General features: G+C 39.5%; 1 protein-coding gene and 1 pseudogene across 6 annotated transcripts; one reads left to right on the forward strand and one right to left on the reverse strand.

Moving 5' to 3' along the window:
- Window positions 1-22,949: 22,949 nt before the first annotated feature.
- LOC103792595 (putative uncharacterized protein CCDC28A-AS1) lies at window positions 22,950-56,603 on the reverse strand. 6 transcript variants are annotated; one of them, XM_078370746.1, is made up of 6 exons: window positions 56,512-56,603; window positions 55,901-56,024; window positions 43,478-43,545; window positions 43,142-43,259; window positions 29,324-30,505; window positions 22,950-23,831 (listed from the first exon to the last, which is right to left on the reverse strand). In XM_078370746.1, exons 1-5 carry the CDS (start codon window positions 56,546-56,548, stop codon window positions 30,400-30,402), a joined length of 453 nt encoding a protein of 150 aa, XP_078226872.1. In that variant the 5' UTR covers window positions 56,549-56,603; the 3' UTR covers window positions 22,950-23,831; window positions 29,324-30,399. The 6 variants fall into 6 exon arrangements, with proteins under 6 accessions (XP_078226872.1, XP_078226873.1, XP_078226874.1 ...); XM_078370747.1 differs by having other exon boundaries at window positions 29,324-33,856; XM_078370748.1 differs by having other exon boundaries at window positions 55,901-56,064.
- LOC118153203 (U4 spliceosomal RNA) lies at window positions 46,548-46,675 on the forward strand (annotated as a pseudogene).
- Window positions 56,604-144,179: the final 87,576 nt, after the last annotated feature.

Here is a 144,179-nt window from a genome sequence, read left to right on the forward strand (position 1 = left end):
TGAATAGAAGGCTCCCCTGCTGAGGAGAGAAAGAAATTGTATTCCAAGTGGGGGAGTTTGTCTCTCTGGGATGGCTTAAATGCAGACTTTCCCAGAAACAGAGGTGGACTTAATGACCAAGAAAGATCCTATCCTGCCTTGTGATTTTGTGATTTCAAAGTATTATACTTACACGGGTCACAGTGTACCTACAAGCTTAAAATCACAGATCCTGAATGTGCAGGTCTTGAGTTTGAGCAATTGCTAAGGGATAGCACAGTTCTAAGTATATGCCATAATATATGTATCAACTTCAGAATGAAAGAGCCACTTCTTAGTCCCAGAAACAATTGCCATTCAACTAGAGGCTCTGAACTGTTGTTTCCCCTTTGTATTTTTGTGGATTTAGAATGGGTGATTCATTTTGAGGGCGTTTTTTTTCATTGTTGTTGTTTTTTAATGAGGCTGATAATACAGTTTCCTAAAGTTTTCTGGGTTAGGCAAATGTTTTAGACTAAAGAACTCAGTTTGTGCCATTCAGAAGTGTATGCAAAGCTGCCTGCTAGAGTTGACATAACTCAGGAGTCAAAAGACCTGGGTTTGAGTCCCAGATCTCCTACCATCTTACAAGTCACCTTGTTAGAAGTGCATCTTAACGGATTTCTGGGAAGAGTAACTAGATTAATTTATCAGGCAATGGTAAAGCCAACAGTATTAGTCTGTTTTCATGCTGCTGATAAAGACATACCCCGACTGGGTAATTTATAAAGGAGAGAGGCTTAATGGACTCAGAATTCCACATGACTGAGAAGCCTCACAATTATGGCAGAAGACAAAAGGCACGTCTTACATAATGGCGGACAGGAGAGAATGAGAGAGCCTAGCAAAAGGGGAAACCCCTTATAAAACCATCAGACCTCATGAGACTTATTCACTACCATGAGAACAGTACGGGGGAAAGAACCCACATGATTCAATTATCTCCCACTGTGTCCCTCCCACAACATATGTGAATTATGGGAGCTACAGTTGAAAATGTAGCTTTGGGTGGGGACACAGCCAAACCACATCACCAACCTGTATTTTATAGTTGGAGTCTGTTTGTATTGATTGATTGCTATAAAGATGGTTAAATATTAAATATTTTGAATTTCACCTTGCATGGAGCACAAAGGAGATGCCAGTTAAGATTTCTGCCTACCAGTAGCCGAACCTTTGCAGACAAGTCTTACTGCTCTAAGCACAGATTGAACTGTTAGCTACAATATGAAAGACATGTTATTCTAGAGATGAACCTTTTGGGGACACAATGACTTTGAGTTCTTTGGGGGTAGGCACAAAGGTTAATGCCATGGCGTCTGACAAATAGAGTTATTGGGGTAGGCCCAGTTGTTCTCAGTCCTGGCTGCACAGGACTGAGAATCACCTGTGTATTAGTCAGAGCTCTCTAATGGGACAGAACTAATGGAATATATACAAAGGGGAGTTTATTAAGTACTAACTCACAGGACCACAAGGTCCGATAATAGGCCATCTAAATCTGAGGAGCAAGGAGAGCCAGTCCGAGTTCCAAAACTGAAGAACTTGGAGTCTGATGTTTGAGGACAGGAAGCAACCACCATGGGAGAAAGATGCAGCCTGTGAGGCTAGGCAGGCTTTTTTTTGAGATTGAGTCTTCCTCTGTTGCTCAGGCTGGTGTGCAGTGGCATGATCTCGGCTCACTACAACTTCCATCTCCCAGGTTCAAGTGATTCTCCTACCTCAATCTCCCAAATAGCTGGGATTACAGGCACCCACCACTACGCATAGCTAATTTTTGTATTTTTTTAGTAGAGCTGGGGTTTCATTATGTTGGCCAGGCTGGTCTCACACTCCTGACCTCAGGTGATACGCCAGCCTAGGCCTCCCAAAGTGCTGGGATTGTAGGCATAAGCCACCATGCCTGGCTTCCAGTCTCCCTTTTTAGATTTTTCTACCTGCTTATATGCTAGCTTCAGTGGCAGCTGATTAGATTATGCCACCCAGATTAAGGGTGAGTCTGCCTTTCCCAACCCACTGACAGAAATGTTAATCTCCTTTGGCAACATCCTCACAGACACACCCAGGATCAATACTTTGTATCCTTCAATCCCATCAAGTTGATACTCAGTATTACCCATCACACATGAGGAGTATTTTGAAAACACTTGTGCCTGGACCTTACCCTAAACAAAATAAATCAGAATCTATCTATGTAGAGTCATGGGGAATCTTCCCCAAGTGATGTCACTGTCCATCCAGAATAGAATCACTGAACCTAGATATTTATTCTATTCAGTGCACGAAGCAAGTACCTGGCCCTGCAGCTCCTCTACCTGCAGAAATTGTGGCGGGTGTCCACTTTCTTATAAAACCTTTGTTACAAAAGACCTACTGTAGGCCAGGTGCAGTGGCTCATACCTCTAACCGCAGCACTTTGGGAGGCTAAGGTGGGTGGATCGCTTGAGGTCAGGAGTTCAAGACCAGCCTAGCCAACATGGCGAAACCCTGCCTCTACTAAAAATACAAAAAAATTAGCCAGGTGTGTAGTGGGCATGTGTAATCCCAGCTATTCCAGAGCCTGAGTCAAGAGAATCACTTGAACCTGGGAGGCAGAGGTTGCAGTGAGCTGAGGCTGCAGCATTGTACTTCAGCCTGGGCAACAAGAGTGAAACTCTGTCTCGAAAAAAAATAAATAAAAGACCTACTGTATATGTACCATCCATAAATCCAAGCAAGAGAGGATGCTGCTCTGCATCTTATAAAGAAGCAACCTGGCCTTCTTTCAACAGCATTTCTCTTTATGAAAAGAAGAGTCCATGGGGCCAAAGAGATACCACCACTCCCCCACCTGCAACACACCCTTAAATTACCTTCCTAACTAACTAGAACCAAATTCTAGGACCTGACTCGGCATACTTTTAGGCCAATGAATGTCCCAGACGTGGCTGTTGATGAGGGTGTTCATGCAGCTTGGAAATGTGTGATGGAGTTTGAGAGGTCCCATGCATTGTAGTACGGGGGTAAGATCTGGAAAGATGGGAGTAGACCCAGGACCAAGGGTAATGGGCTGGCAGTGTGAGGCCTGATCTCCCTGGCCATCACACTCCAGGATGAAACTCCAAGGAGCCAGAGAACTCTAAATTCAAACCCAGTCTTTAGATTGTTAATGAAAATACATTTGTCATGAAGGGAGGGTAGAATATATTTTATGTTTTACTTAAAAATATTCAAGCTTGCATCATAACTTTTAAGTATTTAGGCATATGGCATGTGGGCCTCTGTTTGTACTCTTGCCCTGGGCCCTGCAAATGTGAGGGACGAGCCCAAAGGACACATCTTTGCCTCACATCCCTCCAGGATGTTTGCTTATTTGAAATTAGCAGCCATGGAAGTTTTCCAAGCCTCTTTGAATGCAATGAGAATGTGGTCCATCAAAAATGCTGTCTGGTTTTATTGCACATGAGAAGTTGTTAACCCTGGCAGCTCAGCCAGATTCTTGTATGTTCTTATTGTCCCTTAGGCCTCCCCAGCCAAATCCTAATGGGATAATGAGTCTGTGCCTATGAGATTTGAGGGAGGGGCTGAGGGAAGTGTAATCAAGCAAATCACAAAGTGTTGAGCTTAGAGACAGAAGGCCTCCATTCCTTTGACTTCATTTTCAATTTACTTAATTTCAGGGTTAGATTTCCCCACCCCACCCCCACTCCTTTGGCAGAGAAAAAGGAAAGGAATGGTCTCTGTTTTTCCTCTTGTAGAACCTGGAGCATAATAACTACCCTGGACTCTTAGGAACATGGGAAGGAGGATCTCAGAGAATAGGGACTGTTTATAGCCTACAAATGAAATTGTATAAGCGATTGTCTTTTTCCCCCCATTCATTAATCTGGCAAGATTTAGTAAGGGTTTTAGAAGGCAAACGTGGCTGTGTTTTAAGAAAAGTGACAATAAGGAAATTGTGGGAGTTGGGCAGAGAATGCCAAGGACAGAATTGAATTCACACTTTATAAATTTGGCACAGTGTATGTGAACTGCTTCATGAACTGGCTGATATCAGCCAAATAAGAAACTTAAAGCAAACCAAAAGTTATGCTCAGGCAGTCAGTTCTCCCAGCAAATTGACCAGACACTTTCAGGAGTATAAAACTCATGAAACTCCAGAATCCAGGCAAATGAAACAGAGGTCTGTGAAGAGGTCTCAGCAGCCACCAAGGCAGCTCACACATCTTGCACACCAAAGGAGTCACTTACTCCTTTGAAGAAATGAAAGTCCCTAAGATCATGCCTCCCTGGAACATGGCATCGGCCCTGGGAGAGACCAGGGATAACCTTCAGGGTTAAGTGTCCCCATGATGTTGCTGGTATTTCAGTGAGAACAGGCAGGCCGGAAGGAGGCTGGTGTGGGAAGCAGCCCTCACACAGATGTTAGCATAAAAGAGCTGTTTGCTTGGTGATTAGTATCATGAAATGAAAAGCTCAGGTTTCAACTGCGTAGGGAAGAATGGTTATTTTTCTCACTGTGCAGCTTTTGCTGTTGGCACAGAGAATGTACTAATCGACGTCCCAGGTGTTGCTCTCTGGCAGGTGGGATTCTAGATTCAGTTTGGGCCATCACCCCTGGTCCCATATGGAGGGACTTGAGGACTTGCTCAAACTTTCATATTTATGTAATGAATAAGGGGCTGGATCCCAGAGGAGTTACTCCTCAGCCAGGCTAACCTCAGCGTTCTGCATTTACTATGCACACATTACCACAAAACAGTGACCATCACTACCTTGTTCCCAATTTCCCCAGAAGGGCAAGGGTGGACTGGACCAACTTACAACTTCTTGGGAGGCAGAGAATGAATTAATCAGCACCCTCTTTTTATCACCAACAGGCCTATTCATGACTAAGACATCCAAATTGTGCAACTGTGGAAAGATAACCTTTGTGCCTCAAAGTCTAGAATCACAGTTTTATTAAATTATTCTACCATTTTCCCCAAAGAATTATGAGCCAAGAGGCAGTTTATGTTGTGGAAAAAAACATGCACTTTGAACACAGAGGGCTCTTGGTTTGAATACTCGTTCTTCCACTTACTAGTTATGAGATCTTGGGTAAGTTATTCAAGAATTCTTCATCTCAGTTTCCCAACATATAAAATAGAGATAATAATAGCTACATCACAGAATGATTATGCAGATTAAATTAGATAACTCCTGATAGGCACTTAATAGAAGGAAGCTTTTATGAACAGGAAATGTGCTCTTCAGAGAAGGCTGTACCTCCCTCCCCATTGTAAGGTCTTCAAGTTCAACAGCAGCATTTGGGGTGGATTCTCCTCCAGAGCTGCAGTGCTCTCTCTGCTCTCCAAATGAATAAACCTGGTTGCTTCCATTGCATATATCACTGTCTAAATAAAACTTTCAGTGAAAACGATTTCAAAAAACAATCTGAGGGACCGGGTGTGGTGGTTCATGCCTGTAATTCCAGCACTTTGAGAGGCCAAGTAGGGTGGATCACCTGAGGACAGTAGTTTGAGACCAGCCTGGCTAACATGGTGAAACCCCGTCTCTACTAAAAGTACAAAAAATTAGCTGGGCATGGTGGCGCAGGCCTGTAATCCCAGCTACTCAGGAGGCTGAGGCTGGAGAACTGCCTGAACCCAGGAGGTGGAGGTTGCCATGAGCCGAGATCATGCCATCGCACTCCAGCCTGGGTAACAAGAGCGAAACTCTGTCTCAAAAAAAAAAAAAAAAAAAATACAAAAATTAGCAAGGTGTGGTGGCACACGCTTGTAATCCCAGCTACTTGGGAGGTGGAGGTTGCAGTGAGCTGAGATCATGCCACTGCACTCCAGCCTGGGTGACAGAGGTAGACTCCGAAAAATAAATAAGTCTGGGGGATTCCTTCTTGCCCTCTCCTTCCCACCATCCCACTCTACCTTCCACATTGCAACAGGAAAATGGTGTCTGGGGAAAGAATGGGAGACTCAGCTTTTCTGGGAAGTAGTGATGGGCAAAGGCATTTGAAGGCTGTGACCTTGAAAGGACATCAGAAGTCACCCAATAAAAAACCCTTCTGAAGTTGAACAGCTAGATGATAACAGAATGGTTTTTTTGAGACTTGTGTTCTTACTAGCTTCAACTCTGCCCTAAAGGCAGACCAGCAAAGGGCAATTCCTATATCCAAGGCCCAGGTGTGAATTCAGCATCCTTACTTTTAATTGCATGTATGATAGTTCTCTGTCCAGCGTACCCCAACCAGAGATGCATACCATCTTGCCTCAATCCAGTTTCCAAATTCTTTTCTGTATCTCTACCGCCATGTAATGCTTATTATTATCGTTAGGCCCATTATCACTGATACCATGCAACAGTATTTTTTTAAAGTCCTGATGTTGTGATGACAGATGTTATATTTTGGCACCACTCTTCTGCCTGATCTCATCCAGAACTTCTCACATACCACAGATAAGATGCATGAATAAATAAATTGCTTTTAAGGCTGTATGACATATGAACTTAGTGTGTAATGGCAGGTCCATGGACAGGGAGGTGGAAAGAAACATGTGGAGAGACCTAGACAGATAGACTAGCTGGCTTAGAACCAAAAATAGGTAGTTTAGAATTACACAAGCATCCCTGATCTCTTCACGATAATAGGGAATTTTTATCTGTTCTTTGTCTCGTCTAGCTTATGAATCTGCCAGAAATTCCTGGAGGTGAACTAGAGCAAGACATCCTTCACTTTTCCTTCCCAGAACTGAGTTCACACTTTGCAAACATGAAATTTTTGTTTGCTGTTGACAAGAATTTATGTTAATGGGCCTAATCTTAACAAAACATGCTGTCAGAGGAGCCTGGGAAGAGAATGGAAGAAAAGGGAAGAAAAAGAAGGGAAGAAAAAGAAAAAGGCAGGGCTGTGTGACTCTTCAGCCTGAGTCCTGTGAAAAAGGTTACCATCTGGAGACTGTGACCTCTTGGCAAGTGCAAACATCTTTTAACTCCCTAAAAGCAACTAGAGCATCCATCATCATTCTTTAAAACAAACAGAAACCCAAACCAACAAATATGAATCTCTTACTTTTGTGGGCACTGTGCTTTGTAAAAGGAATAAGATAAGCCTCTCAAGCAATGATTCACTGGAAAGAGAACATTACAGACTCCATGGGGATGATAAAGAAGGTAGAGTAGGAGTCTGAGACCACAAGCCCCATACTTCCTCAAACTGCCCATGGGCACCCTGCCTAAGTCTTAGCTGATCTGTGAAGTCCTTACATGGCTCCTGGGCAAGTCCTAAGTAGCATTATTGCTTACAACATGTTTATATGGCCACAACAAGAGTAGGGTCATTACAGAAGAAGTAGGACTAAAAATAAATAAATAACTACAAAGGAGTAGGACCAGACAGCTAGGCAACTAATTGTCACTAATCTATAAAGGTCACCAAAATGCTACAGGGATCAATGTGCACTGATTTGATTCCTAGTGCCCTTGAGAAGAAGAAAGAAAATATTCTTCACTAGGGCAAACCCATTGCTATTGAATATTTTGGGGGGAAACAGTGGTGGCCATCAACTGAAAATTATGATCATAAATACCTGAATTCTGACAATGAAAACCATTCAATACAGTGCTTTTTGTGGAAGCACTTTAGTTTTTAAATTTTAAAAGTTTAGTATGCCCTCAACAAACTGAGGCTTTGGAAAATTGCAGAAGAAAACAGTAAAGAAAAGAAGACTACCAAAAAATATAAAACGTTTGCCACATTTTTCAGCAGAATATTCTTACTGGATACTGAAAGTAAATTAGTAAGAACCTGGCTTGTACGTAATACTTAATGAAATGCAATCCATTTTTCTGCATTTCCACTAAGATGACTACTGGTCTAACATTGTTTAGATATCAGCTTGAGAGAATATCATATTATGTGCCATCCCAAGTTGCCCTCATGTCCTAATTAGCTCCCAGTGATATTCTCTCAAAAAATATATAGTAAAAATGTTTTTTCTAGAACAAATAACTGAAGATCTACTGAAGTTGTTCATGGGTCAAATAATGGCAGAACCACTGTCTTGGAGACTTTCTAATGGGTATTTCCACTAGGAAGTGCCTACTGATGAAAAACAACAGACACAGGAGTTGAATACATTCCAACTTTCCTGGTGGTCTTAATTACTAAATCAGTATGATTACATGGTCAATCGAATTGATTGTTGATTAGCGTTAAGTGGCTGGAGGAAAAAAGCACATTGATTCTTTTCTCTAGGTGGTATTTTATGTCAAATAAACATGGTATTTTTCTAAGGATCTCTAAAAAGTGAGATTTATTATTGCTCTTTAAAAAACTTTTCCAATTATTAAATGCCTTAAAATCCAAACATTATTTTGCACATTTTACATAAACTTTCTTGGTGAAATGTAGACTTATTTTACCTTTGTTCGAGATCACTTCTGAAATAGGGAGTCTTTGCAGCTTCATCTATGACCCCAAATAAACTACCCATTGATATGATTTGAATTTGTGTCTCCACCCAAATCTCATGTGGAATGGTAATCCCCAATGTTGGAGAAGAGGCCTGGTGGGAGGTGACTGGATCATGAGGTTGAACTTCCCCTTTGCCATTCTTGTGATAGTAAGTGAGTTTTCATGAGATCTGTTTGTTTAAAAGTGTGTAGCAGCTTCCCCTTTACACTCTTCCTTTATGTCCAGCCAAGACTTATGATTGTAAGTTTCCTGAAGCCTCCCCAGCTGTGCTTCCTGTAGAACCTGTGGAACTCTGAGTCAATGAACCATTTTGCTTTATAGATTCCCCAATCTCAGGTAGTTCTTTATAGCAGTGTATTGAAATAAGAAATAAGAAATAATCTTTATTAATAAATAAAGAGTATTAGAGATGAATACACCCATTTTGTTTGCAATAAAATTCTGACTCTTTAATGTCACCTACAGTATTCATCTAGGACTTGCCTACTCACCCACTCTTCAGTCTCTGGTCTCAGGACCTCCCACTCTGCCGCTGCTTACTGTTTCAGGCACACTGACCTCATAGCTATAAAAATACCAGACGCATGCTTGCCCCAAGGCCTTCGTACTTGCCATTCTTTCCCTCTAGAGACCTTGTTCCTAGATATCTGCCTAGCATGTTCTCTCACATCAGGTTCCTACTAAATATCCCCTGACCAAAGAGGTCTTTCATGATATTTCCATATAAAAACTACTTGATAATTATACAGCTTTGTAACTTTCTCCATTTAATTGCTTCATTTTTCCTTATTAATATTTTTAACCTAAAGTATTTATGTACCTAATATATGTTTTCAACTCTGGATTATAAGGTTTGTGAGATCAAAGTCTTTGTTTTTGTTCTCTGGTTGCTACGATTTGAATGTTTGTCCTTTCTCAAACCATGTGGAAATTTAATTTTCAGTCTAATAATATTAAAAGGTGAAATCTTTTAGAGGTGATTATGCCATGAGAGCTTTGACCTATAATGAATCAATGCCATTATCATGAAAGTCTGTTTGTTATTGTAGGAGTGGGTTTCCTATGAAAGAATGAGTTTGGTCCCATTTTACATCTCCCTTTCTCTCTCTTTTTTCTTTTCTTTCCTTTTTCACTGTGTGAGTCCATTCACCATGCTGTGATGCAGCATGAAGGCCCTTAGAAGATGTCGACACCTTGATCTCATATTTCCCAGCCTCCAGAACTGTGAGAAATAAATTTCTATTTACGATGAATTACCCAGTTTATCCCAGTTTATGGTAGTCTGTTATAGGAGCACAAAACAAACAAAGACACTGTTATATCCCCTATAGCAATAGGTGAACATTTATTTATTCAGTAAATATTATTAAATATCTCTATGTAACAGACACTGAGACACATGCCAAAACCAAATGTGCACCAGAAAGATGTCAAAACAGCCTTTCGCACTGTGAGGAGAGTAGCATTTGAGGGCCATGAGTGTTGTAATCTTCTTTCTCTCCTGTTCTTAAGCAAAACAAAGACAACAGGATACACATTTCTTTTCCAGAGTCCTTTCAACTTTTTTTTAATTGCATTTTAGGTTTTGGGGTACATGTGCAGAACATGCAAGATAGTTGCATAGGTACACACGTGGCAGTGTGATTTGCTGTCTTCCACCCCTTCACCCACATTTGGCATTTCTCCCCATGCTATCCCTCCCCAGCTCCCCCCTCACCGTCCCTTCCCTATTCCCCCCAATAGACCCCAGTGTGTAGTGCTCCCCTCCCTGTGTCCATGTGTTCTCATTGTTCAATACCCACCAATGAGTGAGAATATGTGGCATTTCATTTTCTGCTCTTGTGTCAGTTTGCAGAGAATGATGTTCTCCAGATTCATCCAGGTCCTGATATAAACTCATCGTTTTTGATTGCTGCATAATATTCCATGGTGTATATGTGCCACATTTTTCCAGTCCAGTCTATCATCGATGGGAAATTTTTAAAAATACACAATTGGCCTCCTGTTTTGGTTGCTTTTAAAATTCTTTTTTTTTTTTTTTTTTTTTTTTTTTTTTTTTCTGGCAGGGTCTTACTCCATATCCCAGGCTACAGTGCAGTGGCATGATCTCAGATCACTAAAACCTCCACTTCCCAGGTTCAAGTGATTCTCCTGCTTCAGTCCCCCAAGTAGCTGGGACTGCAGGTATGTAACAACACACAAGGCTAATTTTTGTATTTTTAGTAGAGATGGGGTTTCACCATGTTGGCCGAGCTGGTCTTGAACTCCTGAGCTCAGGTAATCCACCCACTGCAACCTCCCAAAGTTCTGGGATTACAGGTGTGAGCCACTACTCCTGGCCTGCTTTTTCGATTCTTAATGATCTTCTCTTTATCTTTACAAACTAATCCCTTTCATTTATTAACTATTTTAACAGATTTAATTTTCTCTTAGGCGAAAGTTAAGTTTATTGTTAAAAAGACATGACATAACTTGAGAATTTATTGTTTTGGATTTCTGCATATAACTTAAAGTCATAGGTTTCAGCAAGATTAGTAATGAACAAACTCATGCAATGTTAGAAGCTCAAATTTGGTTAGGCTCAAAAACATTCAAGGAGCTGCAACATTTCTTAGATGCTCATCTTTGCATTTGAGCAGAAGGCCCACTATGCATGTAATCTCCATGCAGACAGCACTATGGCAGCCTTATTCTTCATTGTAGGACCCACAAAGTACACATTGTAGTGCCTCACATAGTACCATGTAGTAGTGAATCTGCTGTCAGCTTCAGTGCGCCCAATCAGTGTTTCTGTCTGTATTCTTCAATATTTTTCTTTATTTTAGTAATGCCTTGTGTCTTTACCTCCTGTTCTTATAAAAAGATGTTAACTTTTTTGATAGAAATTGAGATGAAATCTCCCCCAGCAGTGGTTTTTCTTATGGGCACTCCTACCTTATTTCTTAGTATTGTTATGTCTCTTCACACCAAAGTAAACACCTCCTGCAAATTTTGAAACAGACAATGAAGTTAACTAATTTTGTTCATCTATACAAAGAGTTTGGGCTTAGTTTAGGCTAAGATTTAGGACAGTTCCTATGTTGTCAAACATGATTAGCCATCGCAAAGGGGAACCAGCAAGGAGAGAAAGAGAGAAAGAAGTGGTGGCCAGTTATGGGAAACGGAAGGAAGGCCTTTCTCTTACCTCTGGAGATTGTAGATGGTTGACATGGAAGATTAAACTAGAACAAAGATTGCATTGCTGGCTTATGTCATTTATGCTCTACTTGTAGTACATTATTATAGACTAGTTCTATTGTCTTGGTAGACAATAGAGGGTTTTATTTCAACGCTATGTACATACTGTCTGTATGGTCTCTTTCTTCCCTCCTAAAGATGCAGGAAGATATTTAGTATCCAGTTTCTGAAGGAGCCATGTCAAAAAGAGGAGGTATAAACATTTTCTTTTTTTTCTCCCATGTCAGCTTTCAAAGTCCCGTAATTCTTCTTTTGTTTGTGATAGAAGAGTAAATCATAGCCCATTACAGTGCAACCTTCTTGGGCACACTGTACAAACAAAACTGAGTAATAAAATAGGACCCTAAGAGGATAACTTTTTATTCCAAACAACTAAAGAATGTTTAAGTAATCTAAGGAAAGTATAGTTTAAGCATAAATATTCAGAAAATTCTGCTTTTAGGTCAAATCTCTAACTTCCTTCCCTCTTTTTGTTTCTATCTCATCATTTACATGTGAAAAATTCAAAGTTCTGTAAATATATAATGGATAACCAATGCATTTTTGTAATAATCATTTAACTGAATCATTGCTTTCCAATGTCATTTCCTGGGAAGTATATTCAGTAATGTTGCCAAACCTCGTATTCAACTGAACTCTATGTTCTGTCCAGTATCTTGATTTTCTCTTCCCATTGGTGAATCAATGCAAGTGGATTGGAACATACACAAGGTAAAGAATAAGTAAATCTTTTTTATTCTTAATTTGGACAATATATATTATATATATAATATATATATATGTCAGATAATTCATGATAACAATCTAATCTCATTCTCCTAAATTTCCTAAATTATCCATGCCAGCTTCAGCAATCAAGCACCATCCTTTGTCAGGGAGAATCCTCTACCCTTCAAATATGCTCAGCTTTAATTATCTCCAGATTAGCCTGTCATCACAAGTTTGCTCTGGTTAAACCACTTCACTGTTGAGTAGCTGCCATCTAAGGCTACTGACCTGTCTTTTCCTAAAGAAAACTGGTGCAATGGGAATATGGATTTTGTATCACTTTGTATATTTATATTTCTGGGCTGCAGGTTCCCCATCTTCAAGCCAGAATGTGTCATCAGTCTCAGAGGGATACATGAGCGTTGGACAGGTAATATTCATAAGGCTCCCTGCTTAAAGAGTGTGGGCAGTGAGGGGTTGTAACAGAAAGCATATTGGATTTAAGATTATGATAAACATCATTTGATGTATGTCTTTCACGTCACTGACTGAGTTCTTTTCATAACACTCATAGGTAAATCTTGGGCAAAATCTCTGCAAAATGAGTTGTTACATTTGTGGAAGGCTTAGCATAAGCATGACTAATTTTATTGGTTCACTAATCAAGGCAAAGTTAATTCTCTGGGGAAATAAATAACACTTCCACAATATATTTCTTCTCTCCCTTTTATTTATACTGCTCCCACCTTGTTTCCAACTCTTATCTCACCACACCTTGAGTGTTGCAATAACCTCCCAACTGACCTTCCTCCTTCTCTTGCCCTTCCCTCCTCCGGTTTATCCTGCAGATTGCCCTCCAGCTCTATTTTCTTAAAGCACGGAGAAGTTGCCAAGCTCCTACTCCAAATCTTGGAGTTCAATGTCTATGGAATTAAGTCCAAACCCCTTAGCCCAATAATCTGGCTCTTAATGACTCAGTCTCAAGCACTACTACTCCTCAAGTTTGACACAAAATACAACTTATTTTGAAGTATTTTCTGATCACAATATGTCCTTCTAGCCTCCATGTTATAGCTTCTGCTACACTGCACAGCACTGCCCTCCAATATTTATCATAATGAAGTTTATCGTTCAGCTCCAGACATTATCCCCACTGTAGTTGGAATCATTCCATTCAAAGTTTTGAACACAGGGTCTGCATCACAGCATTGGCATATCATCACTGCCTGGAATATTATATATACAGGTACAAGACTTAGCTCTCCCACCAGACGGAAACCCAGTGGAAGGCAGAAGTCATATTTTGCAAGACACATTGCCTTGTTAGGGGAGGGAGGTGTCATTAACTGAATATTCATTGAGTGAGTGAATTAATGAAACCAATAAACATAAATGCAAAACTATAATTTTTTTTAAAAGCATTTTTAAAAAGAAATTATCTGTCAGTAAAATGACCAACATGGAATATGAGCAAAACATGTAATAAGCTATTTCTTATAAAATTCCAAATGGAAGACGATAACTTTGTATCAAGACTAAATGCTTATACGTATCCTACCTCCATTAGAACTAAATACTCTCAACCATGCTTTTGCAGGTCAAAGCAAGTGAAACTTTATCATCAGTGGATGCTCTAGTATTCTAGAAATGGACTGGTCATTTATATTATTAAATGCCTAGTAGTTATAAGCATCAATGGACTCATGATCAATTAACAGAAATGATTCAGTCTACAAGATAGCACATGTCTGGAAAATGAATTCCACTAATGCTATGCGGAAGTTCAGAGCTGGAAATCTGAAAGCATTTACAAAGATAATGTTTACACCAGTCATTGAATACCCTGGCAAGGCAACTCATAAAAGTTAATAAATTAGTGATTGAAGGGTGGAAGGGAGACCATATCACAATCATTGGAAGGATTTAGAATGATCTAATAAAATGCCCTACCCTAAATATAAAATGTTATATGAGAAACAATCCTTCAGAATGTATTGATGCTGTAAGGCTTTATTCCTCACACAATAAAAAGTAATTATCATACAACTAGACTGCCAGTTGACTGCTAATTTAATTAAGGAAATGACTTCAATATGCCATAGATACATTGTTCTTTTACATCAAAAGACCTGATGTTACACAGACCTAAAATATTTCCTGTCTTCTAAGTATGCAATAATACAAACTCTGGTTCTATGTGTGCTTTCCCAAAAATGTCATTTTTAGAAATGTATAAATAACATAGTTTCATATTCATAGACCAAGGAATGAAAAGCATTTAGAACCAAAAGGCAGTTTTTACCTTGTGTGTCAGGTCATTTATACTAGGGAATCCCTCAGATCAACCTGGTGTCTGTTGACTTGTTGCACACCCAATGCCATCAGTGGTTGCTGACACAGGCAGAAGGGTAAATGAAGAGGTTGACTGTGTGATTTTATGAATGGATGCAAGAAATTATACCCAAAAAGATTTCATTTAGTCTTTCAAGCCTTTGCTCCTTGTAAAATTGCAAAAATGCAAACAAATAAGCAAATTTTAAAGTTTTTATCAGTCATGTGTACGTTGGTGCTAGTGGAGGATATGAAAACCCAAACTTTTGGAAAGGGAAGAGGAAGGAGAGGAAAAGTAGGATGAAGAGAGCCACGTTTAGAAGACAGCATATTAATGAGTAAAGTAAGGTATACAAGATTATCCTGGAGAGACCTAGACACCAATCTAAACCTTGCCTACTTCCCAGCTTTGACTATCATCGCCCCGACACACTCCTTTTATTATAGTTCTACTTTTATGTTTATCGGTTTCATTAATTCATTCACTCAGTATTCTGTTCAAATTTATCATCAACCATACTGTGAAAGTGGTGGAACTTCTGCCAGGATATGGTGGCCTCAGCTTCTTAAGGATAGCTGTCTTGCTGATAAAACCATGCATATACAGGAAATTTACCTGTGGAAAGGCACTAAAGGAAGGTGTTTCAAGCACTAAAAATATTAGTAGGAAGACCATGCAATTTAACATGCAAATGAGAATACAAACGGGGGCATTATTTATAATTATGTTATCAGCCCTACAGGCAGACAGGCAAACTAGAATAAATGGTCATCCTACTTACAAATCCACGTTTGGCCTTGAAAAACTATTACTGTCTTTCTGGTGTACTGGATAATTGATTTTCATCCTTGTTTTGAGAGTTGAATGATTAATTCTATACATACTACTGTGCATAAATATTTGTTTTCTAATTCCTGATCTAATTTTCAGCAATGTATTAGATTCTTAGCTGCTTAGTTAATATAATAAATTATTCACAGCTGACCCTAGCAGAAAATGTGTCAGGCATACACAATTGCAAAGATAGAAGCTTCTCCAAAAAAAAAAAAGAAAGCCAGTGCTTTTTCTTTTCTTTTCTTGTTTTCTTTCTTTCTTTTTTTTTTTTTTTTTTGAAACAAAGTCTCACTCTCACTCCCAGGCTGGAGTGCAGTGGCACTATCTAGGGTCACTGAAACCTCCGCCTCCGGGTTTCAATTGATTCTCTTGCCTCAGCCTCCTGATTATCTGGGATTACAGGGGCCTGCCACCACACCTGGCTAACTTTTTGTATTTTTGGTAGAGACAGGATTTCACCATGTTGGTCAGGCTGGTCTCAAACTCCTGAACTCAGGTGATCTGCCTACCTCTGCCTCCGAAAGTCCTGGGATTACAAGGCCACTGTGTCTGGCTGGAAGCCAGTTCTTTAACACAGGATAGACATTGTTCCTAGAAGGCTCTGAGACAGGAAGAATCTGGGAAGGAGGCTAAGTCATTGCAGAAGGAATGAAAACTGTTTTAGGATCTGAAGGAAAATGCTGAATAAGAGAGAATAAAAAAAATCCCTGAAATCTCTGGGGAAAAAAAAGAATGAATGGCTGATTTATTTTTAAAAGATATACTTTAGTTTTATTTCTATATTTCCATAAATTGCACTGGGTTGATTTCCATAATGTCAAGCTGTGGTTGCTTGATATGGTTTGGATGAGTCCCTGCCCAAATTTCATCTTGTTCCCATAATCCCCATGTGTCATGAAAGGCACTTGATGGGAGGTAATTGAATCATGGGGGCAGTTACCTCCATGCTATTCTTGTGATAGTGAGTGAGTTCTCATGAGATCTGATGGTTTTATGAGGGGCTTTTCATCCCCTTTGCTCTGCACTTCTCCTTGCTGCTGCCATGTGAAGGACATGTTTGCTTCCCCTTCCACCATGATTGTAAGTTTCCTGAGGCCTCCCCAGTCATGCTGAACAGTGAGCCAATTATACCTCTTTCCTTTATAAATTACCCGGTCTTGGTTATGTCTGTATTAGCAGCGTGAGAACAGACTAACACACTGCTCTTCCAGTTTATCTCCTTAAAATGTATAGGCTCTGTGTGATTTTATTATTCCCAAGTAAAGACCCTTATGGCCCAAGGACAGAATCCGTCGGTGAGAATAGCCTTTGCGTCATGTGGAACAATCCTTTGGCCTCTTTTGACTTTGCTTTCTCTGTGTATGCAATAGACAGGATCACTCAGGAAATTCTAAGAGTTAACTTCCTGAGCTAATTTAACAACAACAAAGAAGTGTTGCTGAGAATGAGGCATGGATTTCAATTTAAAGACCTGCAAATGTTTTCAATTCTGCACTGTGGTTTTTGTCAAAAAAGCAGAGGCTGCATTTTAATGTGATCACATGCCCATACCAGGTCCTGACTTTCCTAAATTGCACTCACTAAATGGAATTTCTTTACCAAAGCACAGACCCACTTTTGCCCCAAGGGGCATACTATTCTAGTTCTCCAATGAAACTTGATTCTGTACAGTTCAAGGTTGAGCCAAGGCTGTAATAAATCCACCTCTAAACACTTCCATTTATTTATCATAAGATGTTAAATTATTGTATTCTATATATTCTGTTTTAATAGACCAGAATATATATGGCAGTAGAAGTTAATCCCTTAGCCTTTTGGCTTACTTATTGTCTATCAACTTATTTTGATTAGTAACATATTTATTACAATGCTCTTGGCTGAGTAAAACATCAAATGAATAGTTTTCCTGATAGCTGAAAACATGGAAAAGGCTAACAGCAACTCTTCCACATTTTGCTTCTCCATCTCTTCTACCATTGTCAAAAAAAAATCAGCTTTTAGTTTGTTCCTCTAAATGTGCTTTTCAAAAATTCTGCGTAAACTTAATTTCGGAATCTTTAAAATGCCAACAGTGAGCGTGTCCTTATGCACAGCCTTTAGTAGAGCAACCCATGTTGTCATGGTGAAATGGGTCAACACTGTTTGCCAGGCAGCCTATGAAACTGCAAGCAGGCTGCTGGCGTAGCGATAGCAGCACAGGCCAAAGCAGTCCACAGTCTATAGCTGAATCTAGGTCACCAGGATTATTTGATGCTGCAGCTGTCCATGTGGGACTTCCATCTCCAATAGGGCTTACAAAGCCCTCATGCACACTGGGCATCCCCTGTAGCTGTAAACACTGCTATTCTGCTAGATCCCCTCCTTCTGCTGGCCATGTGTTAGTCTTTGCATTTCATTGAGTGCTCCTAGCCCTGTGAGCTGGTAAAACATTCTTCGTGTGTGTGTGTGTGTGTGTGTGTGTGTGTGTGTGTGTAAAGATACAGAGAGACAGAAATCTTGCTCTGGAGCCTGAATGCTGAAATTTCTCCCATTTAAATACATATTTCTGCAGAGTGAGCTAAATATTAATATCACATTCCTCTGTTAATGTAAACACCAGCAGCAAGATTTGGCAGCTTATTAAGAAAAAAAAAAGAGGAAGAACTTAGGCTTTTCTCCATACACAACATGTGTATTTTTTTCCCTGAGCACCATTTAAGTTAACACACATCTACAGTGTGTCTGAAATGGCAGAGATTCAGTGACACTGGCAGGCAGCTGAGATGGCAGAGGACTTAGGCACCACTGGCCACACAACTGTTTGAAAAAGCTCCTATTGCTAGGAAAACTCTGAATTATTTTTCCACATCAGAACTTTAAATTACACATTTGTGCTTATTTATTTGGCAGGACATTTAAAATATGCATTTTAAAAATGTACATTTTTCTTTTCTATTTAAAAGTGGTGATTGGCATTTTGAATACAGACAAACAATCTTCCTTAGCATTGATTTTTTAAAAAAATTAATAGAGACAGGATCTCACCATATTGCCCAGGCTGATCTCGAACTCCTAGGCTTAGGCAGTCCTCTCACCTCAGCTTCCCAAAGTGCTGGAATTACAGGTGTGAGCCACCACAATCATTCAGCATTGATATTTTTACGAGTCCTTTTTTTCTGTTGATTTTCCCACTTGGGGTACATTGTTTAATTGAAGAGCATGCATTTTAGAAATTGTCTAAATGTGAGTTGGAATTTCCAAATTTTCAGACTAAAAGCTGTATGTACACATATGCACTCATAATAGCATATGTGTACATACAATAGCACTTGCTGCTACCTATCCTGCACAGTGTAAAAATCTTAAAACAAATAGTCTTTTCTCAATTTAAGAAAGGGAAAAAATTCTTTCTATCTCTACAATAGTAAGTATGTGAGACAGGAAGGAAGATTTATATTTATCCACCTCTTTCTTCAAAACAAAATCTTTAACTAAATGAATAGAAGAAGGAGATATGACATAAAACCCCAAGTATCAAGATACTCACAAAGAGAGGAGGAAGACAATACTTGATGGAATGAGGGTCAAGTGAAAAGATTAACCTTGAAAAGGAAATAAGACTTTGAAGCAAGGATAGTTAAAAACCCAAGTAAGTTTGAAAGATGATGGACAGGAAGTTGAGTAAATTTTTGCCTTGGCTAGGTATCTAAGACCATTACTAATGAAAACAGTGGTTATTTTATTTAGTGTTTGTCCTATATTAGGCAGCATGTTAAATGCTTTCATGTTCTGTCACAATGAGTCCTTTCTGCAACACTGGGTGATACAACATTATGGCCCCCATTTCACACGTGTGTGTGCACATGCATGTGCACAAAGGGTTAATAAATTGACCAGAACCTCAAAGACAATGGCAGTCAGTGGTGGTTAGATGTAGGTAGTCTCCCTCCAAACCCCGTGTTTAACTGCCGCAAGATAGGCACTTCTCCAGCTGTAATCACCCAATGTCTAATTCTTGTCCACTGCATAGATAAAATCAATTCACTGAGACAGATGTATTGCAGTAGAGAAAGAGTTTAATAATGCCAGGGCTAGTTGAGCAGGATGAGAGTAATTACTCAAATCAGCCTCCCGAAAAACTCAGAGGCTAGAGTTTTTATGGATAATTTGGCCGGTAGGGGGCGATCAGGGATGGGTGCTGCCGATTGGTTGGGAACAACACCATAGGGGTGTGGAAAATGGTTCTTGAGTGAGTTAGCCTCTGCGTGGTGGCCACAGGACAGGTTGAGTCATGAGTAGTGGCTCTGGGTAGGGTCAGTGAATTGCTAGAATGCAAAAGTCTGAAAAACATCTCAAAAAAATCTCAGGTTCTACAATAGTGGTATCTATAGGAGAATTTGGGGGAAGTCACAAATCTTGCGCCTCTGGCCACATGACCCCTGAGCAAGAAGGGATTATAGAAAAGCCAACTGGAGATCATTTAACTATACCCACATTTGAGCAGAATCCAGGCCTCTCACATAATCCTAATCTTGTGGCCTTTCATTGGTCTTACAAAGGCAGTTTCAGCTCCTGAACAAGAAAGGGGTCAGTTTTAGGGAAGGACTCTTATCATCCTTGTTTCAAAGTTAAACTATACATTAAATTACTCCCGTGGTTAGCTTGGCCTATGCCCAAGGGTGAGTAAGGGTAGCCAGACTGTGAGGCGAGAAGCAAGATGTATTCAGTCATGCTAGACTTCTCTCTCTGTCATCAACTATGCAAAGTTGGTTTCACAGCCTTGTGCCCTTCATGTGGTACTTCAAACAAGGAACATATATTCCTATCACCATCCTATCAGTTTCTATCAAGAGTTATACCCTCTCTGCTTCCTCCTTGAATCCTATTCATGAATTCAAAACCCAGGTGAGGTTCTACCTACATATAGAAACCCATTTCTTATGCTCTCTGCTTACTCTGCTTCCTGGAGCATAACTTGCTATGCATTCATATGGCACTGTCAGCTGATTACTGGGCATTATTATAAATGATCTGTCTGGAGATATGTCCTGTACCCGTAACCAGTGGAAAAGCATCTTGAGATCAGGAGCTACATCATGCACTTCCTCCACAGCATCTATTGCTGGTCTAGAATGTAAAGGCACTTAAGAAACATTATTTGACTGCAGCTTCCAAAACTAAAGTTTAGTATAGACACTAAATCAATAAGGTCTATAAAAACACCTCAATCATAATCTGGGATGTGTGATTCCAGTTTTGAACTGCCTTGCCTCTTAGAAGACTCTACATGGATATGGTGCCCAAGGGTAATCAAACAAGGAGAAGTGGGCAGCAAATCCAGTGCCCCGAGTTTGAGCTCTGAACTGCCTTCCATTCCCTACTCAGGTATCCCTCTGTTCCCCTCACAGGCTTATTTCCGATACACACCAGTTTCACAATAAGACAATTCGTTCTGTGGAAATGCAAAGTTTTAGAGTCAGACAATTAATAACTGAGGAACCTTGAGCAAATGACTCAGTTTCTCTGAGTCTCAGTTTCTTATTTGCAAAGGAATGATAATAATTCTTACCTCAGACTATTTACCACAGCCTCATGTGGTTGTAACAAAGATTAAAAGAAGCAATCAAGCTGGGTACCGTGGCTCATACCTGTAATCTCAGCTTTTAGGGAGGCAGAGGCGGGAGGATAGCTTGAGCCAGGAGTTCGAGACCTGCCTGGGCAATATAGCGAGACCTCATTCTTCACAAAAAGGGAAAAAGAAAAAAAGAAAAAAAAAAAAAAAGAAGCAATCAATATATGTAAAACGCCTGACACAGCAGATATTCAGTATATATTAATGCCCCTTTCTTTCATTTCTTCCTGTACCAAGTTAAAAAAAAAAAAAAAAAAAAAAAAAACAAAGCCCCATTCACCTATTAGACAAGGCATCGGCCTCCTTAAAAAAAATTTAAAAAGGAACCAATTTATTTGTATAGCTATAACAAAAAGGTTATAACTATATTGACATTTAATGTTTAATTAAAGATTTGCTGTTTACAGAGGACTTTCACAAGTCTTGGCATTAATCCTCAGAAAAAGTTGCATAAACTAATCAAAACAAGGATTATTATCCTATTATTTTACAAGAGAAAACTAAGAAAACTAAGCAACATTTTGAGTGCCCTCAAACAAATTACACAAACTTACTCAACTACTAAGTCACAAAGCTTTGTCTTAAACCTAGAGAATTAAGATATTTCTGGGAAAGTAGCAGAAAGAGCTCAGACTGGCCTCTAGAGCACATGACTGTTGGAAAAAACACAACGCAGGACATTCACTATGCATTCCCTGAGCCATCACAGCAAAGGATTTTGCTTCTTTCTCCCCCACCCATCCTCAGGTTATGCTCCCTTCTATGGACATTCTCAGCACAGAGAAGGAAAGTATCCCCTTCCCATTTCCAAGTAGTGTTAAGAACAGGGTGACAGCTATCCAATTCTCTTCTATCTAAGGAAAGAGACATGGCAAAAAGTCTGGGAGGCACTGTGCGCATCGTATGGTATGATGCAAACAATTTCAGCCTGCCTCCATTTTCAGCTGCAGGATAGAGTCAATTTAATTGTGTCTTTTTTGTGATAGATAATTCATGAAACTGGTAGTGATATGGTTTAAGTTGGCAAAGGTGCTAGATAATTTCAATATAATCAGAAATGACCCTCTGGAAACTAAATTTAAAAACTGGAAAAGAAAATTTCTAAAGAATGCCACATACAATAGTCTAAAAAGACATACAATTTAGAAATAAATTTAGACAAAAACTGTGCAAGACCCTTACACAGAAATCTGTAAGATATTGATAGGGAAATTTTTAAAGAGTTGAAAAATAAAGATAATACTATGTTTATGGATTGGAAGACTCAGTATTGTTCTTCATTCTTAGCAAATAAATTTATAGACTCGATGTAATCCCAATCAAAATCCTGCCAAGCTTTTTTTAAAAGAAATACACAAACTTATTTTAAAGTATACATGGAAAAGAAAAGAATGTAAGGGGGAGAAACAATGTTTAAAAAGACAACTTACACTACTGGATTTTAAAACTTAACCATGAAGCTATAGCAATCAAGATGGTGGAATAGAATAGAAAGTTCTGAAACAGATCCAAACATGTAGGATGACCCTGTGGTATGCAAAGGTTTTTTAGATAGGAAAGGAAAAATCACTAAAAATAATTTTTTAATTAAAAATTTTAAAGTGCTTAAATTTGACTTTTTCAAAAGTCAATCCTTCTGCTGTCTTCAAAAGAAAACTTGAAAAAAATAAAAAAGCAGACTGGGAGAAAATATTTGCAACACCTGAACTGACAAAGGAGTACATCCAGAATAAATAAGGCACTTTTCCAACTCAATAGGAAGGCAATTAATACAATTTATTAAAAAGGACAAAAGATTTTAGTAGACTGTTCATGAAGATATGTAAACATCCAAAATGTTAAACATTAGTCATTTGGGAATACAAATTAAAACTGTAATGTGATATTACTCTATACCCACTAGAATAGCTAAAATTAAAGACTGGCGATATCAAATGTTGCCAAGGACATTGAGAAGCTGAAATTTTGATTCACTACAGGTGAGAGTGTAAGATGGTACAACTACTTTGAAAAGCAGTTTAGCAGTTTCTGACAAAGGCAAAAGCATTCTTAGCATAAAACCCAGCAATCCCAGTCACAGGTGTTTACCCAAGAGAAATAAAAGCACATGTATACACTAAAGACTTGTACATAAATGTTCATAGCAGCTTTATTCATCATGGCCCAAACCTGGAATCAACACAATGTTCATCAGGTGAATAAACAAATCATGGTATGTTCATATAATGAAATATCTTAATTTTTTTTAAAATGACACATCACCAAAGGGTTGAATCACACAGACATTATACTGAGTGTAAGGAGACAATACAGAGAAGTGTACAGTGCATGATTTTATGGTGTGAGATTATAGAACAGGCAAAGTTGGCCGAGCGCAGTGGCTCATGCCTGTGATCCCAGCACTCTGAGAGGCTAAGGTGGGCGGATCACCTGAGGTCAGGAGTTTGAGACCAGGCCAATGTGGTGAAACCTCATCTCTACTAAAAATAAAAAAAATTAACCAAGTGTGGTGGCAGGGGCCTGTAATCCCAGCTACTTAGGAGGCTGAGGCTGGAGAATCACTTGAACCTGGAAGGCGGAGGTTGCAGTGAGCCGAGATCACACCATTGCACTCCAGCCTGGGTGACAAGAGTGAGACTCTGCAAGAAAAAGAAAGAAAGAGAGAGAGAGAGAGAGAGAGAGAAGGCAAAGTTAATCTAGAATAATAGAAATCAGATCAGCAGTTTCCTAAAGTAGGGGAGAAAGGTAATTGACCACAAGTGGCCTAAGGAAACTTTCTGGGGAGGTCAAAATTATTCCATATCTTGATCTGGTTGATGTTCTACAGTGTCATGAACTTGTGTATTTAAAATATATGAATTTTATGGCAGGTAAATTATATTTCAATAAGGTTGACTTTTCAAATCCAACCTTGGTCAAACATCCTTAGGTATGCTTTGTCTCTCACATTATAAAATTGTACACAAATACATGTCTAAAACAGAGATTAGTCTGCGTGAGGGTATAGATTTTACCGAGTTCCCCTCTTGATGTTCTAAGTACTAGCTCCCCAGAATGTCGGTTCTGATATTCTTAAGATGGTGAGTAGTGAAAGAGGGTAATATTTCTAAAATTACTAACTAAATTAGATGATGACTATGCTCACAAAGAAATAAAGTTCCAAAGGCTTTTTAAAAAAGATTTTATTTTAGGGAAAATTACAAACATATTCAAGAAGAGCATAATAAATTTTTATGTACCCATCATGCGGCTTCAATAGTCACCACTGTATGGCCTATCTTGTTTATCTATACCACCAGATGCCCCTCTCCCTCCCTGCCTCCCATTGAATTTTTTTAAAGCAAATCCTGGGGGTCATATTATTTCATCTGTAAATGCAAGAAGCTTTGAAATTGGATTCATTTGCTCATACTGTGTCCTCTGCCTGAAATGTTTATCCCTTATTCTTTATGTGACTGGTTCCTTCTCATCTTTCAGGTAAGACTTTTTCAGAAAGATCTTCCCTGGCCTCCCTATCTAAAATAGCTCACCTTCTGCCTGAACCCAGCTTCTTCTTGTCCTGGTAGTCTGGACGCTGGGCTTTCATATTATTTTCCACAATTCGCAATTATTAGTTACTGGCTTTTGTGTGTCTTCTCAACTACACTCTAAGTGCCACTGGCAAAGTATTATCACTGCTTCTCATTAATGAATCATCTGAAAAATCAGCTTTTCGGAGGTCAACAATGAACCTTTCTCTTGTATGTGGTGATGGTCTGAATAACCACCAAAGATGAGTTGGTATTGCTTTTCAAGAATTTTTTAAAGCCTTATCGTAAGGTATCAAGTAGCCAATAGGAGTGTTTCTTCTTTTGTATGCTTTTGTAATAATTATGGAATGTTATAAGTGAAAGAGGCTTGAGAAATGACCTACATTCATAGATCTGTTGGCTTTTAAAATGAAAAGAATCCTTAGAAAACATTTTGTTAAACAGATCACAGATAAGAAAACTTTATAACCCATATCTAATGTTGCAGAATTTGTGATTTACAAATAGCCATAATCTGAACCCTTCATTTAGAAAAATAGTATACTTACTTGAGTGAGAATTGAACCTCATAAAATATCAGAAAAATGACTCAATTTTATGCTATCTATATACACAGTATGCTCAGTTAAGCCATTTATTTGACAAATATTTATTTCCCACCCATTATGTTCCAAAACCATTCTTGCAGCTATATCAGTGAACATAACAATAAAGTTTACATTCTAGCCCATGTGTCAATATTGTAAAAGTACATCCTCTTGAATTTGCTATACAATCATTGTAAGGTAATTTGGAAGAGAACACTTTTTATTATGCACTCAATAAAGGCAGAATACAACATTTCCTTGTCAAGCATATAATGCCAAAATCCCAATATCATTATTTAGCTTCTCCGTTTACTAAACTCTAATGAATGAGCCCGCACCATACCATAAAGTTGCAGTAAGCTGGTGGCTGGGATTGGTGAGAACATTTTACCCCAGGAGCTTCCCTCCTGTGGACTCACTGATGTGCAAAGTGACTGCAGGAGTCCAAACCTTGTATAACAACCCTGGGATGGAATAAGATGCACCTTTGGGTCCAGAAGTGCTCCAAACATCTAACATATACACGTTTGAGTTGCAAGTGACCCAAAATTAATCATTCTGCCAAGTCTGATTCATTTTCTTCTTCCTCCTTCTTCCCTTTTTTTTTTTTTTTTTTTGGATCAAGATGTGCTTTGTTGCTGAGGCTGAAAGGCAGTGGCGTGGTCTCAGCTCCCTGTAATCTCTGCCTCCCAAGTTCAAGCAATTCTGCCTCAGCCTCCAGAGTGGCTGGGACTACAGGTGCCACCACCATAACCAGTTAATTTTTTGTATTTTTAGTAGAGATGGGGTTTCACCATGTTGGCCAGGCTGACCTCAATCTCCTGACCTCAGGTGATCACCCGCCTTGGCCTCCCAAAGTGCTGGGGTTACAGGCATGAGCCACTGCACCTGGCCCTGCCAAATATGATTCATAAAGAAAGCGAGCCTCCATCCTATTTTCTCCAAACACTTATGTAAACTATTCTATCCACTTTCCTCACAATTAATTCACTCCTGTTAGAGCACCATCCCCAAGGTGTAATTGGGGAAATATGGGTGTCCATACAATTTGGGAAATATGGTACTTGATACTTTCTTCTTTCCTGATACTTTCTTCTACATTGGACATAGAATCAGAGGCAACCTCAGAAGCAAAGGGGCAGCAGCCAAGGAGGTGGGGACAAGCAATGAGAGAGAAGGCAGAATTGGAGCAGGAGTGGAGCAGGTGCAAGAGTGTCTCCTATTATCGCAGTCTGATGTCTGTCTCATCAGGGTTCTCTTCCACCTCCACTATATGCAAGGGAGTTTTCCTAATTCCCTGATAAAAACTATTCCGATTCTCTGGATATTTACTTGGCTCTCTTGTGATGTTTCTAGGAACTCTAGCTAGACTTATTGCTTTACCTGCAGTCCAGGAGGTATCCACTCAGTGTAATCACAACAGCACAGCACAGGAAAGCCAGCCTAATAAGTCTGAGATTTTGAAACAATGAAGCTAAAATAATTTTATGTTACCCCTCTAGAAAAGAAAATAACATGAATTGCATTTTTAGAATTATAAAATAATGCAAATGTCTTATTTTAACAGCTCAGATCTCAGTTGCCAAGTAACAAAACCCACAAGTTCTCTGTATCTTCCATGAGCTTTCAAAGTTTGTTTCTGGCATACTTCAGGGCAAGGAGGAACTTGTTGCTAAATATATTGCATGTTCTCCCACAGGAAACTTGGAGACTTCTCAGAAAAACCTGGGAGGTAGAAGGGGTGATTGAAAAGTCACCACTAGCTTTTCCTTCTGAGCCATTAAATCTTTTACTAATGAAAGACAAAGATTAATTGTTCCTCCCCAAGATGAATGTTGCTTTGAGAAGCCAGAGGCATTTCTGAGAAGATGCAGCATTACCCTGGTGAGTTCAAGAAAGGGCATGTTGGAAAACAAGACCAAGATTCTGTCTTCCTTGTAGTTTTCAAACACGCCTAACCCTGCAAAATTCTTGTCAGTGCACAAAACTAGATGCCCAACCCTATGTCTTGTCCTTCTGTCCTATACTCTTGATGAAAATCAATGATGGCCTCCTCTGAACTCTTATATACCTTTTCTCAATATAAGCTCTGTCTACTCATCACATGCTTCTCTGCTACTAGTGAACACTTGTGATACCCCTAACTAGATTACAAGCTTCCAGAGGGCAGATACTTCTTATATTTCTTGTTTATTCCCCACTGGCCTAGAAAAAATGCTCTATACATAACTTCTAAATAAAAAACTTACTACGTGACTAAATATACCATATATGCCTAAGCTAAGAAAACATAAATAAATATGCTCCAAGTTCCCTGTTACCTTCCCTAAATAACAAACACACACACCCCCATAGATACTAAAAGGAAAGCCTCTTCTTTATTTCCATTAGCTTCAATTTCTAACTTCTTTTGGCCTATACTGATTTGTTATAGTAAAATATTTGAGGCCAGGCCCAGTGGCTCATGCCTTAAATCCCAGTACTTTGGGAGGCCAAGGTGGATGGATCACCTGAGGTCAGAAGTTCGAGACCAGCCTGGCCAACATGGCAAAACCCTGTCTCTACTAAAATTATAAAACATTAGCCTGGCATGGTGATACACACCTATGATCCCATCTGTTTGGGAGGCTGAAGCAGGAGAATTGCTTGAACCCAGAAGGCGGAGGTTACAGAGAGCTGAGATCACACCACTGCATTCCAGCCTGGGCAATAGAGAGAGCCTCTGTCTCAAGAAAAAAATATATATACATATATATATATATATATATATATATACATATATATATATATATATATATATATATATATATATATATATATATATAAATGGGCCTGTACTTAGTTTCACATTGTTTGTCTTCAATTCCATGATTGTATAGAATCATAGTGTTCCACGGCGTTCTCCCTATTTCTTGTTTTCTGGTCTCCTTTGTGGGTTCCTGCTGTGCTCCATCCCTTGGTTGCACTCCTTGGCACTGAGCCCATATTCCTGCTTCAGCAGTCACTTCAGGTCATATCATCCATTACTCTCTATTTACTGGTGACTGCCAATTTTCTACCTTTAAACTAGCACTCTCCTCCGAGTGCTAGGCCCACAGAACCAATTGCCTACTGGACATCTGCATATAGTGCCCCACAGACACCTCAAACCGTATATGACAAAACCAGAATTATATTCCTCTCCAAATGTACTCTCGGGGCTGTGTTCCTGATCTTCAAAAATGAGATTATTGTCAAGCCAGTTACCTAAAGCAGACACTGTCCCCTTGACCTGGCTAACCACTGTTATCAGTGGCTTCGGCTCTGCCTCTCACATATATCCTTTTATTTCTATGATCACCAGGCTAGTTAGGCACTAGTGTCTCTCACCGTATTATTACAGTCCTTGTCTAATGGGTCCCTCTATAGATGCATGGGTTTAACCCCTTCAAGTAATGTAATGCTGAAGTCACCGTGACCATTCTAAAATATAAATTTGATCAATTCCTTAGCTTGACTTAAAAACTTCTGTGTAACCTCATCCAGCCCCAACACTAGCCTTCTTTCTATCCCATCTAAATGTCTTTCCTACATCAAATGTGCTACACTCTCTCTTATTTTTTGGGTCTTGGCCCATGCTATTGCCTTGGCCTATCACACTCTTTCTGACCCCACCCTAGCTTTGTCCTAACTTATGCTTATTCTCCATTTTAATCTCTGCCTTTTCTGAGAAGCCCTTTCCAGCCCCCCAGGTAGAATTTAGGTATTAGGTACCTCCTTCATATTTCCAGAGCATGTGTATTCTCTCTTTGATAGCATTCACCAAATCATTTCCTGGATGATTTCCCATTTGCCACTCCCATGAGGACACAGATTCTGTTTTGTTCAAAGCTTAATCCCCAGCAGCTGGCCTAACTATCTGGAACATAGTATACACTCAGAAAATGTTTGCTGATCAGAGTCTTCAATAATACATCACATGAAATCACCTTCCCAAAGTGAGTGGGATACACTAAAGAGAAAAACATTTCTTACCTTGTATTTGAATGCAGAAGTGGGTTTTCCCCTTTCTCAACCTTATTGGTTGTTTTAGTCATCAAGCAAAGATGATTTCACCATTAAGTGAGGCAGAGGTAGGAACAGTACAGCAGAGACAGAGACAAACAGTTCCAGTGTCCAGTGAGAGCAGACTTCCCTTTCTCGCCAGGTTCACAAAGAGCAGGGGCCTGGAAGCCTCTATGATTCCCCTGGAACTGCTATTTTCTTTGATTTATGACTGGTTTCAGATGGAGCCAATGATAATGTACATTCCAAACTTCTGGCACACTCTGGAAGGTTGCAGTTAACTTTTCTATGCACATTAAACACATAATAATGATGGTCATTCAGACCTTATACTTGGCAGATTTTACACCGAAGAGAACCTGTTTCTTATTTGGCTGTTCAGATCACAAGGAATGACCATTAAATTCAAAGGGATTCTGGGTTTGACTCTCTCCAAGTAGATGCTCAATAAGGTAAGAAAAAAGTGGTCTATTCAGTGGTTAGTAATCTCCTTAAACTGTGCATTTCAAAATTAAAGACCCATCTGTAATCCTAGCGCTTTGGGAGGCCAGGACAGGGAGAATCTCTTGAAGTCAGGAGTTTGAGGCCAGCCTGGGCAACACAGCAAGACCCCATCGCTACAAAAAATAATAAATACAAAATTAGACTGTGTGCTGGGCTATAGCCTGTAATCCCAGCTACTCAAAAGGCAGAGTCAGGAAGATTGCCTGAACACTGGAGTTTAAGTTTTTAGTGAGCTATGACTGTGACACTATACTCCAGCCTGGGTGACAGAGCTTGTCTCAAAAAAAAAAAGGTAAAGGCCAAAGCACAAAGAAACCCACCATCTTACTCAGAATGGATTAAGGAGACTGTTTTCAAGGAAGTGATTAAAACTAAAGGTCTTAGCTAGCAAAGGCTGTAGAACCTGTTACTTCCTTTCTGAGCAAACAAACTGCCTAAATTAAATAATCACTCCACCAAAAGGCATTTAAAGGTCACTTGTAGCAGACTCCTTTTGTCAGGAACATCCACACCAATTATTTCTGGTGTGCTGGGAATACTAGCTACCCTGTAAGAAGGAAAAACAAAACAAAGCAAAAAATGAGCAAGCGAAACAGTTGATTTGTCATATTTCTTGTGGTAGCGTATCTTAAATCCAGCAAACAGACCCTAGAAGAACAAAGGAAAAATCAGCCTTTCAGCACTGAACTTACAAACCTAACCCTGATGCATGAGGTCTCAACTCATACTGGGCCTTATTTAGAGTTATCTAGGTCTTGGGTATTCTGATTTCTCCAACAGCTAGGTGCAGGTGTGGTATGGTCAAACAAACACAAGATTCAAGTCAGGAGGCCCAAATTTAAATCTACACCTTTACATATAACTCAGACATATTACCGAATGTCTCAGTATTTAAGAATTTTCCTCTTCAACAGGAAGATAGTGATATGTGTAACACCAGGTTACAGTGGTACTGAAATGAGGTGATATATCTAATCTTTTAGATTAATCTTTTAGAATAGCTTATTCAAGGGTCCTATATACAATGTGTGCACAGTAAATTCTAGTGTAAGAAATAAGCTGTGTACACTTGGCCAGCCAATTCACTCCATTTCTCTGGATTTCAGTTTCCTTATCTGTAAAATGGGAAATAATAATACCAACCCGTCAGATTGTGCAGAAATGCAGAGGCAGAAGTGGTGGCAGTGAAGTCACCAAAAGCAAAGGGGGCCAGATCTTCAGCTTCCCCACTGCACACAAACTGTTCACAGGACAATCAAGGCAGGGCCTTCATCTGTATTTAAAAATGGAGTCTCGCTCTGACATCCAGCCTAGTGTACAGTGGTATAATCTCAGCTCACTGCAACCTCTGCCTCCCGTGTTCAAGCAATTCTCCTGCCTCAGCCTCCTGAGTAGCTGGGATTACAGGCGCTTGCTACCATGCCCGGCTAGTTTTTGTATTTTTAATGGAGATGGGGTTTCACCATGTTGACCAGACTGGTCTAGAACTCCTAACCTCAGGTGATCCGCCTTCCTCAGCCTCCCAAAGTGCTGGGATTATAGGTGTGAGCCACTGTGCCCAGCCTCATCTGCATTTTTGTATATGGTTTAAATGAAATAATATATGGAAAGAACTTGCATTAACTCATTATATTATAAAATGATAGCATTTCTTCTTAATATACTGTTCCATAAATTTTATATTTTATAAAACAAATACATATTGCTTAGTTAGCTACTGTTTAAGCCCTAGATTCATACCTTAGTTAATTAATAAAACCCTAATTAATCCTGAAGCTAGCTCCCATCAGGATGTTGGTCCTGGTGTTTTCCAAGGCCTGCTGAGAAGAGAAATGGACAGTGACCCTCCCATCAGATGAGATTCCAAAAAGAGTCTCCACTGGACCCACACTCAAGCACCCTGTCTCCATCTCTAGAGAATTGCAAGTAAATTCCTTCCCAGAGACCAACGCATTTCTCTAATCCATGTGTTATACCCTGGAGCCTCAAGTTACAACACACAGATTAGGGAAATGGGTTGGTCTGTCTCCTGGCTTCTCTTCTAAAAACAATCTGCTACAGAAGTACCAGAGATTAGATGGTTTCTTTGGAAAAGGTTTTACATCTACTTTACATCTTTCTGAGTTGCTTTTAGCAGCAGCCTAAAAAGCTCCTTCACTTATGCCCAACACTGCAAAATGCCGGCCTTGTGAATTTAGAAACACTATCAACACTTAGCTGCAGGTAGATATTACTTGATATTAAATCACCATGGAATGTCTGTAGAAATGCACTAGATACCAAAGACTTTCTGACTGAGGAAAGGTAAGCACAATGAAATAATTAGATATGATTTGCCATTTCTTTACAAATGTTGCTACATATGCAATTCAGCACGTGGTTTCTCACTTTCCTTATTAGCTTGTTTGTTTTCATTGTGTCTAGCTCTCTGGAAATGATTTTTTAAGCCCTTGAACATCAAATAATGCAGTATTAAAAATCAATTTACTAGGTTAATCATAATGCTTTTCTCATTATGGTGTGCACCTATAATACCAGCTACTCAGGTGGCTGAGACAAGAGGAACACTTGAGCCCAGGAGTGCAAGATCAGTTGGGGCAACATAGCAAAACCCTGTCTCTAAAAATAAAATAAAATAAATAATGCTTTCCTCAGCACTGAGAATTCAACTGAAATGTGGCTCTGTAACAATACTGAGAGAATGCAGGACTTTCAAACATCTTTAAGGAAGAAAGTGGGTATCCTGGATGTAGGCATGGAGTTATCACTATATATTTGAGGAATATATGTAAATCCAAAGTTATTTAAAATGCTTCTCTACCCAACAAACTTGGGATCATGGGGAAGACATGTGTGGTACTTACCAATATTTCTAGCTTCCCTCTTCTAGGACAAGGAGATATTTTATTGTCCTACCCCCTTCAAATTATTAACAGATATAGCCATGTGACTTCTTCTGGCCACCAGAAGGAAGTGTTTAATTTCTAACATTCTTCTGATTTGTCTGGCTACCAGGGAAGCACACAGAGCAGAGCCATCACATGAGTGAGGGCTGCCCTTGAGAATCACTCAGCCATTTAGCAGACTTGGAATGAGCAAGAGAGAAACTCTGTCACTTTATGACACAGATTTGTTTGCTTCCACAGCGTGGCCTAGCCTTTCTTACCAGTACAGAGTCCACCAAGCCCTACCATAGCAAGCTCCTTAGGGTCTCTAAGCATGTCCCCATTACTGTCCATTCACTCTTCTGACTACTCACTCTGTTCTCCTGCCTCCCTTTCAGAAAGTCCCTGATGTCGGGCCTACCAGGATAATGTACTCCATCTCAAGATCCTTAATCACATCTGCAAACATCCTTCTGTCATATCAAATAATATTTTCAGCCAGTGTCTTTTAATCATCTTATCTCACCTTGCTCCTCTACCTTCCCACACCCCTTCTCACCCTTGACTAGCACAGTGTCTTAAACATGCATCCCTGCTGAATGAATGAATGCTTAAAAATGTATCCCATATCAGAATCTCTGCTTTATCAAAAGCCCAAACAATATGGTTAATAAAGCTACACACACTCAAACATACACATAAAGAAAAAGCTAATGCACCTCATAAAAACAAAACTAGGTAAGAAGAAAGTTGCTCAGTCCAGGCTATCAAAATTAATGGGAAAAGGAAGTAAATGGACTTCTCATACTGGCACTCAGTAGTCCTTAAGAAATATAAAATAATGCATTAAAAAAAGAATGCATCAACTTGATGATTATTTGCAGAAGCACATGTATTATACATGCATATACTAGCAGTTAATATATATGCATGGAATCAAATCACCCATAGCTCAGCAGAATCTAAGCCATATGTCTTCTTGCAGAGATTTGCTTATTAGCTGTCTTCATTCCTTCCATATTAGACAATCTGAGAAAGGTAAAGATAGTTATTCCGTTCTTCTCAGTTCCATTTCTGCTTTCTTTGTGCCTCATATTCATCAATTCACAAGGGCCTTCAAAAAAGAAACAAAAATTTCTCTTTAAATGTGTGATCTCTCTCTGCCAAATGTAGTGACTTCATAGTAATTGTTTCAACCACATTCTTCTGCTGACCCAATACTTCATATGTGATAAGATTGAAAACATTCCCTTTTGCCGGGCACAGCGGCTCACGCCTGTAATCCCAGCACTTTGGGAGGCCCAGGTGGGCAAATCACGAGGTCAAGAGATCAAGACCATCCTGGCCAACATGGTGAAACCCCATCTCTACTAAAAAATACAAAAATTAGCCAGGCGTGGTGGCACACACCTGTGGGCCCAGGCACTCAGGAGGCTGAGGTGGAAGAATTGCTTGAACCCATGAGGCAGAGGTTGCAGTGAGCCGAGATTGCGCCACTGCACTCCAGCCTGGCGACAGAGCAAGACTCTGTCTCAAAAAAGAAAGGAAAGAAGAAAGAAAGAAAGAAAGAAAGAAAGAAAGAAAGAAAGAAAGAAAGAAAGAAAGAAAGAAAGAAAGAAAGAAAGGAAGGAAGGAAGGAAGGAAGGAAGGAAGGAAGAAAGAAAGAAAGAAAGAAAGAAAGAAAGAAAGAAAGAAAGAGAAATAAATCAAAGAAAATATCCTCTTTCATCTGCTGTTCAATTTGCTTGCTCTCCAGCTGCTTGCCTATAGTTTACATCATTCTCTCAGAAGTACAACCTTGACAATTCTGGGATCCTCCAACGGCGAGTTTAAACTCACTTGAATAACCATCCATAGGGCTTCTAATTATCCCATGAGTGAATCCAGTAATTGAGTTGAAAACAAATCTCAACCACAGCAAAACAGTTTTAGTTTGAGTGCAAGTTCTGAAGTGGAAACTAAAAATGTGAGACTAAAGTATTATTTTAAGGGGCTATTACAGGGAGAAAATGGTAAAAAAAAATTTGCCACTGACAAGAAGAACTACATAGGGGTTAGCAGCCACGCAGTGGCCTGAGGCCTTGGAGGTGATGGCCCCCCTGGCTGTGGCTATAAACTAGAATCAGCTGAGCCACAACAGTGAATCCCACAATGTTCTCTGACACCTCAGGCTGAACTCCTGCTCATGTAGACCTTCTGTCCTTGAACTTCACAGCTGCTCTCATGTCCTTTCTATGTTTGTCAATTCTGGGTTTTCAGCTCACTTTATTCCCTAGTTTTCCTTCTGTTTCTTTATTCATAATGTAATGTTAGAAGAATGAATAAGGTAACGTATGTAAAACATGAGCATAATACCAGAATACTAGATCACAAAAACAATGTTACTTGGTTCATTCATTCATGTAATCACTACATGTATTGAGGGCTTAATACTTGTAAGTCTTTCTAATAGGTGTGGGAGATTTTACAACCAAAAAGTCACAGTGCTTATCCACAATTATTCCACACTACAAAGCAGAGTTTTTGAGCTACAGTCTATGGAACTCTAGGGTATAACTTCAGAAGGTCTGTGAAATCCTAAAATTGTCAGCAGAACAATGTTATGTTTACATGTGCTTTACTTTTTATTTTATTATTATTGTTTTTTTCAAACAGGGTCTCACTCTGTTGCCCAGACTGGAGGGCAGTGGCATGATCATAGCTCACTACAGTCTTGAACTCCTGGGCTCAAGTGATCCGCCTGCCTTAGTCTCCTGAGTAGCCAAGGACTATAGGAGAGTGCCACCACACCTGGCTAGTTTTTTTTTTTTTTTTTTAATCTTTTCAATTAGGGTCATATCTTGCTGTGTTGCCCAGGATTGTTTCAAGCTCCTGGGCTCAAGTGATCCTCCTGCCTCGGACTCCCAATGTGCTGGGATCATAAGTATGAACCCCCACACCCAACCAAGAGCACTTTTCTAAAGAGAGAAGGTCTATTTCTTTCAACAGATCCTCAAAGGGATCTGTATTGTGGTCATTACTGGTTTTCACCTACCCAGCATGCCTCTCCTGATAACACAATACGTTCCTTCCCCTTGGAGAAGTACCATTTGCCATTCTCAATCAATACGCTTTCCGTAAGTGCCAATCCCACCGCCTGCCTCCAGGATTAGTCCCCATCCAAATATATGGATGAGACTGGCCAAGTTGGACCAATCAAAGCAGAAAAGACATACACTTCCCAATAAGACTTCAAAACTCATAGAATTTAAGCCAAGAATGTTTATGGCCATCTTTGCCATCATGTGGGGAAGCCTGCCTAAAATAGAAGCCAATAAGAAAGCTAAGTAGAAAGCTGAAGAAAGGCAAACTTATAGAACTTTTGTTGGAAGACTTGATTTCAGCCAAAATCGAGGGCAATTCCAATCTGGGACTTTTTGGTACATAAGCAACAAAGTTCTGTTTTCCTGAAATCTGTTAAAATTATCTTTCTCTCCTTTTCAGTTAGAATCAATCCTGCTAATTCAGTTTAAATCTCTCCTACCCATCTCCCCAACTTACCAACAAATAAACAAAACTCCTAGTTTATTGTCCCAGATACTAAGCTATACAATCCATGGTTATTTATTCGACTTAGGTTTATTAATTACTTTATCTATCCTGAAGTACAAACTCCATCCCACCACCAGGCCACAGTTCACCATGCCCCCTCATTTCACTTTATCTCCACATCCACTTCTTCCATCCTTGCAGAACCCAAAAACAGAGATCACTTATTCCTCTAATTGACTCTGAACCACTTACAGAATCACAAAAGAGCCAAAATAGTTTTCTCCATGTGTTTTCCTCCCATCTTTAATATATCAAAGTGATTATACATCCTGTGTCCCCAATCAACATAGTAGCATTCAATATTTGGTACACTCTCACACTCTCAATACGTATTTGTGGAATAAATAAAATAAGGAATGATGGAACTTTTCTCTGTTGCTCTTAAAAGAAAGAGAAGCTGCCAGAATTGAAGCTTGATCCAGGGGATTGCCAGGGGACCAACCTCTAGGGAGGAAGATGTTGGTTTCATAGTTACTTGATCCATTAGAGTTCACAGAGGGCAGTGCACACAAAATCAGAAAAGCAGGTGGGTTTATTGCAGTGAATGTGAGGCAACAGCTAGTTTCATTTTGAAAGTGCAAATTTTAAACCCTACCCTAATGAAACTATAATACATGAATAAAAAATGAAAGTTAATATATAAAAGCAAAACCAATAATTACAATAAAAGGATGGGATTAAGGCTATATTTTCTCATTCTGAAAAATCTCTTTTATGATATTTAATGTGATTTAAAAGATTTTCAAAATACTTAGCACAAATCTCTATTTAAATACTAATATCTTTAAAAATATTGCAGCCTAGGCAACACAGCAAGATTCTGTCTCAAAAAAAAAACCAAAACTGGACATTGTTCACTGATGTTACAGCATATACTCAAGTAGGAAATTCCCTGGTGACAAAAATCTAGAAAAGTACGGCACTAAACACACACACACACACACACACACACACACACACACACACTTGGGTTGAAGGAGTTAGCCCATTTTATGAAATGGACTATATTTTATCATGAAAAGCAAATAGTATTTTAGTTATAGAGAAAAATACTACAAAAATCACTAGAGCAATTTTTTTTCACTGCAAGATCTGAATACAAGGTGTATATTTTTGCAACTGTGTGTTTTAGAAAAGAAGAAGTAAAAGAAGAATCACCTGCACCTAGGTGGCAATTCCCCATCACAGGGGCAGGGAGTCAGTCTAAGCCACTGGGCACAGAAGAGACTGTTTAGGAAATCTCTGTGAGCTCTAAAGGAAGTGAGAACACAAAAATGCAAAGCTCCTGTACTCCCCCACATATTACAGACTCCTCTAACTTTCTGTTGAATGTTTCAAGAGTTGGTCCTCGTGAAATAGAAGGGAGAGACCAAAGGGAAGAGAAGAAACAACAGCCATTTGTGGGGAAGCTAAAAGGACATGGAAGTACAGAGGCAGAAATGGTGGCAGGAAAGACACCAGGGGCAAATGTGGCCAGACCCTCAGCCTTCCCACTGTTCCTACACTGTCCACAGGACAGTCGGGGCAGGACCTTCATCTGTGTCCAGTTAGCTATCCTCAGCCTGAGGGGTCTCCTGCAGGATCTGAAAGAGAAGCATGAAACTCCAGAAAGGAAAAAAAAAATGCCTCTTTTGAAGGGGACTTCCCTTGCCAGTGAGGTTTCAGATCATGTTCTGTAACAGCATGCTGGCCTGTGTCAGGGCTTCCAGGAAATGAGACAACTCAGACGCAAAGTATTAAGGGAAAATTTTCAGTAGCGGCTTGAAAAAACTAACTGTTGAGTCTGACAAAGCAAAGTTCTAAGACAGTGCAAAGTATAACTACGGCTGCTTTGAAAATAAAACCAGAAAGCAAGGACAGAAAACCAGAAAGCAACACCAGAAAGCAAGGACAGGTGTTGCTTAGTTTTAAAAAATAATTAGAGCTTCTGTTTATTGAAAGCTCACCATGTGTCAGGAGCCTTGCATGCCTTATCTCTTATTCTTACATGAGATGATATGAAATTGACATTATTATCCCCATTCTCATCTGTGAAGTGAGAAACTATACTCAGATAAATTAAGTAAATTAGCCAACATCACCCAGTTCCAGGGCCAAGATTCAAGCCAAGGTCCATCCGATACCAATTACTATGCTTCTCCCTTGACCTTTCTGTCATTAATTAATTCATGTGACTAACTGTGAAAGTCACAGACTTCTTTAAACCTAGATTTTTTCCTTCTGACATGGTACTAGTAGCCTAATGTTAGATAAAATCATATCCTAAGATGAGCTAATTTAAGCCTCAATCTGCCTCTGTCACTAACCAGTTCTGTGGAAATGGACAACTCATGTAACTTCTCTGGGTCTCAGTGTTCCCATCTAAAAAGTGGGTTCGTACAAGGCCTCTACAGCTCTTGACTTCTACGAGGCATACTGAGTCCTCACACGCCAATATAAAAAAGGAAATTTCAAAATTGTCTTCATTTTTTAACAAAGTATATAAAGGGATCATTCCACTTCTTTATGGATAATATATATTTAAAGCACCTATGTTTAAAAAATTAAAATGCTTTAACATTTTCTGGATGGCCTTACAAATGGAAACAAAGTATTCCTAGCCAACCCTCTGTCAGCAGAAAGGCCACACAGAAAAAAAGCAAATCAACATTCTTTACCACTCATAAATCATTATTCAGCGTGGGAAAATGATTACTTGCCAGGAAGTAGAGCCTATGAATCATTATACTGTTGTCCTTGACCTCTGATAGAGCAAGAATTAGGGGAAAGACTGAAAACCTGGGGTGTGAACTCTGATTTGCCAATAGTTCCACTCATGGCATCATAAGGAAGTGAAAACAGAAAGCTGATTGAGCCATAGGGCTGTCAAGTCCTGCTGCTGCTGCTCTGCACCTCCAAGCCCAGAGCCAAACAGCATGGGCCCCTCACTTTCTGAGTCACTCCTTGGGTATGAGTCTTTACAGCCCCAAAGAGTCATTCATCAGCAAATGCAAATAATGCCACCCCTGGGCTTGTCCTGACAGTCAACCTGCTTGTTAATGCCTGTGTAAGAGATATCCAGTTTGGAAATCACAACAAAAGTCACAAGGAAGGGGTTAAATTGCCTAACAGCGTTCATTTCCTAAAATAAAAACACACGAAAGATAGCTATTAAAAATATGTGTTCCTTTGTGGTATTAGCAAATATTGTGCTATTTCTCTTCTGTTGCTAATAAGCTATGGATTACAACTGCAAATTCTTTTCTTTTTTTTTTTTAGACAGGGTCTTGCTCTGCTATTCAGGCTAGAATGCAGTCATGCAATAATGTCTCACTGCAGCCTCAACCTTTCAGGATTAAGCAATCCTCCCACCTTGGCCTCCCAAATAGGTAGGCTAAGCCAGGTGTGTTGGTTCATGCCTATAATCCCAGCAATTTGAGAGGCTGAGGTGGGAGGATTGTTTGAAGCCAGGAGTTCAAGACCAAATAGCTAGGACTACAGGCATAAGCCTCCATGACCAGCTAATTTTTTTAATTATTTGTACAGTCAGGGTCTTGCTATGTTTCCCAGGCTGATCTCAAACTCCTGGGCTTAAGCAGTCCTCCCACCTCTGCCTCCCAAAGTGCTGGTATTATATGCATGGGAGCCACCTGTAGGTGGGTGGGGAGCCACCATGCCCAGCTTGCAAATACTTTTTATATTACATTTTTCTATATGGCCTTTGATGTCTTTAGAAAATGTTTGTTTTAAGCAAGAATCTTTTTGTGATTAAAAGCATATAAAAATATGACATATTTAATATATTATACACCAAATATACAAAATCCTAGAAACTTATAGAAGGAGATAGGAAAGTTAATTTTATAACTAATCTGAATATTGTTCTCTACTTTCCTTAATATTTTTAAAGTTAGTGAAAATAAAACTATATTGTTCTGACTATGTAGAAGGAAGAATGTTTCAAAGTCCTTTTGGTTCTGGGAGGAGACATTAGAACCTGTCTTTATGATAATGCACAGATTGGAGGGAGGAGGATATGATAGCCAAAGTGTTACCTAATCAGTAGACTCTCACTCATTTGATCCCACCTTCTTACTAGTTAAAAAAAATTGAGCATGTACCACTACCATATCTCTACATTTTAATTTATGAATTACATAATTGTTATTAATACATTTTGAATAATAAATAGGTCATTCACAAAAGTACATCTTTTAAAATATGATATTTATTAATAATATATTTATATATTTTTGTTATTTCCTTTTTCTGTACCTTAATAATCATGTGTACCCCACTTTGGGACCACTGACCTTTTAGTTTGCTTGTCATGATGGAAGTCATCTAAAAGGAACTCTGGAAAGTTTGAGTCTCTAAATAATCTTGTTATAATCCAAAATAGCCTGTTAATTTCAAGATTGATCTTCAGTCAACTAAACTAAGCACTCATAAGAAGTCACAATGTAAAAGAGTTCAGGCCACTGTTTGGTTAGCTTACAAAGAGTTATTTCTATTTCCGTAAATTTTTTTGGATCACTGCCTATTGGCTTTGAGGGGACAGCTAAATATCATCTCCTCAGTAATGTCATTTTCCCTCAAGTGTCTTTAATATAGAGCTATTTCTCTAGAAGAGAACAAGGTTACATAAAGGGAAGAGAACATGTCTTCCTCCAAGATAGATATGCAATGTGGGGAAGATTCCAAGGAATACAGACAAGGCTGAACAGAGATGACGGTTCTTTTACTTGGATGTGGTGGTAACTTGCGTTTCTAGATAAACTTGAGTACTGTTGCTCAGTACTGGTACTGTTGGAAGAACATATGAAACATCTGGCACAATCGGTGAAGGAAATATGGGCCTGGATCCAGGTGTTAGATGGGTACAGCAAAGCACTAAACCTCTCACACTCACTCTCTACCTACATGCCCCCAATCACAAAATTCCCCTACTTAAAGGGCAAATACTCCTGCCTCATTCACTTACCATTTAAAAGTGTATTTGCTTGCTTTTCTAAAGACTCCTAGTGGGTTTGGAGAAAGTCACTAAACTACTGTTAACACTTAGTGTGACCTTCAGGAAGAGGCCTCATGGACTAATAAAAGTGCAAGGGGATTGGAAATGTTGGTGATGGGGTTGTGGCAGAGAAAGGAGAATGAAAGGGAAAAGGCTGTTTGGAAGGCCTATTGGTTTCTAAGGGGGTAATTCTGGGGTGGGGAAAGTGGTGAATAAATTCTCTGACAGGCAAGCAACATTATTCACACTTTTGTTTAGAAATCATCCTAATGACAGCCACCCTAAATTTTGGTTCTGTGTTGGGGTTAGTTCTACAATCACTGAAATGAGGAAGTGAGCTCAACAATTTTGTAAACCTCAGAGCTGACAAGAAGTTATGAAAATTCCCAGTGGGGTTACATTAGACTCTAACACTTAAGGAAAAGCAGGGAGATTCCATTGATGAGTCATACCTAAGGGACAAGGGAGGCTATAAAAGCTTTTCTCAGACAAAATGAGTCTTTACAAAATTGGAAAGAATCAAATGAAGTTAACAAGTTTGGAAGATATGGGTGTATTTCCCATAGAACATGAGCATCGACACTACATGAGAAATTCTTGGAAACAAAGATTGATGCAAGAAGAATGCCTGGTTAGAAGCAAAAAAAAGCAAGAGCAAAGATGCTGGTTCTGAGGCCGGCAGGAATGTTGGGGGAGGATCTTGGGACTGAGTCAGCTGGGACCAAGGAAGAGCCAACCATAACTGGGTGGATTTAAGGAATGCTAAGACAGGTCCAAAGTCAGAGAGAAGAGGTGACCAGGGAGCCTGAGGACAGGGCCAGGCACTGTAATACCAAATTCCTTACGGAATCAGCAGGGTAGGGCAATGTCTCCAGGGCCGGAGAGATGACCTTGCCAGAGGTGTTTGATGGTAGAGGCTGAAGGAGACAGAGATTAACTGTACCAAAAAGAAGTACATTGATGGGAGATGACTAACCTGGATGAAACTTTCCTGTATAGCTTTTTCTTATTGAACACATCTACTAAAGGTTTTGGCATCAAATTTTATATGATACAAAAATTGTAACAGCACTGAAGTGACTAATAAATGTGTGGTGTCAAATCTAACGTGAGCATAAATAACTTTGAACACTGTGGATGATAATTTGGAAGATTCTAATTGCATCTTGACAACAAAACATAAACATTAGAGTCTATATAATGTCAAAACGTCTGAATGGAAAAACACAAGCTTCTTTTTCTGCAAACATTGTATATTTTGGAAGACTAAATATATATTTGATAAAACCACAGTATATAAAGCCAAGGCATTCTATGATCTGCCTGGATGTAATTATTTTCCATGGTTTTGTGTAATCATGGTAAAATAGTACTAATTCAATAGCTAATAACTAACTCTAATAATAATTAACATGTAACAGTGGCTGAGTTTCCAAATAACTATATGATGTATGTATTTTTAGTGCCTATATTTTATATATGAGTCTTTTACAAATAAAGTAATTTGGCCAGGTGCAGTGGCTCACGCCTGTAATCCCAGCACTTTGGGAGGTTGAGGCTGGGATTGTTGGTATGGGGTTGTGGCAGAGAAAGGAAAATGAAAAGGAGAAACCTGTTTGGAAGGCCAATTGATTTCTAAGGGGGTAATACTGAGGTGGGGGTTGGTCAGGCTGGTCTCAAACTCCCGACCTTAGGGTGGATCTTACCTCAGAGTGGATCTCACCTGAAGTCGGGAGTTTGAGACCAGCCTGACCAACATGGAGAAACCCTGTCTCTACTAAAAATACAAAATTAGCCGGGCGTGATGGCACATACCTGCAATCTGTAGCTACTCGGAAGGCGGAAGCAGGAGAATCGCTGGGAGGTGGAGGTTGCCGTGAGCCGAGATCACACCACTGCACTCCAGCCTGGGCAAAAGAATGAAACTCCATCTCTAAAATAAATAAAATAAATAATTTGCTCAGTCACACAAAGGCAGAGGCAGAACTCAGAATTATATTTATCAGTTTTGAGAATCCTAGCTCATCATCTGGCCATTTACATAGTTTTAATTGGTTTTAAACACTTTTTTCTTTTACATTAGAAATAATTTCTGTAATAATGTTTTATTTTATTGCATCCTGTTTTATTACAGTGAAAGAATCTGCTTACTTATTGTCTCCCCAGCTACAACGGAATTCTTCCACAGCTTACGTGAGGTCATCAACATCTGGTCACATCTGGAAAACAGAAGGAGCTCAACTAATGTTTATTAAACTAGAACTAGATCTAACACGGATACAAAATTAACAGTTCTGGCTGGGGACAGTGACTCACACCTATAATCCCAGCACTTAGGGAGGTCAATGTGGGAAGGTCACTTGAAACTACAAGTTTGACACCAGCCTGGAAAACACCGAAAGATAACACAACTCTGTCTCTACAAAACAGTTTAAAAATTAGCCAGGTGTGATGGTGCATACCTGTAGTCCCAGCTACCTGGGAGGCTGAGATGGGAAGATAGCTTAAGCCCAGGAGTTCAAGGTTGCAGTGAGCTATGATCACATCACTACACTCCAGCCTGGGCAACACAGCAAGACCCTGTCTCAAAAACTAAATAAATAAAAATAAAAGAGTTTTGGTAGAGTTCAGAAAGCACGTCAGATCATTTGCATCTTAATTAATGGTACATTAGCTTCCAGACTTAAGCAAACAAGTTTCATCTACAACTTTGATTTCACGGATTCTTTCAATATTAACATAGCTTTGATGCAGTTTTATTACTCTACTTGTGTGTAGTTCAGCTTATTCAATATAATTTTCCTTTTTATTTTCCCTTTTGTTGATTACCTGCCAGCTTTTCTACACTTCTTTCTCACTCCCCACCTTGTCATTGCCTCTAGACAAATCAATTTAGTCATTTGTTAGATTAAAGATAGAAAAGACACAGGAAAAAAAAACTTATATGAACTTTAGACATAGATTTTTTTCTCCTTCCTTCCTTTTTTTTATTTCCTTCTTTCTTTTTTCTTTCTTTCTCTTCCCTTCTTTCTCTTTTTTGGGTTTTTTTTTTTTTTTTTTTTTTTTGAGAGAGAGATTCTTACTCTGTCACCCAGGCTAGAGTGCAATGGCACAATCTCAGCTCACTGTAACCTCCGCCTCCCAGGTTTAAGTGATTCTCCTGCCTCAGCCTGCTGAGTAGCTGGGATTACAGGCATCCTCCACCACAACCAGCTAATTTTTGTATTTTTAGTAGAGATGAGGTTTCACCATGCTGGCCAGGCTAGTCTCGAACTCCTGGCCTCAAGTGATCTGCCCGCCTTGGCCTCCCAAAGTGCTGGAATTACAAGCATGAGCCACCAGATCCAGCCCAAGACTGGGTGCCCAGGCCCAGGATGGTCTCAAACTCCTAGGACCAAGGGATCCTCAAGCCTCTACCTCCAGAAGAACTGAGATTACAGGTGCACTATCGCACCCAGCTTTAGACCTCTTAGTTTTATTTCCCAAATTACTGTAAAAGAAGCTTAGAATTATTTTTTTCTCTTCTGTTTTAGCCCATGTTATAACCTGGATGGGCAACGACTGATTCTTAATGCCTGGCCACTGATTTTTGAGTGCTGAAATATTCAAAAGTTTGTTAAGCTTATTATTTAATATTCACTTATTCAGAGTCTGTCCCTAGGCAGAGCTACTAATAAAAACACAAGACAACTGTTGGCAGTTATTTTTATACCATTATCAAAAAGATTTCCTGATTGTGGGGAGAGCTTCCATGGCCACCTCCCTGTGCAGGCTAATCCAGGTACAAGAGCTATATTTAAACACTCCCAATGCCCATAAGGAGCACAGGCTCAAAAGCAGAGTCCACGGCTATCCATCAATGTGAATCTCTAGATCCATCCCTTCTATTTGCTTTCCTACAGGATAAATACATTTTTTGAACTTGTACTGATCAGTTTCAGCTGCACAAAAATAAAGACAAAATGTAACAATCTCCACCTCTGTTCCCCACAAGCCATTAATCTGATGTCAATTCTGATATTTTCTCTTCTAAAGGGACACACTTTAGTCCTAATTTCCAGAACACAACAGGTCAAAATGTTCTATGACGTTTTAAACTTCCTTCTACCTTCCCCAAAGAGTCAGCAACTAACTAATTCTTAAGAAAGAAGAAAGAAATAAGAAGACTAGGAGATTGTATACTAAAAAATTAACATTTCAAAGCCAAAATAAACATGAGTTCAAGTCCTGCTTCTTAAACAGATTATCTGAGCTACGTTTCCTCTAGAAGCCTTGTTTTCCTGATCTCTAAAATGAGGACAGAATATACTCTCCTCATCAGGTGGCGTGCGGATTAAATGATATTATACGTATACCTACTATATACACATACACATATATATCGTTATATATATGGTTATATATGATACATACAGCACAAACTCACATACACACACAGTGTATAGCATGAGACTCAACAAATGGAAGCCATTGTTTATTAGTCAAGGCAATGCATTAGTACTTACTAAGTCCTAGGCAAAGTATAGTATTCAAAAGAGATCCAATCTTATTCCTTTCTTCAAAGAGCTTAGGATATTATTTAAAAGTTAGAATAAAATTTTTGAAATATAATACATAATTAAGACATAAATTATGTAATTTTTACCGTATATATTGTAATTCAAAAAAGGAAGTAATACAAAAAGATGGGTTGAATTTTTTTAATGGTAAAAAATGTTTAATGCCAGATATGGTGGCTCATGCCTGTAATCCCAGCATTTTGGGAGGCCACGGCAGGCAGATCACCCGAAGTCAGAAGTTCAAGGCCACTCTGGCCAACATGGCGAAACCCTGTGGCTATAAAAATACAAAAATTAGCTGGGTGTGGTGGTGCATGCCTGTAATCCCAGCTACTTGGGAGGCTGTGGCACGAGAATCACTTGAATCTGGAAGGCAGAGTTTGCAGTGAGTCGAGATTGCACCACTGTACTCCAGCCTGGGCAACAGAGCGAGGCTCCATGTCAAAAAAAAAAAGTTTAAATGCACATGTAAAGTTATTCTTTAAACACTAAAATAGGAAGCAAATTTAAATAATACAAGATAGTTGTCTATTTTATTCCACAGCATGGTCAAAGTTAGGACACAAGTAGAGTACATACTTAATTATTAAGCATTTAACATGGCATTTTCTTCTCCTTATGTTTCATCAATATCTAAACAGCCTTAAAGACTAATAAAAATAAGCTTTGTGCATTGGCAGTATCGTAGCCAATGAGGTTTATTCGAGGCACGATTATTGCTCATTGAAAACTTTTCCCAACTCCCCGCCGTGACGACTTGCAATATAGTTTTTGACAGTCTGTACGGAGACAGATTAAAAAAAAAAGACTATTAAAAATACTTTTCCAACTGCTAGTAGGGACGTAAATATCAAAATATTACCTCTAATATAAATTTATTGTACAGAATTTATATTTTATAAATTTATCTTAAGAATTCAGGACCTTGTGGGCAATGATCTCATTTCTTCTCACATGAATGAATTATATTTTTTTAAAAAACTCAAGGTCAAGAGGGTCTTGATACAATGGCTAATCATAAAAAGCAAAAGCAAATGAAACTGGGGGCATTCAATAGATTTGTTCTAGTGAGTAAACAGCCATCCAGTTGACATTGATAGCCTAGGTTGACTGGGAGATCTCTTAGAGTCTAGGGTAATCACATTCGGCTACTCAAAAAGTTATTTTCTTTAGATTATTTACTCATCTATGCAATTTCCTAATATGTGCCAGGTATTGTGTTGTACTGCAATGTAGTAAGTGTTTTAATAGACAAATGTACAAATTGCTTGGGAAGCACATCAACACAGAAGAGGAAATGCCAAATTGTGGAATAGTTAGGAAGGTTTTCATTGAGGAAAATATTCAGGCTGATTATTTGACAAGCAGCAACCCTGAGAAGTAGATCCCAGTAGAAGTCTCTGAGGTGTCTGCCTGATCTCCTACCTGAGCAACCAGCACTTGAGGCCTTGGCCAGATAAATGTGAGCCAAAATACCTTGTGGCTTCCTTGGAAACGCAGCTCAGCAACCATTTCTGGGGACAAAAGGCCACGGTAGTAGGCACCTGGCTGTTAACACGTTTGATAGGCCTATGTCATTTTTTCTTTTTTAAGGACCTTAATACTTCTTCCATCTCTGACTCTATATTCCCAACACTTATTAACTGCGTTAGTAAGTAAGGACCAGTGAGAACAAGAGAAGGGAAAATGGTCTTTTGGGCAATGTATTCATTCAGTCTCTGGGAGTTTTCAGTGAGCAAGTTGGATATATTTTCAATGTTTTTCTCAAATTTGTAAGAAAATTAACTATCAAAGCTTTTTTTAAATAAAAAGATGTTCATGGGCTGGGCACAGTGGCTCACATCTGTAATTGCAGTGCTTTGGGAAGACAAGGCAGGAGGATCACTTGAGGTCATGAGTTCAAGACTAGTCTGGGTAACATAATGAGAATGCATTTCTACAAAAAAAAAAGTAAAAATTAGCTGGGCATGGTGACATGCACCTGAGTTCTGACTACTCAGGAAGCTGAGGTGGGAGGATCTCTTGAGTCCAGGAGCTGGAGGTTGCAGTGAGCTATGATCCCACCACTGCAGAATTCCAGCCTGGGCAACAAAGTGAGACCCCCATCTCTAAAATAAAAATTAAAATTAAAAAAGACTATTGATGGTGTTTTAATTGGAAAGAATATATTTGAAAAAAATAAAAACTAAGTAACATATAGAGCTGATAAAAAGAGAATTATAGTACCTGTATACACATATAGCATTATTAAAATATATATAATATAAACACATATCAAATACAAATCTTCTAAATAAGATGCCATCTCAAGGTTTCAGTCATTAACTCAAAAACATTGCTTCTCCATGCTGCTTATTAACTTCTGTCTCAACAAGTCCTTTACACTCTTGACTCAGCCATGTGAGTATATATTTTTAGTCCACAGGATTAATTAAGAATATTTATTAAACTTTCTGGCCTATCCTTCAGCTTTCTGATCACTGGGAATCTACATTTGCAGATATTCTTCAATATCCAAGCATGCACTACACTTGCCCAAGTTTTTGACCTGGGTTCTATGCTATGAGAATCACAGTGATAAACGAAATTTTGTTATTTTAAATGTATTCCATCCATGCGTTTTTTAGGGCTTTGCTTTCTATTTTCATTAATATTTTGTGAGGTTTCTTCTTCTTTGCCTTCTTCCCCCTCCTCATTTTACTATTGTCTCTCAACAAACCTATTTCTATATGTAACATACCCATAAAAAAGAGAACTAAAGCAAATACCCTGAAGAACATTCAGCAACAAATCACAACCTCCTGATCCAGGGAAGATGGCTGAGGCTTTTTAGGCACGAAGTCTCTCCAAACTGATGCAAACTGAACTATGTAATTTCTAAGCCTTCCAATCTACTCACTAAAAGCATATAGACCTATATTTAACTAAGTATATATACTAAGTGAGAGCAGAGGGTTCTGGGGTGAGGGAAATAAAAGAAAGGAAAGAAACATATTTTAAGAACTGGATCTGAGCTGTGAGCCTCATATGCACTATCTCATTTAATGTCTAAAACAAAACTGTAAACTAGGTATGACCATCTCTGAGAGATAAACAAAAAACTCAGAGAAGTTAATTAACTTTCCAACATTCTGACAGCTAGTGAGTGAAAGACCCAGAATTTGAAAGCAGCTGGTCTGATTCCACACTTCACACTTTTTACTTGCTGAACTCTGCTCTCACACCAAATGGGCCCACACTGAAGCTGTTTAAAATCCATAGGGAGAGGAAGATTTGTATTGAGGGGGAAAAGAGTCTACTTGAAAAAGGAAATCAACAAATATAAACTAGGATACAATAAAATACAACAAGGAAGGTGGTCAAGTAACATAAAACATGGTCATGGACAAAAAGCAAAGAAGAGGAACCACCTGTGTTAGACGGAGGTGAGCTTTGATGTTCTCCCCTTGAGCTCATTAATATTTACCTTTCCTGGACTGATATGGAATTTGGATTATTGGATGATTGCTCCACACTCTCTTCGACTTTGTTTCTGAATGTGTATAGAGTCCTGGGATCCAGATGGGCTGTTGCCATTTTTCTTACCCTAGCCTTCTTACCTATCCTTACCAAAACTGTTCCCCAAAACACCAGCTAAGCTAGTAATTCTTGAAAAATAACAAGGAAGTAGAATTTGAAATTGTTTTGATAACGTCTGTGCAAATAGCTGCAAATTCTATAGATCACATCATCCTGGGGGCTGCAGTGTTTACAGTCAGAAAAAGTCAAACCAAATATTTGCATCTAGGGCTTTACCTGTTAGAACAGCAGCGAAGGGTTCAAAGTCCAGGCTCAAGGCAACCATGGAGGACTATCAGTTAGCTTTATGAGTGTTTCCCTCAAAGTTCCTAAGAGCTGACCCTCTTGGCCTTCTGCCAGCTCCTTTGAAATGGGGATATCAGCTCTATCCATTCACTTATCAAAAACATGTCCATTACTGGGCCAGATAAAATTGTTTGAGTACTCATTTGAAATCCTAAGCAGCCATTCCTGCTTTGGGCCAGGAAGACATTTAAAGGTACAGACTAGCGAAAGAAGAAAAATAATTGAGGACCTTTATCCACACCGTCAACACCTCTTCTTTCCTTCCTGGAATTTGAACTGAAGACTTGGGTATGCAGTAATAACTTGGAAAATACCCAGATATTCTTCTGGGAACCCCCAACACATTGTTCTTTCATTCTTTGGATCATTATAAATCAGAGTTTTAAAGGGAGCAACTTCATTTTGGTTTTGGTGGATTGAAATTAATTTAGGCCATTAGATGAAAGAGAGAGAAGGAGTGAAAATGAATCTGGAGAACGTCATCCTCAGCAAACTGACACAAGAACAGAAAATGAAACACCGCATATTCTCACTCATAGGCAGGTGATGAAAAATGAGAACACATGGACACAGAAAGGGGAGTACTAAACACTGGGGTCTATTGGGGGGAAAAGGGGAGGGCCAGTGGGAGGGGGAAGTGGGGAGGGATAGCCTGGGGAGAAATGCCAAATGTGGGTGAAGGGGAGAAGGAAAGAAAAGCACACTGCCATGTGTGTTCCTACGCAACTGTCTTGCATGCTCTGCTCATGTACCACAAAACTTAAAATCCAATAAAAAATTTAAAAAAAAATGTACTCATCCTATACTACCCCAAGCCTGGAAACATAACTCTTAAAAAAATCATTTTTAAATATAACTTTGGCACAAATAATTCCCAGGGAGAAATAAACCCACGTTTCTTATAATGAAGAATATTGTGGCTGGATGCAGTGATTCATCCTGGAATCCCAGCACTTTGGGAGCTTGAGGTGGGTAGATCACGAGGTCAGGAGACCGAGACCATCCTGGATAACACGGTGAAACCCTGTTGCTACTAAAAATACAAAAAATTAGCTGGGTGTGGTGGAACGCACCTGTAGTCTCAGCTACCTGGGCAACTGTGGCAGGAAAATCGTTTGAACCTGGGAGGCAGAGGTTGCAGTGAGCTGAGATCTCACCACTGCACTCCAGCCTAGGCAACAGAGCAAGACTCCATCTCAAAAAAAAAAAAAAGAATACGTAACTAGTGAGTTTCAAGTACAGTGAAGTCTCATGTCATGCTGGAATGGGGAGTAGGTACCAGACACCTTCCAGTGAAATTTGTGTAATACTGAAAAAAGAAGCAGTATACCGGCAGTAAGCAACTGACACTTTCAGAATTTTCTGGGCTTTCCTGATATACATGTCAGACATATCACCTAAACAGAAAAATATGTGTCTAAAAATCCCATGTGTGTCTACTGGTTATATACTAACAAAGCAACATTGACTATGTTTTAAACCTTTAGGCCTTAAATATCCATAGCATTTCATCAATTATAGGCTAATCTATAGTTTGAGCCAAGTTTTGAGGATTAATAACAAAGGAGAATATCATTTCCAATCTGATTTTTTTTTTAAATAACAAGCCAATATTTAGGGCTTGGAAAGCATTTTGATAATTATTTCGTTCCTCTCTAAACATACCACAGAATAATAGTTAAAAGCTGAAATATGTCCCATTTCATGGATGCTTACACTGCCAAGTTTTAAAAAAGGCAAGATTTTTTTAGTAGTCCTCAAGAGTATTCCTAACCAACTTCGACTGGGCTGATAGCTTTGAAAACCTCAACAGCTGAAACAAAAAAGCCAGAGAATGGGGCATGTAAGAATAAAACAAAACTGCCTTATGCCATTACCAGAACTCCTAAATTATCTTTTCCTAACTCCTTAAGAACAATAAACACAGCTCCACAAGGCCTGAGAGCCTTTCCTGGGATTCAGCTGTGGTCATTCCTCAGCTGGAGCCCTGGGAAATACCACAAACCTCAGAGAATTGCACGTATGTGGAAACTTTTCCCATAGAATTGTAGTAGGTGTGTGTTGTGGTTTGAGTCCCTTTATGACTAATGTCGTGTCTGGTTTGTTTATGATTTCATTTCTGTTTGGTTTCTTTTCCTTTCTCTTTTCTTTCTTTTTTTTTTTTTCCTGAGATGGAGTCTTGCTGTGTTGTCCAGGCTGGAGTGCTATAGAGCAATCCTCCCTGGTTTGAGCAATTCTCCCTACCTCAGCCTTCTGAGTAGCTGAGATAACAGATGCCAGCCATCACACCCAACTAATTTTTGTATTTTTAGTAGAGATGGGGTTTCGCCATGTTGGCCAAGCTGGTCTCGAACTCCTGACCTCAGGTGATCTGCCCACCTTGGCCTCCCAAACTATTGGGATTACAGGCATGAACCACTGTGCCTGACCAAGATTTCGTTTCTTTTATGGGTCTGAGTGGCTAAAAAACATTGCTGTGAGGATTGTCTGTCAGGTTTTGGTTTTCGTTTTTAACCACTGTACCAGTCTTTTTACCAATGTACCTACCAAGGAAAGAGAAAACTGTGGAGTGGGGAGGAAATCAGCAGAAGTCTACCTTGTGATTCTACCTCTCGGCCCTGAAGGGGAATTTTTTTTCCCAATAATAAAAATGTGTGGTGGAGCCTAGATTCTTTATGCAATTGAAGCTCCTTCCAAAAACAGCAAAGGGAGGCCTCGAGGTCTAAAGCTGCTTGGGCACATCCACATTCACTCCCGGCCTCTGCAAGATCCAACCATGTGGCCTTGGGGAACAATAAAAGCCGAGGTGTATCAGGTCAGCCAGCTGACCATAAGCTGTGCTTACAACACGAATGGCTCTTTGTTTTCATGCTGAAAATATGCACCTCCTGGAAGCTCTTCTGTCTTGGTCAGCTGTATGTGATGTGATTTGTATTATGGAATGCGGGGGGCATGTGCTCACAAGCATTCTGATCCAGGAATCAGGTTTCTCTTATGTACTCAATTCATATTGCCTTTTGTGGTGGCCTTATACATTTTTTTCTTTTTAATTTTGGACTTATTTTAGAGCGATTTATTTTCTATCAAATCCTAAGCCTAGAATGTCTAATAATTGCACTACAGTTAGCAAAATGTCCTGGAGCCTAATTTCACAAGTCCCATTTTCCTGTGGCCTGGGAGCCCTTGGTCTTGGTACCTAGGAAGGGTGCTCATGTGGGTGACTGAGGCAGGAGAACACCTACTTTGGCCTACTCTCTGGACAGTTACCTTCTGCTGAGTGGTGTGTGGGTGAACATACATGGCATTGCAAGCTCCTCAAAGAGATAAGACAGGTCTCATTGATACATCATGGACAGATTTGCCAGAACTAGTTACACTGATATATTTTGCTTCCTCCTGAGGCTGTGTTCATATTCACTGAAGTTTACTTCTCAGGCAGATGTAGGGAGTAACAAATAAGCTTTATGTTCCTGGGAGTCAGGAAGCCTACTTAGTATGGTTTAAAGCCTTCACTCTACCACTAACCCCCCAGTAGATTTTCATATCTGTGCTTTGGTTTGGGAAGCTTTGGTTGGAATGAAAGAGTCTAATAGATTTTTTTTTTTTTTGAGAGAGTCTTACTCTGTCATCCAGCCTGGAGTGCAATGGCACAATCTCGGCTCACTGCAACCTCTGCCTCCAGGTTTCAAGCAATTCTCCTGCCTCCTGGGTTCAAGCAGTTACAGGCATGTGCCACCATGCTCAGCTAATTTTTGTATTTTTGGTAGAGACAGGGGTTTCACCATATTGGCCAGGATGGTCTCAAACTCCTGACTGCCAGTGATCCACCCACCTCAACCTCCCAAAGTGCTGGAATTACAGGCATAAGCCACCGTGCCCAGCCTAGATAGTTAAATTTAGGGTTTTTGCCATTTTTTTCCCTGTAGGATCTCTGAGTCTTTAATATGTTAATGGATATTATTATAAGTTCTAAGAGTGTATAATGTACCCCAAGTTGGCATGACCGTCGAATACTCCCCACCCCAAAACAAGCCTATTATTATAACTTGAGCTATAAATTTCTATAGAATATAGTTCAAAAACTCTTTCTAGAAGCGGAAGTTTCCTTCCTGCTCTAAAGTTCTATAAATTTACAAAAATGATGCAGAATTACACACTTTAATTGAGATATAAAAAGAGGTCCAGTTGATGATCTTATAGTAGCAATAAAGGATTTATATTGCATATAAAGGTATTCACTATAGATAGTTTAAGCAGAAGGGTATTTATTATAACCGGTAGCTTATATCATGTAATTGAAGACCAAAAAAAAAAAGTTCTTAAATGCTACCAAGGAAAAATGCCCAACCACATCAGTTGTCCTATCAAAAACACCTCTGCTGTTGCTGCTGACTTTTTGGCTCATATGGCACTAGAAAACAGAAGTGAAAACTCCACTAAAGCTCCCAGAAGCACTACCCATGCCACTGTGCTTGCTGAATGCTACAATTTCCCCACATGCGTACATTACCTCACCTTGCTTACTTCTGCTCCATGCAGCACATTGTGGTAGGCAGAATTCTGAGATGCTCCCCAAGATTCCTGCTCCCTGACATATACACCCTTAACAATACTCTCTCCTTGAATATGAGCAGGACCTGTGAATACAATGGGATGTCACTCCCATAATTACGTTCTAGTATATGTCAAAAAAGGATTTTGCAAATGTAATTAAGGCATCCAATTAGTTGGCTGTGAATTAATCAAGAGTGAGATTATTTTGGGTGAGCCTGACCTAATCAGGTGAGAAGTTAAAACAAAAGAGATTCAAAGCCAAAGGCATTTTCCTGTTGATTTTGAAGGAGTAAAGTGCTATGTTGTGGGGAGGGCCACATGGTAGAAGATGGCAAGAAGCCTCTAGGAGCTGTGAATGATCACCAGTTGATAGACAGCAAGAAAGCAAAGACTTCAGTCCTACAACTACAGAAACTGAATTCTGCCAACAACCAAAGAGCCTGGAAAATGATACTGATAAGACTGTAGCCCTGGCTAACACCTTGATTTCAGCCTTGTGAGAGTGTGAGCAGTGGATCAGCTAATCCATGCCCATACTCCTGATTTGCAGAAACTGGGAGCCAAACAATGGTGTTATTGCAAGTTGCTTAATCAGAGCATGCAGCAATAGAAAATAAATATTTGCCTTTGCATGACAGAGCCCAGTTCACTCCTCAAATTCAAACTGTAAGAGCTTTGGGAGAATTACACTGTTAGCTTTCCATACTCTAAAATTCAATAAAAGAAACCAGAAGTGCTTGTTGTTTATACTAAGTAAGTCAATCTCTAGTGTCAACCACCCACTTCTTTTGAAAATTGTTTTCCAAAACATCTTTTACAGGATATATGATAGGCTAAAAATGTCATTTCATTTTTTTGTTTGTGTAAAACAGCAAAGATCAATCTGTCCTGTGAGCGAACATTCAAGAAAAAGTAATTAACATTGCTGTCAGCAATTCCCTCATATGAATCAATCAGTTGTCTCAATTCATATATAAGTATTCCTGCTGATTTCTCTATTTAAAAGTGCTTAGAGAATAGATGATCACTTTAGGAGATTACTGCTACTCCAGGAGTGGCCTTTTTAGCAGGATTGTTGACATAGAGACTTTCCATGACTTTATACACATGTTGATAAGAACGCCTGTGGCCTCTGGTTCTCATCAGTATTGAGTAGATTGAAAATATTCTCAGTGGTCTTCTCATAGACAAGCCAACAAACCAGCAACAAAATAAAGCTAGTACAAGAGAGATTTTTTAAAATCTTCCAACAGAGAAGCATTAGGGCAAGTTAGATATAACTGATAATGTACTACTACTTCTCCCAGGGAGTTTGAGAGGACAGTGTTCTATGAAAGTAGAAAAGTTTTATGATTCACCACAAAGCTGAGTTTGTTTTCCACATAACAAATGTATAGCATTTGATCCTCCCCACACTAAAGTGCTTCTTTATTTTTACATCAAGTAAATTTTAACCATCTCCCTTGCTTTATTAATACTGTCTAACCCAACTTCCTCTCATTTCAAACCAACAATGGTGAGGAAGGGTAAACAATAAGAATGACATGTAAGAAAGTGTGGTATCCAAAAACAAAACAAAAAGTCCCACTTGCTTTACCTCATGTCGTAATTTCCCAGACTTGTTCCTCTTGGCCGTGTTGAGCTCGGCATTTTCTCGTGGGGAGCAGAGCAACTTCTTACAAAACCTTCCTTCGTGGGTTTTCCCAGGTGCCTGTTATTTCCTTAACAGCACGTCGTAGCAGTCCGTTAATTTTTACAGTTCTGAAAGTTGGCAAAGTGCCTTCAGAAAGTCTTGTCTTATTTCAATTAATTTCTTTGCCGCAACCCAACAGGAGTCAGGACATGTGTCATTATTTCTGGTTTATAAACAACAGAAACTTCCATTTCTAGAGTTACATAACTGGCTTACACTATGATAAGCCATGACATGCAGATCAGAACCTGAGTGTTTGGAGTGTAAATGAGGCAGTTGTTCCCCAGGACCCCTGCCCTCTTACCAACACCTCAGTGAATGGATATAAATAAATATTTGATAGGCAATGGCTTCCTGCCGTGCTCTAGTCTTGCCTACCCAAGTCCTCTTTGCACTCCGAAAATACACAAGTGACACTATTGACAAAATTAAGTACAAGTTTTCAAGCACTGACCTCTGAATAGGAAGGAAAAAGAAAAAAGAAATTTTCAAGCATAAATTTGCATACTGCTTACCTCTTAAGTTATACACTTTTTCCTCCAGAACAACCATATCTTCTAGTCTGTTCCTAACACCTCCTGGCGTCTGCCTAGACTTGCCACTGACTGCCTTTTTTGTCTGAGTAAGCTGTATTTGCCCCTGAAGACTTTGCTCAGACTTTTCCCAGGCTGGTCAGGAAAGTCCACTTCCTATTTGGTCTATTTCTCTTCTTATCACATTATTAAAATTTCTGCTAAAGTGTGCATAACCCTCTCTAGGATATGAGCCCATTTAGATGTCTTATTTATCTTATGTTCTCTGTATTTAACTCGGTGCTGGGAATTTCAGCACTGAAATGTTTGTGGAATTAGAATTAATAAGCAATGGTTTCATTGGCTAGAAAATAGAAGCAAACAAAGGTAAGTCTCCAGAGGTATAAATTCCCTATCCAAACTTGCTCTGTGGGGACTGAGAGTCTAGGAAAGGGATGAGTCACCTCCTTTTACACTTTGCCATGAGTTAATATAGAGAGGGGAATAAAGAGCAGAGGGAGTGAGGCCAAGGGTCCTGGGATAAAAGGGTACACCTGTGGGTACTGTAGTGACCATGGAGCTTCCCCATTCAAATCTTCCTTCCAGAGGACCTGCGGCAGGGAAGAGAGCTGGCTGACAGCCTTCTGATGCCCCATCTTTAAGCTGATTGCAGCATTCAAATCAGGTGCTGCTTTCCACTGGCTGCTCCCAGATAATGGCATAGTGCAGTGGGGGTAGTAGAACCAGGTCACCTCTGCCTGACACAAAGCTCCTCTAACGAGAAGCTTCAAGTCTTAGAGCCCAGGGATCCACACCAGCCTGGCCGAGACATTCTCAGAACTGTACTGCAGTCTGAGGCTGCTCCCAACCCCATCCTTCTTTCTTGTTCTCCTTTCCCAGACCCGCATCAGGGGCTGAAGGCTGTCTCTGCCCCCTCATGCTCCCTGTCCATTGTTCCCAATAAATCTCTTGCCCATATAATTTCATTTGACAGCTGCTTTTTAGAGGACCGAAACTGACAGAGATACTTGGAGATTTAGGGCTAAATGTACATATTTTTTAATGCTACTCAAAATCTGTAGACTACTATCCATTTAACAATGCCCCACTTAGTCTAGAGCTACATAGTAGTTTAGAATTAGAGCTTAAAATAAAAAGACAGGAAAAACAGATTCTACTTCTGCACACCTGAGGTACATACAGGCAAAGTGGAGGGGTAAAGGAGCCCAACGCTGGCCTGCAACTGGTGTGAGGAGGATCAGGCTCTCGTGGAATCCTGTGACAACTAGACTGTGGCCAAGTCATCAGGGTACCACATGGGTTGAGGAGCATGGAGCAGGCTTCTGACAGCCACACAATATAAATAACACGGCTGTCTCCACCACTAACCGGAGGAGGAGAGCCACAGAGAAGAGGAGAAGGCAAGAATTAACCTGTTTATCAACCCCTGAAATGGGCTAACATGTCCCTTGTTATTTTTTTTTTTTAATTTTAATTTGGTATTTTGACTGTAGTGGCTCATGCCTGTAATCCTAGCACTTTGGGGGGCTAAGCAGGAAGATCACCTGAGGTGAGAAGTTCAAGACCAGCCTGGCCAAAATGGCAAAACCCTATCTCTACTAAAAATATAAAAATTAGCCAGGTCTGGTGGTGCATGCCTGTAATCCCAGCTACTCAGGAGGCTGAGGCAGGAGAGTCACATGAACTCAAGAGGCAGAGGTTGCAGTGAGCCGAGATTGTGCCACTGTACTCTAGCCTGGGCAACAGAGCAAGAATCCAGCTCAAAAAAACTTTTTTTTAACTGGGTATTTCAAACCACTTTATACTTTTGTTGCATTTGTGGATATTCATAACCAGAAATATATATAAATATCATGAGGGTTGTGACCTGGAAGCATTTTATTGTATGGGGAAATCTTTGAGATGCCAAACAGCAAATAGTTAATTAATCCTTTAAAAAAAAAAACCTCCTTCACATGAAAAATCCAAACTCCATGAGAAACAGCTTCTAATCCCTTAAAAATAGAGCACTCAGTCACCCAAACACGCTAGAGTGCATTTCAGTTCTCTCACACAATCTTCTGAGCCACACTTAAACTAAACTATCGGCTTCTCTGTGATCATGTGGCCAGGTAAATGAAATAACAACAGGTCTACACTGAGACACTTGGATAACTTGCAATGTCTGGTTTACTTATCTTCATGGTATTTCTGAGCCTAATATTAATGTGATCTATAGTTTTGCCTTTCTTCAAAATAAGACAAATTTAAAGAAACAACAGAAAATGTTACTGAGCTCCTCCAACATATCCAAAGAAAAACAAGGTATATGTGAGCCATGATAAATATTAGGTGATAGGAGCTTCTTGGAATGCAGTATCTTTCACCTTTATTTAGTTCATTGAATAACGTAAAAGAGAATGAGTTAGAGCCCCTACCACAGCTACCTCAAAGATTTTGTACAACCTCCTGGAATGGTTTAGCCTTTAACCTCTGAGAAAACCAGGAGCCAACATTTTCCAGGATTTTCCTTCTATTGTTTAATATTACAGAAATAGTACCTTTCTTTTTTTGTCCCAACTATAAAATTATATAATTATACTGAATAAATGGTTTTCAAACAACAAATACTTTAATGAAGATTCTAATGTATTCTATCCCATCCCTGAATATCAGGGTAGGTCTCCTCAATATCAGTTGAGAATAATTGGTCTGGGCTAACAGTGTTACTTAACAGATGAGAAAAACTGAAGCCACAGATAAGTGATTTGTACACTTAATCTGAAATTACATTGTACACTTAATGAAAACCTGAAATTGATTATATGTTATATCACCTACCTTAATCAATTTGAAAAGTATATTCCAATATTGTTGAAAGACAATGGACAAAAGAAACAATAATTTCTACCTGTAGTAGTCCATTTTCACACTGCTATGAAGAACTACCTGAGACTGGGTAAATTATTAAGACAGTAGGTTTAAGTGACTCATAGTTCCACATGACTGGCGAGGTCTCAGGAAACTTACAATCATGGCAGAAGGCAAAGGGGAAGCAAGACACGTCTTACATGGTGACAGGAGAGATAGAAGGGAAGCACCACACTTTTAAACCATCAGATCTTGTGAGAACTCGCTATCATGAGAACAGCATGGGGAGGTAAAATCTTCCCCCATGATCCAGTCATCTCCCACCAGGTCCCTCCTCTGACATGTGGGGATTAAAATTCCACATGAAATTTGGGTGGGGACACAGGGCCAAACCATATCACTACCCTTGAATGATAAAATGTAACAAATTTTCTATAGTATAATTATATTCTGTCCATTAAGTTTCTATGGCCTGCCTTTCATATAGTCTCTTGTAAAGAATAGGGCATAGTTCCTGCCCTCTAGGAGTTTATGGCCTAGTGGGTACAATGAACAAATAAATGGATTACTTCAATTTATGAAGCAGATTTAATAAGGGGGAAAAAGCAATGATGTTCAAGCACAGAGGACAGTGATTAAACCAAGTTTAGTGATCAGGAAGCTTCTTAAAGCAGTCCTCCTACCTCTACAAGATGAATGTTCCTAAAACAGAACCTATAACTGTTTCATCTTAGTAACCCACAGTGCCTGCTAGCCTACCTGATTTATTCACCCCTAACAAATATTGCTTTCATTTTTGCATGACAGTTTTCTTACACAATACTATAGCCAAATAGTTTTAAGAACTTTGCAAACACCTACATGATTGCACTCAATGCTATTTCTTTTCAATTTTTTAAGTATTTGAATAAAATTTATTATGCCATATGATATGGAAAAAAAGAAAGGGAAAAAATGCCCTCTTGTTTTTCTATTCAAAAGGAAATTTTTTCTTCACTACCTCTTCTCTTTTGACTTAGGGGAACTTGACTCTCTGTGTTTTGTATAAGTAAAAGTAAAAACAAAATTATTCCAATTAAATGATATGAATGAAGTGAACAATTAAAAAATAGTAAGAACAGACTCATTTTTAAAATATTTAGTAAGATAGATGGCCTGAACCATTTTACTTATAATACAGGGCAAGAATTAAAGTTTTAAGGACATGTTCTTACAAGGTCCATAATTTGCTCACCCTCAACTGCCTCTTTGACTTCAACTTCCTTACCTCCTCCCTTCTCCATTGGCTTAAGCACTGGCCTGAACAAGCAGTGTGCCAACACTGCCTTTTTCTCAGAATACAAGAATTTTGCCACCCACAGTTCCATGGCTGGAGGCCAGGGCACTGCCAGCAACACAGGCATGAGTCAGGCTGTGGCTTGTATAAGAATTACTGGTATAGGTTCTTTCCTGACAGTTCACTTGGAATTGCCACTGTTGACAGTATGATGGTAAGAAGGATGTGTTAGAAAAGCATGTAGTAAGGCAAGGCAAAACAATTGACTCCTAGTCCTGTTACTTTCTGGAGGTATGACCAATGGTATTTCTCCTAATCTGCTCTGTTTACCCCATAGAGTTATTGTAAGAACCAGAATGAGACAATGAACACTAATTATTTAATTTTTGTTAGTGAGGGAAAAGAGACATTCTTGAATAGATTACAGTACTTTTTGGAGAGTAATATGGCAGTAATTATTAAACATTAAAATGTCCAGACCTGTGGCCTTCTTACTCCTTTTCTGGAAATTGAGCCTCAGGAAATAATTAAGAAAGTGTAGAAAGATGTTCATAAAAGAATGTTTACCAATATGCTATTTGTAATAACCAAATATTAGAAACAATCAAGCATCTAATAATAGAATTTGGGTAAATACATTTGAATATACCTACATAGTAGAGTACTATACAGCTATAAAAAATAATGTTATAAAAATAAAGAATATACATGATATACAAAATGTTGTTATTAAGTATATAAACAAATCACAAATTTGTATATATAATAATTCATACACAGACACACACACACACACACACACACACACACACACTTACATAGAAAGAAAAGTGGTGGGAGTATGGAATTATACCCACCAAGGGGTCCAAAGGGTTTAACACAAAGTAATGCTGTTTAATTTTTCTTCTATTTATGTGTCTGTTTTCCAATTTTCTTTTTTTTTTTTTTGCATTTTCAGTTTTGGGGTACATGTGAAGAACATGCAAGATTGTTGCATAGGTACACACGTGGCAGCATGATTTGCTGCCTTCCTCCCCTTCACCTATATCTGGCATTTCTCCCCATGCTATCTCTCCCCAACTCCCCACAATCCACTGTCCCTCCCCTACTTCCCCACAACAGACCCCAGTGTGTGATGATCCCCTCCCTGTCTCCATGTATTCTCGTTGTTCAACACCCCCCTATGAGTGAGAACATGCGGTGTTAGATTTTCAGTTCTTGTGTCAGTTTGCTGAGAATGATGGTTTCCAGGTTCATCCATGTCCCTACAAAGGGCACAAACTCATCGTTTTTGATGGCTGCATAATATTCCATGGTGTATATGTGCCACATTTTCCCTGTCCAGTCTATCGTCGATGGGCATTTGGGTTGGTTCCAAGTCTTTGCTATTGTAAACAGTGCTGCAGTGAACATTCGTATGCATGTGTCCCTATAGTAGAATGATTTATAATCCTTTGGATATATACCCAATAATGGGATTGCTAGGTCAAATGGAATTTCTTTTTCTAGGTCCTTGAGGAATCGCCACACTGTCTTCCACAATGGTTGAACTAATTTACACTCCCACAGTGTAAAAGTATTCCTATTTCTCCATATCCTCTCCAGCATCTGTTGTCTCCAGATTTTTTAATGATTGCCATTCTAACTGGCATGAGATGGTATCTCAATGTAGTTTGGATTTGCATTTCTCAAATGACCAGTGATGATGAGCATTTTTTCATGTTTGTTGGCCTCATGTATGTCTTATTTTGTAAAGTGTCTGTTCATATCCTTCACCCACTTTTGAACGGACTTGTTTTTTTCTTGTAAATCTGTTTTAGTTCTTCGTAAATTCTGGATATCAGCCCTTTGTCAGATGGGTAGAATGCAAAAATTTTTTCCCATTCTGTTGGCTGCAGATTCACTCTAATGACTATTTCTTTTGCCATGCAGAAGCTGTGGAGTTTGATTAGGTCCCATTTGTCTCTTTCAGCTTTTCTTGCCAATGCTTTTGGTGTTTTGGTCATGAAGTCCTTGCCTACGCCTATGTCCTGAATGGTTTTGCCTAGATTTTCTTCTAGGGTTTTCATGGTATTGGATCTTATGTTTAAGTCTTTAATCCATCTGGGGTTAATTTTAGTGTAAGGTGTCAGGAAGGGGTTCAGTTTCTGCTTTCTGCACATGGCTAGCCAGTTTTCCCAACACCATTTATTAAACAGGGAATCATTTTCCCACTGCTTGTTTTTGTCCGGTTTGTCAAAGATCAGATGGTTGTAGATATGTTGTGTTTCCTCTGAGGCCTCTGCTCTGTTCCATTGGTCTATATCTCTGTTTTGGTACCAGTACCATGCTGTTTTGATTACTGTAGCCTCATAGTATAGTTCTTTTTGCTTAGAATTGAGTTGGCTATGCAGGCTCTCTTTTGGTTCCATATGAAGTTTAAGGTGGTTTTTTCCAGTGCTGTGAAGAGGGTCACTGGTAGCTTGATGGGGATACTGTTGAATTTGTAAATTACTTTGGGCAGTATGGCCATTTTCATTATATTGATTCTTCCTAACCATGAGCATGAAATGTTTCTCCATCTGTTTATGTCCTCTCTTATTTTGTTGAGCAGTGGTTTGTAGTTCTCCTTGAAAAGGTCCTTTATGTTCCTTTGTTAGTTGTATTTCTAGGTATTTTATTCTCTTTGTAGCAATTGTGAATGGCAGTTTGTTCTTGATTTGGCTCTCTATAGGTCTGTTATTGGTGTATAGAAATGCTTGTGATTTTTGCACCTTGATTTTCTATCCTGAGACTGCTGAAGTTGCTTATCAGTTTCAGGAGACTTTGGGCTGAGACAATGGGGTCTTCTAGGTATATAGTCATGTCATCTGCAAATAGAGACAGTTTTACTTCCTCCTTTCCTATTTGTATACCCTTTATTCCTTTTTCTTGCCTGATTGCTCTTGCTAGAACTTTCAGTACTGTATTGTATAAGAGTGGTGAGAGAGGGCATCCTTGTCTAGTGCCAGATTTCAAAGGGAGTGCTTCCAGTTTTTGCCCATTCAGTATGATATTGGCTGTGGGTTTGTCGTAAATAGCGTTTATTATTTTGAGATATGTTCCATCAATACCTAGTTCATTGAGGGTTTTTAGCATAAAGGATTGTTGAATTTTGTCAAAGGCCTTCTCTGCATCAATTGAGATAATCGTGTGGTTTTTGTCTTTCGTTCTGTTTATGTGATGAACTATGTTTATAGACTTGCATATGTTGAACCAGCCTTGCATCCCTGGGATGAAGCCTACTTAATCATGGTGGATAAGCTTTTTGATGTGCTGTTGCAATCGGCTTGCCAGTATTTCATTGAAGATTTTTGCATCTATGTTCATCATGGATATTGGCCTGAAGTTTTCTTTTCTTGCTGAGTCTTTGCTGGGTTTTGGTATCAGGAGGATAGATCACTCCTTGCTTCTCATGTGGGCATTTGTTGGTCTCATAAAATCATTTGGGAAGGATTCCCTCTTTTCGGATTATTTGGAATAGTTTCAAAAGGAATGGTACCAGCTCCTCTTTGTATGTCTGGTAGATTTCAGCTGTGAACCCATCTGGACCTGGGCTTTCTTTGGGTGGTAGGCTCTTGATTGCTGCCTCAACTTCAGACCTTGTTATTGGTCTATTCAGGGTTTTGACTTCTTTCTGGTTTAGGCTTGGGAGGATGCAAGTGTCCAGGAATTTATTAATTTCTTCCAGGTTTACTAGTTTATGTGCATAGAGTTGTTTGTAATATTCTCTGATGATGGTTTGAATTTCCATGGAATCTGTGGTGATATCCCCTTTATCATTTTTTATTGCATCTATTTGATTATTCTCTCTTTTCTTTTTTTATTAATCTGGCTAGTGATCTGTCAATTTTGTTGATCTTTTTGGAAAATCATCTCCTGGATTTATTGATTTTTTGAAGGATTATTTTTGTGTCTCTGTCTCCTTCAGTTCTGCTCTGATCTAAGTTATTTCTTGTCTTCTGCTAGGTTTTGAGTTTTTTTGATCTTGCTCCTCTATCTCTTTCAATTTTGACAATAGGGTGTCAATTTTAGATCTCTCCTTGCTTCTCATGTGGGCATTTGTTGCTGTATATTTTCCTCTAGAGACTGCTTTAAATGTGTCCAAGAGATTCTGAAATGCTGTGTCTTCATTCTTGTTGGTTTTGAAGAACATCTTTATTTCTGCCTTCATTTCATTGTTTATCCAGTCAACATTTAAGAGCCAGTTGTTCAGTTACCATGAAGCTGTGCAGTTCTGAGTTAGTTTCTGAATTATGAGTTCTAACTTGATTGCACTATGGTCTGAGAGACTGTTTGTTATGATTTCAGTTCTTTTGCATTTGCTGAGGAGTGATTTACTTCCAATTATGTGGTCAATTTTAGAGTAGGTGCAATGTGGTGCTAAGAAGAATGTATATTCTGTGGATTTGGGATAGAAAGTTCTGTAAATGTTTATTAGGTTTGCTTGTTCCAGGTCTGAGTTTAAGTCCTGGATATCCTTGTTAATTTTCTGTCTTGTTGATCTGTCTAATATTGACAATGGGGTGTTAAAGTCTCCCACTATTATTGTGTGGGAGTCCAAGTCTCTTTGTAAGTCATTAAGAACTTGCCTTATGTATCTGGGTGTTCCTGTATTGGATGCGTATATATTTAGGATCATTAGCTCTTCTTGTTGTATTGATCCTTTTACCATTATGTAATGTCCTTCTTTGTTTCTTTCGATCTTTGTTGGTTTAAAGTCTATTTTATCAGAGATGAGAATTGCAACTCCTGCCTTTTTTTGCTCTCCATTTGCTTGGTAAATCTTCCTCCATCCCTTTATTTTGAGTCTTTGTGTATCCTTGAATGTGAGATGGGTTTCCTGGATACAGCACACCTATGAGTTTTGGCTTTTTATCCAATTTGCCACTCTGTGTCTTTTGATTGGGGCATTTAGTCCATTTACATTTAGAGTTAATATTGTTATGTGTGAATTTGATACTGCCATTTTGATGCTAGCTGGCTGTTTTGCCCATTAGTTGATGAAGTTTCTTCACTGTGTTGATGCTCTTTACCATTTGGTATGTTTTGGTTGTGCCTTTCTATGTATAGTGCCTCTTTCAGGAGCTCTTGTAATGCAGGCCTGGTGGTGATGAAATCTCTGAGTACTTGCTTGTTCACAAAGGATTTTATTTTTCCTTCATTTATGAAGCTTAGTTTTGCTGGATATGAAATTCTGGGTTGAAAGTTCTTTTCTTTAAGGATGTTGAATATTGGCCCCCACTCTCTTCTGGCTTGTAGAGTTTCTGCCGAGAGATATGCTGTGAGTCTGATGGGCTTCCCTTTGTGGATAAACCAACCTTTCTCTCTGGCTGCCCTTAGCATTTTCTCCTTCATTTCAACTCTGGTGAATCTGAAGATTAGGTGCCTTGGGGTTGCTCTTCTTGAGGAATATCTTTGTGGGGTTCTCTGTATTTCCTGGACTTGAATATTGGCCTGCCTTGCTAGGTTGGGGAAGTTTTCCTGGATGATATCCCAAAGAGTATTTTCCAGCTTGGATTCATTCTCTCCATCACATTCAGGTACACCTATTCAACGTAGATTATGTCTTTACACATAGTCCGATATTTCTTGGAGACTTTGTTCATTCCTTTTTACCCTTTTTTCTCCAATCTTGGTTTCTTGTTTTATTTCATTGAATTGATCTTCAACCTCTGATATTCTTTCTTCTGCTTGGTCAGTTTGGCTCTTGAAACTTGTGTATGCTTCGCGAAGTTCTCATGTAGTGTTTTTCAGTTCCATCAATTCACTTATATTCCTCTCTAAGTTGTCTATTCTCATTAGCATTTCATCAAATATTTTTTCAAGGTTCTTAGTTTCTTTGCCTTGGGTTAGAACATGTTCTTTTAGCTCACAGAAGTTTCTTATTACCCACCTTCTGAAGCCTGCTTCTGTCAATTCATCACACTCATTCTACATCCAGCCTTGTTCCCTTGCTGATGAGGAGTTGTGATCCCTTGTAGGAGGAGAGGCATTCTGGTTTCAGGTGTTTTCATCCTTTTTGCACTGGTTTCTTCCCATCTTTGTAGATTTATTCACCTGTCATCTTTGTAGTTGTTGACTTTCAGATTGGGTCTCTGAGTGGACATCCAGTTTGTTGATGATAAAGTTATTTCCTTCTGTTTCTTAGTTTTCCTTCTAACAGTCTGGCCCCTCTGCTGTAGGCCTGCTAAGATCCAGGCCCTGCTTGCCTGGGGATCACCCTCTGTGCTTTTACTGGGAGCTGCATTCCTGAGCTGCTCCTAATTGGTCATCTTGGATCGAACCTCCAATTTTCTTATATTGTGCAGGTATTTTCATTGTAATAATGAAAACTATATTAACATATAAAAAGTAAGATCAATTGTATGAAAACATGTTGCAGTAATTGTTTTACAAATACATGGTATATTATGTTCTGGTAGCTTCCATAGACTACTCTTATGGCATAAGTAGGGATCAAGATACTATATATTCATGTATATTATGAAATGGCCTAGCCTTTGTCATATCAATGGTGTATTTGTCACTATAAATTTGTAATTGAAAAATTGAGAAAGTTTCTCATTTTTCCACAGCAAGAGACTACTAAACATTTAAATACTGAAATACTTTGTAAAGCTTCATTAAAATGAACATTCTTTTAGTAAATTTAATTAAGGTTGTAAATTACAATATCTATGAAGAGGGTGATGAATATTGTAAGAGAGATACATTTATCTTTGTATAACAAACTTGATAGTTTTCACCTACAAATATGTCACATAGTGTTCTCAGATAGTTACTGCATTTGCAAATAGAAAATGCTAGCTGTTATTGGTCCCAGCAGAAACTATCTACAGTACCTCAGATATGTATAGCTTGTCTGTACTTGATTTAATTTGTCTATGAAGTGAACATGTCAGCAAAGCCTTTAAATGAAGTTTAACGTACGTGCATAAAATTCTTATGAGCCTTTTAAAAATGGAGAAGGAGCAGAATTTGGAAAAAGAAGAGAAAAAAGCTTCGATGGTTTATTGAACAGAATTTCCTAGCTGTTTCTTAATTAGATACTACAAAACGTATTTAATGAGCCAATTCCAGTGTTTTAACTCCAACAAATTACTATGCTGCTGCTGCTGAAATTTAAACTACTGGCATTCATGGCTGACTTATAAACACCACTATTTTTTGTTTGAGTCAAGTCTTCTAAAGAAATTTTAGCTAACTTCAATTTAAATATCATTTTTCTAAACAATACATAAACTTCTAATATGAAGCTACCCAAAATATACAGTATTAATATTTTAAAATTAAGCCAAATACTGAATTATATTTTACTGAATTATCAACACATGAAAATATATAGAAACACAACCAATAAAAATAAATTTGTCTCTACTCATTACAATTGTAACACATTTGCCAGAAAAACTAGCTACTTGAGAGGTTAAGGCTGAAGGATCACTTGAGCCCAGGATTTTAAGACCAGACTGGGCAATACAGCAATACCCTGTATCATTTTATTTATTCTTTTTATTTATTTATTTTTGAGACAGGGTCTCACTTTCTCACCCAGGCTGAAGTGCAGTGGTGTGATCTCAGCTCCCTCTAGCCTTGATCTCCCAGGTTCAAGCAATCTTCCTGCCTCAGCCTCCCAAGTAGCTGGGACTACAGGCACGCACCACCACATCTGACTAATTTTTATATTTTTTGTAGAGATGGGTTTCATCATGTTGCCCAGGCTGGTCTCAAACTCCTGAGCTCAGTGATTCGCCCACCTCAACCTCCCAAAGTGCTAGGATTACAGGTGTGAGCCACTACACCTGGCCTCACTGTCTCATTTCAAAATAAATTAATTTAAACAACAACAACAAAAAGTATATCAGGTCTGAGTAGAGTAGCAACCACCATGAAAAAGAGTATTAATGATTTTGGAATACTGGAGCAATATTTCTTCATTTTTCCCAATCCTCAGCACATCATGAATTTATAAAAAATGATGGTTGGTATTTACATTTGTTTTCCTTTTTCTGTAATCTCTACTCTTTATGATCTATGTTTTCATGTTCATAATTAAGCAAGAATTATGCCTACCATGTACAATATATTCTGAAAGGTGCTATGGAAAATGCATAATTAAGCCATCAAAAAAATTATCATTGAGTATGAGATTAAGACATAGACACAAAATCTACCATGTACAATATATTCTGAAAGGTGCTATGGAAAATGCATAATTAAGCCATCAAAAAAATTATCATTGAGTATGAGATTAAGACATAGACACAAAATCTACCATGTACAATATATTCTGAAAGGTGCTATGGAAAATGCATAATTAAGCCATCAAAAAAATTATCATTGAGTATGAGATTAAGACATAGACACAAGAATCTTCCAATACAAGGAATGCTACATTGTACTAAAGACAATAAAGATACATCACTTTCAAAAGGAAGATGAGAGCTTCAATACCTGAACTGAATTAGAACTGCATGCGAAAAGCACAAGTACATTTACATTTCCTGGCACATAATAGGTACTCAATAAATTTCAGGAGATTTATTTTCCTTGCTTTCTTCAGCTGGAAGTTTTATAAATATGGTAAGAACTAAGTTTTAAATGATTGATAATATTTGAAAAGGCAAAAAAAGAAATGGGTAGACATTGAGACAGGATATTGGTGGGGCAAAAGGCATAGAGGTAAGGTGACATATTTCGATTTAATAAATTGACATTTTCAGTTGGAATCCGGTGTTGGTAATGGAGGAATGGAATATGTGGGCAGGAACCAATGAACTTTGGTGTTAGAACCTGGAACTAGTGATCCGTGTATCCACACTATCAATTGAGTGTCTATCAGAAGCACATTATATCTAGAATGAGTGTTTGGACCTTATCAGGACCTCCAGTCTTCTTTCATTTGTTCTTTTCTCAATAGCTTCTTCCTATCTTCACTTCCATAATCATGCTGCTTAGATTCATGGTTGAACCTTCCTACTCCTCTTTTACCAATACTCTAAATTCCTCTTTCCCATTATCTTTCCATAGCATATAACTGGCAAACCCGACTCTAGATAAACCTGTTGGCTTTTTTAATGTGACTTAGTCAGGTTTGGTTCAGTGTTGCACAATGCAGGAGAGAAATAATAATTGAGCAATTTGATACCATAAATCTGTGACTAGTAGTATCAGCTGGGCTCTCCAACCTGACTGTAATTCTACCATGATTACTTAGCACGCTCCCATGTTCCACAATTGTTTTAAATTCTCTTCCTTTCCCTCAACTCTCTGATAGCCACACTCTGCCTTGCACTTTCATCAGATAACCTCTCTTTGCACTCCACTAAGAAGTGGCAGTCATAATAAGGAAATTTCTCACCTTCCGAGTACCAGATCTACTTTTGTATTCAGCCCTCCTCTTCTCTTCTCATAAGGAAACAATAATAATATCCATCATTTTTATCTAAAGCCAATCCCTCAATGTGTACTATAAATTTCTGCCTCAATGTTCTCAAGGATACAAATCTCTAATTAATCCCTCCCTCTACAGATTCAACTTTCTCTCTTTCTTACTTCTTATCAGTAATTAAACAAGCTCAAATCTTACGGTGAGGAAGTAGGGGGAACCTCGTTTTTTCCAAATTCCTTCTGTCTCATGCCCTATAGCACTTCTACTCTTCGTAATAGAACTTCTTGAAAAACTTAACTGTACATACTTGGTTCCCTCACTTCCCAGTCCTCCTCCAGAATCCATCATAGTCTAGGTTTCTGTCATGGTTTTACCAGAATTTCTTGCAGCGAGACCACCAAAGTCTGTAAAAGACTAAATGCATTGGATATTTTTAGTTATTTTCTCAGTAGCTTTTTCTTCAGCATTTGACACTGCAGGTCACACTTTAAAATACTCTTTTTGTGGTTTCTCTGGCTCCCCAGTCTGCAGATTTACTGCTTACCTTTCCGATTCTTCCTGCGAAGTCTCCTTTTTAACTTTATCTTCCTATCCTTATCCCTTAGAGTAAGTATTAGCATTTCTTGCTTTGCATATTTTCTCTGGATTATTTTCTTTATTCCTAGGATTCTAAAATCCCCCAAATCTTTAATCTCATTCTTTTCTACGGACTTCAGACCCATATCTCTAATTACTTCCTGGATGTCTCCAAGGATATATACAAGCACCCCAAACTCAATATAGACCCCAAACAGAAGTCATTCACCTCATTTTCCACATGGGTTTGCTCTGGAGTTTATCTCAGTACAGGGCATCACACCTAGACAACTGCTCAAGTCTGAATCCAAGAGTCATTTCTTGGATTCTCTCTCTCTCTCTCTCTCTCTCTCTCTCTCTCTCACACACACACACACACACACACACACACACCCTGTACATTCACCACAAGTCCTACTGAATCAAATGCTAATTACTACAACCTTACTATCACTCGTTTCATTTTATTTTTTTCAACTGTCTCAGTGAGTGAAACTGCTCAAAGTTGTATAATTTTCATAACTTAGTAGTGTAGCTAAAACTATCGTTTATGGGGAGGTTTAAAGATCTATTGTTTTTAGGAGATTGAAAAAATCTAGGAAAAGTTTTTATGTTTCCTATTCTCATGTTTTTAATAATAGTGTTGGTAAGATGATATTTTCAATTTTCTCAGAACAATTTTCTACAGATACACATCATCAGTGTTGATCGTGCTGACAAAATTGGGAGGAATGTGTTTTTTTTTTCTGCAAACATAACATTTCTACAGCTTCAGAAAATACAAGTTATTGCTTTTTGGGCACATCAACTATATATCTGGAACTGGCTGAACTGAAACAACTGAATCAATGTTACAAGCATCCACTGGAATTAAGAATAATAATGAGGGGAGCATCACACACTGGGGTCTGTGCGTGGGGGAGGAATAGGGGAGGGACAGCGGGGGGTGGGGAGTTGGGGAGAGAGAGCATGGGGAGAAATGCCAGATATAGGTGATGGGGAGGAAGGCAGCAAATCACACTGCTACGTGTGTGCCTACACAACAATCTTGCATGTTCCTCACATGTACCCCAAAACCTAAAATGCAATTAAAAAAAGAATAATAATGATAATGTCACAGGATCTGAGTTTTATTTCCCTGTTAGCTAGAAATCACAACAGATCAGCTGGGCATGGTGGCTCACGCCTGTAATCCAAGCACTTTGGAGGCCAAGGTGGGCAGATCATCTGAGGTCGGGAGTTCAAGTCCAGCCTGACCAACATGGTGCAACCCCATCTTTTTTAAAAAAAGAAAGAAAGAAGTCACAACAGATCACCTGTCTAAGCCAAATGTCACAAGTGGTGATAAGCTCCACAATCGGCTCATCCTCTTCCTCAGTCTTTGTAGAAAGAAGGTCAGGACATGGACTTTTAGTGTAAAGCTCTCTCTCCTATTCATTAATACGTCCTTAAGGGTGCTGTCAATGATTTTCTAAATTCAGGAGGAATAGTAAAGAGAAACAAATTAGCAAAACACCAAGAAGTAGATGCACAACTACATTTTTAGTGGAAAGCAGAGGAGAAACCCTCACTAGTTAGTCAGAAAGTTCTTTCTTCTTTTAGACCTTTAATTACATTCTGTGCTTCCACTAGGCAAGCTAAAGCCTACAACAATGACTTCAATTTCATCAGGTCTCACTTCTTTTTTAAGCTGGAACGGATTAAGTATTGCATTTTGATTCTTTAATTTATTTTTTTGTTTGTTTTTCTATTTGTAGAGTTGGGGTATTGCTATGTTGCCCAGGCTAGTCTTGAACTCCTGGCCTCCACTGATCCTCTCACCTTGGCCTCCCAAATTGCTGGGATTACAAGTGTGAGTTACAACGGCTGGTCATCAAGTGCGGTCAATGTATGGCATAAAGATAAAAATAGATACACAAACCTTACCATTGTGTAACAATTGTCCGCAGAATTCAGTCCAGTAACACGCTGTGTGGGTTCATAGTGCAGGAACAATAGACTATACCCTATAGCCTAGGTGTGTAGTAAACCGTACCATCTAGCTTTGTGTAAGTACACTCTATGATACTTGCATGAAGATGCATTTCTCAGAATGTATCACTGTCAATTAAGCAATGTGTGACTGTATACAACCAAGGCAAAAAGTACCAAGTTTACTCTTGAAGAGCACATGATTTCTACCTGAAATTTTAAACAGCCTCAGGTTTATTCAGAACTTGGCTTTCATACAAATACCACAAGTTTCAGCCTCAATGAAAGGTAAATAAGCCTTGAGAAAGCTCAGTTCAAGCATGAGCTTAGAAAAGTGATAAAATGGACACCCAGACAAAGACTTTGAAAAGAGAAAGCTTCAAATCACTACCCAAATTGAAAACGATTGAAAAAAAAAAAGAAAGACAGAAAAAAAGAATATTTCCTCCCTTTGTCCCTCTCTCCCTCCCGCTTTGTTTTTTCCTTATAATGACTATAAATATTAGTATAATCTGTTGGAATTTCCAGAGGAAGCCCTCCTCCCAATTGTGCACTTTCTCTATTAGTCAGAATGAAACTACATATTATAAAATACGTATTAGAGACAGTCCAGGAAATCATCAAAACTTCTCCACTTTGTGCTTCACTTTTTGTGGCAGAGGTTCGGAGGGGACAGGGAAGGGAAGATAAAGTCTGTGGAATTAAGGGAAGGTGACTCTGGGTAGGGGTAGATTTGATTCACTTTTAGAAGTGACAATTTAGAAGCAGATAATTTTGAGATAATCCCAAGGTACCATTCTTAATTCAGCGGTTATTTCCAGTGAGAACTCAATGCTGCTCTCTTTAAAACATCAGTTGAGCACCTCAATAAATTTTTTTTTTTAGATGGAGTTTCGCTGTTGTTACCCAGACTGGAGTGCAATGGCATGATCTCGGCTCACCACAACCTCCACCTTCTGGGTTCAAGCAACTCTCCTGCCTCAGCCTCCTGAGTAGCTGGGACTACAGGTGCACACCGCCATGCCCAGCTAATTTTTGTATTTTTAGTAGAGACGGGTTTCACCTTTTTGACCAGGATGGTCTCGATCTCTTGACCTCGTGATCCACCCGCCTCAGCCTCCCAAAGTGCTGGGATTATAGGCGTGAGCCACCGTGCCCGGCCAATAAATTTATACTGTTGTTGTTTTCCAAACTTTTCAGCCAAGTTTCTGCTCTCCTGAGAGAGAACTGCATCACTGCATCAACTAGGCTTTAGCTTGCCTAGTGGAAGTACAGAATGTAATGAAGATGTAAAGGTCTAAAAGAAGACAAGAAGTTCAGGTGGAGGCTAATCTGGGTACAACAGGAGAAAGGTTATCACAGATTTGCACAGAGAAAAATTTCTTGATAAGAAAGTGCTTAAGAGCAATCCTATTCAATTAGAATCTGTTTTCCTAAGATTAGAAGTTGACATTTTGATTGCAGTATAATTGCAATTCTTTGTAACACTTTGCAAGTTGAATACAGGAAAACACTAAACACAAAACTTCTCTAGCCAGAGACAGAAGGGAGGGGCCACAGAAAATCAGACCAGAGAAAGTAAAGTCTATGCAATCCCTTTAATTTACATATGAGGAAGTGAGTCAGAGATTATTTAAATGATACAGAGTACACTCAACAAATTGGTATCTGAGGAATTAGACTGGTCACTAATGAAAGGAGTTTCCACCCAAGGTGATGTGAGGTTTAGCAGAGACATTTTAGGAAAGGCAGAAATTTCAATGTCTTTCAAAACACTGTGTTTATACACATGGTCAAGTTGTTTTTAGGGTATGCAGAGCATGCAAACATATTTCAAAATTCATAAAGCTATCCCTAAATGTCACACCTGTAATCCCAGCACTTTGGGAGGCCAAGATAGGAGGATCACTTAAGGCCATGAGTTTCAAGAACAGTTTGTGCCACATAACCAGACCCTATCTCTACAAAAACAATTTTCTAAAATAAGCTGGTTGTGGTGGTACATGCATGCAGTCCCAGTTACTTGGGAGGCTGAAGCAAGAGGGTCTCGAGCTCAGGAGATTGAGGCTGCAGTGAGCCATGATCATACCACTGCACTTAGCCAGGGCAACAGAGCAAGACCTGCCTCTTAAAAAAAAAAAATCCTGAACTCTCTGTGCTGTTATTTTTCTGATTTTATACCCCCCTACACACACACACACACACACACACACACTCACACAAACACAAGATTTAGTGCAACCAAATCCCCCTCTTTTGCCTGAGTGAGGAAAAAGGGAAGAAATGTTGCAGCTTGATTCAAAGCCTAACCCATGCAGAGAGAGTCTCCACTTCCTGTAGGACCTTCTCACTTGCTGCTTCCCAGAATGGCTGCTTTCAATGTGCTATTAGCTGACACAAGTCAAGATGCTCCTCCCATAAAGATGGAGGTAAATCCAGAATTTGGAGAGGGACACAAGAGAAGTAGACGTAAAAAGCTGTTGAAAGTACTATATTTATGCTGGTAGCTGAAGCCGCTTCCTGTGTGTTTTTATCATACAAGCATGGTAATTGTGTGTGATTATATATTTTAAAAAGTACAGCTTGTCTTGAGAAATAAGTATGATACTATATACTTAGGCTTCTGAGTGAAGTTTGTGTGGCTCTCTTGGCTTCCATATTTCTTGCCCCTTTGAGTAATAGAACTCCCTGTCTTTCCTTCCAAGTGAAAAAATATTGTAGCTATGCAATTGATCTTAACTCCCAACAAATACTTCTTATTCTAAGTATTTGGCCAAAATGTAGTGAACTAACAACAAAGAAAAAAAGTCAACTGTCTCTCATGATTGAACTCAGTTTGGGATGTATGTTATTGATGAATCTCACGGGAACTCTCACGCTGGGGCATGATGTAAATCTTTGATATTTAACTTGAATTGATTTTTTAAAATAATTTCTGATTCCTCTTTTTCAACTCAAGTATGTTTATACACTCATGTGTCAATGTACTAAAAATCACAGATGTCTTTTTAGGAATGTGATATACCACCCTCATTCCCACCTTGTGGAGTGGTATTAGGACTTCCAAGTTGTAATTATCAGCAATAACCATTGGATTAAGAATCTCCTCTGCATAATTACCAAGTAAATATGTAAGAACCCAAAAAGACAACTATAAAATATGTCATATTCCTCAGTATAATTCAGAAAGTAAGTCATGTGCATAAAATATATAGGTGCAGAAATGACACAATAGAATAAAACCAACCTCAAAGTAAGTGTCACAGGCCCTAAAGTTACAGGTGTTCATAGAAAGTCAGACGTCACCAAAGGCTGAAGAGCTGTTTTCATATTTACCTTGAGTCAAGGAAGCTTTAACTAAGATCTCTCAAACTCTTTTAATGTTTATTCCCGCTTCCACAATATTTAATTTCCATCATTTAAGTAACTCAACTGATTTAGTCCAGGTGGGGGTAGGAAGGGAGAAGAGCATTTCTAAAGTAGCATAAATATAAGAGGTGATTACCCTTTATTTCTGAATTACAAACTTATAGGAATATTTTTTAAAGGGTTTATCTTCAGTCTGTCTTAGGCAAGAAAACTGCTGCCTTGATTTTGGACTCTTTCTCCCACCACAGTTTTCCACATGTTTGTGGATGGGTCCTCTCTAAGAAGCTGTGAAAGTCATACCAGTTGGGACCCTACTAGGTCTAGCAGATGGATTTGTCCTACAGCAGGTCCCAAGCATGGCCAGACTCTGAAGAGTAAAGGAAAGCTCCCTCAAAAGAAACTGAAGCATACGAAAACATCCAAAACCAACGGATGCATGATAGGGCACTTAGAAACATTTCCCAGACTGTTGTCACTCATGTCACATATACATAAAAGTATATGTTTAAATAAAAAATAAAATAAATATATTTCTATCATCTAGTGTTGACAAATGACTGAACTTTTCAGTTTTCACTCAAATGTGGGTTTGGAGTTTACAGTACCTACTCAACTAGTCAGTAAATTTAACACTTTTGGAGTCTGGGTTCAATTTGACAGAAATGGTATATAGTTGGCCAAGCATGATGACTCATGCTTGTAATCTCAGCACTTGGGAGGCTGAGGCAGGTGGATAGCTGGAGGTCAAGAGTTCAAGACTAGCCTGGCCAACATGGTAAAACCCTATCTCTACCAAAAAAATGAAAAAAGTAACCAGGCATGGTGGCAGGCACCTGTAATCCCAGCTACTTGGAGTCTGAGGCACAAGAATCACTTGAACCTGGGAGGAAGAGGTTTCAGTGAGCTGAGATTGTGCCACTGCACTGGAGCCTAGCAACAGAGCAAGACAAGAAAGAGAGAGAGAGAGAGAGAGACAGAGAGAGAGAGAGAGAGAGAGAGAGAGAGAGAGAGAGAGAGAGAGAGAAAGAAAAAGCGAGAAAGAGGGAGGGAGGAAGGGAGGGAGGGAGGAAGGAAGGAAGGGAGGGAGGGAGGGAGGGAGGGAGGGAGGGAGGGAAGGAAAGGGAAAGAAAGAAAAGAGAAAGAAAGAGTATATAGTTACCACATAATCAAGTTGAAGATTAAGACATCATTCTTCAAAAAACTATAATGTATATATAACACTGATACTGAAGCTCTATGATTTAGTGGGAAGAGCCACTGATTGAGATTAAAGAGTAAAATGGAGATTAAAATATTCTGTCCCCCATGAAAGATTACTGGGTAGATCAATAAACTCTCTGATTTAAATAGCAAATAAACACATCTAAGTTCTAAACATAGGGATTATTGAATGTCAATCCAGCCCCACCTGCTGCGTCATTCAACCTTGTTAGCTTGTTTGCCACTTGTAGAATGTAAAAAATAGTACTATACCTGTTCTGACTACCTTACAAGATTGTTCTAGGGATCATTTATTCTGGGGCTCATAAAAGTGCTTCAAAATGTTTTAAAAGCACTTTGCCAATGCTAGAGTTAAAAAATAAATGGTATAACATTATTAGCTACCTAGCCTTAACATTTAAAAAGGAATATAGGCCGGGCGCGGTGGCTCACGCCTATAATCCCAGCACTTTGGGAGGCCGAGGCGGGTGGTTCACGAGGTCAAGAGATGGAAACCATCCTGGTCAACAAGGTGAAACCCGTCTCTACTAAAAATACAAAAATTAGCCATTCATGGTGGTGCGCGCCTGTAGTCCCAGCTACTCAGGAGGCTGAGGCAGGAGAATTGCCTGAATCCAGGAGGCAGAAGTTGCGGTGAGCCGAGATCGCGCCATTGCACTCCAGCCTGGGTAACCAGAGAGAAATTCCGTCTCAAAAAAAAAAAAAAGGGAATATAATATCATTGAAAATTATAGCTTAAATAATAATATCTTTCTTTATGTCAAAGAATTAAACAGTAAGGATATTAGGTTTTCTATTTTGTATTCATAAAATATTCATATATCTGCAAAAACTAAGAAGGTAAATGCATTCCCACAGTCATGATTGCTGCTTGTTTTATAATACAGTCACACTCATACGCTATTTCCTTTCTAATTTTCTTAGATTCTTGAAAATAAAACAACTTTGATGCATGAAACTGTATTTTAAGAAAGTAAAAGTAACAGGCATTTTCCTTAAAGGATACCAATCAAAATCTTAAGTGACTACCATGTGTGATATTATTAGTCATCTTAATTTTACCAGTTACTAGAGAAAAAAATGTACTTATTTCCTTCCTTGTCTGTTCTTAAAATTGCTGTTTCTCGGTTGTTTTTATTTTTGAAATATCAGTAAAACTATAAAGAATATTACCAACAGTTACTGAGTATTTGAAATGCTCCATGCACTGGTATGAGCCCTTTACATGTTTATCATTTTATTTATACATATACATAATCATATACATATCATTATACATGTACATGCTAATACGTATGTAAGTGATACATATATATACTGCCTGTACAATGAGGAAATAAATATGTACATATATCATACATGTATAAATATGTATAATTTCCTCAATGTACATTGAGGAAAATGAGGTCAGTAAGGTTAAGCAACTTCCCCAGTATTGCACAGCTAGGATTAGAATGAGACTGATTCCAAATGCACAGTGAATCCACGGCACAATACAAGCTGTCAGTCTCATTCTCTGTCATTTCAACTAAAGACAGGTAAAGTTTTCTTCAATCTTAAGTAGAGTTAATTGGACTTCTTCCTTAATCTGCTCAGTTAAGTACAGAGTTCAAGCACTTCCCAAATATGCCCGATAGTCACTTTACCATGAAGCTGACATGTTCTTGTTAAACACTGAATCTAGGCAGTGGAAGTAAGATTCCACTAGAGTGTTCCCCACACATCTCCTTCTTTTTCTACTGAGACTCTTGCTCCAGAGCCCTACGAATACTCTGCTGCTACCAAGGCATCAAGGTTCTCTATTTTTGTCCTATAGTCTTTTGAGATGTTTGACACTGAAACAGAACTAATAAAGAAAGCGTGATCTCAGCAGCTAAGTTAAATACTCTTTTTCCCCCTACACTTCCTGTTTGCCAGTTCTTATGAGTAATGCAAACTAGGGAAGAGTGAAAACATATAGAGGTTGTTGAATGAATTCAAATCATTCTACCATGAGATAAGACAATCAGTGGGCATTTAGGAATACCCCATCCAAAATGGACACAGGGCCCCTGAAAGGTGAGGGGCTCACATTATTTTCATATTTGCCCTTTATATGACAAATAAGATAAAAGTGGCCTCCAATTGGTGAAATGAACATGAGTTATGGAGGACAGTCCCCCATTTTGTTGTGCAAAGGACAGTTCCTATTTACCCTTGTCACAGTTGCCTTAAACATTTCAGAGCTGTATACCCTGCTGTTACTTAGGCATTAATAAGCTTTATTTTGCCAGAATTTTCAGCAGCCTGAAAGTGTAGTTCTTTCACCCTTCAATCCACTTGAGACTAATTTGAGCTATGCAGGGCTTAGTAGCAGGAAGCATGTAAAAATGTCATCCCAAATCTGTGACAGCTTCAGAGGCTGGTGTGTTTACTTTAGGATATCTCACAATTCTGGAACTTTATAACTGAAGAAGCTAACTGCAAGACTTTGGCATATTTTGAAAAGAAAAGAAGTCAAAAGTTTCCTCTTCCCTGCTTCCTCTGGATTAGGCCAGAAAGTCTCTATATCAAATTATCATTCTTTGCCTTTGCTAGGTTTGTCCAAGAGGTAAGAGACCCACCTATTCATAAAGCTAGGGACCCCTGGCAATAGGTGCACAGGCCAGCAGCCCTCACATCTGTGGGCCTCAGCCCTTCCCTAGCTCCTAAAGTAAACATGCAGGGGACTGGGGTTGCAAACTCCCAGGAAGCAAGGCCACTGGTTAGAGTTTCCAGAAGCACTTCCCTGCTGCTCTGCTGTCCTCCAGCCTCAGAAAAAAGTAGCAAGGGCTCTGCTTACCAGACAAACAACACTGACAAATACCAACTGCTCAGCAAGTACTCCAGCCCCAGCTGCAGGAAAGCAGCTGCTCCCTTAAAGACCAGAACACCAAGAAACTCGAACAACATGGCCCAGGCTACCAGGATATTCTGTTCTAGAAAGTTGTTTGTATTTGTGTGGGGGGGACCATATCTGTGTCATATCAGTGTACAGCAATACTCAGAGTGACTAGCTAATATTTAAGCACTTTCTATATGTCGGGCACCCATCAAAGCAGTTGATGTATTATAAATCATTTAATCTTCGTAACAACCCTATTGAATTAAGAACACTTTTTATCCCTATTTAGCAGAAGAGGAAACTGAAATCCAGAGTGTCTAGAAAGTGCTTGGCACGTTAGTCTGGCAAGAAATATTTGCTAATTGAATTCTTAAAAGTGAGAAAGCACTACTCCATATAAATAATGTCATAAATAGGGGAATAACTTCCAAGATCAACCCACAAACCTATTTAACCCATTCTTAGTTTTTTAGTTATTATTTTAACACTACTTCATTTAAGCCTAATGGTCATTATAACACTGTTTTTAGAAAGAAATCTGTTCCCAACTGTAGCTTGAGCAGCTACTTTCTCTTTTCTCTCTCTCTCTCTCTCAATCTTTTTTTTTTTTTAGATGGAGATTTGCTCTGTTGCCCAGGCTGGGGTGCATCAGTGCAATCTCAGCTCACTGCAGCTTCTGCCTCCCAGGCTCAAGCGATTCTTGTGTCTCAGCTCCTGAGTAGCTGGGACTATAAGAGTGCACCACCAGGCCCAGCCGATTTTTGTATTTTCAGTAGAGAGGGGGTTTCACCATGTTGGCCGGGCTGGTCTCAAACTCCTGGCCCTCAGGTGATCCACCTGCCTTGCCGTCCCAAAGTGCTGGAATTACAGGTGTGAGCCACCACACCTAGCCACTGAGCAGCTTCTTTCTAAAGCAATATTAATGCCACGTGCTTGTATAAAGCTAAGCAGGTGCATCCCCTATCATGTAGGAACTTCTATCCCTGCCCCACCCCAAAGAGCAGAGGGGGCGTTTGCTGGAGGGACTTCCAGCTTTGACTGGAATGGCAGTAATTCCTTCTGGACACCAATGCTTTTTCCCTCTCTACCCCAGATGCTCCCACACTTTTCCAACAGAACGCTTGGTGTTACTAACCTGTTACAGAAATTGTGGAAACATCATCATTTCCCAAATCATGTTTTTAAATTAAATTAATGAATAGAATTTTCTCAAATCTTCATTTTCCTTAGAGTTTTGGCACCTGTTACTGCTTGCCTGGTGACACATGCTAGCAGATGACAAAATGAATTAACCAGTGATGTACTAACATTAGCAGGAAAATGGAGAAACAGTCAATCCTGTTTAGCTCAATAGTGAGGAATTGTTTTTTGACCTGGATGTTCACAGCTGTGACTTTACAGTATGATACATATTTAAGTAGTCCTACGTTCCCTTTGTAAGATCTACTTTTGTGGTGAAATAAAATATATCAACATCTCATAGTGTTCCTCGTGGCATCAACAACACCTTCTACCACCCTCTGCCACCTACACAGCTACATCATCAACACCACCTACCATCAACAACACTGTCAACAAAACCCTCTACCACCTACACAACTTTGAGGATTCCTGAACTAACTCTCTCTTGATTAGACACCACACATATCTACCCCACCAATTATCTCAGAGGAGTTTTCCCATCTTAGACTGTGAGTTCTCTGAAAGCTCAGGCTGTCTCTTGTTTACTTTTGTATCTTCAGTGGCAGCAAGAGTTAGAGATTCGTAGTTACCGTAAATGTATAATAAGCCTTGCTGAATTTAAATTGATCCCAGTGTAAGTAAGTGAACTAGTCTCTGAACTTGTGTTTCCTTCCCTTCCCATCCGTCCATAGAGGGCTGCCCTGAGTCACATGTTTGAACAGAGCCAGCTTGTGAGCCACCTCCTTTTCTCTAAACAGCAGTAAAATGTTAAAGTAAAGGCAATCTGGCTTAAAGAGCTGGGGATTTGTTTGTTTGTTTGTTTGTCTGTTTGTTTTTGTAGTGAGAATATGCTTACATGTTAAATCTAAAAATGTTTTAACTCAGTTCACTTGCTATTTATTGGTGTTTCTAAATAGAGATATACTCTCATTAGGTAAATCTGTTGGAGTTAAACTTTGCAGGATCCAACCAGCAAAAGTTTCTAAGTAAAGCAATATTCTTCTCTGCTGAATTTTTAAGCAAAATACTAACTGAAAGAACTAAAAGTAGGAATTTAATTTAATATTTCACTAATTATAAATGTTCAGTGTCTCCTTTTAGCTTTAGCACAAATTCAACCTAATCTCTGCTTATCACTATCCAGCTGATATAAATGTGTTGCAAAATCTTTAATCATCAAGTACATTGTAATTATTCCCACTGCCCACTACTTTTGAAAATCAGTTTTATGCATTGGGAACAGGACTCTTTCTTCAGCTAAGCCTTTGTCAAGAAAGAGAGAAAACGAAAGAAAGAATAAAAAGGAAGGAAGGAAGGAAAGAAGGGAGGGAGGGAAGGAAGGATATGAATGACAAGAATACCCCAATTTCTTGAAAATTCTACTTAACTGAACTTTTATTGCATATGGAAATCTTTTTTATTTTTTGAAGAAATAAAAAATGAAATAATTACATTCTTGGCAAAAGATCTGCCGGGTAATTCCTTTTAAATGGCAATTTCTCTGCTGAATTTAAAATGCAATTTGATTTACAAAAGTATGATTTTCGAGCGGTGGAAATCTGTCTGTTGTATGAAGAAGCATACCCAGCTCGTTTACTTTCTGTGCCTGGAGACCCCACTGTGCATCTTCCAAAGGTACATTTGCAGCCAAAGAAAAACTTAGATCCTGGGAAAATCTGCCTCAATAACATTTTTTCGAGAAAGAGGAGAGATATTTTTTTCTTCCTGCATTTGGATTCAGCCAATATCTCATTTTAAACAGCCTGTTCTCAAAAGCACTATGACACAGGAAGGGCGAGGGGAGTGCCATCAGCAAACTGAAACTAACATGGGTCCAGTGGGGTGTCCAGGGCTTCTTGCCGGGCCAGCCCATCCAGGTACAGTCACCCCTCCTCTTGGTGTCCCTAGACCGACAAGGCTGACCAGCTACAGCTGACTGCACGCTCCTTGGGAGCCACAGATTGTGTTTGTTGATAAGTAAACGCATTATTGCTTATCAGATGCGCATTCTTTTCCAATGTGCAAAATAGTCCCATATGGCATGCAAAAGCTTGTGTTGGAAGTATCCCCAAACAGCTTTGAGTAGGAATTCCCAGTGAGCAGATTCCCTCATTATTATACCCAATCATCCTTTCACAGTCTCTCTTTGACATTGCTTGTAACTGACTCTTTTATGATTGCATTGCTTTCATAAAGCATTGCTTGCTACAACAAATGCAGAGATCTAGTTTAAGACTAAATCTTAAGTTCAAAGATGGAACCCTCAAAAGGAAGTTCTTCTTTAGTTCAGCAGTGTTCAAACTAGCAGGCATAAAAACCACCAGGAAGGCTTGTTAAAACAGATAGCTGAGCCCCAACCGCACAGCTTCTGATATGGTTGATCTGGTATGAGGACCCGGAATTTGCATCACTCACAAGTCCTCAGGTAATGTTGATGCTGCTGGTCTGGAGACCATGCTTTGAGAACTACTGTTCTAAACAAATTGGCTGTCATGCTGAGTACAAAAACTCAGCAGGTGTGCACAGAAAAAGTTGGCTTTAATGCACCAGCCCAGACACTCTTAAACTCAGAAGAGAAAGAGAATGAACTGTTCCCTCTCCAGGAAAAGAGTAGAAATGACAGCTCCCATGAATCCAGGAAAGATGGATGGAGAACCTAGTGGAAGGAGGGGCCCCTGGAGAAGCTGGGAAGGCCATGTCTGAGCATTGCTGCCAGTGGGCTCCAGTGTATTAGGTACCACACAGACTGCAAAAGAGAACTCCAGGAAACTTATTTAATGGTTACTATGAAGAGTAAGAAGCTGGTTTTTCAAACACATGTTTCGGAGAAATTTCTCCAAATTATATTGCTAAAAGTCATATATAATCTCATATTTCAAACATTTTCACATAAATTCAAATTTCTGGATCATAACTCAATTACCTCATCTAGTTCATACCTTGGGATCCATAGATTCTAACTAGTCTAGGAGGCAGTCCTAATCAAAGGGATAATATCTAGTTATAAAATAGCATTTGCATAATAGACCTAAGCACCAAAAGAGGATTGTCCAGGGGACCCTTTTGAATACTAGAAGCAAAGATTATCAGCCCCAAACAAACACTATCATGTATATAATATACAACTTACAGATATGCATTATTACTCACATGCAAGCCAGTCTGAGACAAGACACTCAACTATACCCAGGTCTGAAGTATTCATTTATCACCATTGGGAGCCATTTAATTATTTAAGTCAATCCTGACTAAACAACATGAATAGAGACTTGGCTGTCAGCCAGTCCAGGTTCTCATTATTGCACTATGCCTGGATTAAAATCATGTTCATTGATCTTAATGGGTCAAGATAAGCTCTACTGTTTAAAAAAAAAAAAAAAAAAAAAACTTTTTGTAACTCCTTAGCTTCATGATATGGCCTCCCTCTACATTTCCAGTGTCATCACTCACTACCCACCCACCCAATGCCCAAGAATGCTACACCAAATGACCTAAAAAACCCTATACATTGCCCCAATTGGTATTTCTAAAACACTGCTTTCATCATGTTGATAACTGTCTTACTCAAAAACATACAGTGATCTCTCACTGCCTACAGATTTAAAGTCAAACCCCTCTCTCTTTTTAAAAAATTTAATTTTTTTTTTTGAGATGGAGTCTCATCCTGTCACCCACGCCGGATTACAGTGGCGTGATCTTGGCTCACTGCAACCTCTGCTTCCCGGGTTCAAGCGATTCTCCTGCCTCAGCCTCCTGAGTACCTGGGATTACAGACATGTGCCACCACGCCAGGCCAAACTTTGTATTTTTAGTACAGACGGAGTTTCACCATGTTGGGAAGGTTGGTCTCAAACTCCTGACCTCTGATCTGCCTGCCTCGGCTTCCCAAAGTGCTAGGATTCCAGGCATGAGCCATCATGCCTGGCAGTTTTAAAAAATTTTTTCTAAGGTGGGGTCTCATTATATTGGCCAGGCTAGTCTCAAACTCCCGGGCAGAAGAGATCTTCCTGCCTTGGCCTCTCAAGGTGCTAGTATTACAGGCATGAGCCACCCCACCCAACCTAAACTCCTCTCTTTTCATTCAAAAGAGTCTACTGTTTTACCTAACTCACCTTATTTCAATCACTCCCTAAATAAGCACTTGACTCCAGAACATCAGTTTCACACACAAGTGTGTGCGTGGGCTCCCATCTATGTGCCATCTCAGTCTGAGCTTCTCTGTAACACAACACATGGCTATTTCTCAGGGTCTATCTCACTTCCTAAAGCTGCACCACCTAAAGAATAGTCTGCATGGCCAGGTGCAGTGGCTCATGCCTGTAATCCCAGCACTTTGGGGGGCCGAGGCGGGAGGATCACCTGAGGTTGGGAGTTCGAGACCAGCCTGACTAACATGGAGAAACCCCATGTCAAAAAAAAGAAAAAGAAAAAGAAAAAAAGAATTTCCATTTTACCTGGTTGATCCTGCCAATGCGTTTTCAAATTTTTTTAAAAAAGAATAGTCTGCAGAAGAGTACCAGGCCATGCACTGTCATAATTTTTATACTTTCAAAAAGTTGTACAAGAAAAAAAAAAAAAGGAATAGTATGTAACAGAGAACATATGGGGGCCACACTACCAAAAGTATGTCATATCCTATGTGGCTTCTACTTCTATAAAAAATGTTTGGCTACTCTCGGTGGCTTATGCCTGTAATCTCAACACTTTGGGAGCCTGAGGCCGGAGGATCACTTGAACCCAGGAGCTCAAAACCAGGTTAGGCAACATCGTGAGACCCCCATCTCTTAAAACAAGAAAAAAAAAAAAACTGGCCTGGTGTGGTGATATACACATGTGGTAATAGCTATTCGGGAGGCTAAGGTGAGAGGAGCACTTGAGCCCAGGAGGCCAAGGCTGCAGAGAGCAGTGGGCACACCACTGAATCCCAACCTGGGTGACAGAGTTTTCAAAAAGAAAATGCCCAGACACAGTGGCTCGTGCCAGTAATCCCAGCACTTTGGGAGGCCAAGAAGTGTGGATTACCTGAGGTCAGCAGTTCGAGTCCAGCCTGGCCAATGTAGTAAAACCCTGTCTCTACTAAAAATACAAAAATTACCCAAGCATGGTAGCAGGTGCCTGTAATCTCAGCAACTCAAGAGGCTGAGGCAGAAGAATTGCTAGAATCCGGGAGGCAGAGGTTGCAGTGAGCCAAGATCATGCCATTGCACTCCAGCCTAGATGACAGAGTGAGACTCCATCTCAAAACAAAACAAAACAAAAGATCAGAAGTTTGCAGGTTCCATTCTGGAGCACTGTGTCTCCATACCATCATGAGTGCTTTATATTAATGTAAAGGTTTATATTATTATTTCATGTCCTATATGCCTTGCTTTCCTATTAAGACAATGCATAGACAGAGCAGAGCCTGCAGTACACATAGTAGTACTTGTAGTGTGGTCTGAATATTTGTGTGCTCCAAAATTCATATGTTAAAACATAATCCCCAATGTGATCATATTAAGAGGAGCCTTTTGAGAGGTGAAAAGTTCATGAGGGCTTTACCCTCATGAACGGGTAAATTCCCTTACAAAAGAGGCCTTAGGAAGCTTGTTCACCCCTTTGCCATTTAAAAACCCAGGAAAGGTGCCATGTATGAAGAACAGGCACTTACCAGACATGAAATCTGCTGGTACCCCAAAATTTGACTTCCCAGCGAGCAATATGTTTCATTGTTTATACATTACCCAGTCTAAGGTATTTTGTTATCGCAGTCCAAACAAACTATGACAGTAGGTATCAAAAAGTGCTGATTTAATTGAACTGGTTTAGTTATCTTTATATACTCAGAAGCCAATTTCTCAGAACTTGGGTCTCTCACACACACACCTCCCATTGTTTACTTTGTCTGCTTAGTGAAAATACAAGTTAGCTTTGCTTTACTTTACTAACAGCACTTTTTCAGACTCATCAATTTTTTTTATGGAGTCTTGCTGTGTTGCCCAGGCTGGAGTACAGAGACATGATCTTGGTTCACTGCAACCTCTGCCTCTTGGGTTCAAAAGATTCTCATGCCTCAACCTCTTGAGTAGCTGGGATCACAGGCATGCACCACCACGCCTGGCTAATTTTTTGTATTTTTAGTAGAAACAGGGTTTTATGATGTTGGCCAGGCTGGTCTCAAACCCCTGACCTCAAGCAATACACCCCTATCAGCCTCCCAATGGGACACAGGCTTGAGCCACTGTGTCCAGCCCTCACCAACTATTTAATGGAATGAACCTAAAAGCCTATATTGGATGAACAAGAATATCCACAGATAGGCAGGTTTCTGAAGGGGCTTGTGGTAGGCAGACTCTAAGATGGTCTCCCCTGGTCTCTCCTGGTATCCACTCCTTGTACAGTCCATCCCCTTGAGTGCAGGCTGGACCTAGCCGGTTGCTTCAGTTGAACAGAATATGGTAGAATTAATGAGGCGCCACTTCTCAGAATAGGTTGGCATAATGTCTGTTGCCTCTGTCTCAGGGTTCTCCCCTGCTCTCTCTATAATCACTTGCCTTGGAGGAGGCCAGTTGTCCTTTTTAAGGCCTCCCTGTTGAGAGACCCATGTCAGTGAACTTGGAAGCAGATCTCCTAAAGCCTCTCAACAACTACAGAAATGAGCTCGACATGAGATCCTCCAACCAGCTGAGCCTTGACGTGACTGCAGCCCTGGCCAGGACTTCAATTGCAAACGGTGAGAGCCCTTGAGCCAGAATCACCCAGAAAAGCCACTTCTGGATTCCCAGTACAGACAATTGAAATAATAAGTGTTCATTGTTTTAACCTCTAAGGTTTTGGGGGTAATTTGTTATAGCATTAGATAACTAACACAGAGCTATAATTTGTGGTTCAGACAAAAGGTGTATATTTCCCACTAAAATCCATAAAAACCCAATTTCTAAAATAATCCACTTGAAAATAATCATTGTGGACACTAAATTCCTTTCTAATAGAATTAACAGTTAAGTGAGGTAATGTTTAGTCTCATATGCAAATATCATAACTATAAAGTGGAATTAGAGTTTTAAGGATAGCCTGGATATGCCTAGAATTCTTGACTGGTAACTCAAAAATAGTTGCAGAAGAACTTTTGTACAGTTAACCTGAGATCAGGAGAAAAGAACTGTTTAAACAAAAAAAATTTTTTTTTTTGAGATGGAGTCTCATCCTGTCACCCACGCCGGATTACAGTGGCGTGATCTTGGCTCACTGCAACCTCTGCTTCCCGGGTTCAAGCGATTCTCCTGCCTCAGCCTCCTGAGTACCTGGGATTACAGACATGTGCCACCACGCCAGGCCAAACTTTGTATTTTTAGTACAGACGGAGTTTCACCATGTTGGGAAGGTTGGTCTCAAACTCCTGACCTCTGATCTGCCTGCCTCGGCTTCCCAAAGTGCTAGGATTCCAGGCATGAGCCATCATGCCTGGCAGTTTTAAAAAATTTTTTCTAAGGTGGGGTCTCATTATATTGGCCAGGCTAGTCTCAAACTCCCGGGCAGAAGAGATCTTCCTGCCTTGGCCTCTCAAGGTGCTAGTATTACAGGCATGAGCCACCCCACCCAACCTAAACTCCTCTCTTTTCATTCAAAAGAGTCTACTGTTTTACCTAACTCACCTTATTTCAATCACTCCCTAAATAAGCACTTGACTCCAGAACATCAGTTTCACACACAAGTGTGTGCGTGGGCTCCCATCTATGTGCCATCTCAGTCTGAGCTTCTCTGTAACACAACACATGGCTATTTCTCAGGGTCTATCTCACTTCCTAAAGCTGCACCACCTAAAGAATAGTCTGCATGGCCAGGTGCAGTGGCTCATGCCTGTAATCCCAGCACTTTGGGGGGCCGAGGCGGGAGGATCACCTGAGGTTGGGAGTTCGAGACCAGCCTGACTAACATGGAGAAACCCCATGTCAAAAAAAAGAAAAAGAAAAAGAAAAAAAGAATTTCCATTTTACCTGGTTGATCCTGCCAATGCGTTTTCAAATTTTTTTAAAAAAGAATAGTCTGCAGAAGAGTACCAGGCCATGCACTGTCATAATTTTTATACTTTCAAAAAGTTGTACAAGAAAAAAAAAAAAAGGAATAGTATGTAACAGAGAACATATGGGGGCCACACTACCAAAAGTATGTCATATCCTATGTGGCTTCTACTTCTATAAAAAATGTTTGGCTACTCTCGGTGGCTTATGCCTGTAATCTCAACACTTTGGGAGCCTGAGGCCGGAGGATCACTTGAACCCAGGAGCTCAAAACCAGGTTAGGCAACATCGTGAGACCCCCATCTCTTAAAACAAGAAAAAAAAAAAAACTGGCCTGGTGTGGTGATATACACATGTGGTAATAGCTATTCGGGAGGCTAAGGTGAGAGGAGCACTTGAGCCCAGGAGGCCAAGGCTGCAGAGAGCAGTGGGCACACCACTGAATCCCAACCTGGGTGACAGAGTTTTCAAAAAGAAAATGCCCAGACACAGTGGCTCGTGCCAGTAATCCCAGCACTTTGGGAGGCCAAGAAGTGTGGATTACCTGAGGTCAGCAGTTCGAGTCCAGCCTGGCCAATGTAGTAAAACCCTGTCTCTACTAAAAATACAAAAATTACCCAAGCATGGTAGCAGGTGCCTGTAATCTCAGCAACTCAAGAGGCTGAGGCAGAAGAATTGCTAGAATCCGGGAGGCAGAGGTTGCAGTGAGCCAAGATCATGCCATTGCACTCCAGCCTAGATGACAGAGTGAGACTCCATCTCAAAACAAAACAAAACAAAAGATCAGAAGTTTGCAGGTTCCATTCTGGAGCACTGTGTCTCCATACCATCATGAGTGCTTTATATTAATGTAAAGGTTTATATTATTATTTCATGTCCTATATGCCTTGCTTTCCTATTAAGACAATGCATAGACAGAGCAGAGCCTGCAGTACACATAGTAGTACTTGTAGTGTGGTCTGAATATTTGTGTGCTCCAAAATTCATATGTTAAAACATAATCCCCAATGTGATCATATTAAGAGGAGCCTTTTGAGAGGTGAAAAGTTCATGAGGGCTTTACCCTCATGAACGGGTAAATTCCCTTACAAAAGAGGCCTTAGGAAGCTTGTTCACCCCTTTGCCATTTAAAAACCCAGGAAAGGTGCCATGTATGAAGAACAGGCACTTACCAGACATGAAATCTGCTGGTACCCCAAAATTTGACTTCCCAGCGAGCAATATGTTTCATTGTTTATACATTACCCAGTCTAAGGTATTTTGTTATCGCAGTCCAAACAAACTATGACAGTAGGTATCAAAAAGTGCTGATTTAATTGAACTGGTTTAGTTATCTTTATATACTCAGAAGCCAATTTCTCAGAACTTGGGTCTCTCACACACACACCTCCCATTGTTTACTTTGTCTGCTTAGTGAAAATACAAGTTAGCTTTGCTTTACTTTACTAACAGCACTTTTTCAGACTCATCAATTTTTTTTATGGAGTCTTGCTGTGTTGCCCAGGCTGGAGTACAGAGACATGATCTTGGTTCACTGCAACCTCTGCCTCTTGGGTTCAAAAGATTCTCATGCCTCAACCTCTTGAGTAGCTGGGATCACAGGCATGCACCACCACGCCTGGCTAATTTTTTGTATTTTTAGTAGAAACAGGGTTTTATGATGTTGGCCAGGCTGGTCTCAAACCCCTGACCTCAAGAAATACACCCCTATCAGCCTCCCAATGGGACACAGGCTTGAGCCACTGTGTCCAGCCCTCACCAACTATTTAATGGAATGAACCTAAAAGCCTATATTGGATGAACAAGAATATCCACAGATAGGCAGGTTTCTGAAGGGGCTTGTGGTAGGCAGACTCTAAGATGGTCTCCCCTGGTCTCTCCTGGTATCCACTCCTTGTACAGTCCATCCCCTTGAGTGCAGGCTGGACCTAGCCGGTTGCTTCAGTTGAACAGAATATGGTAGAATTAATGAGGCGCCACTTCTCAGAATAGGTTGGCATAATGTCTGTTGCCTCTGTCTCAGGGTTCTCCCCTGCTCTCTCTATAATCACTTGCCTTGGAGGAGGCCAGTTGTCCTTTTTAAGGCCTCCCTGTTGAGAGACCCATGTCAGTGAACTTGGAAGCAGATCTCCTAAAGCCTCTCAACAACTACAGAAATGAGCTCGACATGAGATCCTCCAACCAGCTGAGCCTTGACGTGACTGCAGCCCTGGCCAGGACTTCAATTGCAAACGGTGAGAGCCCTTGAGCCAGAATCACCCAGAAAAGCCACTTCTGGATTCCCAGTACAGACAATTGAAATAATAAGTGTTCATTGTTTTAACCTCTAAGGTTTTGGGGGTAATTTGTTATAGCATTAGATAACTAACACAGAGCTATAATTTGTGGTTCAGACAAAAGGTGTATATTTCCCACTAAAATCCATAAAAACCCAATTTCTAAAATAATCCACTTGAAAATAATCATTGTGGACACTAAATTCCTTTCTAATAGAATTAACAGTTAAGTGAGGTAATGTTTAGTCTCATATGCAAATATCATAACTATAAAGTGGAATTAGAGTTTTAAGGATAGCCTGGATATGCCTAGAATTCTTGACTGGTAACTCAAAAATAGTTGCAGAAGAACTTTTGTACAGTTAACCTGAGATCAGGAGAAAAGAACTGTTTAAACAGAAGTTGTCTGCTTTCTCATGCTGCTGTCTAAGAAACAGCTTGGCAACAGACTTTTCAGTCCAGGAGCGAACTAATACTTTCCTGGGGAACAATTTCACTGAAATGCCATGTAGTTCACACTTCTGTACACACACACAGACACACACACACACACACCAGCATATGTTTACAACCAGCATTATATCAGAAACAAACCAAAAAGCTGCTTTTGGCTTCTAGGGGCTTAGCATGTCCAGGAAGCCTTGGTTCAAGGGAGTCCTCCTCTGTTCCCCTTTAGCCTCTCAAATTAGGAGGTATCTTTTTGGGAAGCAGAACTAATTCTCTACTATTGTCATACAGAAAAGACAAAATCCAGACTTGGAGCTCACCACAGCTTTGCAACAAGAACATCATCATCAAATAATATAGACATTTCAGGCTGAGCATGGTGGCACAGGCCTGTCATCTTAGCACTTTGGGAGGCAGAGGTGGGAGGACTGCTTGAGCCTAGGAGTTTGAGACTAGTCTGGGCAACATAAAAAGACCTTGTCTCTACCCAAAAAATTTTTAAAAAGTTGGGCATGGTGTCGTGCGCCTGTAGTCACAGCTACTCAGGAGGCTAAGGTGGGAGGATTGCTTGAGTCAGGGAGGTCGAGGCTGTAGTGAGTGAGACCTCATCTCAAAAAAATAAAAATTTTCAAAGCAGATTTCTTTTCATTTGATGCTCTTCCCAGAGAGGGCATGGACTCTCTGGATTTCATGCCTCTGAATTCTCATATTCTCACTTTGGGGCCTGCTAGAATGGTTTACCCTAGAAGTGAGTTCAAACAAAATTGTGATGGAGCTGGAAGTAAGCTGCAAGAAAATGGGCTTTGGAGCCAGACTGAGCTGTGGTAAAGATTAAATATATAATGTGTTTCATACCAATGGCCAAGGCAGCAGACACCAAAAAACTTGCTGAACTGGTATTGGTGACATCACCACTCCCTTCAGTGAGGCGGTCTCCTCATCTTTCTCTTTCCTCCTCCAGTCACCACCACCCTAGTTCTAGTCCTCTTACTGTTTGCTCTCTATGCTCAGGAAAATCTGTTCTCTGGCTGGGCATGCTGACACTCCTGTAATCCTTGGCTTTCAGAGGCCAAGATGAATGGATCACCTGAGGTCAGGAGTTAGAGACCAGCCTGGCCAACATGGTGAAACCTATCTCTGCTTAAAAATACAAAAATTAGCTTTGCATGGTGGCAGGCACCTTTAATCCCAGCTATTCAGGAGACTGAGGCAGGAGAATCACTTGAATCCAGGAGGCAGAGGTTGCAGTGAGCTGAGATCGTGCCGTTGCACTCCAGTCTGGGTAACAACAGAAGAACTCCATCTCACAAATAAATAAATAAAGAGAAAAGAAAGAAAAATTTGCTGTTACATTCTTTGTATTGAATCACTTGAATTCAATCAAATTCAAGTGATGGAATAGCAACTGAAAGTATGCTTTTCCCAAAGATATTTATGCATTAACAAGTATTAATGACACTTTTCCTCCCAGGTACTGTGAGACATTTATGTGTCCTGATGCCATCTGTAAGCTCTAGAGTCAGACTGCTGCTACTCAAATTCCACCTCTTCCACTTACTACTGTGTGACTGGGGAAAAGGACTTAGCACCTCGACATTTACAGCTTCTTCTTCAGTAAAATAAAAACATCTTCTAAGCATGCAGCAAAGATAAAATGAGAAAATCTAGATGACATTCTTAGAAAGCTCTAGAGTATCTACTAGCATGTAAACCTCTTGAACTCAGAGACTGCCAGGCTCATAGTTTTATGCCTTATAACCTGGAACAGAGAGCTCAGCGTGAAATAGAGTCTGAAATACTTGTTGAATGAGGCCAGGTGCAATGGCTCACTCTTATTATCCCAGTGCTGTGGAAGGCCTGGGAAGGAGGATCACTTGAGCCCAGGAGTTCAAGGCTGCAGTGAGCAGCCACTGCACTCCAGCCTAGGCAACAAAGCGAGACACAGTTTCTAAAAAATAAAAAATAAAAATGAATGAGCATATTAGAAACTAAGATATTTATTTGGCTTTTTTTTTTTTTTTTTGAGAGAGAGAGATGGGGTTTCACCATGTTGCCCAGTCTGGTCTCAAACTCCTGGCTCAAGCAAGCCTCCCTCAACTTCCCAAAGTGCTGGGATTACAGGCATAAGCCACTGTGCCTGGCAAATTATTGGGCTTTTTATTACAAAGATATACAAATAAGAACACAGATTATCTACTTGTCCCTTTTTCATTAAAAAAAAAATTCATGGGAGCACCTAAATATAAAGTAAACCTTAACAGACCTGAAAGAAGAAATAGATAACATTACAGTAATAGCAGCAACTTTAATACCTGACTTTCAACAATAGATAGATGGTACAGGCAGAAAGTCAATAAGAAAACAGCAGACTTGAATATTACAGACGAAATGGACCTAACAGACATGTATAGAACATTCCATCTAACAGCAGCAGAATACACACTTTTTTTTTTTTTTGAGGCAGGGTCTCACTCTGTCACCCGGGCTGAAGTGCAGTAGCATGATCTTGGCTCACTGTAGCATCAATCTCCTGGGCTAAAGCCATCTTCCCACCTCAGCCTCCCGAGCAGCAGGGACTACCGGTGCATGCCACCATGCCCAGCTAATTTTTGTATTTTTTTGTAGAGATGGGGTTTTGTAGAGATTTTCTTGTAGAGTTTTGCCATATTTCCCAGGATGATCTTGAACTTCCAAGCTCAAGCAATCTGCCCTCCTTGCCCTCCCAAAGTGCTGGATTACAGTCATTACAGGCATGAGCCACTACAACAGGCCTAGAATGCACATTCTTTTTAAGTGCACATAGAACATTCTCCAGTAGAGATCACAGGTTAGGATTCAAAACAAATGTTAAAATATTTAAGAAAATTGAAATCATATCAAGTATCTTTTCTGCTCACAGTGCACAATGGTATGAAACCAGAAGTCAATAAAAAGTAAACTTGGAAAATTCACAAATATGTGAAAATTAAACAACACACTCATGAATAACCAATGGATTAAAGAAGAAGTCAAAAGAAAAAAAAGAAAAATATCGAGACAAAAATGGAAACAAAACATGCTAAAATGTATAGGATTCAGCAAAAGTTCTAAGATAGAAGTTTATGGTGATAAAGGTTTACATTAAGGAAAAAAATGGTTTCAAATAAACAACCTAACTTGACAACTCAAGGGACTAGAAAAAGAGGAATGAACTAAGCCCAAAGTTAACAGAAGGAAGGAAGTAATAAAGATCAGATCAGGATAGACAGAACAGAATAGAGAGCTCAGAAATAAATCTACATATTTACAGTCAGTTAATCTTTGACAAAGGCGCCAAGAACTCACAATAGGGACAGGATAGTCTCTTCAATAAATGGTGCTGGGAAAACTGTGTATCCACATGCAGAAGAATAAAATTGAACCCTTATCTCACACCATATACAAAAACCAACTCAAAATGAATTAAAGACTTAAAACCTGAAACTGTAAAACTACTAGATAAAAACATACAGGAAAATCTTCTTGATGCCCATCTCGGCAATGATTTTTTGGATATAGCCCCCAAAATTCAGGCAACAGAAGAAAAAATAGACAAATGAGATTGCTTAAAACTAAAAAGCTTCTGCACAGAACTAAGAGCAATCTATGGAATAAAAAAAAATTGTTTGCAGAGGATACATCTGGTGAAGGGTCAATATCTGAAATATATTGAACTCAAACAATTTGACAGCAAAAAAACAAATGGCCCAGTTTTAAAATGGGCACTCTGAATAGGCAGTTCTCAAAAGAAGACATACAAATAGCAAACAGATATGTGAAGAAACGCTCACCATCACTAATCATCAAGGAGATGCAAATCAAAACCACAATAAGATATCTATACTTCACACCTGTTAGCATGGCTATTATCAAATATATCAAGTGTTGGCAAGGATGTGGAAAAAAAAGAAAACCCTTGTTCACCTTTTGTGGCAATATAAATTGGTACAGCCCCTACAGAAAATAGTATGAAGTTTTCTTAACACATCAAAAATAATACTACCATATAATCCAGCAATTCCACTTCAAGATATATACCCAAAGAAAGCTAAGTTTGTATCTCAAGGAGATATGTACACTCCCATATTTATTGCAACATTATTCACAACAGACAAGATATGCAATCAACTCAAGTGAATAAAGTGTGTCTGTATATGTGTGTGTATAGTGAAATCTTATCCACCTTATACAAGAAGGAAATCTTGTTACTTGCAACAATATGGATGAACCTGGAAGACATTAGACTAAGTGAAATAAGCCAGGCACAAAAAGACAAATATTGCATGATTCACTTATATGTGAAATCCAAAAAAGTCAAATTCACAAAAGCAGAGAGTAGAATGATAACTGTCACAGTCTGAGAGCTAAAGAAAATGGGGAGATCTTGGTTAAAGAGTACAACGTTTCAGTTATGCAGGATGACTAAGTTCTGGAGATGTAATATGGAGTATGGCAACTATAGTTGCATTACTATGTAGTTGTATTGCTATCGTCGTAGTACTCTATTGTATACTGAAGATTGCTAAGAGTGTACATATTAAAGGTTTTCAGCACACATGCAAAAAACTATGAGAGCTGACGGATATGGTACTTAGGTGATCATTTCACAATGCATATGTATACTGAAACATTGTGTTGCACACCTTAAATATATATGGTTTTTATTTGTCAACTATACCTTAATTAAGGTGGCAAAAAAACCTCATGCATAAAGTTTAAAAATTCAACTTACTGTCCAGGCAAGGTGGCTCACACTTGTAATCCCAGCACTTTGGGAGATGGAGGTGGGCGGGTCACTCATTCGAGACCAGCCTGGCCAACATGGTGAAACCCCATCTCTACTAAAAATACAAAAATTAGCTGGGCTTGGTGGCACATGCCTGTAATCCCAGCTACTCAGGAGGCTGAGGCAGAGAATCGCTTGAACCTGGAAGGCGGAGGCTGCAGTGAGCCAAGATTGAAATACATTGAACTCAAGCAATTTGATAGTAAAAAAAAAAAAAAAAGACCCAATTTTAAAATGGGCAGTCTGAATAGGCAGGAATCTGACCAGGAAAATGCCAGACCCACATTGTACTCTTTAACCAAGATCTCCCCATTTTCTTCACCTCCCAGACTGACAATTATTCTACTCTCTGCTTCTTTGAATTTGACTTTTTTGGATTTCGCATGTAAGTATTTGTCTTTTTGTGCCCGGCTTATTTCACTTAGTGCACCACTGCACTTAAGCCTGGTTGACAGAGCTAGACTCCATCTCAAAAAAAAAAAAATCCAACTTATTGCACTTTAATCTTATATGTATTTAGTAAGTTCAACCTAAGGAAAATGACAAAATGAGAAATAAAAGCCAGCCATTTCATTCTCTTTAGACCTTTTCCCCCAAAGGAAGCCACTGCCTCTCATGTTTCCTGCCAAAGAAATTAAAAAACTCTATGCTTGTATTATAAATAGCCATTGAGATGTGAAGACAATGAATGTAACCCCTAATTTAAAATCTCAAGAGTTAGAGAACACAGAAGAAGCAGAGGGATATTTGGGAGGAGAAGGCTTTAGGATCTTCCACAGTCCATGAGATCAGATTGTGTTGACCACTTGGTTCTAACAAGTGACACTTTGGTGGTACTTGGAGACGACTTGATTCCTAAGTGATGCCTCTTTTTTTCTGACGAGGAAGATACTAGAACCACAATGGCATCATTTTATATGCTATTCTAACTTCTTGAATCACAAAGATGAGGCTCCACGCAGAACTTAAAGCTCAACTGATTCAGAATGTCTGCTGTGGGTACAAGAGCAGTATAACATTCCTGACACTATACCAGAGTCTATTTCCTGATTTTTTTTTTTTTTTTTTAGACGGGCTCTCACTTTGTCACACAAGCTGGAGTGCAATGTCACGATCTTGGCTCAATACAACCTCCACCTACCAGGTTTAAGCAATTCTCCTGTTTCAGTCTCCTGAGTAGCTGCAACTACTCAGGGAGTACTCAGAGGTACAGGGAACCGTGCCTGGCTATTTTTTTTTTTTTTTTTTTTTTTTTTTAGTAGAGACCCAGTTTCACCATATTGGTCAGGCTGGTCTCGAACTCTTGACCTCAGGTGGTCCATCTGCCTTTGCCTCCCAAAATGCTGGGATTACAGGCATGAGCCACTGTCCCCAACCTATTTCCTGAAATAAATAAGGAAATTGTTTGATTCCTGACCTAATCTGGGGTCTTTGTAATACACTAAAATGCCTCTGTGATTCATTATACTTGTAACCATTTAATAAGACTTGACTCAGTTGCAAGTGAGAGAAATGCTACTCAAAGAGACATAGGAAAGAAGACAATTTTTGGTTCACGTATCTCAGAAGTCCCGGGAAAATTTGTGTCTGGATCGATGTTCTCTGATAGTTTCATTAGAAATTGCCTTCATGAAAATTGCCAGCTCTGATAGACTTGGGGCTTTATGTTATAGCAGTCTAACCTTGTGGTAGTAAGATTGTTCTCAAAGGTTTTAGGTTTATGTCCTGCTGGCTTAGCAACCAGCAAGAAGGATAACTGTTTCTCAATTACAGCAGCAAATAACCTAGAGTAGACATACTGGATATCTTGGATCACGTAACAGTTACTGGAACAATCACTACTGCCAGAAAGATAAACCGCACAGGATGCCCCCATCTGAGATTAGGCCCTTCCTGACACCAGGAAGTGAAATCTGCTCTATGTGAACAACACCGCTTAGGACAAGGGTGACTATCCAAGAATAATCAGGATGTGACTAACAGAAGAAAGAAGAATGTAAACAGGGAAGCCAAAACAAGACATATATACCCCAAGCTCTTCCTACTTCACAGGTCAGAAGAAAGCAGTAGCAGCCTATTCTGTATAGATGCTTCATTGATCAGCTCATCCCACCCTAGGAGCAAAAAGTCAGCACAATAGGAACTCAGTGGAACTGGCACCATGAAATGTTTTGGGAAAAAAAAATCAACCTTTTGTTTTAAAAGGGGAAGTTGCTGCCATTCCAGTGCCGGAAATAGAATATATTTGTCTCTGAGTATATACTATATTTATTAAAGCTAATTATAAATAGAAAGCAAAGACACACAAACCTCAATCTTATACAGAAAAGAAGATATGTAGTTTGACTTACAAATATATAATACATAATTATTTTCAAGTTAAAATACATAATGACAAAAGCATTTATTCAAGGTAAATAAATTTATTCAGATTATCCAAGAATAAAGAAGGTTTTGGACTAATCCAGATATTTACTTCTATGTTGCTTTCTCTTTTCTCGAGCTATAAAATGTTAAATTACAAATGCATCAAGAGTTAAAGAGTCCTCAGGTCAATCTTAAATTTAAACTTTTGCCACAGAGATTACAAAGGTTGTCAAAACCAAGAGGAGATCATCATCACCACTGCTGTAACCTCCACTCTCGCTTGGGAAAACCATGGTAAATCTCTTGCGTGGTATCATGTTTCATGTGCTGGTGCCATAAACTGGAAAAAGTGAGCAGCTAACATCAGAAAAGTTTAGATGACAGGTCTTATATAATACATTATTGGGACCAGAAATGTTTTTTAATAAACTAGTTGACTTAAAAAAAACATTTTGCTCTTTTTAAGGGTTTATGCTGATAGGAAGATGCCTTTATATATGAAGAAGACCACCTTCTTAGTTCTCAAGGTCAGGATAGCTCTTTATCCAATCATGGTACCCCACAAGTGATCATGGAATAATGATACAGAAATAAAATCTTGAGGAAGCAACCAGGCCTTTCTCCAAAATTCAGAATTGGCCTTACTTTAATAATCACTAATGCTTAAAGAACATGTCTTGTTTTAAAAGAACATTTAAGTAAATAAGTAGTTCATCATTTCTTTAAGTATTCCATCCCAGTATTGAGCAATCTTTTTTCTTAGAGAAGAAAACCTATTTGATATTTATGTCTCTGTTAATCCTTTACCTCAAAGCATTTATTCAGCCTTCATATATAATTTTCAGGGATGCCCATAGAGAAAAGGAAGATATTTTATTCCATAAATATTTGTGCAAAACAAGATGTTTGGTACTATTTTAATAATAATTTCATTCATCTAATCATTTTCTGCATTCCACTACTTCACTGCGTTTTCTGTTCTTGAATTTCAACTTAACAGCAATCCAGTCTCTCAAGGCATATACGCTGAGGGAATGCTTTTAGCTACACTCTGCTTCTTTAGAAGATAACTTCAGTGTAAGGGTAATGACGGTACAGAGTTCTTGGAATCCTTTCTAAAATGTCCTTTGTTTGGTCAATATTTACACATCATCTTCTTTGTTTTTGTTCTGTAAATAGAACAATAGAGAGAGACAGTGAAACCATGAGTGGTAGATGATGCCTGGGTATAAAATTTAGCTACAGCCTTGTGAAACAAATTGGATACTAACTTAACTTCCATTTTAACCTCAAGCTGATTATAATAGAATGGAATATTTCTTTTAACTTGTGTAGAGCCAAAGGCCTTTATATAGTTAGCAAATACCACCTAGGTGTCATAGGATCTGCTTACGTTTTTCAGTTTTCATCTATTCCTTCTCAAACTCACTGTTAATGGAGGACTACAGAGACAGTCACACAGACTGAGAGTTTTCCACTGTCATTCATAATGTGGGTTCTATTGAGAAGCAGACACACTGTGCTAGATATACATAGAGGGCAAAGATGAATTAGTAGTCCAGAGACTGGAAAGAAGAATCAAGAAAGAGAATTTGCTTAGATTCATGGATATGCTGAGGGAAACACCAATTCTCTTCTAGGTACTAAAAGTGCAGGATGGCATACAAGAAAGCCAAATAATTCAATCAGCAAATAACATGTTGGCTCAATTTTTTTTTTTGTTTTTTATTTAGTTTTTAGGGACAGGGCTGGAGTTCAGTGGTGTGATCATAGTTCACTGCAGCCTGGAACTCCTGGGCTCAAGCAATCCCTTTGTCTCAATCTCCCAAGTAGTTGGGACTACAGGTGCATGCCACCACACTCAGCTATTTTTTAATGCTTTTGTAGAGACAGGGGTCTTACCATTTTGCCTAAGCTGATCTCAAACTCCAACCTGGGCCTCCCAAACCCTGGGATTACGGACATAAACTGCTGCATCTGGCCATATTTTTTGCCTTTTATAGCTTCTGGAAGCTGCCTGCATTTTTGCTGTGGCCCCTTCCTCTGGCTTCAAAGCCAGCCATCTTCCTTCATTATCACATTGCCATGTAACTTAGATAGGAAAGATTCTCTGCATTTAAGGACTAATATGGCTAGACTAGGCCCACCCAAATAATCCAGGATAATCTGCCTTTCTCAAAGTTTGAACATCAATCACATCTGCAAAGTCCTTTTTGCCAGGTAAGGTAACATAGTCACGGGTTTTGGAGAGTAGAGTGTGATTATCTTTGGGGGCCATTACTCTGCCTACCTCCCTTTCTTAGCTTCAATTTCCTAATATGCGAAACCATGTAGGCTGCTGTAAGAATCACACATGCCACATAGAGAGGGCCTAAAACCATGTCTGGTACCTTAGGTATCAATAAGTGGTTACAAAGATGTAGATAATGATAAAGATAATGAAGAATATATGGACAGACTATTGTCAAATAGGGAGCGGGGGTTGAGTGAGAAAAACAAAGTTATTGAAATAAGAATGGAAATGTACAGAAGGGGCCAGGCGTAGTGGCTCACACCTGTAATCCCAGCACTTTGGAAGGCCAAGGCAGGTGTATCGCCTGAGGTCAGGAGTTTGAGACCAGCCTAACCAACATGGAGAAATCCTGTCGCTACTAAAAATACAAAATTAGCCAGGCATGGTGGCACATACCTGTAATCCCAGCTACTCATGAGGCTGAAGCAGGATAATCTCTTGAACCCAGGAGGCGGAGGTTGCCAGGAGCTGTGATTGCATCATTGCAATCAAGCCTGGGCAACAAGAGTGAAACTCTGTCTCAAAAAAGAAACAAAAGAAAAGAAAAAAAGGAAGGAAGAGCAATGCACAGGCTACTCTGAAAATAGGAGTATATTCTGAAAACTGAAATTAGTATTTAGAGTGCTTTCATTTGATAAGAGAACCTGTTTATTACTTTTTTCTGATACTAGAGTAAAAGAATTTAAGAAGGCAAATATAAAGAATCATCCTATGGGAAATGTTTTTGGTTAAAAAAAAAAAGGCTGGGCATGGCGGCTCATGCCTATAATTCCAGCACTTTGGGAGGCCATGGCAGGTGGATCACTTGAGGTCAGGAGTTAGAGATCAGCCTGCCCAACATAGTAACATGGTGATTTTTAGTCTCTACTAAAAATACAAAAATCAGCCAGGTGTTGTGGTGCACGCCTCTAATCCCAGCTATTGAAGAGACTGAGGCAGGAGCATCACTTGAACCCAGGAGGTAGAGATTGCAGTGAGCTGAGATTGTGCCACTGCATTACGGCTTGGGCGGCTTGAGACAGGTAGGCAAAAGAAAAGGAAAACAATAATAATTTTGATATAAGAATGTCCATGTTTTGATTCTTAGCTGAAAAAGCATACATAATTGATTGTTCTAAGAAGTAAATTACTTTTTTCACTGAAAGTGATTTAGAAAAGGCCAGAAAAGGCAAAAGAGGACAAGGGAAAGAAGAAATGGACAATTTTCAAATAATCACTAAGAAAATAAAGTATTACCTTTCTTCTGTTATTTTATCCTATATTAAAGCATATTTGTTCAGCAAATTCTGATTATTTTAAATTTCAAATATTCGAATTTTCTCTTTGCCTGGTATGTCTTATTTGAGTCTAAGTTCAATTCCAAAGCATTTTAGGGAATTTTTAAGAGCTAAACTGTTCAAATAATTTAAACTGTTCACCACAATTTAAGTGTCACAAGAAGAGTCTTCAGCACGAAAATTGAAGTCCCCAAGAGGTATGCAAATGCAACCTTATTACTTCCTGGTATTAACATCAACATGAAAACAAAGTCATGGCCAGGAGCGATGACTAACACGTGTAATCCCGGCACTTTGGGAAGCCAAGTGGGTGGATTACTTGACACCAGGAGCTTAAGACCAGCCTGGCCAATATGGTGAAACCACATCTCTGCTAAAACCATAAAACTTACCCAGGAATGGTGGCATATGCCTGCAATCCCAGCTACTTGGGAAGCTGAGACATAAGAATTGCTTGAAGCTGGGAGGCAGAGGTTGCAGTGAGCCAAGCTGGTTCCACTGCACTCCAGCCTGGGCAACAGTGCAATACTCTGTCTCAAAAAAAGGCCAGGTGCAGTGGTTCACGCCTGTAATATCAGCACTTTGGGAGACCAAAGCAGACAGATCACCTGAGGTAAGGAGTTCAAGACTGACCAGGTCAACATGGTGAAACCCCGTCTCTACTAAAAACTGGTTGAATCATGATAACTTTAGTCAAACTGATTTTTTGTGATTGTCACTTACATAAAATTAATGAATTTGACTGGCTTAAAACCATAATATTTGGGTTTTTTTAAAACTAAGTTCGGTGGAATTTGAATTTAGGTGGGTGTAGGAAAAACATCAAACACAATTTGTATGTTTCAACATCAAGTTTATGTGTGTGCAGTCTTCTTCAATACAGAGAGCAACAGTAAGGTACGGTGGCTCATGCCTATAATCCCAGCATGGATTTGGGAGGCTGAGGCAGGTGGATCACCTGAGGTCAGGAGTTCAAGACCAGCCTGGCCAACGTGGGAAAACGCATCTCTAGTAAAAATACAAAAAAATGAGCTGGGTGTGGTGGTGTGCACCTGTAATCCCAGCTACTCCAGAGGCTGAATCAGGAGAATCGCTTGAACCCACAAAGTTGAGGTTGCAGTGAGCCATGCTCGTGCCACTGCACTGCAGCCTGGGTGATAGAGCCTGTGAAAGGAAGAAAGAAAGAGAGAGAGAGAGAGAAAGAAAGAAAAGAAAGAAAGAAAAAGAAAGAAAGAAAGAAAGAAAGAAAGAAAGAAAGAAAGAAAGAAAGAAAGAAAGGAAGAAAGGAAGAAAGGAGAAAGAGAGAAAGAAAAAGAAGGAAAGAAAGAAAGAAAGAAAGAAAGAAAGAAAGAAAGAAAGAAAGAAAGAAAGAAAGAAAGAAAAGAAAGAAAGAAAGAAGAGAGAAAGAAAAAGAAAGGAAGGAGGGAGGGGGGAGAGAGAGAAAGAAAAGAAAAAAGAAAAGAGAAAAGAGTGCAGTAAGGTCTACAGCTAGGAGGTGAGGGCTCCAAGGAAGTCACCTGGTGACTCAAACTTCCGCCTGCCACAGCACTGGCATGTGGAAAGCAAGACATGCATTCTCTGAATGCTGCTAAGAGAGCTTCTCTACCTCTGGGAAGTAATTTATTTGTGATTTCTGAAAATACATCATTCAAAAGAAGACCAAAACTTGGGTAAAATAAAACAACAAACTCCCTTCAAGAGCACACTTAAAAACAGAATGTGTTAAAGAAAACCACCTCCTGTTACTGTAACCAAAATTTTGTAGCCAAAATGGAATCATGTTAAGACTATACAAACTGTGCTGTCTGGGAAAACTGAAAGTTTTCTTGGTATTTAAAAAATATTTTATGAATAGGCTAAAATGTCCCTGGTTTCCATAAAAAGGGAAACAAGTCATATTAAAAGTTTTAAGAAATGTATGATAGCTAGCTAAACAACAGTATCATAGTGGAAGATCTACAATTTAAAACAATTTATGTCTGTTAACAAACCTAGTATATTTAACCCAGTTCAATTTATTAGAATATCAATTCATTCTTTAAACAGTATCAGTTCCAGAAGTAAAATAGTTGAGGGAGTATACTGTCTCCACAAGTCAAACAGTAATACAGTTTAAATAACAAAGCCAGCCATGTGACAATCCAGTTATTTCAATTACTTAAACATCTGAATCATACAAACCACAGAGCAGCCTGAATGATGTCATGGTATCTGGCATCCAGCTGGCTTTGAAACCTCTGCCTAAATGAAACTGCTTCCCCTGATATTGACTTAAATAGTGAATCTGTGTCTTCTGACGAAGAACCAATGATACTAGGGAAATGTGAGTGCAATTGATGCGCATATGTTAGTTGTAAAAACTGATTTTTTTATTGACAAAGCCTGAATTAGTTAAAAGACAGAGTTAGCACAATGTCACTGTTACTCAAAGGCACACACAGCTATAAATGAAACCATCAATTAGTAAATTAACAAATTTATATTAATTACCCTTGAAAGAATAATGGGTGCTTGATATTTTTCAATTTATACACTTTATTTGATTTATTAATTTATACAGTTAATAAATATTTGTCAAGCAGCCATTATGCTCTCAAAGCGTTGTCCTTGTCCATATGGAGCCTACATCCTGTTTCATGAGAATAATATAAGATAATTTGAAAACAACAATGTAAGATAATGCTCAATAAATGATTTATACAAGAGATACAAAAACAGTTCAGACTGATATAAGCATCACTGGATGGCTTCAGGCAAGTCCACAGATGAGGTAAAACCTGAAGGTGAGTTAGAGTTCCCACAGGCGGAATAAGAAAGGCATTCGAATCAGGAATGGAGGCAGGAAGTACAGGTGAGTGGGGTAAGATACTGAAGATTAAGGAAATCAATCTGAACAAAGCACAGCCTTTACCTGGAAGAGTGAGAGAAATATGTCAGGAACAGGCTGTCTACAAGAAATTTAAGCCAGAAGTGCTGGTTTGATGACTGTAATCCCAGCACTTTGTAAGGTAGAGGAGGAAGAATCACTTCAGGCCAGGAATTCAGGGACAGCCTGGGCAATACAGCAAGACTCCATCTCTATAACAAGTTTTAAAATAAAAAATTAAAAAAAGTTTCAAAAGGAAAATGCCAAATATATTTAGAATAGCAGCTGCCTTTATTTATTTACTCTTTTAAGACAGGATCTCTCTCTGTCACCTAGGCTGGAGTGCAGAGGTATGAACATGGCTCATTGCAACTTCCACCTCCTGGGCTCAAGAGATCCTCCCACCTCAGCCTCCCAAGTAGCTGATACCACAAGCACATAACACTATATCTGGCTAATTTTTTTGTATTTTTTGTAGAGATAGGGTTTCGCCATGTTGGCCAGGCTGGCCTTGAACTCCTGGCCTCAAGTGATCTGCCCACCTCAACTTCCCAAAGTGCTGGAATTACAAGCTGGGAGCCACTGTGCCTGCCTGTAGCTGCCATTTTTGAGTTTTTAGTGTGTATTGGTCATTTTCTATATCACTCGTCTCAACTGACCTGTGAGATAGGCATGATTAACCCTCTTTTGCAGGTAAGGAGACTGAGGGTCAAAGAAGTTAAATAACTTGCCCAAATTTACACAGCTTTTTCTGATAGAACTGAAATTCAAATCAAGTTTTCAGTGACTCCAAAGTCCATACTCTATGTCTTGAGTCCACACTCCTCAGTCTCCTTACCTGCAAAAAAAAAAAGGTAATAATGCCTATCTCACCATGTTCATACCTCTGCACTCCATTTAGGGCACCTACCTCCCAAGTTCTAAAAGCAGGGGAAGCCGGATGGGCGTGGTGGCATACATCTGTAGTCTCAGCTACTTGGGAGGCTAAGGGCTGAGGCAGGAGTATTGCTCGTGCCCAGAAGTTTGAGACTATGGTGAGCTATGATCATACCACTGTACTCCAGCCTGGATGACAGAGTGAGTTTGTAAATAAATACATAAAGAAAGGGCAAAGGCATTAGTTAGCTTCTTAGGTTGCCATGTTTATCCAGTGACTGGCCTGCAGCAAAGATTTTAATGCAAAGGACCAGGCCAGTCGCGGTAGCTCACGCCTGTAATCCCAGCACTTTGGGAGGCAGAGGAGGGTGGATCACGAGGTCAAGAGATGGAGACTTTCCTGGTCAACATGGTGAAACCCCGTCTCTACTAAAAATACAAGAAATTAGCTGGGCATGGTGGCACGTGCCTGTAATCCCAGCTACTCAGGAGGCTGAGGCAAGAGAATTGACTGAACCCAGGAGGCGGAGGTTGCAGTGAGCTGAGATCGCGCCATTGCACTCCAGCCTGGGTAACAAGAGTGAAACTAACTCCATCTCAAAAAAAAAAATAATAATTAAAATTAAAAAAATAAATTAAATAAATGCAAAGGACTTAGAAAGAATAATTCCTCAGAAGGACACAGGTCAATGAAGGTTATGATTAAAGTGGCTGCAGAAGTCTCCTGGAAGAGGAAAATTCAGGAGTTAACACAGTCATTAAGCTCTGCTTAATAATAATTCTGTAATATATAAGTCTAACAATAGGTTCACAAGATACATAGTACATAGTTTGCCCCCAGGAATTGTAGCAGTAAGCATACTTAATTTAAAAACAATTGTACAGGCTGGGCACAGTGGCTCACACCTGTAATCCCAGCACTTTGGAAGGCCAAGATGGGTGGACCACCTGAGGTCAGGAGTTTGAGACCAGCCTGGCCAACATGGTGACACGCCATCTCTAATAAAAAGAAAACAAACAAACAAAAAAGAAAGAAAGAAAAAGAAAAAACTAATTATTATTATTATTATTGTACAGCATTACAATTGGACACAGAGAAATAATACTCAGCAAAAGAGAATAAATTCAGAGAATATCTGAGTAATCTATAAACAAAACTGGAAGTCCACATGGTATGAAAACAAAAATTGCCGCTGGATGACCTAAATAAGTATTAAATAAAGACTGAGAGGTGGGAGGATCACTTGAGGTCAGGAGTCCAACACCAGCCTGGGCAACCTAGTGAGACCTCATCTCTAAAAATAAAATAAAAATAAAGACTGATGTCTATAAGTAATTAAAAGACCATCTGAGAAGATGAATCAGTTGGTTAAATAGGTAAACCCAGCTTACAAATCCTTGAGGTCCATCTACTCGGTTTTAGCTGCCAACACACTTTCTAGGCCTCTCTGTCCTCACCCAGCAGAACACAGAAGACCTGGCTGCTATTGAGGAACTGCTTGTCTTGCAGAGCCTGTTGGTACCTCCTTGCCCCATGACTTCCCAGCCCACTGCTAGTGTTTCCAAAAGTAGAAGAATGCCTTCATTCAACTGATTTTATGAAGACCTACTATATTTTAACTATTCTGCTAGTGTCCTGACAAGGTGTATAATTGGTAGGGCCCAGTGCAAATAAAAATGCAGAATCCCTTGTTCAAAAATTATTAAGAATTTCAAATGGCTAAAACAAAGTATTCAACCAAATACAAGGCCTTGCAAGTGTAAGTTTCTGTGTGACTGCATAGGTTGTATATCTATCTATGAAGCCAGCCTGCCGTAGGCTCTGTCCTCAAAGATCTCCCAGCCTACGTTTTGCTAGTTTGTATGGTCTCGTAGCTCCTAATCTCAGGGTCCTTCTTGCACTGTACTCACAGCTAGCCATGATCCCCGGCCTCGATCTGTGGTGAGCCTTAGATTCTACCCCTTGAGATCTCTGAGATTCCTCTGCTTCTCTTTGTCAACACTGCCAATACTCCATTTCCAAACATCATCATTTCCACCTAGATAACTTTAACAGCTTTCTCTCTAGTCTCATCCTCTAATCCATTATCTATATTATCTGTCAAGAGAATCTTTAAAGCACCAAATCTGATTGTGTCACTCCCCTGCTTAAATTCATGCAAAGGCTCATTATTGGCCATCCAGTGAAATCCAGCATCTGTGATACTGCTTCCAAGACCCTGTGTGACCTAGCCCAGGTGACTCTTACAGGAATAATTCATACTTCACCCACCCCCACACCCCTGCAGGAATCAGCCTCACTGTTAACTTTTCACAACACCTGGCAATCTTTTTACTACATTTTCTACTTAGGCATTATCTCCTCTAGAAGGCCTATTTTGACCTTCTATCTTATTCTAATCTCCATAAGAGGACCCTATTGTGTGTCCCCATTGTCCTTGTCATGAAGGTGGTTTTTCCTTATTTATCTTCATCGCATGTTTACAATAAGACGACAAAGGCAGAAAGCATGTCTCTGTCACCTTTGACCATGAATATGTAGCCTGACTCCTGATGAGGCACTCAAATATTGTTGAATAAATGAAGACTCATACATCAAAAACCCTCCACTTAACGTACAACCACATTTCTTAAAATCTTACGAAAATGTCATTCACTAGAAAGGAAAAGAGGAAAGAAAAACAGTAAATTTTGTGAGCTCATGTCCCCAAGCAACTTCATTTATGAGCCATTGTGCCATCTGATCTCAGTTTCAACTCCAGGCCTTCTTGGCCTGCCCACAACAGAGCCATCAGCAACCTCAGGTCAGGTGGGATCTGTCAAATCAGCAATTCATGTGTATGTTCTTAACTTACTAGTTTGAGTATTTCTTTCTTGACTGAATCGCATCCTCTAAAACATTTTTCTTTTAAATTGTTTATTTTCCAAAGAAACTTGCAGTTTCAAAGAAATTCCAAATACCAAACTCCTTTAAAAAAATCACTTAACAAGATAGAGTTTGTCCAATGATCTCTTCCAATTTGTTGTGTTTTTTTAAATAATTCTAATTATTGCTGTTAGAGAAGAAGATTTTATTCTAGACAGTTTTTATAAATTTATTGAAGAACAATATTGACTAGGCATGTATTATGTGAGCAGCCCTATCATAGAAGATAAGAATAAAGGCTGGGCGCGGTGGCTCATGCCTATAATCCCAGCACTTTGGGAGGCCGAGGTGGGTGGATCACGAGGTGAAACCCCGTCTCTACTAAAAATACAAAAAACTTAGCTGGGCATGGTGGCGCAGCCTATAGTCCCAGCTATTTGGGAGGCTGAGGTAGGAGAATTGCTTGAACCCAGGAGTTGGAGGTTGCGGTGAGCCGAGATCACACCATTGCACTCCAGCCTGGGTAATAAGAGCGAAACTCGGTCTCAAAATAAAAAAAAAAAAAAGAAGATAAGAATAAAGTAATGAACAAGACAGATGCTTTTTTTACTTTATGTTAACAATAAGACGACAAAGGCAGAAAGCATGTCTCTGTGACCTTTGACTGTGAATATGTAGCCTGACTCCTGATGGATGAATGAAAACTTTAAATGAGGGCTACTAAAGAAAAAAAAAAATTAACTAAATAAACATTATTACCATGGTTTTCAACAGCCAAGCTCCAACTTTCACAAGAAGATAAAGAGGTGGTTTTCCTAACAGACTTTTAACACTGAAACAATGTGGTTATTAAGGAAGAAAACAGCAACTGAAGTTGAAGCATGTCAGTTGTTGGAATGTCCTAACCGAAGATTATGAAAGAATTCATAGCAACTTGTAAATGGCTATATCCAGAGTCCTTGCAAAATGTCTTGGTAAAGAGAGTTTTATGTTGGTTTTCCAAATACTTTCATACATTTCCTCCTCGTTTAATTCGTACAGCCACCCTGAGAGAGAGGTATAGAAACATATCCATGTTAGAGTTTAGGAAACTACAGGGGTTAATTGATTTGCTTTTTTTTTTTTTTTTTTCACTTTATAAATTGCTGGCAGAAAAATAAATAGAATCCACATCTCTAGCCCCTGGCTCTGGACTTTAGACCAACAGAAAAACTAAAAATTAGGTGACCTCTGCAGGGCTTGGTTTAAGACTACAGCACAATTTTCTTCTATGCTATGATCCTGACTCATATGTCTTTTACAAAGCTGTGGAAAATGTAGCTGGGCAAATGCCACTAGTGTGTTTTTTCACGAGCAATGATCTCTTCCAATTATTTGGTTATTTTTGTTTGTTTTAATAACTCTAATTACTGCTGTTAGAGAATATGGTTTTATTCTGGACACAGTTTTATAGATTTATTGAAGAATATCTGTGATTTCTTTGGGATTATTTATTATTCCCAATATTATGCATGATTCTTTTATTATGAATGCTTGTCTAGGTTTCTATGTCATTAAAGAAGTTTAAAGACCTCTCTGTTCACTGACCTAGCTACAAAGAATGGCCAAAAATATATGATAGAGCAGATTGTTTTACTTTCCTCTAAAGCAGAGCATGCTGCCAACACTGGGCTGGGGTGCAACGGTGTGATCTCAGCTCACTGCGACCTCTGCTTCCTGGGTTCAACTGATTCTCCTGCCTCAGCCTCCTGAGTAGCTGGGATTATAGGTGCACACCACCACACCCAGCTTTTTTTTTTTTTTTTTTTTTTTCCGTAGACAGGGTTTCACTATGTTGGCCAGACTGGTCTTGAACTCCTGATCTCATGATCCGCCCGTGTTGGCCTCCCAAAGTTCTGGGATTACAGGCATGAGCCACCACACCCAGCTCATTCTGGAATTCTTGGAGGTAACTGTCATCTATGTGCCAGCCACAGAGTCAGGATTTGGGAGATATATCCAAGTTCAACTTAGGTCCCTAAGGAGTTCACAGATGGGTCAGGAAGCCTTTACATAAACACAAATACCTGTGAAAATATCAGCAATTCCTTCAACACCGATTTCTGTGGGCCTACTGTGGACCTGCTTATTGCTCTGTGCCAAGGATTAAAAAGATCATTGAGACTATTCCAGCACTGTGGATGAAAAAAATCTAAAACTTTTACAATTGGATTTGCAAGTAGTTCTGCTTTGTGCATTATCTCGTTTAGTCCTCATCAGCATTATGAAGCATTATCATCTTACTTTATGGATATGAAACCTGAGGTTCAAAGAGGATAAATCAGTTTCTCAAGATCACAAAATGAGAGACTGAGTCAAGACTCCAGCACAGATGTTTAGACCCACAGTCTAAGATTCTCTCCACAATTGGGTTAAAGCAGTTTAGTCTACTTTTTTTTTTTTACTTTTTTAAGACAGAGTTTCACCATGTTGTCCAGGCTGGTCTTGAACTCCTGACCTCAGGTGATACCCCGCCTCGGCCTCCCAAAGTGCTGAGATTACAGGTGTGAGCCACCACACCCAGCCAGCAGTTTATTCTCATAACTATCTCAAATATTTTTCTTTCTAATAAATTATTTCAGATAAAAGCAGTGTTGAGTTAGAAGAGTTATATCATGCTAGGAAGAAAACAAAAAGTGGACAGATTTTCTGTACTCCACCATATGAAACGAGAGAAGAATGGGAAGAAAGTTAAGGTGCAAAAATAGCCAAACAACCATTTGTTTAGGGAAAAGGTGAGAGGAACACATTTTAAAAATCTTTTCCCTTAATTCACTATCGTGCCTTCTGTGGGACTCAATGAAAAAGAATAAATTAAAAGAACTCTGCTGAATTTTGATAACTAACTGTTTTCATTTTATTGTTTTTCTCATGTGAGACCCTTCCTATAAAGACCCCTTTTAATAGTCTGGCAAGTGCTTCTAAAAATACAGGCAAAGAAAAGCAAACATTTGTTTATCAAGATTCAAGATCATTTCTGAGTTATCAATATCCACTTCCTCTTTCTACATGTAGTCCTCAGTATTTCCTAAGTTAAAAAGATGAGTGACTAATGAAAAAGCAGTAAGACAGTTCTGCTTTATGCACACGTATGGATAGTGCACTTACTATTTATTGTCAGTTTTATTTTGCTTTTTCAGCATGCACCTAGCTGAGCACTAAATTAAGTCAAGAATTAAGCACCTCAATGAAGTGTCCTCAATTAGATTGAAGCAAATTGAATTTATTTCCAAGAAAGGAGTTATACACCATTAAATAAAATCAGTAACAACCGAATTTTACATTATTGTTCATATAATGCTATTGTATATCAGTATTGTCATTTATTTATATGTTCAAAGTACTCAACTGTATTCTCAATATATGTTCCGTGTGCTTTGATTAAATACTCATGACTAAGTGTCTGTGGTCATTCCTGCACATGAAGGGAATCTGAGTATTGCAAACTTTGTGGTTTCTTCAAAATACACACACTGGAGTTTCTCACTGCATCAGAAAACGCGGACACAAGGTCTCTAAGGAAAGAGCAAGTGTATCCTGAGGCAATGTTTTCTCTAGAGCCCCATAGATGCCATTCTTCTGAATTCAATTAGAGTCAGGAATTGGATCAGAGTGAGATCAGCAGCACCCAATCAGAACCAATTCTTCCTTTAGTGGTTCTTAACAAATGCAAATTCTAAACTCGTTGACACCTTTTGTCTTAAACATCAACAGTGCTTCATCTGATTTTCAGTTTTATCTCTTGAAAACAACCCTGAGTCAAAAGAAATGACCGGAGACTATGCAGGTGAAAAGCCTGCTTTCACCCTGAGCTCTGTTGGGTTTAGCTACTTTATGGTTCCCTCCTTTCCCATAGCCAAACTTGAAGGCTGGGTACTTGGGAAGTGCTGGATGCTTTAGGCACATTTTCTTCCTCAACTATCCCAACAAACCAGTGAGGTGATCACTAGTATCCTCATTTTATAGATGTAGCAAATGGGGGTGACACTGGTTGCTTCATACACCCTGTCTGGTTTCAAAGCCTCTGCCCTTTCCACTTTTCCATCCTACTGACCCATGGATTAGGCAATCTCTCCAGACACACTATTCTGTTCTCCTTTAACCTTATTTCTCAGCTCTGCCTTTCCCATTTTCATCATGTTACCTCACAGAACTCTGCTCCTATGCAAAATGCCTTTGAATTGTTATTCTGGTTCAACTGTCTAACTAGTTTTCTGTATCAACTTCTTCTCTAAATACAATGCCTTTGTCAATATAAATAACAAACAGAGAGGGATTCTAAAATATAATACGTGTGTGTGTGTGTGCGTGTGTGTCTGTGTATTTGGGAATAGGGCCTTGCAATGGGAATACGTTTTCCATAGTAAGCTGTGTGTATATTAGAGAGGTAAAGGAAGACAAAAGTTTATAAAGGAAAAATCAGGAGGATTACACAATTGCTTTTGAGAGAATTATTCTTGGCTACAAGAATTGATAACAAAGGTGACACCAGTCCAAGGCTGGACAAGCAGTTGCCGGGCAGATGTCCTCACACAGAAGTATTTTTCTGTCTATTTAAGGTTGTAATGGCTTTTCTGCAATGTTGTGTTTTTTGCAGTCTTTTGTGGTAGTTTTTGTTGTTAAGCATTTATGTATGAGAACACTGTCTTCATGGGCTTCTCCAGCTGTATTTGCCAGTTATTTTTAACACAAGTGACTCCATTTTGATTCTGACAACTTTCACACCTTAGATTCTCCTGTTAAAGCTCCTAGGACACAAGCCTAATCCAATATCTGGGACAGAGTTTGGATATGAACACATGGTCAATAAACATGTGGTCATCTATTCGCTCTTCTATCTTCAACCTCAAATGTTATGGTGAAAGTCTTGTAATAGGATGGAAGCTGGGAGAGAAGTGGATGAAAAAGGAAGAAGATAGTGAAAAAAACCTGGATTTAAAAATCTCAATTGGATTCTCATTTTAAATGGCCCCTGTGAGGGTCCATGTCAGAGAGAATAAGGTCAAATCTAAGAACCTACAAACTAGGGATACACTAGGGAAAATTACAAAACAAAGCAGACCAAAATCACACAGTAATATAGTAAAGATGAACTTCAGAAACACATGACCTACTAATAATGGCAACAATTTATTTCCTACTTAATATGTGCAGAGAGTTTTGCTGACATATTCTAATTTTTTAATTAACTGTGTGGTAGGTATTGTTGTACTCATTTTACAGATAATAGAAGTAGGCAAGAGAGGCTCAAATCTCACTAAGTGACAAAACTATTATAGAATTTGAATACAGGAGTATTAATTCCAAAGGTCCCACCCTCTGCCACTATACCATTCCATACCTCCAAACTGTGCTATAGAACTAACACATTTCAATCAAAGTGCTTATATGGCTTAACTGGGCTTTAAAACAATTGCAGTCAATACACTTTGGATGTCAGATGCAATGGCACATGCCTATAGTCCCAGTTGCTCAGGAGGCTAAGATGGGAGAATTCCTTAAACCCGAGTTTGAAGCTGGCCTAAGCAACACAGCGAGACCCTATCTCCAAAAAAAAGGTGGGGGCAGGCATGTACCCATAAGTATAAAGATATGAACAACAGACACTGGGGACTTCTTAGATGGGGGAGAATGGGAGGGGAGCATAGGCTGAAAAAAAACTACCTATTGGGTACTATGCTCACTAACTGGGTGACAAGGTCATTCATACCCCAAACCTCAGTGTCACACAATACAGTCATGTAACAAACTTGACATGTGCCCTTTGAATCTAAACTAAAAGTTGAAATTATAAAAAACAAACAAAGCGATTCTCTTGCCTCAGCCTCCCGAGTAGCTGGAATTACAAGTGTGTGCCACTGTGCCCAGGTAATTTTTGTATCTTTAGTAGAGATGGGACTTCACCATGTTGGCCAGGCTGATCTTGAACTCCTGTCCTCAAGTGATCTGCCCACCTTGGCCTCCCAGCATTAGGATTACAGACATAGGCCACCACACCCAGCCATAGCCATTTTTCTTTTCTTATTATTATTATTATACTTCATTCTAGGATACATGTGCAGAACGTGCAGATTTGTTACATAAGTATACACATGCCATGGTGGTTTGCTGCATTCATCACCCTGTCATCTACATTAGGTATCTCTCCTAATATTATCCTTCCCCTAGTCCCCCAACCCCTGACAGGCCCCAGTGTCTCCCTCCCTGTGTCCATGTGTCCTCATTGTTCAACTCCTACTTACGAGTGAGGACATGCGGTGTTTGGTTTTCTGTTCTAGTGTTAGTTTGAGCCAAAGCCGTTTTTCTTAATGTTACCAAATTGATCTGATTAGGACACTATCGTCTGACTCAATGATTCCAAATATTACATTATCTCAGACTAGGGACAAATCTTAACATTTATTCAATATCCATTCAACAAACATTTGAATAACTACTGTGTGCCAGGTTTAACTTGAACTTAGTGCTGAGAATTCAGTTGTGAAATAATCACAGGCTACTGAGTTCACAACCTAATGAGGAAGATAATTGTGCAGAGACAGTCATTACTCAGGGTGGTGGGTACTTCTGTGAGTTATATCCAAAGTGTGTCCCTCAGAAGAGAAAGTAACTTCCTTTGGGGGGGGCAATAAGAAAGGGTTTCCTAGAGGAGTGAAAATTTTTAAGCTGAAGAGAAGCTCACAAAGCAGAGAAAGGGAAGGGTAGTCCATTCAGACGTATCCAGAGGACTAAAGGTGTGGATGTGAGAAAGAGGACAGTGCATTCAGGGAACCCTATCTTCCATTCTGTAGTGAGTTCACATCTGTTATCTAGAACAATAATAAACACAGCTCTGGCTATATGAGGCAAGTATTTCCAACTGTTCTGTGTTATTTGGCTCACAACACTGTTCCCCATCCGTTTTATTTGTCTATGGTACAAAAGGGACACGAAAGATAAGGTGGGAACTTCTCCGGGTAAGGCCAGTAACCACCCAACGGCCTTTGTCTAGAAGCCTCCTTTCAATATGATAGAAAAAAAAAGAATTTGAAACAAAGGTTTAATGAAAGAAAGAAAAGAAGGAAGGAAGAAATAACATCTCAGCTAAGACCCAACATCACTCAGATGAAACAATTCCTTTGATCTCAATACATTTGGGTTTTCCTTCTATTGTCAATCACATCTCTTAAATATTATCCATTTCATTCTAATGAATTATTTAACATTCCATTCCTTTAACATACATGCATTGAGAGACAGTATAAATAAGATGCATGTTATGTCCAGAAGAGATAACATGTTCCCAAGGGGTTTCCAGTCTGTGGGAAAGCTAGACCATTAATGCCAAAAAAATTTTTTTGTAATTCATGTTATGAGCACAATACACATATAGTAATGGAGCACACAGAGTAAGGAAGGGCATTTAAACCACGCTGGCTCATCAGGAAGCCTCCCTGGAGGAGACAAAGCCTGAGCTGACTTTGAAGGAAGTCCAGGGATTAAGCAAAAAATCAGAAGAGGGGAATGGAAAGAAGAATTTAAGGCATGAGAACCATATGTGGTAAGGTATAGAGAGTAAGGGTCTTTCCAAAAAATTCAGTTATGATTAGTAGTAGAGAGTAGCAGGAGTTAAGTTTCAAGATACAGTGCAGAACCCAGACAGGGAATATTCCATCCACCATGCTATGGAGATAGATTTGAGTGTGACCTTTGCAGGGTGCCACTGAAGTGTTCACATTGGGTTCAGTCAAGATCAAATTTGTATTTTTTAAGCTTTATTTTAGCTGCATTGTAGGGGTTTATTTAACTGGATGAGGAAAATGGTGGCAATGATCCAGTCAATGAATAATGAGACCATGAGACTTGGTAAATCATGACTTTTAGAAGATTTTGGAAAGTTGAATCAGAAGAACTTTGTGAACACTTTGTGAAGCTCAATGAGTTTAGTGGTAGATAGAGAAGAGCCTAGGATGACTCCAAGCTCCTGGCTGAAGCAATTGGGAAAGCATTAAGACAAAGGAAGCCAATCCTAATTAAATATATCCTATGCACTAGTCATTGTGCTCATCGTATACATTCATGACCTTGTTTAATCTTTATAATAAACCATGACGTAGTTATTCTTACCTCAACTTTAGATGAAGACATTTACAGTCAGAGAAGTCATTTTTACAAGAGAACACAAAATGGCAAAGACAGGATTTGGAGGCAGCTATGTCTAATTACCTTATCTTTCAGGTAATAGCATCACTTCCTGAGCAGATAGGGCCTGTCAGTAATGAAGATAGAGAATTTTGAATATAGAGCAGGTTTGGGAGGCCACTTTACATAGAAGGGTTGAAGAAAGAGGAAAACCAGTGGGGATAAGAGGAAAGCAAACACTGAATGTTAAACAGGAGACAAGGGCATTGAGTGAGTGATCAACGACATTGATGACTTGTGGACAGACAAGATATTGACTGACAGATGTTTACTGGATTTACTGACAAGAAAATGGATGATTGTCACCATGAAAAGAACAATTTTAGGGGAGTCATGGAGACAAAACTATATTGTGATGGTTAAAAAATGACTATGTCAAAAAAGCCAAATCCAAGTTGAAACTGTTTATATGTGCTGAGGGGATGAAAAAGAACGTTACTTCCAAGGGCTGAGCCTAGTCAAAGAAGGCCTAATGGAGTAGCCCTGGGGAAGCATAGATTTATGGCATGTTGACCCCCAGGTAAGATCTAGACATAGGCCTTCTCTTCTCAGTTCTTCCCCAAGTTAAGAAAAGCTGAGTTGAGAGAGGGGAAAAAAACTTAACATTAATTCTAAAGGTAATCTGGGCAGTTTGTTGCTTCTGTACAACTGAGGGACTCCAGATGTGTCAAAAGTACTGGGTTTTCCCCAAAGATCCATCATCAAATGCAAGAACAAAAATCTTCCTCCTCAATTCTTACACACTTTATATTCCATGGAATCCCAAGAATAAAACATGTGGGTAGGTTCACACCATATGTGTGGAGAGAATTAAGAAAAAAAGTTGGTAGGCCGGCTCGGTGACTCACATCTGTAATCCCAGCACTTTAGGAGACCAAGGAGGGAGGATTCCTTGAGCCCAAGAGTTTGAGACCAACCTAGGCAACATGGATAATCCTGTCTCTACGAAAAAAAAAAAAAAGAAAAAGAAATACAAAAATTAGCTGGACAAAGGGGCATGCACCTGTGATCCCAACTACTCCAGAGGCTGAGGCAGGATGATCACTTGAACCCGAGAGGCAGAGGTTGCAGCGAGCCAAGGTCGTACCACTGCACTGCAGCCTCAAGTGGTCTGCCTGCCTCAGCCTCCCAAAGTGCTGGAATTACAGGTATGAGTCACTATGCCCAGCATTACCTATTGTTTAAAAAGGTCTTTATATTAAAAAAAAAAAAAAAAAGAAGGTTCTTAATAAACTAATCAGTGAATTCATCCTCTGAAAATATTACATGGGATTAGTAATTCTGTCATTGTTTCTGACTCAGTGATATATGTGATAGGGAGAACATCAAAAATGGGCGATAGAGTGAGAGTCTGCCTGAAAAAGAAAGTTTAGTAGATAAAGAAGAAAATGTATGATACTGCATGTATACGCATACGTACATTTATACAGCATACATAGACATCTACATGTTCACAGGTGGCAATCCTGCACATAAGTTTCACTTCAATACTTCAAACCTAATGTCCCTTGAGATCAGTGGCTTTCATCTCAATTTTAACACTTAGGTTTTAGAATTTTAAAGTACAATTGCTTAGACTTCACTTCAAGGACAGAAAGTAATAGCAACTGACTCATGCACTCTGTGGCTTGTTTTACAAAAAATAAATTACAGTATGTAACAGGCAATGATATAAAGCTGCCAAGAAAAAAAATTTAAACTAGGAGTATTTTATATGCGAGGACAAAGACTAATTATAGTGAGAGAAAACTGTTCTGTTTTTCTGACATCCTTGATGTTCTTCTTATCACATATATCACTGAGTCAGAAACAATGACAGAATTACTAATCCCATGTAATGTTTTCAGAGTGTGAGTTCACTGACTGGCTTATTAAGGACCTTTATATATACATACATAGAGAGAGACCTTTTCAAATGATAGGTAAGGCTGGGCCCAGTGACTCACACCTGTAATCCCAGCACTTTGGGAGGCTGAGGCAGGCGGATCACTTGAGGCCAGGAGTTTTAGACCAGTCCATGCAACATGGCAAAACCCCTTCTCTACTAAAAATATAAAAATTAGCCAGTCATGGTGGCACATGCCTGTAATCCCAGCTACTTGAGAGGCTGAAGAAGAATTGCTTGAACCCAGGAGGTAGAGATTGCAGTGAGCCAAGATTGCACCACCGCACTTCTTCACACACACACAAAAAAAGATTCATACGAAAACAATAGATAGAAAAGATATTAAATATTAAATCAGTGTTTCCTTGATTTTAATCTTCATTTTAATGTTCATACAGAAACGCGCTCATTTCATCCTCAAAGATATTAAAGCTAGCTTCTCACCTCTTGTTGAATCACCAAAAAGTATAACATTTTCCCACAGCGCTCTGGTCATTGTTTTTATTTTACATTATTTTATTTTAGACTGCCTTGAAAAATGGGCCAAAGCCTTTCATGAGCTAGCATCATGGAGATTTGCCAGACGGGTTTGATGGATCTCATCTAACCCTGTAGCCTCAGAAAGTTTACCAGGAAAGCTGAAGTTAACATCCTTCATTTTGTCATCTTTACTTCCTCTTGTGCCTGTTTCTTCCTCCAGAGGCATCTTCCCCAGACCTTGGCAGAGCTGTGAACACTTTCCCACTGAGGTCACATTGTTCCGTGAGGGGTCACTAACTTCTGATGCCCAAGTCAGCCCAGGTGACAGCGCCCCCAGACCCTGTGTTATCACCCTGTTAATCCCTTGTGGGCATGAAACCCCCAGCAGAGACTGAAATTCAGGAGCCCTTCACAGCCAAACAACGAGCACATAGCCTTGCCTTGGCATCAGAGCTCCAGTGCGGGAACAGCTCTTTTAACCTCGGGGCCATTGGGGATTTGATATAGATCCACACTCCACAGGGAATGGCTGCAGCAACAGCCCAGAGGAAGCAGCTTCCCAGAAGCCACAGGTCCCTTGAGTCCGGTAAGCAACCTCCATGGGATGGCTTTTTTTCTCCCATAAACATTATTAATTTTTTTTAATTTCTTCTCTTTATTTTTCTAAATTTGTGACTATTTTGTATTCATTCATCTTACTTAGTTTTTTGAGGGGGAATAAAGACGGCTTCTTTGGATGTTTATAAGTATTGATCACCAGATACCTAATAAGGATTTGGGGGATAGCTGTTCACTTAATAAAGCCTGTGAGGACGTGACCAGAAATGACCTGACACTAGATAAGAGCAAAGCCTCCAAGTTTCTGTTTTACACTGTTCACATTCCACGCTCCTAGGAGACATGGCGATTATAGCCATAACTGTATAGAGACAGGACCACAGAAAAGTCAGATCAGTTTCCAAGTGGGGCAGTGTATTACCACTATGTTTTTCAACATTCATTGACATTCTGTACCCAAGGAATAGTTTTTCTTTTCCTTTTTTTCTTTTTTCTTTTTTTTTGAAATGGAGTTTCCCTCTTGTGGTCCAGGCTGGAGTGCAATCTCGGCTCACCACAACCTCTGCCTCCTGGATTCAAGTGATTCTCCCACCTCAGCCTCCTGAGTAGCTGGGATTACAGGCACTGCCACCATACCCAGCTAATTTTGTATTTTTAGTAGAAGCAGGGTTTTTCCATGTTGGGCAGGATGGTCTTGAACTCCCAGCCTCACGTGATCTGCCCACCTCAGCCTCCCAAAGTGCTGGGATTATAGGCATTAGCCACCAACCTGGCACAGGAGTTTTTCTTTTCCAGTTTCCAGCAAGGCCCAAATGAGCAGGAAGAGGCTTTCTGATGTATTTAACTATTGTTAGTTTGTTTGGCCTATCCTGCACACCTTGGCAGTGTTAAGTCTTCTCCAGGGTTCAAGACTTTGCCCAAAACTTCTCTTTGACACTAATAGGCCCATGACAAGAGGTTTGAGTTCCTGTACCCTTTTAATAAACTTATTTCTTTTTTGTTTGTTTGTTTAGTTATTGGTTTGTTTGCTTGTGGATACAAAGTCTCACTCTGTCACCCAGACTGGAGTGAAGTGATGCAATCTTGGCTCACTGCAACCACCACCTCCTGAGTTCCAGTGATTCTCCTGCTTCAGCCTCCCCAGTAGCTAGGATTATAGGTGCATGCCACCATGCCTGGCTAGTTTTTTGTATTTTTAGTAGAGACGAGATTTTGCCATGTTGCTCAGGCTGTTTTCAAATTCCTGAACTCAGGTAGTCAGCCCACCTCGGCCTCCCAAAGTACTAGGATTATAGGCATGAGCCACCACACCCTACCAAATAAATTTATTTCTAACTTTCCCTATGCTTAATTATTTTCTCTACCTCTGGCCATAAGTGCTATGTGACCACACCCTAACGTAGGTATAGAATGTTATCTGCAGGATATACCATCATTCACAATCTGATCCTACCAGTTTGCATGTTATGATTACTAAAGTCTGGTAGATGTATCCAGAACACATTATAAAGCACCTAGTAACAGGATCTCTGCCCTGAGGAGTGTACACAGTCTAAGTCAGTCAAAAGCTAGAGTGTCTAGCAAGCAAAGCAGAGCTGAAGAAAACTGTTGAAGGGATTAGCATTGGAAAGATGTGAAAAAGGGACAAATGCACATGTAAATTATAGCTATCTTTTATAGAAGTAATATAAAAATAAAGCATGAAGAAAATAATATATAAAAGGGAAAAAAAACTCCCAAAATCAGACATGAAGAAAGAAACTAAGAAATAAAATAGATCAAGCTGGGTTCTAGATCGTGCAGAGCTTAAATGAAAACAACCTCATGGAATGCAATTTGGAAAAACAAACAAGCTAAAGAAGCTGGTCAGGTAGAAGAGTGACATGGTCTTATTTGTGGGAGGAGGGAATATAGAATGCTTGACACAGGTTTGCATAAAGTTTATGGTGAAAATTTAAAATTTGAAAATTCACCAGTCAAATACATTAAAACTTCTTTTATTTCATTGTAGTGTAATACCATCTTAGATCACTGTTAGTTGTTCAAGTTCATGGATTGTAGCGTATGTATAAGGTAATGTGGTAAATACATAAGAAACATTAATGAAATCAAATCACCATAAGATTTTATACAGTTATATTTCATCAACTGTGCAAAATTCCTTGGTATTTAAAATATATTTTCTTGTTTTGATTTTGTTTCAAACGCTACTTTAGAAATGTTTAGATTGAGCAACATAGGGAGACCCCATCTCTACAAAAAATTTTAAAAATTAGCTGGGCATGGTGGCTCACACCTGTAGTCTCAGCTGGAGTGGGAGGCTGAGATGGAAGGATCACTAGATCCCAGGGAGGTGGAGGTAACAGTGAGCCATGACGATGCCACCACACTCCAGCCTGGGTGACAGAACAAGACCTTTTCTTAAGAAAGAAGAAATGTTCTATACTACACAGAATATGTTTTAATTCATACATTCAGCTGTATTTTGTTTTTGTTTTTGCTTTCCTTTTTGTTTTATGGATGAGAACTTCAGACTTGGCATTTGGTTTCTTTTTTTTTTTTAATTTTAATTATCTCACACTGAAGTTGGCAGGAAAACTAAGTAGATAGTTTATATACAATATATACAGACAAAGTGCTGTAGAGTAAACAACACACTGTACAAACACCCAGCAATTTAGCTGCTAAAATCCAGGGTAAGCATGTAAAGCTAGTGTTGGTTCCATAACTAAGAGTTGCCTGGCTGTGTATGTTTTAGGTGGGGCTGAAAGGGCCAGGGTCGGGCGGGACAATGACTCTCCCATGGAAGGGAAAACTGCTCATTACCCTACTGACTCTCCCCTTGCACAGCAAGTCTAAAACAACCTGGAATTGGATTTGTCACGGGGAAGATTTTCTCAGTTTACCTTCAGTGATGGCTGCTGACTCCTGCATGCTCTGTCTGTGATTTCCCAAGAGAGAATGTCACATTTTTCTAGCTCTTTGTGGGATGAGAGATGTGTATTTCTGGCCACTGCAGAGAGCTGCCAAGGACTGGCCATGTCCCTTCAGCATCTTGGAAATCAACACTCAATAAAGCTTATTTGAGTTCATCACTTCTTTGAAATGTTGGAAGTCATTATTATTTAATGACATTATTATGTAATACATCATCAAAAAGGTAGATATTAGAATGCTACATTTTATGATAAGTGCATCTCAGGCTGGGTGCAGTGACTCATGCCTGTAATCCCAGCACTTTTGGAGGCCAAGGTGGGTGAATCACCTGAGGTCAGGCATTCAAGACCAGCCTTGCCAACATGATGAAACCCCTGTCTCTACTAAAAATACAAAAATTAGCCAGGCATGGTGGCGCAGACCTGTAGTCCCCTCTACTCAGGATATTGAGGCAGGAGAATTGCTTGGACCTGGGAGGCAGAGGTTGCAGTGAGCTGAGATCACATCACTGCACTCCCGCCTGGGCAACAGAGCAAGACTCCATCTCAAAATATAAGCAATTCATCTCAATATAGTTTCTTTGGTAATCCTATGTGTTTTGTGCATTTGCAAATGTTGCTGTGAGAAGGGATTCCTAAGCTTACCAGCTCCAGTTGGCGTGGTGGCACACAGAAGGTTAGGAGACTTGGCTGTGGTCAAAGGATAGCCATGGGGGAAGGCTGGCTACCCAGAACTGCAGATATCCCAACATGCTTTTTATAATCAGAAGACAATAGAAAAACCTAGAATACACTACTGATTTATTGGACGCTAACTGAAAACATGAAAGTTGAGTTCAGTTAGTCTTGGGTAAAGTTTTTTGTTGTCGTTTTTGGGGGGTTTCTTTTTCTTTTTCGTTTATCTATATATTTATTTATTTATTTTAAGACAGGCTCACCCTGTTGCCCAGGCTGAAGTGCAGTGGTGCGATCTTGGCTCACTGCAACCTCCGATTCCCAGGTTTAAGCAACTCTCCGGTCTTTGTTTCCCAAGTACCTAGGATTATAGCTGTGTGACACCACGCCTGGCCAATTTTTGTATTTTTAGTAGAGATGGCGTTTCACCATGTTGATCAGGCTGGTCTCGAACTTCTGACCTCAAGTGAGCCACCTGCCTCTGCCTCCCAAAGTGTTGAGATTACAGGCATGAGCTCCCTGTCGGGTTTTACTTTTTTAAAGCAATTTTGAAACAAATAGTTTTAGGCCCATATTTTGAGAAAGGTTGATGTGAATATTCTGCTAATTTAACCATAAAAATGGTTAGCAGAATATTCTAATTTAACCATTTTGAATATTCTGCTAATTTAACCATTTTAGTTAATATGTAATCACCTATCTTGAATTATTTATTTTTTATTCCTCGCTTCTGAATTCATCATTATTCTTTTCTTTTCTTTTTTTGAGATATAGTATCTGGCACCCAGGCTGGAGTACAATTGTGCAATCCTGGCTCACAGCAGCCTCTGCCTCCCAGGTTCAAGTGATCTTCCTGCCTCAGCCCCCTGAGTAGCTGGGATTACAGGTGTGTACTCCCAGGTCTGGCTAATTTTTTTTGTATTTTTAGTAGAGATGAGGTTTCACCATGTTGGCCAGGCTGGTCTTAAACTTTTGACATCAAGTTATCTGCCTACCTTAGCCTCTCAAAGTGCTGGGATTACAAGTGTGAGCCACTGCACCCACCTACCTGAATTCATCTTAAATGACATTTTAAAGATTAACTTTTTTACTTTGAGTAGCAAAAATAATTTTTAAAGTATTTTCACAAATAACAAGATTTAGAATGCATTTACGGTTTAGCATTTCTTGAAGATGGAGGCAAACAATGTTAAGCAAAAAAGCGGGTGGGAGTTGAGGGGAAAAATATATACAGATCATGGGACCTAAAAGGTGTTAGTGTCTTTCTTGAGCCTCATGAACTTTGCTGATGTGAAAGATGAAGCAGTCTAAGGCTTGTTAAACTCCTTGAAGCTTTACTTTGGCAAACACCTCTGCCTTTCTGGAGTTATGTGATTCATCTTGTGTTCACATTGATAGATGTCTGCCATTTTGTCAAGAAACTGATACAATTTACAAAGCAGTCATTGACATCTCTCACAGAGAAATGCATAGCACTTAAGGGAACCACCCTTCAGTTAAGCCATGTTAACGTGATTTCCAGTGTTCTGAGTAAACAGACTATTATAGAGTAGTACTGGGAGACCGAATGCTGTTTGCTCTGAGGTATCAGACAAGCCTTGTTTCTTCCAAGCAACTGTGGGAGACTTTAATAATCCTACCCTTGCTTTTAAAACATAATGAAATAACCTGATTTTGCCATTATTGTTCTTCAATCTCTTTTTTCCCTTCCTCTTGCACTCTCTTCCCTGGAATAATAAGTGTCTTCCTTTGGATGCTCTTTGGGAGGAGAAGAGGCTTTTTGTGTCAGCTCCTCAGTTAGCTCAGTGCTTACCTCAGTCAGGGTGTTCTCATTACCTGCACTCAACAACATCACACTAAGGTATGAGGGACTTGCAGGGTTACAATGAGTTAACATTCCCAGAGATGGTCCTACTTAGAAAGGTTTGCTCATTAATTCAAAGGGATGAATCTTGGAGCAAGACGGTGTATAGTTGGGGGGCTGGATTTGTCCAAAGTAATCTGGGTCAGATGGGATTGTCCATTGATTTCAGACATAACCACAGTAAACTACGTCTGCACCTAAAGCCATCACCATCTATCTTTCTCTTGGGAGTTTCAGTCTTTCCTTTTATGAGGACACCACCAAGATGGACGATGTATGATGTATATAGCCTTGTCTAGAAACTCAGCCTGCCAGGCCTGAAGATAGTCATTTAGAAAATTTATCTCACTAGAGAAACAGCAAAGCCTTTTGTAAAGCATGTGTTCATATCCTTCACTATTTACAAAGCGGGGATAGGAGATTAAAAGATTTTAAATTAGGCGGGGCCCGGTGGCTCACACCTGTAATCCCAGCACTTTGGGAGGCTGAGGTGGGCGGATCACAAGGTCAAGAGATCGAGACCATCCTGGCCAACATGGTGAAACTCCGACTCTACTAAAAAAATACAAAAATCAGCTGGGCATGGTGGCACAAGTCCGTAGTCTCAGCTACTCGGGAGGCTGAGGCGAGAGAATTGCTTGAACCCGGAGGAGGAGGTTGCAGTGAGCCAAGATTGCACCACTGCACTCCAGCCTGGTGACAGAGCAAGACTCTGTCTAAAAAAAAAAGTCTTTAAATTCATTTAACTCAGAAAGCACCACTTCAGTGTTACCCAGGTTAAGAGACTTATCCACAGTTAACCAACCAGTCGACTAATAACAAATAACAGAGCTGGAAATGCAAACAAACTCTCTTTTTATTCAAATCCTTTAATTAGTACCAAGGCTTGATCTCCTTATCTGCTTGTGATGGTTGAGAAGCTAAGAACGAGATTATATGGCTCCTAAGGCCCCTCCTTGGTCTATAACTGCAGGGATTTGACTGCAGGGAAAGTTTTATCAGGATAGTGACAAATTAGCCAACATTGCCCCACCTAAGCATGACTCAGGGAGAGTCTGCTGTTTTTATCTGGAGTGATAGAGTCCATTGTCTCTCTTCTGAGGACAATATTTAATATACAAAGGCACAGATTTAAATTTTATGATCATCATAGGAAAAAATGTCCAATGAATGATTCAAACTTTTATAACATCACATAGTGATGTTGTTGTATTAGTAGCACATTCAAAATGTTTATGCATAAGGGTAGCAGTCTAGTTGTTAGCTGAGAGTGGGGATCATGGCTACCTTCTCTTTCCCCAGCAACCACCTTGGCGAGGTCTAATTGCAGCAGGAATACAGGAGCCACATCCTCCATTTGCTGCTTAATAAGGAGCATGAACTTTGGAATCAGCCCACCCCTTCTCCATTTTGAGCCAGGATCCTTACTTCAAATAGCCTACTTCTGCCCCACCCCTTCCCTACCTATCATCTCGTTCACTCATATTCATCTTCCGAGTTTTCCCTCTAGCATCTCCATCTCGTCCTGTCTTTCCTGGTTTCCTCTTTCCACCTGCACAGTTTACATTACACCCTCTGCCTCCCCATTTCTCCCTTGTGAGGTAGTTACTATTATCCTCATCTTACAGAGGAGGAAACTGCAGCACAGAGCCAGTCTACTGATATTGGCTTAAACAAGAGTACACATTTAGAAGTGAAAGAAGGGGGTGATAAGGCTGTGAAAACCAGGAGATATTTAAGGAAGCTATCCCAGAAAGCCTGAAATGGGAAGGACACTTTCTTCCTCTTGCTTTTCCTCCAGCAAAGTCCCACTTTACTCAAAGACCTGGAACTCATGATTCTTTTTCATATCTTCTTCAACTTTTATTTTAGGTTCAAGGTTACATGTGCAGGATGTGCAGGTTTGTGACACAGGTGAACAAATATGTGCCATGGTGGTTTGCTGCACAGACCCATCATCTAGGTTTAAGCCCAGCATCCGTTAGCTATTCTTCCTGATGCTCTCCTTCCCCCAACTCATGCTCCTCTGACAGGCCCTAGTGTGTGTTGTTCCCACCCCATGTGTTCATGTGTTCTCATCATTCAGTTCCCGCTTACATGCAGTGTTTGATTTTCTATTCCTCCATTAGTTTGCTGAGGATAATGGCTTCCAACTCCACCCATATCCCCGCAAAGGACAGATTGCACTCCTTTTTGTGGCTTTGTAGTATTGTTGAAAAAACTCAGTCAATTAAGAAGTCACTGGATCCGGGTGAGGTAGCTCATGCCTGTAATCTCAGCATTTTTGGCAGGCTGAGGTGGGAGAATGGCTTGAGCCCAGGCATTCAAGACCAGCCTGAGCAGTATAGCAAGATCCAATCTCTCTCAAAAAAAAAAAAAAAAAAAAAAAAAAAAAAAAAAAAAATTAGCCTTGTGTAGTGGCTCACACCTGTAATCCCAGCCACTTGGGAGAATGAGGTGGAAGGATTGTTTGAGCCCAGGAGTTCAAGACTGCAGTAAGCTGTAATGATGCTACTGAACTCTAGCCTGGGTGAGAGAATGAAACTCTGTCTTAATTTAAAAAGTAAAGAAAAAAAGAGAATTGGAAGTTGTTCTTATAAAAAATAAGCATGTGAAGTAATGTATATGTTAATTAGTTCAATTTAACCATTCCACAATATATACCTTAATTTCAAAACTTTATGTTCTACATGACAAATATATGCAATTTTAATTTGTCAATTAAACATCTTGATTTTTTTAAAAAGAAATTATAGAAGGAAAATTTTTTATATTTCACAGCCCAAGTTAAAATGGAGATTATAAAATTTGAGGCTGATTCTACTTTATATTGGTTTTTTTTGCATTATCAAAGAGTTTCAGCTGCTGCCTTTGGCACATTTATCATAGGACACAGAGCCATGTGTTGTTCAGTTATAGTTATGTGCCTCCCACTCTAAGTATTACGTGGAGATACAAGAAAGATAGCAGCCCTTGGCGATACTTTCCCAAATGAACTCCCATAAAACATAGATTTATAAATTACAGGAAAAAACATACATTAACTTTCATGTGAAACCAAAATTGTACCTGATCCATGGTCTTTAAATATTAAGTTAACAAGGATAACTTTAATCTATTAAACCCTGGGGTTGATTCAACTGATAAATAAATTTGCTTCTTCCCATCATACTAGCTTTGTTTGAAAGCTGATTCTACCACTTCCAAATTATGTAGCCTGTGCTAGTTACTTAAACTTTCTGAGCCTCAGTTTTCTTATACAGATTGAGCATTTCTTACCTGAAATCCTTGGGACCAAAAGTAGTTCTGCTTTTGGATTTTGGAATATTTGCATATATATGTGATATCTTGGGAATGGGACGCAAGCCTTTATGAATACTATTATTATTATTTTACAAAGAGTCTTGCTTTGTTGCCCAGGCTGCAGTGAAGTGGTGTGATCCTGGCTTACTGCAACTTTGACCTCCTGGGCTCAAGCAAACCTCCCACCTCATCCTCCCAAGTAACTGGAACCACAGGCACACTACACTATGTCCGACTAATTATTTAAAAATTATTTTTTATAGAGAAAGGGTCTGTTATGTTGCACAGGCTGGTCTCTGACTCCTGGGTTCTAACGATCCTTCTGCCTTAGCCTCCCAAGTGTGAGCCACTGCTACCAGCTAGGACCCAAGTCTAAACACAAAATTCATTTAATTTTCATATGCATCTTATTCACACAGCCTGAAGGTAATTTAATACAATATTTTCATATAATGTTGTTCATGAAACAAAGTTTACATTAAGTAGTCATGGCAGGGTGCGGTGGCTCATGCCTGTAATCCCAGCACTTTGGGAGGCCGAGGCAGGCGAATCACCTGAGGTCGGGAGTTCAAGACCAGCCTGGCCAACATGGCGAAACCCCGTCTGTACCAAAAATACAAAAGATTAGCCGGGTATTGTGGCAGATGCCTGTAACCCCAGCTACTTGGGAGGCTGAGGCAGAATTGCTTGAACCTGGGAGGCAGAGGTTGCAGTGAGCCAAGATCACGCCACTGTGCTCCAGCCTGGGTGACCAAGTGAGACCCTATATCAAAAAAAAAAAAAAAAGTTGTGTGTGGAATTTTCCATTGGTGGCATCATGTCAGTTCTCAAAAGGTTTTGGAATTTAGGGCATTTCAGATTTTGGATTTTCAGATCAGGAATATTCAACCTGCACATACAATGAAAATAAGAATAGTGTCTTCTTCTAAGTTAGGAATGTTCAGTGAGTTAATACATATGAACTGCGAAGAACCATGTGTAGTATTAAAATATTGATATTTGTCATATCACTTATCAAACATACTTTTATTTAATATCTTAGTATCATCCAGGTACCGGTACTGAGTTCAGCCCTAGGAATACATGGATGAATATTAAATTCTCCAAGTTGTTTAAACATTTTTTTCAGATGACTTACAAAGATACAAACAATGCTGCCAGATAACAGGAATTAGAAGTAGATAAAGATAAAGCCAAGGGAGGGAGAAGGAGGAGCAAACGCGGAGCAGGAAACCCCTTCTCTTGAGCTTCCCTACATACTTCTTAGGGTGGGTCACATTTCTGGCTCTGGACTTCTCTGCAGCCAGCAGGAAACTGCAAAGTTGAACAAGGCAAGATTTCCGACCTCAGGGAACTCTATGTCTAGTTAAGGAAACAGATGGGTAAACAAACAATTACAGTGCAATGTGATGAATGCAAAAGTTGACATTCTCGGCTGCAGGCTTTGCAAAAGAAGAGGTATTTGCCATTGATTTTAAAGAATGAAGAGTGTTGTAGAGAATATCCAGAAAAGGGAACGGTACATATGAAGAACTGGAGCCTTGAATAGCACCATTGGCAATTTGGACAATGGGGTAAAATTTTCTAGAGTCCCATCAGAGAGGTTTTGGAAGGCACACAAGTACTCAGTATTTTTTATCTTTTTGGTAAAATAATGAAGGAATTCTTGATAAGTATTACATGGTAGCAAGAACAATAACATAGCATCAAAGAAAGCAGAGCGAAGTTAAAAAGTCAAAATAGGCAAAATAGCAACATAAGAGAAGAAAAAGAAGCCCTAAATCTCCACTTCTGTTACTATTTGTCCATTTCAATTTGTATTTCCTAGGAAACCTGTTTGGAAGAAGAGGGTTCTATGCTTAGGTATAAATATTAAGCAACTCACAATTGCTTAATATTTAAACCTAAGCATAGATGTTTTAAGAAACAATAAATGGAATAGGATTTTAGAACACACCAGATTAAATAAAATCCTATACTATCATTTTAATTAAGGAGGAAAAGGGCAAGGCACTAACGCTCATGCTGTAATTCCAGCACTTTGGGAGGCCTAGGTGGACATATTGGTTGAGCTCAGGAGTTCAAGACTAGCCTGGGCAAAATGGTGAAACCCCATTTCTTTGAAAAATCAGCCAGGCATGGTGGCACCTGCCTGTAGTCACCGCTACTCTGGAGGCTGAAGTGGGAGGATCACTTGAGCTCAAGAGGTGGAGGTTGCAGTAAGTCAAGATCATGCCACTGCACTCCAGTCTGGGTGACAGAGTGAGACCCTGAAATAAAGAGAAAGGAAAGAAAAGGAAGGGAAGGGAAAGGGAAAGGGGAAAGAAAAGGAAAACAGAAAGGAAAAAGGGAAAGAAAGGGGAAAGGTAGAAAGAAAAATTAGTTGCCAAAACAGCGAGACAATGGTAGAGCTGGACTGAGACCAGTACTGCCCTACTGAGTGACCTTCTACTTAACCATGTGGACTTTCCCAACCTAGTGGCAAGGTTTTGAAATCTGATATATTTCTTCAAGAATGAAGGAATGACACAAGGCTGGAAACAGGAGTCAGTAACTTAAATTGGAGGGACTAATTCAAATTCTAAGAATCGAAAATATCTGTTGCAATATATGAAAGGTTTTTAATATATGAAGAATTCTATGGAGGCAGTTGTATATTTAAAACTAGAGGAAACCATAATTACATACATGAAAATTCTTGTGAAAATTCTTCCAGCTTGCCGTATATGTACCCCTGGGCTCCAAGAAAACTCATTTTCCATGAAGAACTAATTACTGAAACTTGACTAAAGTTGTATTGTTACACATTGAATTGGCAGTTGTCCTCATTGACTTAATTGTCTTCTCAGAAATCCTTTATCTTCTTGACGGATTGATCTTCTTTTAGTAGTGAATCCTGATGCTTCATTGGGGATTGTTTCTTCACAATGATCTCAATCGAGTGGTTCCTCACTATGAATATATGTTTAAGAACACTGAAACAGTTGCATATTCAAAGAAACTGTTGAAGTCTTTTAAGTAAAGCAAAGGTAAACAATTCCTCCCCTCTTGTACTCTTTTGGAAGCTCTGCTTACATGCTCCATATTGTGTGTTTGTTTTGGTGCTTCTTTCCTTTTTCATCTCAGTGTTTGAGGATAAGAGTGCTTTGCTTTAAAAGGGATCATCTGTGTCTTTTTAAAAGCTTACTGATTTTTTCTGATGTGAATTATTTACACATACTTATTTTTGTGGTTGATTTAGATTTTACAGTGATGTAGATTTTTACATACCTGTTCCACCGGGCCCAGACCCTGCTGCCCAGATCTTGCTGGGAATCACAAAGACTGTTTCTGGCCAGCAGGCTGTCTCTGTAATCCTGAGATAGAAATCACTATTGCTCGCCAGGTGAGGTGGCTCACGCCTGTAATCCCAGCACTTTGGGAGGCCGAGGCAGGTGGATGACAAGGTCAGGAGTTTGAGACCAGGCTGGCCAATATGGTGAAACCCCATCTCTACTAAAAATACAAAAAAAAAAAAAAAATTAGCTGGGTCTGGTGGCACATGCCTGTAATTCCAGCTACTTGGGAGGCTGAGGCAGGAGAATTGCTTGAACCTGGGAGACAGAGATTGCAGCGAGCCGAGATCGTGCCACTGCACTCCCGCCTGGGCGACAAAGCAAGACTCCAACTCAAGTAAAGAAAAAGAAAAAAAAGAAATCACTGTTGCTCATCTTGGTACCACCTTGCCAGTGCCTACTTAGCATCTGACATCAGAAGCATTCATCAAAATCTGGTGAACAAATTGAAAGATAAATGACCAGGACTAGAGAAACACAGATAAGTATGGGAATCCATATCTTTGGCAACTTCCAACTCCCTCCACTGTACTGCTTGATTTACTTGTTTGTTTGTGTTTGTTTGTTTCTTTCTTTTAGAGAGAGGGGTTTTGCTCTGTTACCCAGGCTGGAGTGCAGTGGTGCTATCATAGCTCACTGCAGCCTTGAACTCCTGAACTCAAAAGAATTTCCTGCCCCAGCCTCCCAAATAGTTGGAACTACAGGTATGCACCACCATGCCCAGCTAATTTATTTATTTATTTAATTTTATTTTATTTTTTGAGATATGGGTCTCACTATGTTGCCCAGGCTGGAGTGCAGTGGCTATTCACAGGCCCAATCCCACTACTGATCAGCACAGGAGTTTTGACCTGCTCCGTTTCCGACCTGGGATGGTTCACCCATCACCATATTGATGCCGAGCTTAGTGCGGACACCCAATGGGCTAGTGCACTACAGCCCAGAATTCCTGGGCTCAAGCAATCCTCCCACCTCAGCCTCCCACGTAGCTGGGACTACAGGTACATGCCACTGTGCCCGGCCCAGCTAATTAAAAAAAAATTTTTTTTTTGTAGAGACTCTAGAGATCTTGCTATGCTGCCCAGACTGGTCTCAAACACTTGGCTTCAAGCAATTTTCTCACCTTGGCCTCCCAAAGTGCTGGGACTACAGATGTGAGCCCCCCACCTATCCCATGCTCTATATTTTGAGGGTTTTTTCCTCCTGTTCAGATACCAATTGCATACTGCCCAATAGGTGTGCAAAGCCCCACTTTTGCTCTGCACTCTTAAACACATCAAACACTATACATTATTAGTGACATTATTACTAGCAGTATGAGCATATACTACTTCACAGTTTTTGTTTGTTTGTTTGTTTTTTGTTTTCAAGACAGAGTCTTGCTCTGTCGCCCAGGCTAGAGTGCAGTGGTGTGATCTTAGCTCACTGTAACCTCCCGCCTCAGCCTCCCAAGAAGCTGAGATTACAGGCATGCACCACCACACCTGGCTAATTTTCCTGTTTTTAGTATAGATGGGTTTCATCATGTTGGCCGGGCTGGTCTCGAACTCCTGACCTCATGATCCACCCACTTCAGCCTCCCAAAATTCTGGCATTACAGGTGTGAGCCACTGCACCTGGCCTTACAGTTTTAAAATGCCCTTTCTATTATCTTCTTGGCTCCACAAACCAATCAAGGATCATTAATAGGACAGACACACAAGCCAAGAGGCAGGAAGATGGAAGCACCTGACCATCAAATCAGCACATGGACTAAGGGCAACCCAGTCCATCCCCATTCCTCCACTGCGCTCTGCTCTGTCCCATGTTGTCCCCATTCTACAATAGGATCTCTCACTCCACACCTTCCTTTCACCCCATGTTAAAATATCTGTAGCTTATCTAATTCACTCAGGAGACATCTGATAAAGATGCAAAACTCAGTTTCCAATCCAATTTCTACCACATACCAGATTGCTCACTCTCCTTGAATCTCAGTGGTTTCATCTCAAAATTGGAGTCATATATAATTGCTTTTTATAATGAGCATATGCAATTAAAAACATTCCAAAACAAGTATAAATAAGTGACAGTTAAAGTGGCACGTGTGAAGTACCTGGTAAAAAGTAGACCCCAAATGTCTGCTCTCCTTCCCCCAGGCAGTTTGATTATCCAGTTAGCAAGACTAATACACTTCACTACAGTATGTTGTCCTAAAATAAGAATGTTCATAACTCCAGACTTGCTAGATGGTGAAATGTGTGAGAAATAAGCTTCATTTCCTCTTACCCACCCACTTGGCCTTTGCTGCTGAGAGAGGCTGGGGAGCTGTAGGCCCCCTGCTCCTGGGGAGGGTACAAGGGGATAGGTTGATCTTGGGCCAAATAGCAAAGAAAAGTAAGTTCGCCTTTTGTGTCCTTTCATTTCCCTCTGTGAGTCTACATTAGCCTTCTACATTTGAGTTTTTCTTTCTTTCTGTTTGTAGTTGTTTTTGAGACGATGTCTCACTCTGTCACCCAGGCTGGAGTGCAGTAGTACAATCTCGGCTCACTGCAACCTCTGCCTCCTGGGTTCAAGTGATTCTCCTGCCTCAGCCTCCTGTGCAGCTGGGACTACAGGTGCCCGCCACCACACCTGGCTAATTTTTGTATTTTTAGTATGGGCTTTCACCATATTGGCTATCAAACTCCAAACCTCAAGTGATCCACCCTTCTTGGCCTCCCAAAGCACTGGGATTATAGGTGCCAGCCACCGCGAGCATTTTTCTTCCCCATTTACTCCACTCACTCCCCTAGATTCTGTGTTTTCACATTTCCCTCTCAAACTAATGATTACAAGTTTGTGTGTTTTTAACGCTCACAATTCCATTGCACTAAAACAATTCCCTGTACCCAAAACAAATTTATTCTTGGCCAGAAATAATTTTTATAGCTAATGATTATAGTTAGAGAATTCAAGACTCATTCTCTTTCCTTTGTTTGAAAACTGACTCTACCACCTTCAAATTATGTATTCTGTGCTCGTTACTTTAACTCTCTGAGCTTCAGAGTATCGCTTATCAGAAATCTCAATCCCTTATGTTATCTGAGAGGTCCTTATATGGGACAAAAAGAATCTACTCCCATATAGCTTTTATTTAAAATATATAATGACTTGAAAGTAATTAAGATCAAAGAAGAAAATAGATAATGATCCTGGTCCCTCCACACTGGGATGACGGGCAGGAAGCTGCATTCTGTGATGTTCTTGGGCCAGGAATTTTGCAGCTACTTCTATGTGGCACTATGACTTCTGTTAAACTACAGGCCCACCCATCTTTCAGAGAACACAGAGATATAGACACACGACACACACTCATGTACACACATAAAAGCACACGTACACAAATGCCAAAATGAGACTTGCTCCATCTTCTTTCATTTGCAAGTTGTATTTCTAAAAGTTGGAGAAGGGAAAATGTTTTTTTCCATTTGATTGTTTTCTAGTGATTGTCAAATGATCAATGCCTTTGACAGGCCAATAGAATGGTGTATGTAGTTCTATCTAAACATATTTAAACTTGGCAGATTACATAGTTTTCTGTATCTATGACCCAAGGAAAACCTATTTAGATCCAAGAAGATCTGGATCATTCTTGATAGGTCCTGAATGTGGAAAAATTGGCCCCAAATCTGTGAATTAGCTAACTCTATTCTATTCAGTATGGTAGCCATTAGCCATAGTTGGCTACTGACCATTTGTCTGAATCAGTATAAAATACACACTCTAAGTATTAAATACAAATGGACTTTGAAGATTTACTATAAAAAAGAATATGTAAAATATCTTTTTAATAATTTTTATATTAATTATATTTTGAAATGGAAATATTTTGGGTGTCTTGGGTAAAATAAAATATATTATTAAAATTAATTTTACCTGTTTTTATTCGTTCTTAATGCATTGGTAGCTTATACTTGTGGGCTGCATTACATACATCTATATCTAGATATCTAGTGTAGATGTTAGTTCAGTTATAAAAAAGGGAATGTTTTCTTATTTTAGAGTAGATGGGGCTAGCTGAGCAAAGATTTCCAGTGGCCATGTAACACCTGACACATCATCTATTTACTTGCTTATTTATTATCTTTTTCTTTCCTTACTGGAAAGTAAAGTTTCTATAAATGAAATTTTATGGACTGTTAACCCACAGTGTATGAAATAACTGAAAACCCAACATGCATCTGGTCTCCTTCATTATGAGCAAAGCTTTCTATGAAGTCCATTTCAGTCTTTGTTCTTTAGGAACAGTGGGTTTCACTCACGTGGATGGTAGAGCAGCAGTTGCACAAGTGACATGTGCTATAGAGTTGGGCCATAGTAATTCCTTGAAAGAACTGCCACTTCCCATGGAGTATCTAGGAAACTTTGGGGTCAACATTGTAAGCTGTGGTTCAGCTTTGGTTTATGGCTTCCCCATTGTTCCCTTTCTTTCCTCCTTCCTTCCTGGTGCTTAACCCCAAAATTTTCAAGTTATTTGACTCTTCATTTTCTTTCACTCTCCACTTCTAATTCATTGGTAAAGCTCATTCTTTAGATATTCCAGAATATGCCCACTTCTCACTCTGCCACTGCCACTGCCACTTTGGCCCACTTCACCCACATCTAAACAAATATAAGTCAGATCATGTCACTCTTCTGTATAGAATCATCCAATGTTTCCATTGCACTTAGACTAAAAGCAGAAGAGCTTACAATGGATGGTTTTGAAGGATTATCCGACTTCCATCCCCCAAGTTCTCTCACCTCAGACTCCTAATGCTCTCCTCTGGCTCACTCTGCTTCAGTCTGTCTGATCTCTGCATTGCCTCTTACACTCCCAGGCACACATCTGCCTCAGGGCTTTTGCACTTGCTGTTCCAGTTGTATGCAATGTCCTTTCTCCAAATATTTGTTTGGCTTGTTCCTTTACTGACTTCAAGTATCTACTCAAATGTCATTTCTTCTTTGACTACCTCTATAAAGTATGCCTTCTCCTCTTTACCTAATTAAGTTTTCTCCATACATTTTACAGGCATAGGAGATATATATTCACTTGTTTATTTTTTGTCATTTCTTATTATTAGAACATTAACTCTATGACTGTGAAGATTTTGCTTTCTTTGTTGTCATTGTTCCAGTGTCTAGACATGACTTATATCAGAGGTGCTCAATAGATATTTGTTGGCCAGGCACAGTGGCTCACGCCTGTAATCCCAGCACTTTGGGAAGCCTTGGCAAGCCAATCACCTGAGGTCAGGAGTTTGAGATCAGCCTGGTCAACATGGTAAAACCCCATCTCTACTAAAAATACAAAAATTATCCAGGCATGGTGGTGCATGACTGTAATCCTAGCTTCTTGGGAAGCTGAGGCACAAGGATCACTTGTACCTGAGAGGTTGCAGTGAGCTGAGATGATGCCACTGCACTCCAGGCTGAGTGACAGAGCAAGACTCCATCTCAGAAAAAAACACAAAACGACAACAACAACAACAACAAACATATTTTTGGAAAGAGTGCATAAAATAAATATTTCAACATTTTAAAATAACTCTCAAATTTCACATTTTTTTTGAGATGGGGTCTCACTGTGTTGCCCAGGTTGGAGTGCAGTGGCATCATCTCAGTTCACTGCAACCTCTGCCTCCCAGGCTCAAGAGATCCTCCCACCTCAGCCTCCCAAGTAGCTGGAACTACAGGCACACACCACGATGCCCAGCTAATTTTTTGAATTTTTGGTAGAGATGAGTTTCACCATGTTGCTCAGACTGGTACTAAACTCCTGAGCTCAAGCAATTGACCTGTCTTGGCCTCCAAAAATGCTAGAATTACTGGTGTGAGCCACTGCTGCCAAAAAATTTCAAATTTTTCAACATTCATACCTACAATGGAAAAACACACCAAAGCTTTTCCCTGAAACCCTGGAAAACAAACTATTCTCTCTCGTTGACATGGAAACAATATCCATGATAGTGGTTTACGTTATAATTCATATGTATTATGAACTAATTTTATATATATTTATGTATATATAAGTATACACACATATACATAATTGTACTGTTACAGTTTATGGTAAATATTTGTAGGTTGGAAAAAATAATACAACTTGAATTTTGCAGCCTTAACTCATCCTGTTAACTAGACCTGGAATACTCATTCTTATGGGCTGGAATTCAATCCATTCTTCAAGAAAAAAAAAGTAGAGCACCACATCTTCCATGAATTACATGCCCATGCCTGTAATTCCAATTACTAGGGAGGCTGAGGCAGGAATATTGCTTAAGCCCAGGAGTTCAAGACCAGTCTGGGCAACATAACAAAACCCCATCTCAAAAAATATAATAATAGGCAGGGCATGGTGTCTCATGCCTGTAATCCCAGGATTTTGGGAGGCCAAAGCAGGCCAATCATTTGAGGTCAGGAATTTGAGACCAGCCTGGCCAGTATGATAAAATCTATCAATATTAAAAATATAAAAATTAGCTGGGCATGGTGGCAGGCACCTGTAATCCCAGCTACTTAGAAGGCTGAGGCAGAAGAATCTCTTGAACCTGGGAGGCAAAGGTGGCAGTGAGCCAAGATCACACCATTGCACTTTAACTTCGGTGACAGAGTAAGACTGTCTCAAAATAATAATAATAATAAATAAATAAAATACATTTAAAAGATAAAATACAAAATAGAAAAAGAAATCATACCTAACCCATAATCCAACAGTATCTCTACTGTATGCTGAAGCTCCAAATCTTTTTTATTTTCTCTATTTTTATTTTATTTTCTATTTTAATTTTTTTTTAAAGATGGGGTTTTGCTATGCTGTCCAGGCTGGTCTTTAACTGCTGGGCTCAAGTGATCCAACTGCCACTGGGCCTGGCCTTCAAATCCTTTTTAAAAATACAGTTAGTATGTGACTTACTTTATTTTCCCCTGTCCTAGGGGTTTCAAAAATGGACCTACTCTTCTATTCTTTACTACCACCATTTTTTTGGACAGAGTCTTGCTCTGTTGCCCAGGCTGGAGTGCAGTAGCATGATCTTGACTCACTGCAACCCCCACCTCCCAGGTTCAAGTGATTCTTTGCCTCAGCCTCCCTAGTAGCTGGGAATACAGGTGCGTGCCACCACACCCAGCTTATTTTTGTATTTTTAGTAGAGATGGGGTTTCACCATATTGGCCAGGCTGGTCTCCAACTCCTGACCATGTGATTTGCCCACTTCGGCCTCCCAAAGTGCTGGAATTACAGGTGTGGGCCCCCACACCCAACCCTACCTCCATTTTTTGCAATTAGCCTGTAACACCTCAGGAAGGTTATGTTTTATTCAGCTTTTTTCCCTGCAGCCTCTTTATATAATAGGCACTCAATTATGCTTGTTGGATGGAATTTACGATTAACAATATCAGGCATGGTGGCCTGTGCCTGTAGTCCCAGCTACTTAGGAGGCTGAGGTGGGAGGATTGCTTGAGCCTGGGAAATTGAGGCTACAGTGAGCCGTGATCATGCCACTGAGTGTAGTCACACTCCAGCCTGACCCTATCTCCAAAAAAAAAAGATTAGCAATATTTCTAAGGAAAAAAAAGCTTCACCAGTTTTCTTTTTAGCTAACTCTGAAACAAATGTTTAAAGCAGAATTCATTTCTAATTTAGATAAAGCCCACACTATATAAACTGGCTATGTGTGAGCATACATAGTTTATCCTGTTGATTTAAATGTTCCTACTGAGAATAATAACCATCTCCATCTCCAACACCATCATGTCTTTAGTGGGCTTGGTGTGTCCAGCCATAGCACCATTTTTAACTAGCTTATTTGCTCTCTTTCTCTCCAAAGATACTCTGTTTAGTGAAATTTTATTTTATGTTTCCGTTTAGTGTGAGGCACCACCCAGCCTCACACAAAGAGAGTTGTCTAGGGCTGAGCCAAGACATGTGCTTCAACAAGGGAGATTGTTTTCAAATTGCCTTTTTTCATTACTCACCCCCATGCCCCTCAAGAACATACAAGTAGATTTTCTTTTTAATTAATTTTTTAACTTTTTTGAGAGTGTGAGGGTGTGTATGTGTTGTAATTCCAAGGGAAAAAAATAGTTCTAGAGAAGCTATTTCTTTGTTTTTATTATTAGGAAGAAGTGTTTTAAAAAAGGAACTATCATTCCATTAAGGTCTTCATCTGTTAAAATTGTTCTGCGGAAAGGAAGTTTAGGAGTTTTTAAAGTTCTTTCCAAAAATATATGGTTATTTTCTTAAGAAAAAGTGAAAAAAAAAAGATTTCCAGGTACCTCTCACTGCTTTATTTATCATTCAGATATTCTATTTTCATCTTAATATCACCATGAAATGAAACAAACTTGTGTGAATGATATGTCACTGATCTAACTCCCAAAATCCTTCAAAGACAGGATTTCTTAATTTGTTCTCCCATTGAATAAATGCTCAAAGGATACATGGAGGACTTTTAAGCTTAGTTGGAATCGACTTATTGGGCAAGTAATGAATCTGATTGTTATGTTAGCTTCCATGTCAGCAAAATAACAGATGTACAAGTGTAATAGAGGAGAAAAAAAAGTTGCTTTTGGATTGTTAGAGCAGGTGCTACATGAAAAACAATCACATGGAACTTTCTCAAGTGCATTTGGAAACACTTGGAAGGTGGCCAGGAGGAAAGTTTTCCTTCAATCCCTTGGACATCCAGTTGTGAGCTAGGATTAGGCTCCTAAACAGCTGAGTCAATGAGGACACTGACACCATGTCACTTCTTCAGCTCTTTGTTCCTCCCTCACTCTCCAACAAAAGCACCAGAGATTTCCCTCCCCCACTAGACACACACATACACAGAGTCCAGCTGTCAGATATGGCTTTCAGGGAACACCAGACAGTGCTGAGTCCCAGTCTGGGGTGAAGGCAAGTTACCATGGTTCTCTGGCTATTATTGCGTTCAGCACATCAGGGAATGGAAATAAGTGTGCACATGTTCTAAAAGGCCCTTTGGGAAAAATCAGTGGAGCTGCATAGGGGACACAATGGCAGGCTTTGTCGCAGAGAACGGATTTGGTCTGGCAAGCAACAGCAGTCCTGCTGGACACAGGGTTTGTCTGCACAGGCAGGATGGGAAACCATGTGCAGGGTTTACAGAACATCCTCATTAAAAAAAGTAGGGCAGTTAGCATAATTAAAAGTCATCCTGGAGACATCAGGTAAGAGTCTGCTGTTTTTAATTAATTGTTCCTGTGATCCTATAACTTTAAAAGGAGTGCTGCTCTTGCCTATAGAAGTTTAGAATTGCTTCAGAAACAGAAGTCATTTCGTTTTCGTTGGGGGCAAAACAGCATCTGTGAAAGTCTGAGGAAAGGCAAAACAGGAAAGAGAAGAAAAAGTATGGGACAGTAAGAATGAAATTATGAAGTTACTCACATATAGTTTGCAAAGATTATCCTGTTGTCTTTTCATGCTCTGTGCCTTAACATCCTCACATCCAAAATATAGCTCCCCACTGACCTGCATCCCGCCTTGATATACAAATTATTTATGAGGAAAAATTTTCAGAGTCAAGGTTAAGAGAAAACAGCTGGGAAATAAACTATGAGCCATATGTCATAGATTTCTCCAAGTATGTAAATTTTTCTTTAAAACTCTATTTTGAAGAGTCAGCATGTCCAAAACAAGCTGGGTGAACCAATGACTTTACACGGTCTCCACATTCATGAAAATAAATGTGAGGAAGACTATGTAATTGTGTCAGTTATGCAAAGAGAGGGAGCACTAAACAACATAAAAAATCCTGTCTAAAACTTTTTTTCTTTCTGTTATAAAATCCCCAACCTTAAATTATCTAAGAAATTACTAGAACTCTCTGCTTTTCTTGTGCCTGGCTTGTAGATAGATAAATGGTGTGATCTCAGCTCACTGCAACCTTCGCCTCCCCAGTTCAAGTGATTCTCTTGCCTCAGCCTCCCAAGTAGCTGGGATTACAGGCGCCACCACACCTGGCTAATTTTTGTATTTTTAGTAGAGACGGGGTTTCACCATGTTGGTCAGGCTGGTCTCGAACTCCTAACCTCGTGATCCACCTGCTTCAGCCTCCCAAAGTGCTGGGATTACAGGCGTAAGCCACCTTGCCTGGCCTAGATTCATCAGATTTTCTGTCAGAGCTCATGGATGGCAAGAGGTAGTCACTGGTGGAGTGATAAGGAAGCTGAGAGAAAGCCATAAAAAAAAAAAAAAGTGATAAAGCAGGAACCACAAGGCAATAGAACTCAGACAACAAAGTGGAGTAGAGAGAAACTGTGGATTACTGAGATTAAGCCGAGTCACCCTCATGTGTAAACCACCAACAGAGCCAATTAAAAAGTCAGCCGCTTTCAAGAAAGGAAAAAATTACTGAATCAGAAGAGATACACTGAAATCTTCAGTAATGTTAGTTAATACATTAACAGTATTTACTATGTTCACGCATTATTCTCTTCTCTACATATATTATTTCTGGGTTTGTTTTTGTTTTTGTTTTTTGAGATGGAGTCTCACTCTGTCACCCAGGCTGGAGTTCAGTGGCATGATCTTGGCTCACTGCAACCTCCACCTCCTGGATTCAAGTGATTCTCCTGCCTCAGCCTCCCAAGTAGCTGGGATTACAGGTGCCTGCCATGACAACTCGCTGATTTTTGTGTTTTTAGTAGACATGGGATTTCACCATGTTGGCTGATCTTGAACTCCTGACCTCAGGTGATCCACCTGCCTCGGCCTCCCAAAGTGCTAAGATTACAGGCATGAGCCAATATGCCTGGCCTACATATCTTATTTCAATTAATTTTCCTATCAATCCTACCATGTAGCTTCTCTAATCATCCTCATTTAAAAAATCGGAAAACACAGGAGCAAAGTAGTTCAGTGACTTGCCAAGGATCACACATAGAGTAAATGAAGATGCCAGGATTTAATCTCAGGCAGGCTGGATCCAAGATCCACAACTTACCTATTCCATGTGTGTCCCAGAGACTTTTCAGTTCTTTACACCCCCTGCAAAAAAAGATTTCCTGTTCTTTCTTACTTCTACATTTGCCTTTATAATACATTTCTAACACCCGAAGGCTTCTGAATGCCTGCATATATCTTTATTTTTCTAATCTGAGAAACTTCTCTTATGCAACATTTTAATACATACATATATGCGTATGTGCATGTATGTATGTATGCTTTTATAGAAAGATATATATGTGTATGTATGTGTATATATATACACAGAGAGAGAGAGAGAGACAGAGAGACAGAAAGGGAGAATCAATCCAGTGGCAATTAGCCAGTGGTAGTGGGGTGTGCCTATAATCCCAGCTACTTGGAAGGCTGAGGCAGGAAAGTCACTTGAACAGAGGTTGCAGTGAGCTGAGATCACTCCGTTACACTCCAGCCTAGGCAACAGGAGCAAAATTCGGTCTCAAAAAAACACAAATAAATAAATCCAGTGGCTAATGCATAGCCATTCCAGAGAGACAGAAAGTAGATAAGTGATGGCCAAGTATGGGGGTTGGGCAGAATGGGGAGTAACTATCAATGGGTTTGGGGTTTTTTCTGGGGTGATGAAAATGTTTTAAATTAAATAGTGGTGATGGT

Source organism: Callithrix jacchus, chromosome 4 (assembly GCF_049354715.1).
Source record: "Callithrix jacchus isolate 240 chromosome 4, calJac240_pri, whole genome shotgun sequence".
Classification (NCBI taxonomy): Eukaryota; Metazoa; Chordata; class Mammalia; order Primates; family Cebidae; genus Callithrix; species Callithrix jacchus.

What these genes read in the sequence shown, in the direction of transcription:
- LOC103792595 (XM_078370746.1), bottom strand. Translation starts at nt 56,548, where the DNA reads ATGGTTGTTCTGGAGGAAAAAGTGTATAACTTAAGAG. An exon ending in CTGGGAAATTACGACATGAG is followed by an intron (nt 43,546 to 55,900) that starts GTAAAGCAAGTG and finishes TCTGTTTTCCAG; the next exon opens with ATGTGACCAGATGTTGATGA. An exon ending in CGAGTAGCTACAGATTGCAG is followed by an intron (nt 30,506 to 43,141) that starts GTATGTGCCATC and finishes TTGTTCTTCTAG; the next exon opens with GGTCTGTTTGCTGGATTTAA.